Below are 144,179 nucleotides of genomic sequence, written 5' to 3' on the forward strand. Positions count from 1 at the left end.
TTACTACACCCTCCGATCATTATTATAAGCAAAAATGATTATTGTATATTCATTCCTTAAATGATGCATGTGGTCTGTTTTATCTTGGTTTTCGGGTGTCAAACATTGATTACGTTCGAACCTTTTAAACCGGTGATATCTTATTTTTTCTTGGGAAGGGAAAAAGTAAGCAAAACCCTTGAGAATCGAGGTCCGGGAGTTGTTTTCGCTATGGGAAGGTGTTAGGCACCCATAACGACTATAGTAACCTATAGGAACCGTCTTTAATTTCTACGTGCGCGCTTTATTTTTAAATGCTATTTGAAAATGTTATTTATACCTAAATTTTGCTAAGTGAAGAATTGGAGGGAGAAGAAAGTGTTTGAATTTTTATTTTATTTGAATTGAAGGAATTTTGTTCCTTGCCTACGTACCTGATTAAGGGATCAAATCCACCGTAGTTCTCTTCCAAAAATGTTTTTGTTTTTGTTGGTTGATTTTAAGTTTGAAAATTGGAGTTTGAAGAATAGAAAGAGGCCTCAAGGGCATGAGATTGGGAAATTGTGAGGTTTGATTAGTGATTTGCAAAAGAAGTCAAAGTTTGATTATTTTCATTGAAATTTGATTAAGAAAATGGAAAAGAAAATACAATGGGATGTTGGATCCCAAGGTTTATTTGGAAAAGGTTTGAGTGAAGTTGTTCACATTTGTTTGGAGAATTGGTTTTTTCTAAGTATAAGTCCTAGGCATTCATCTAAACATACAATCCTAAACATACATCTAAACATGCATATTCTAGCTATATAGTGATGTGTGTGCATGTGTCGGTGCTTGTGTCGGTGTACATCATTAGAGTCCATTGTCCTTTACATCATACCCTAGATACATTCTACGGCCTCTTTGCCAAGAAAATTAAAAGCATGAAAGTAAAAATATTACAAAACTCCTAAGTGTTTACATTCTAACTCTTGTATGGAATTCAAAGTGCAAGAAAAATCAAAACCAAGGATATAAGATGGAGAATGAGATGAAGATGATGAAAGATGCTCACGAAACATGGAACAAGGTGGTTAGTAATATAAGGCATAGGGGAAATGAAAATAAAAGCAAGTAGAAAATGCATGAGATTATACTAGAAATAAAGCAATGTAGTGGGATAATAAGAAACCCAAAAGCATCACATCAAGACATAAAGTGGAAATCGAAATATTAAAGCAAAATTAAATGCAAGATATTGTGGAGCGAAGAAAGTTTAAAATGCATGGAACTAGAGTTAAGTTTTTAAGCTAGGTTGTAAGAATGTTTGATGAGACCATAACCAAAAGATGCATACAATGATTCTAAGACCCAAATTAACAATAATGCATGCCGTAAAAAAAATGATTCTCGAATTAAGATGCAAGAAAATGTAATCAAACATATGATAGAGATGCATGATATAAAAGATGTTTTGAATCAAAATGTATGAACAAGTTTAAAACAACTAAGAAACTAAAAAAAGATGCATGATGTTAGACACAATTTAAATGCTAGAAAGGTGCATATGAAGTTAAAAAACGAAACTAAAAAAAGGTGCAAGAATTTCAAAAGAAATGAGATATGGGGGGGGTGTATGAGCAGCGCAGGAGGGCACAAAAAGCAAGGCTGTAGAAACAGCAACAGACAACTGCTGGGCCCATAAGCTTGTGGTGAATTGGTTAATAGAGCCATGGATTAACAGGTATGGTATGCTACACAAAACTAAACTACAAGGAGAAGCAAAACGCAACTTCTCCTTCTTCCTATCGATTTCCTTTCTTCTGAACAGCAGGGTGCGCTATTCCCCTTTCTTTGTTCTAAATAATTAACCACCAATTAACAGAAAACAGTCCTAATCTTCATCTATTTGCGCAAAGCCGTACGAACAAAGACTCCGATTCATCTTCTTCGCAAGCATCTTCTTCGCAAGCAAGAAAAAAGAAACCAGAATCCGGTGAAGCTTCGTAACTCCGGCACGGTGGTGGCCGCAGGCACCGCCGCGACAGAGCTTTCGAAAACTCCCTCCGAACCTGAATCCTCCTTCGTTTTCCACAAAATTTTCACGCTAAAGATGAATCGAGTTTTTTTGGAATTTTCAGAACGGCAATCATGAATACGTGAATACATATATCTGGATTCGAAATTCTAGGGAAGGAGAAGACACGAAATACCTTCTGAAGCCTCAGATTCTTCTCTCTCGAACGTGCTCCGGTGTGTTGGATTCGGAATCGCCCTCCGCCGAACTTGAATTCGCCACCGCCGTATTGTTGTTGAGTTCTTTGCTCACGTTCACGCTTCTTTCCTCTCTTTGATTTCGATTCTGGCCTTGCTTGAAGTGTTGCTTACGTTTGTTGATGCTGTCGATGGATGATGACGATGATTGTTGAAGCGTAAACCAAACCTCGTCGTCGTTGTTACTCCGTTTGCGTGAGAATCAGTTTTCTGCGGAATCCGAATTCGTTGCAGTTATCAATGGCGTTGGTGATTTGGCGCGTTTGCGAAGCCTCTGGCGACGGTGATGGTGATAGAAGCAGTTTAAAAGCAGTGGTTTGAGGTTTGGTTTATGGAGTTTGCGGTGGCTTTTTGATGAAGGTTGGAAGTGGTTGTGGTGGTTTTGATGAAGGTTGGAAGTGGTTGTGGTGGAAGAGTGGTGGTGAAAAAAAGTTGTTAGGGTGGTGATAATTGGTTATGGAGGAAGAGTGGTGGTGAAAGTGGTGGTTAAAGAGTTAGTTATGGTGGAGAGGGTAGTTACGTGAATGAAGAAGAAGGAGAAAAAAAGAAAAGAGTTTTTTTGTGATTTTTGTGGAATTGTAAAGAAATGATTGGTGAATGAAAAATTGACCATGGTTTGACTTATATAGGCTAAGTCATTGACCTTGGACCAATAGGATAGAGACATGTGGCACTAGACTTGTAACAAACTCTTAAGGACCAATAGCATTTGGACACGTGGCACTTGGACTCTAACAAACTAAAAAGGATTAAAATGTAAATAACAAAAGTGCGCGGACTAAAATGAAAATTAAAACAAAAATTGAATTGGAAAAGTAAATTGAAAATTAACGTAAAATGAGACGATTAAAAACAACAAAGCAGATTAAAACGAATCAGAAATATTATGTGAAATGACCAAAACGCCCCTAGGGACTAAAACGACTAAAAATGACTCAGATGAAATTTTAAAATGAATTTTTAACAGGGAATGAAACAAAGACTTATATAAGCAAAATTAAAAGACTCAGAGCCAATTTTTAAGATTTGAACAGAGCTTTGACACTTGAAAAGACTAAAATGCCCCTAGGGGCAAAACTGACTCAAAAATGACTTCAAATGCAATTTTTAAAACGGGTTTTGACATAGAATGAAACAGAGACTTATTCAAACTACTTGAAAGGACTCAAACAAATCTTTAAAAGACTGAAAGAACTTTTGACATAGGAAATGACTAAAATGCCCCTAGGGGCTATACTGACTAAAAAATGACTTAACTGATATTTTTGAAATGAATTTTGACATGAGATTGAAACAAGGGCTTATACAAACCAATTTAAAAGACTCAAACAATTTTCAAAGATTAAAATGAATTGAATGCAGGAAATGACTAAAATACCCTTTTATGTGAATTTTGCAAATAACATTGAAATAAAATGCAGAGAAAGATGCAATTGATCAGAGACATATCAAATGACTTATAATGCAAGAAAAGAAGAATTGATTAGTATTTTTAGGTCCAAAATTAGGGTATAACAGCTGCCCCTATTTAAGTTTCTTTGTCCGGAGGGTCAAGAGACGAAGTCTTTGAGTTGACGGGACGAAGATACTTAAATATTAACATTTGCACTGCTTTTGGACATAAAAATACACTTTCAGATTTTTCAAACAAACACGAATGCCATGCAACATTTCATTTATGAATGCAAGACAATCGAACCGGAATCTACGGGCTGTGTCACACCACCAAGGGATTTATAGACATCAAGGTAGAAAGAACGGGCAACAAATAGACAGGTACAAGCTGCTCTTGGGATCGAACTTGGCACTTGACCGGAAACATAGACATATAGGCAGATACAAGCTGTTCTTTGGATCGAACTTGACACTTGATCGGAAGCATAAACATATAGGCAGATACAAGCTGTTCTTTGGATCGAACTTGACACTTGGTTGAAGATACAAACAGATAGGCAGACACAAACTGTTCCTTTGGATTGAACTGGCCGTTTGGCTGGAGACATAGACAAAAGGGTTGATACAAGCCGTTTCTTTGGATCGAACTTGCTTGTTGGATTATCACCACATCATGTGGGAGAGTGCAGACTGTTCTCTTAGATCGAACTTGTCGTTTGACCGATAACAAAGCATAAGCTGGGTACAAACTGTTCTTCAGATTGAACTTGCCGTCTGACTGATAACAAAGCATAAGCTGGGTACAAACTGTTCTATCGAACTTGCCGTTTGACCGATAATAGAACATAAGCTGGGTACAAACTGTTCTATCGAACTTGCCGTTTGTCCGGAAGCATAGGTATATAAGCAGGTACAAGTGGTTCTTTTTTGGATCGAACCTGGCGCCTGACCAGTAACAAGATACAAATTGAAAGTCTGGTTTAACGAGATACCAATTGAGGGTAAATTGTCATTGACTTGATTTGAAAGTAGACATGACCATTTTTGTTGGCCCAAGAGTAAATTGACATTGGTTTGGATTGAATTGAAAGTTGACATTGGCAGAGACATAGACATAGACATTGGCTTGGCAATTGAAATTGACATTGACATTGACATTGACATTGGCATTGGATATTTGACATTGACATTTGACATTGACATTTGACATTGGATACTTGACATTGACATTTGACATTGGATATTTGACATTGACATTTGACATTGACATTTGACATTTGACATTTGACATTTGCATTTGACATTGACATTGGATATTGACATTTGACATTTGACATTGACATTGACATTGGATATTGACATTGGAGATTGTCATTGGAGATTGACATTGAAATTGGAATTGAAGTTGGAGATTGACATTGAAATTGGAATTGGAATTGGAGATTGGAAATTGCTTCGAATTTGACATTGAATTGAAATTGAGATTGCTTCGAATTTGACATTTGACATGGTTTGAAATTGAGATTGGAAAGTTGAGATTGCATCGAATTTGACAGTTGAAATTGAATTGAACTTGACATTGGGATTGGAATTGAAATTGAAATTGAATTTTGACAGTTGACAGTCGAGAATTGGATTGAATTCGACAGCTGAAAGTTGGATATGCAACATGTATGTATGGTATAGCAAGATTATTGGATGTATGAGCACATAAAATGCATGATTATGCATGTATGAATGCTTGGAATGCATGATTGGTTGGCAATTTGGCAGAGAAATTTCACAAAGGCAGATGGGACATTGGAAGATTGGGCACGTAGTGACTCGTGTTGCAACATATTCATAGGGGAAAAACCTCTTTGGAGAGACCGTCGTTGAGAGACGTATTAAAACCATGGCTGAGGGCAATAAAACTTGTAAAGGAGGACCCTTGGAAGGTTCTTGGATACAGGTCGCCGTTGCTAGGCGTGTCAGCGCTGGGTAATCATTGGATGTTCGCATCTGTGGTCAATGCTTTTCAATATTCTTTTCATTTTTCATTTCCAAACCCCACTTTTGCCTGAACCGCCCTTTCGGGTTTTCGATTCACCGGGGAATAAGATTCTTTTCATTGCCCCATTTTTGCCTGATTTGCCTTCACAGGTTGTCAATCAGCGGGGTGCTCATTTTTGCCTAAGCCGCCCTTTCGGGTTTTCAACTTAGCGAGCTTTTCACTTTTATTATTTTTTTTCAATTTTTTATTTCCATTCTGTTTTTTCATTCTTGCCATTGACCACAGATCATCCTGGGGAGTAACCTGCTTGTAACATGTATTGAAATAGACATTGATATTCATTCATTCATGCATGTTTCATTGAAATGTACCCTGTTGCTCAGGTTTGCTTTCAAAATAGACAGAAAAAGATTTTTAATTTTCAAAAAATGTTTGTTTCAGACATTAACATTATCAATATAGAAAGAAAATATTTTGTACATAGCATTGAAAGTAGAAAGAAAAATAGAGTTTCAAACAAAAGCACAGGCTCAAATTGATGTAGAAGAGTGAGAGTCAGCCAAAGGCATGACTTCACGGATTTACAAAGCTTGGAAAATGGTAATTTTATTGGTTGGTGATACATTGAACACAATGACCGCTACATTTCATAGAAATTTTGAATTCACAAGTGCGGAAGCCTCTGATGAAGACAATCATTGACAGTTGCAGATGCCCCAAGGGGTGATGGTGATTTGCCAGATATAGTTACTTGTCTTTTATTGTCAACCTCATTTTTGCATGAACCGCCCTTTCGGGTTTTCGGCTCATCGAGGCGCTCATTCTTGCCTGAGTTGCGTACAATCTCAGCGAGCTTTTTCATATTCATTTTTTTTGTCCCTAACTTTTGCCTGGATCGCCCTTTCGGGTTTTCGATCCACCGAGAAGCGCATTTTTGCCTAGGCCGCCCTTTCGGGTTTTCGACCTACCACGCTGTTCTTTTCTTTCTAGACAAAGTATTTCTTGACTATATCGGCATTAACAGGATTTGGGAGCTCAACACCATCCATGTGTGTAAGAATCAAAGCACCACCAGAGAAAGCCTTCTTGACAACATAAGGACCTTCGTAGTTAGGTGTCCACTTGCCCCTTGGGTCGGGTTGCTGGCTTATCCTTCTTTTCAATACAAGTTCGCCTTCCTTGAATTCTCGAGGTCGGACTTTCTTGTCAAAAGCATTCTTCATTCGCACTTGATACAACTGTCCATGAGTCATAGCATCCATACGTTTCTCTTCAATCAGATTCAACTGGTCATACCGACTTTGACACCATTCAGCCTCGGTTAGTTTTGCTTCCATGATCACTCGAAGAGATGGAATCTCCACTTCCAGAGGGAGAACTGCTTCCATGCCATACACCAGAGAGAAAGGAGTTGCCCCGGTTGAGCTGCGCACTGTGGTACGGTAACCATGCAAGGCAAAAGGTAGCATTTCGTGCGAGTCTTTGTAAGTAGTGACCATCTTCTGAACAATCTTCTTGATGTTCTTGTTAGCGGCCTCAACTGCACCATTCATCTGAGGTCTATAAGGAGAAGAGTTGTGATGTTCAATTTTGAATTCTTCACATAAAGCTTGCATCATGCTATTGTTCAGATTGGAACCATTGTCAGTGATGATCTTGTTGGGAACACCATATCGACAGATGATGTTATTCTTGATAAACTTGACAACCACTTGCTTGGTCACATTTGCATAGGAGGCAGCCTCAACCCACTTGGTGAAGTAGTCAATTGCCACTAGAATGAAACGATGTCCGTTGGAAGCTTTTGGTTCAATTCTTCCGATCATGTCAATGCCCCACATAGAGAAAGGCCATGGGGAAGATATAACATTGAGAGCATGTGGAGGCACATGAATCTTGTCAGCATAAACTTGACATTTGTGGCATCTTTTGGCATGTCTGTTGCAGTCACGTTCCATAGTTATCCAGTAATAGCCGGCTCTTAACAGTTTCCTCGACATAGCGTGACCCGAAGCATGGGTCCCGAAAGTACCGTCATGTACATCATGCATTAACTTCTCAGCTTCTTGTTTGTCAACACATCTCAACAAGACCATGTCATAGTTCCTCTTGTATAGGACTTCTCTGTCCAGAAGGAATTTGCTAGCCCATCTTCTCAAAGTCTTCTTATCCCTGTTGGAAGCACCAGGTGGATATTCACGATTCTGCAAGAATTGTTTGATGTTGTAATACCAAGGCTTTTTATCATTCACATCTTCATTAGCTTGATCTGGCATATTTTCAATAGTAAACACATGAGCGGGTCTATCAAGACGCTGCACTTTGATTACGGGCACATCATTCCAGTGATTGACACGAAACATGGAAGACAGAGTAGCAAGAGCGTCAGCCATCTGGTTTTCATCCCGAGGGATATGATGCAGCTCAACCTTTGTAAAGTACGTCAACAGACGTCTTGCATAGTCACGGTAAGGGATCAGCTTCTCATGGTGAGTCTCCCATTCACCCTTTATCTGATTAATAACAAGTGCAGAATCTCCATAGATGTCAAGGTGTTTGATTCTCAGGTCAAGGGCTTCTTCAATGCCCAAGATGCATGCTTCATATTCAGCTATGTTGTTTGTGCATTCGAAAGTTATTCGGGCAGTGAAAGGAATGTGGTGCCCCTGTGGAGTTACAATGATGGCTCCTATTCCTTTACCATAAGCATTAACAGCACCATCAAACACCAATCCCCACTTGCTATTGGGATCTGGCCCTTCATTGATCAGTGGCTCTTCACAGTCTTTTGCTTTCAGATACATAATCTCTTCATTAGGGAAATCAAACTTAATCGGCTGGTAATCATCAAGAGGTTGGCAAGCAAGATGCTCAGCAAGGACACTTCCTTTGATTGCTTTCTGAGCTTTGTATACAATGTCATATTCAGACAACAACATCTGCCAACGTGCGATCTTTCCAGTAACAGCAGGCTTTTCAAAGATGTACTTGATTGGATCCATTCGGGATATCAACCAAGTTGTATGATTCACCATATAATGACGCAGGCGTTTGGCAGCCCAGGCTAAAGCACAACAAGTCTTTTCAAGCATCGTATACCGAGTCTCGCAGTCGGTGAACTTCTTGCTCAGATAGTAGATAGCATGCTCTTTCTTACCAGTCTCATCTTGTTGACTGAGAACACAACCCACTGAATCGTCTAACACTGACAGATACATAATCAAAGGCCTCCCTTCCACTGGCGGGACAAGGATAGGTGGTTCCAACAGGTATTCTTTGATGCTATCGAAAGCTTCCTGACATTCATCATTCCATACAACAGGCTGATTCTTTCTGAGCAATTTGAAAATTGGTCCACAGGTAGTAGTCATGTGAGATATAAATCTTGAAATATAGTTCAGACGCCCGAGGAAACCTCTGACTTGCTTCTCAGTTTGAGGGGCCGACATCTCTCTGATGGCTCGGACTTTGTCAGGATCAACTTCAATGCCTCTCTGGCTGACAATGAAGCCTAGCAACTTTCCAGATCGTACACCGAATGTGCACTTGTTAGGATTCAACCGCAGCTTATACTTTCTCAATCTTTCAAACATCTTTTTCAAATACACAACATGCTGCTCTTCATCACTTGACTTCACAATCATATCATCAACATATACTTCAATCTCTTTGTGGATCATATCATGAAACAGAGTTGTCATACCCCTTTGATAGGTAGCACCGGCATTTATCAAGCCAAACGACATTACTTTATAACAGAACGTTCCCCATGGAGTGATGAAGGACGTCTTTTCTCTATCCTCAGGAGACATTCGTATCTGATTATAACCAGAGAAACCATCCATGAAGGAGAACACTTTGGATTGAGCAGTACTGTCAACAAGCACATCAATATGAGGCAATGGGAAGTTATCTTTTGGACTGGCTTTGTTCAGATCTCTGTAATCAACACACATTCGAACTTTCCCATCTTTCTTTGGTACTGGTACGATGTTGGCAATCCACTCAGGGTATTCAGCTGTCATGAGGAAACCTGCATCAATTTGCTTTTGTACTTCAGCCTTGATCTTAAGAGCCATGTCTGGACGAGACCTTCTCAATTTCTGTTTGACAGGAGGACATTCAGGTCTTGTCGGTATCCGATGTTCCACAATCTTGGGGTCTAAGCCCGGCATATCTTCATAGGACCACGCAAAGACATCTGGATAATCATGAAGAAGCTGAATAATCTTCCTTTTCACTTCTGGCTCAAGTGCAGCACCAATCTTGATCTCTTGCTTGTTTTCTTCAGTGCCCAGGTTGACGAGTTCAATCTCTTCCTGATGAGGCTGAATGGCTCTTCTTTCTTGCTCAAGCAGTCGAGTGATCTCATACGGTATCTCTTCATCATTTTCATCCTCATCTTTAGCTTCATATACAGGGAATTCAAAATTTGGAGGAACCATAGGGTCACTGTGTTCAACGGGTTTATTATGGTTCAATCTGCATAATATGATTGGGATGATTTTAGAAAAATGTTTTTCTATGCAGATTTTTAAAATTTATAAGAAAAATAACAAATGTTTTGGTTTTTTCTGGCATTACCATTATTTCCAAGAAAAAGGCACTAAAAAGTAAAAAACAAGAGTCGTGAGAAAAACGACCACTTTTATTGAAAACGGCAATGCCGAAACAAACAGCCCTTACAATGATATCACTTTCGCCTTGGGCAGAGCGAAAGGATTGTTATTTTGAAAACAAAAAACATGAGCAACAAAACACATTACATGGAAGCATGCATGACTAAAGGAACATCAATGGCTTCCCAATTTCTCACAGTGCCTCCTGGTATAACAAATGCAGGCACGTGACCACCTTCAGCAGCATCTTCAGCAATAGCATTGATGAACCCAGCACTGTAAAAGGTTCCCTTTGAAACAGCAGATGTCGGGGAGAATCCAAGGCCCTCTTTACGCTTGTTTTCCAAGATTTGAATCACCTTGCCCCAGCCAGCAGCTTGCCCTGCTTGACCCGGAGAATCCTGAAGCACTGGCACAATCACACATACATCACTGACGGTCAAGTGTTTGTCATCCATCAGACTCTGGATATCATCTTGCACCACACGACAGCCCATGGGATTTTGCAGACATTCTGAACAAGAATCATGATCATGTTTGAACAAAGAGGCCTGGCAGAGCTTGACATGTAATGGCACCAAGGGAGTAACGACATTGCGGACATCCAACATGGGATCCTCTTGAGGAGCGGGAATCCTTTCAAAAGCCTCAATCATATTGACAGCAGCATGGTCTGGAAGTGGATTGCCGAGGACATGAGGAGCATTATTCTCAAAAGTCAACCGTCCCTTTTCTATTAGGTCTTTCACAATGTACTTCAGAGCAAGGCAACCCTCAACATCATGGCCTTGAGCACCCTGATGAAATTCACATGTTAGATCCTGTCGGAACCTAGGAGGCAATGGATTAGGCGGAGGCCTGCCTGGTCTAGTGACACAGTGTCCCTTGGCCAGTAGAGTTGGGAGCAGCTCACCATACCGCATTGGTATTGGTGGAAAAGAAGGTTTGGGTCGGGGACCCTGTTGTTGCTGCTGTTGAGCAGGAGGCTGTTGTTGCACTTGCTGAGCGATGGCATTGACGGGCACTGGTGGTTGGCCCGGTGGCAGAGGATATTGCTGGTAGAATGGTGGGAAGAAAGGATGCTGAGAGTACTGCATATAGTGGTAGGGCAGAGGTAATTGTGTAGCAGCTGCAGATGGGTTACCAGACACCATCCCCACATCAGATTCTTTCTTCTTATGATGACCATTACCATACTTCTTTGATGTACTGTTTGAAGATTCACCTTTTTCTAGGACAATAATACCATCTCGGACAGCCTCTTCTAGACGGGTTCCCATTGTAACCATATCAGAGAAGTTGTTCGGAGCAGAGACTATCATTCTCTCCTTATATTCCTTCTTCAGAGTCTTCAGGAATGTCTGTGTTAACTCTTCCTCATCAAGTCGAGGAGAAACACGGGCAGCTGCCCCTCTCCATCTCTGAGCATATTCTCGGAAGGTTTCATCTGATTTCTGAGACAAGGCTTTAAGAGAGTCCCTATTTGGCTTCAGACGAGTGTTGAATTCATATTGACCTTCAAAAGCAGCAGCCAGATCCTCAAAAGTACGGATGTTGTCTTTGCTCAAACTAGTGTACCAATCTGCTGCATCATCTGTCAAGCTACTCTGAAAGCAATGGATCATTAGCGCATCATTGTCTGCGTAGTTAGCCATCTTTCGGACATACCGGATAACATGGTTGTGCGGACAAGAAGTTCCATTGTATTTGTCAAATTCTGGCTCTTTGAATTTCTTAGGAACCTCAAATCGGGACACCAAGCATAGATCACGAGCTTTAGCAGGAGCGCTATTGTTTCCCCGGCTAGCCTTGACCTCACGGAGTTCTCCAGCCAACTCCCTCAACTGTTTCTTCATAGCTTCCATTGCGGGATCTTGTCCACGCGGAGTATCAACATCAATCACCTGTTGCACAGTGTGTACAATAGGGTCGGTAACAACGGTAGTCACCTGAGGCATAGCAGTAGACACAGGAATCTGTCCTTGACCAGCAAAACCAGAGACACCAGCGGCAGTATTAGGAGAGTAGTAAGCTGAGAGGCCATAAGGACGGCCGTTGGGCATAACAAAACGAGCATCAGTAGCCACAGTAGACAGTGGGATAGAGGGAATCACCTCAGCAGTAACTGGAATAGAAGTGGCTGGCTGTTCTTGTGAAGCCATCATAGCGGACATAGCGTCATGAGCCTTGGCCAAGTCTTCTTTCATAGCAGCCAATTCGGCACGGAGCTGAGCATTTTCTTCTTCAAAGTTAGCCATCATCCTTCTCTTGTGAAATCTTGTCTGATGAATTCTATCTGGTTGGTAGACTTTGCGAACACGAGCCACCTTTCAGACTGCGGCGGACAAAACCAGGAGGCAATGAGCACGAGAGAAGTTTTTTTGTGGTCAATGAATGCATATGATGTATGAAATGTGTTGATGTATATGCAAAAAAGACTCTTTTTAGGTTATCGAAGGGTTTTAGACAAATTATGAACTTGTAAACATTACTAAACAACAATTAACATAAACGGGAAACAAACAACCAACATATAGTCTTACAAGACAATTTCAACATAAACAAATGCAAATAACAACAGGAAATGGAGATCCTCAAGCGTAGGAAGTGGAAACGTCATCCTCAGACTCAGACTCATAGCTGCAGTATCGTGCATAGAAGTCACGGGCACCCCTAGCTCTCTTGGAGTCCCTCATAAGCAGCCTATCTTTCTCCTCAATCTCTCTCTTAGCCTTAGCTAACTCTTTCTTCAGTGTCAAGACTTCATGAGTCTGCTGCTCACCTTTTCCATCCAAAGTCATGATCAAGTTCTCAGCCTCATAGTATCTAGCTCTCCACTGATGCTTCTCCCGACTCTCCATAGCTAGATGCTCCTGATACATCTCCTGGGTAGGTGGGAGTAGAGGCAAAGGCATGGTAGGAACAGATGCAGACACATATCTCATAGAGGGATAAGGCGTACCAGCCTCCTCAGCTCGGTTTATCACCCACTGTGTATAGGCCTCATGAGCGATACCGGACCTCGCACCCATATGCTTTACCTCTTTCTTCCGAAGTTTGGTCCAAGCTTGCATGAAATCTTCTCTAATGCCTGTGGGAGCACTGGAGTAGTGAAAGAAGTAAGGAGCTGTAGCAAGATTAATGGGCTTATCTTTCATCGGAAAACCAAATTGTCGCAAAGCAAGCTCCGGGTTGTAGTTGATTCCACCCCGGGTACCAAGAAGAGGTACATTAAGAAACTTTCCACCACCAAAGATGATTTCCTTGACCCTAGAAGCGGGAGTGAGCCAAACCACTTCATTAGGAGTGAGGGCCATAATCCTCTGTGAAATAGACCAATTCCTCGGATTGTCGTGGAAAGACTGCGGAAGGTGCGAAATAAACCACCTATAGAGGAGAGGCACACAACAAAGAATGTATCCACGACCTTTGCTGGAACGATCGTGAATAGCATGGTATGTGTCAGCTAGCAAAGTAGGAACCGGATTCTTGGAGTGGAAGATCATAATAGCATTCATGTCCACGAAGCCATCAAGATTCGGAAAGAGAATAAGCCCATAGATGAGAAGTGCAAGAATAGCCTCAAGAGTGTCCTGACAAGTGGTGTTGAGGTTGGCTTTCCCAAGAAGATACTCTGAAGTGAACCCTCGGATGTGCGCCTTAGTGACAAGATTCTTGGAGACATCGGTGGTCTTGAGATAGAGATCTTTAGCAATAACCAATGGAGGAGGAGGGTTTTCAGGTCCTGAGAAAGGTACCCCCTTAGCAATAGATAAACCCATCAAGGAAGAATAAGCCTCTAGAGTAGGCACCAACTGAAAGTCTGGGAAAGTAAAGCACCGATACCCCGGATCATAGAATTGCACTAGAGTGTGCACAAGCTTCTCATCCACATTAGTATGGAGAATAGGGAGTAAAGCCCCGTAACGGCGTCGGAAACCAGTCGGATCCTCAATCTTGAGTGCCAAATCCCTCAAACTAGCCAAATCCACTTCCTTGAACTTGTAGGATTTAGTCATCTTCATCCCTACAATGTTTACAATTTCAACTTGTCTAAGCCCTTCGATAACAATGCATGACAAAAAGTTTATGCATGTATGCATGTATGCATGAATGCATGATTATGTTCAAGTTCGGAGAAAACATGGTGGGTTTGAAGTTCAAAGTCGAGGAGTCATGGGTGGACACGGTGTCCGGTGAAACTAGGGTTTTAGGATAATAGTAACCGGGTTCTAAAAAGGTTCCCAAGTTGCAACCTCTCCGACGTATCTCATGGTGTCACGAGACAACCCTCGCTCCATGATTATACGTGGAAGGTCTAACTTGAGTGTAGTATCGCGTGACGACTAAAACTCGAGACAACACCCGGTTTAGCCTCCGCACTACATCCTAGAAAATGGCCATGGATGGGTTTGGTTATCTACGGTTCATAGCGTCATAGAACAATTAGAAGCAAAGTGCCTAAACTCGACAACTCGCGCCGACAACATCACCCCCAAAATGCCTCAGCTATGTGGGATTGATCGCATAATCCAAAACACGAGGCAACCCCCGGAATGAATTGTCGATTATATCCCCCCTAAATCCTAAGTTCACTCAGCCCGGGTGCAGGACTTTTGATATTCTCACCCCACACGTTTGCAAGAAATTAAACATTTATTCACATAAGGAAGCAAGTAAAAGAAGCAAGTAAAAATACAAGCGCAAACGTGGAAATAAAAACTAGGCGTAACTCTCGAATCTCCCCAGTGAAGTCGCCAGCTGTTTTATCTTGGTTTTCGGGTGTCAAACATTGATTACGTTCGAACCTTTTAAACCGGTGATATCTTATTTTTTCTTGGGAAGGGAAAAAGTAAGCAAAACCCTTGAGAATCGAGGTCCGGGAGTTGTTTTCGCTATGGGAAGGTGTTAGGCACCCATAACGACTATAGTAACCTATAGGAACCGTCTTTAATTTCTACGTGCGCGCTTTATTTTTAAATGCTATTTGAAAATGTTATTTATACCTAAATTTTGCTAAGTGAAGAATTGGAGGGAGAAGAAAGTGTTTGAATTTTTATTTTATTTGAATTGAAGGAATTTTGTTCCTTGCCTACGTACCCGATTAAGGGATCAAATCCACCGTAGTTCTCTTCCAAAAATGTTTTTGTTTTTGTTGGTTGATTTTAAGTTTGAAAATTGGAGTTTGAAGAATAGAAAGAGGCCTCAAGGGCATGAGATTGGGAAATTGTGAGGTTTGATTAGTGATTTGCAAAAGAAGTCAAAGTTTGATTATTTTCATTGAAATTTGATTAAGAAAATGGAAAAGAAAATACAATGGGATGTTGGATCCCAAGGTTTATTTGGAAAAGGTTTGAGTGAAGTTGTTCACATTTGTTTGGAAAATTGGTTTTTTCTAAGTATAAGTCCTAGGCATTCATCTAAACATACAATCCTAAACATACATCTAAACATGCATATTCTAGCTATATAGTGATGTGTGTGCATGTGTCGGTGCTTGTGTCGGTGTACATCATTAGAGTCCATTGTCCTTTACATCATACCCTAGATACATTCTACGGCCTCTTTGCCAAGAAAATTAAAAGCATGAAAGTAAAAATATTACAAAACTCCTAAGTGTTTACATTCTAACTCTTGTATGGAATTCAAAGTGCAAGAAAAATCAAAACCAAGGATATAAGATGGAGAATGAGATGAAGATGATGAAAGATGCTCACGAAACATGGAACAAGGTGGTTAGTAATATAAGGCATAGGGGAAATGAAAATAAAAGCAAGTAGAAAATGCATGAGATTATACTAGAAATAAAGCAATGTAGTGGGATAATAAGAAACCCAAAAGCATCACATCAAGACATAAAGTGGAAATCGAAATATTAAAGCAAAATTAAATGCAAGATATTGTGGAGCGAAGAAAGTTTAAAATGCATGGAACTAGAGTTAAGTTTTTAAGCTAGGTTGTAAGAATGTTTGATGAGACCATAACCAAAAGATGCATACAATGATTCTAAGACCCAAATTAACAATAATGCATGCCGTAAAAAAAATGATTCTCGAATTAAGATGCAAGAAAATGTAATCAAACATATGATAGAGATGCATGATATAAAAAATGTTTTGAATCAAAATGTATGAACAAGTTTAAAACAACTAAGAAACTAAAAAAAGATGCATGATGTTAGACACAATTTAAATGCTAGAAAGGTGCATATGAAGTTAAAAAACGAAACTAAAAAAAGGTGCAAGAATTTCAAAAGAAATGAGATATGGGGGGGTGTATGAGCAGCGCAGGAGGGCACAAAAAGCAAGGCTGTAGAAACAGCAACAGACAACTGCTGGGCCCATAAGCTTGTGGTGAATTGGTTAATAGAGCCATGGATTAACAGGTATGGTATGCTACACAAAACTAAACTACAAGGAGAAGCAAAACGCAACTTCTCCTTCTTCCTATCGATTTCCTTTCTTCTGAACAGCAGGGTGCGCTATTCCCCTTTCTTTGTTCTAAATAATTAACCACCAATTAACAGAAAACAGTCCTAATCTTCATCTATTTGCGCAAAGCCGTACGAACAAAGACTCCGATTCATCTTCTTCGCAAGCATCTTCTTCGCAAGCAAGAAAAAAGAAACCAGAATCCGGTGAAGCTTCGTAACTCCGGCACGGTGGTGGCCGCAGGCACCGCCGCGACAGAGCTTTCGAAAACTCCCTCCGAACCTGAATCCTCCTTCGTTTTCAACAAAATTTTCACGCTAAAGATGAATCGAGTTTTTTTGGAATTTTCAGAACGGCAATCATGAATACGTGAATACATATATCTGGATTCGAAATTCTAGGGAAGGAGAAGACACGAAATACCTTCTGAAGCCTCAGATTCTTCTCTCTCGAACGTGCTCCGGTGTGTTGGATTCGGAATCGCCCTCCGCCGAACTTGAATTCGCCACCGCCGTATTGTTGTTGAGTTCTTTGCTCACGTTCACGCTTCTTTCCTCTCTTTGATTTCGATTCTGGCCTTGCTTGAAGTGTTGCTTACGTTTGTTGATGCTGTCGATGGATGATGACGATGATTGTTGAAGCGTAAACCAAACCTCGTCGTTGTTGTTACTCCGTTTGCGTGAGAATCAGTTTTCTGCGGAATCCGAATTCGTTGCAGTTATCAATGGCGTTGGTGATTTGGCGCGTTTGCGAAGCCTCTGGCGACGGTGATGGTGATAGAAGCAGTTTAAAAGCAGTGGTTTGAGGTTTGGTTTATGGAGTTTGCGGTGGTTTTTTGATGAAGGTTGGAAGTGGTTGTGGTGGTTTTGATGAAGGTTGGAAGTGGTTGTGGTGGAAGAGTGGTGGTGAAAAAAAGTTGTTAGGGTGGTGATAATTGGTTATGGAGGAAGAGTGGTGGTGAAAGTGGTGGTTAAAGAGTTAGTTATGGTGGAGAGGGTAGTTACGTGAATGAAGAAGAAGGAGAAAAAAAGAAAAGAGTTTTTTTGTGATTTTTGTGGAATTGTAAAGAAATGATTGGTGAATGAAAAATTGACCATGGTTTGACTTATATAGGCTAAGTCATTGACCTTGGACCAATAGGATAGAGACATGTGGCACTAGACTTGTAACAAACTCTTAAGGACCAATAGCATTTGGACACGTGGCACTTGGACTCTAACAAACTAAAAAGGATTAAAATGTAAATAACAAAAGTGCGCGGACTAAAATGAAAATTAAAACAAAAATTGAATTGGAAAAGTAAATTGAAAATTAACGTAAAATGAGACGATTAAAAACAACAAAGCAGATTAAAACGAATCAGAAATATTATGTGAAATGACCAAAACGCCCCTAGGGACTAAAACGACTAAAAATGACTCAGATGAAATTTTAAAATGAATTTTTAACAGGGAATGAAACAAAGACTTATATAAGCAAAATTAAAAGACTCAGAGCCAATTTTTAAGATTTGAACAGAGCTTTGACACTTGAAAAGACTAAAATGCCCCTAGGGGCAAAACTGACTCAAAAATGACTTCAAATGCAATTTTTAAAACGGGTTTTGACATAGAATGAAACAGAGACTTATTCAAACTACTTGAAAGGACTCAAACAAATCTTTAAAAGACTGAAAGAACTTTTGACATAGGAAATGACTAAAATGCCCCTAGGGGCTATACTGACTAAAAAATGACTTAACTGATATTTTTGAAATGAATTTTGACATGAGATTGAAACAAGGGCTTATACAAACCAATTTAAAAGACTCAAACAATTTTCAAAGATTAAAATGAATTGAATGCAGGAAATGACTAAAATACCCTTTTATGTGAATTTTGCAAATAACATTGAAATAAAATGCAGAGAAAGATGCAATTGATCAGAGACATATCAAATGACTTATAATGCAAGAAAAGAAGAATTGATTAGTATTTTTAGGTCCAAAATTAGGGTATAACATGGTCTATAATAAAGATTATATACATCATTAATTGAATCTAGAATATAGATTTTTGTTTATAAGTGATCAGAGGGTGTACTTCCTTTCATTTAATTACGATCATTTTAGAGTACAATTATCAAACCATAATTGCATGATCTATAAAATTTGGAAAGGAAATTTAACAACAACAAAAAAACCAATAAATATGTGCCAACATAATAATTAAATTACATATCATCATATATTTTAGGGTTAATTAAGATTTTAGTCCCTATAAATATTCACAGTTTTGTTTTTAGTCCATATAAAATAAAATCACACTTTTTAGTCCCTGTGACATTTTCCTTAAGCATTTTAGGGACCAAAACGTTGATGGAAATTTTTGACAGGGACTAAAAATGCTGATGGAAAAATTTTACAGGGACTAAAAATGTTGATGAAAAATTTTATAAGGACTAAAAAGTGTGATTTTATTTTATAGGGACTAAAAACAAAATTTTAAATATTTACAGGGACCATTTACTTAATTAACCCTATATTTTACAATAAACAATATTTCTCATATGTTATACTAGTGAAATATATCATTCTTCCTTGAATGACATATTTTCTGTCTCTTTGGTCTTTTACTCATACGCTAAAAGTGAGGATCTGGATTATCGGCTACGCTAATCCCTTCCAGCACTCTTTGTTGTACTTTATGTCTGCATCTCTATCATCATTTCCCTCTCTCTCATCATCATCTCTTTTTATTTTTATTTTTGGTTTCTCTCTCCTCACAGAGCAAAATCATCGTTGTTATCATATATCGGTTCTCCATGTGCAGGATCATCACATATACATGTGTAATTAACACACTTCGTAATCAGAGGAGGTACACAAAAATTTTCTGGACATTCAGTGACACTTCGACATACAAAAAGTGCTGTAATTGAAAAACAGAATATAAGATTTTGGAAAAGAAACAGAATATAAGATTGTTAGGAATCAAATGCGATAAAATATTGTGCAAGAATTAAAGAATGAAAATTGGCATACCGTTAACGTTAATTGCAATAAGAAATAGGAAAAGAAAGAGGGTCATAACATAAGTATACTTCATAAGTTTAGCTATATATTTCTTACTTTCCAATTGTTCAAAAAAAAAAAAATTCTTACTTTCCACGTAAGAAATTAAAAAGAATTTTTGAACACTTTATAATGTGGAAAGTTTGATCTTTCTTTACACCAATTAAATATTTTCCAGCATTTATAGAATTGTGAAAAATAAAACTTCCGAGATTAGAATAATTGTAGAATTTCTCTTTAATATATCGAAGTGTTTTGTTTGCCCCTTTAACTCAAATAAAATACTTTACTGTTATAAGAGATAACGTTTTAACCTTTCATGATAAAAAAAGGTAAATCATGAAAGAGTAGTAATATCTTGCACCATCTAACATTCTGATTTTTAATAGTGAGAGTTTATTTTTTTATTTTTTTTTAAGAAAAATCAACTAAAACATACGCACATTATCCATAATTATCGGTGAATTCTAGGGTGAGGGAGCAATTAAACCCCTCACCGGTGTACCACTTATATTTTACTATTAGATCTTTTAAAAAAATTCAATGGTTGCGATTTATTGGAAATAAAAAAATAACACCTATGTCTTCTCCCATCCAATCTTTTTGTTGCAGCAAAACCTTCACTCAATGCTTAATTATCTTTTTTTGAAAGAATTGAAGGCTTAATTATCATTATTAGACTTAAATCTTAAACAGAATTGGAAATTCAGGAATGAAATATTACAGTGGAAGAAATTTCTAGGTATTCAATTTCAATGTTTGCTGTTGAATTCGATTTTCGATTTCCTTTACTGAATCACGTTTATGCAACAATCCGGACACGTCAATTTGTCAAGGATACCAACCTCTACATTCTCAAAACGGAAATTGCGATGTTTTGTATTACAATTTATCCTTTATCTCTGCTATTAGAGATAACTTGCGCAGCAAGTTATCCATTAAAGTAGTGTTCCTCTAGTTGTTAGTTTACAATTCTTAGCATACAACTCACTACTTGTATAAATAACATTGTATTGATCACTTTCAATCGAATGAAAACAAGAGATTCATTCATTTTCTCTCTATTGATAATATGGTATCAGATTTCTCTCTCATGAGAGAGAAGTTTCGGTCCTAACCGTTTTCTGTTACGGTTGCTTCCGCTCCAATCTTCATCTTCAACCTCTGTTTCTTCCCTCTTTTCACCATTGTTGCTTGCTGAAGCTTTTCTCTTAGCTTCTCTGTTTTCTCTCTTCGCTTCAATCGGTGAATTTTTCATTTCTTTCTCTTCTTTATTCTCTTCGATTTCTGCGTTCTTACGCATTGATTCATCTTCGATTATTCAAATTGCATCATGCCTCCTCGTCAAGCACCTATCATCATCCAATCTGCACCATAACAACCAGATGTTGAATCGATTTTCTACGTTCATCTGAGCGAAGGTCCAAATTCGGTTACGATCATTCCGAAGCTCAATGGCTCCAATTACTTAGCTTGGAGTTGTTCAATGAAGCGTGCTTTAGGAGCAAAAAACAAGCTCGCCTTCATCAATGGTGCTATTCAGCAACCTGATGCTCATGATTTGAACAGAGCAGCGTGGGAACGGTGCAATCATTTGATACACTCATGGATTATCAATTCAGTTTCTGAATCCATAGCTCAAACTATTGTTTTTCACGATTACGCTTCAGAAGTTTGGGAGGACCTGAAAGAGAGATTTTCCAAAGTTGATAAAATCTGAATTTCTACTCTTCGTTCTTCCATCAACAATCTCAAGCAAGGAGGCAAGACTGTTTCAGAATATTTCATTGAAATGCATGCACTTTGGGAAGAACTGAATTCACACAGGCCTCTTCCAAAGTGTTCATGTCTTCATCAATGTCGCTGCGAAGCTTCAACTCTCGCTCATGAATATCGTGTTGAAGATCAAATCATGCAGTTCCTCATTGGTTTAAACGACCAATTTTCTGTTGTCAAGACTCATATCTTGCTTATGGATCCTCTTCCTACTTTGAATAAGGTGTATTCTTTAGTGATTCAAGAAGAGAGCAATCATGCACCTATCCTTTCCCTTCCTACTGAAGAATCCAATGTTTTGGTTAATGCTGCTGATTCAAAGAAACCTTATGGTCGTGGTAGAGGATCTTATGGTAATCAAAACAATTCCTCCAGACATTGCACTTTCTGCAATCGTTCCAATCATACCATTGACACTTGTTACCTAAAGCATGGATTCCCTAATGCTAACAAACCAGCAAATTCCAATGCCTTCACTCATGGATCCACTAATAGTGCTACGGTTGAATTTGGAAATACAAGCAACACTGAGCATGGGAATGGTGATTCAAGTTTCGGTATTTCTCAAGACAGATATGTGCACCTTGTAAGCTTGCTTCACAAGCAACCCTGTTGCCTCCAGCTGTATCTCCTTTTGTTTCTACTTCTAATCAGCTCACTACTTCTCAAGCCATTCCCCTTGCTCCTCATCAGTCAGGTATACAAAATGTTTTCTCTTGTTCTTTTCATGCTAATTCTATACCTGTTGGGATCATAGATTCAGGAGCAAATGATCATATCTGTTTTTCTAAAACTTATTTCACTTCATTTTACAAAATCAAACCTGTTCTTGTCACTCTTCCTAATGGTAATTCCATTTATGTGTATTGATAGACGTTTGGCAAGTGCACCAAATACTATCGAAGTAGTAAAAATATTGATCCCACGAGGACTGTTTTTAACTTCAATAATTCAATTGCGTTATAGAAATAGGATGTGTAAAGTTTGTTTTGGTTTTGCCACTAGGCAGTAGATTTGGTTTGATTTTAATTAAATCAAGTAACAGAAAATAAAGATTTGATTAAGAAAATATGGAAAGAGATGAGATCAGATCCGTCGAATCCTCTAAGTTCCCCTAATTGGTCTACTGCACCTATTTGTTATGAATCCTCTTCTAATTTACGATGATTAACAAAATAGCCCTAATCAATCCCTTGAGTTAGGACCCTCTTCTTAAACTACAGCCCCTAATTCCTTAGGTGGTCTAATAATTCTTGAAGGTTTTACCGAACGTTAACCTATTATCACTAACAAACGATTATCTATTCCTAGACTAACCCTGTTTATTAGAACAATTCAATTAGGTCTAAGTCGAAAGCCATGGTCAGTGGTCATTCGTTCTCACAAAATCAAGTTATATGTGATCAAGATATAAAAAGCATTAAGATCAATTGAATTGAATAAACTAGAATTGAATTCATAAACGAAATAGAGTTTCACAGCAACATGTGTCAATTAGGGTTACAAAGATTCATCTCGGATCTAATCTCTAAGAGATTTAGCTACTCATAATCGAGTTTACAAATAGCATAATCAATGATTGAAATAAAACATACATGAATTGGTAAAAGGTTGAAGAAATTGCCCTTCTAGCCGACTCCGATGTCTCAAAATCGCACTTTGCTCTCCAAAATCGTAACCCTTGTTCTTTAGATTGAGTGCAGTATTTATAGAAGACATGGGCCTGACCCATCAAAATCGCGTCGCGCCATGTATATAGGCGTGGCGCGATTTCCCTCAAACAGGGAGGATGTAATTTTGCTTCAAAAATCGCAGCACGGCTTGAAATTGGCGTGGCGCGATTTCCTTCGAACATACCTCAATATTTAAGCTTTTTGCACTCCAGAACAGTATAAATTGCATGAGAACTCTATCAAAATGTCACAATAAGTCCTAAAAATTACGTAATGACAACATGTCATCACAACCCCAAACTTAAACCATTCCTTGTCCTCAAGGAATTTGCTTGCAACAGTGACAAACGACAGTAAAATAACACTTACCTGACAAAACGATAGTACCCAAAAGTTCATTCTCCTTCTAGCTAAAGATGAGCTAGTTTGACTTGTTCGCATCCACCAATTCACAACTCCTCGCATCAAATTGAAATAGGGTTCTACCAGTCGACATGCAGGTCTACATATTACCATACGCTTGAAAAGTTTCTAAACATCAATCAAAGTCAATATCATTACACACTTTTGAGGTCTTTAGGGTTATAACGGGGCTTAGGTGAAAGGTGGGATATATTTGGATAAGTAGGCTATACAAAATTTGAGTTAGGCATTCCTACGGAAGTTAAAGCACAAAATTCAATCCTTCAATCATTCACCTTGTGGAAATACAATCAATGCAAAGGTACTAGAAAACATTTTTAACATTTAAGGACAATCGAGTTTGAAGTTACTCAGATTTTCAATGTTTTGTCCCTTTTTCAGCATTCAATTTCATTTTTTTTTTGATACACCATTTTTGTGTATATAAATTGCATGACAATTTCATAATTCTTTTCATTTTTGTTCTCTTATTCTCTAGTACCCCCACCCCAAACTTAGTTGGTTGCAAATTCCAAAAGCAACCCCAAACTTAATCTTTAGCAACATTCTACAATGCCTTAACTCAGAAAATACATTAAGGGACAAGTCCTAAAAGTCTCTAGGCTTGTAATGTAGTTTGTCACCGAACAAAAAGTTCTAATCCTACCGGCTCACAATTGGTTAAGAAAGGATATTTTCAACAAATTAAAAACAGGGTAGGCTTCAAAAAGGCTCACAGGACCAAGCACTTTTGCCTCAGTGTGTAATCGACAAAGACCAATCAATAATAGAGAAACAATGCAAGTTCTAGAAATGTAGTTGCATGGAAAACTAATCTAAATATAAGTAAATTGAAAAACAAAATTTGGCAATGAACCTTATGGCTGAGATTTCTGGGAGTATGTGACTACCTAGCAACGCCGTACACTTCGCCTTTGAATCAAGTCACCCCTCCTTTAGAACTTTTGGAATACCGTTTCATCAAACAACTGTTACTAAACTGGAAAAGGTCACATGAAACAAAACAAATTCATTAATTAAACAAGTGAAGGAGCAATTACAATAGGGAAATAAGTTCAATGGACTTCGACATTAAAAAGAAAATAAAGAAAATGAATTGAAAAAAAAGTAAATCTAGTGGGCTGTCTCCCACTCAGCGCTTCTTTATCGTCACTAGCTTGACTGCTAAGGATCCTTAGAGGTCCTTCACAATGAGTGCCACCCTTCCTCTTGGTAGGTCGCCACCTAGGTATGGTTTAACTCTTTGTCCATTTACTTTGAAACTTCGATCTCCTTCAGGTGTCACTAGTTCAACAGCTCCATATGGTGACACACTTTTGACCAAGAATGGTCCAGACCATTTTGACTTGAGCTTCCCAGGAAACAGCTTCAACCTGGAATTATACAACAAAACTAGTTGTCCACAGTTAATATCCCTAGGCACTAAGTTTTTGTCATGATACCTTTTTGTCCTGGCTTTATAGATGAGCGCATTTTCATATGCTCTAAGCCTCATCTCCTCAAGTTCATTAAGTTTCAAAATTCTTTTCTTACCAGCGGCTACTTGATCAAAATTTAAGGCCTTAATGGCCCAATAAGCTTTATGTTCTAGCTCGACTGGAAGATGACATGCCTTCCTATAGACTAACTGATAGGGTGAGAACCCAAGATGGGTTTTAAAGGCTGTCCTATATGCCCACAGTGCGTCATCTAATTTCCTAGACCAATCTTTCCTATTTGACACAACTGTCTTCTCCAGAATCTGTTTCAGCTGTCGGTTTGAAACCTCTGCTTGACCACTAGTTTGTGGGTGATAGGGAGTTGCAACTTTGTGCTTAATGTTATACTTTTTGAGCACATTTTCAAGAAAATTATTGCAAAAATGCTTCCCCCCATCACTGATCAATACTCTAGGGGTTCCAAACCTAGTGAAAATATTCTTTTGAAGGAAGTTGACAACCGTTTTGGCATCATTCGCAACACATGGTATCGCTTCAACCCACTTTGTGACATAATCAACACAGACTAGAATATGGAGATAAGAGTAAGAGGAAGGGAATGGTCCCATAAAATCAATACCCCAACAGTCAAATGGTTCAACTTCAATGATTCCTTTTAGGGGCATTTCATTCCTCTTTGATATGTTACCTGTCCTTTGGCATCTGTCACATCTTGTGACAAAGTCGTGGCAATCTTTGAAAAGGGTGGGCCACCAAAATCAACTTTTCAAAATTTTTGCAGCTGTTCTTTCTCCACTGTGGTGGCCTCCATAAGCTGAGCTATGGCAGTGCCACATGATACTATGTGCTTCCTCACCTGCAACACAACGTCTAATCAAACTGTCAGTACCTACCTTAAACAGATACGGGTCATCCCACAAGTAGTGGTTTGCATCTTTGAAGAACTTTTTCCTCTGAGGGTAGGTCAGATCATCAGGAACTATGTTGCCGGCCTTAAAGTTTGCCATGTCAGCAAACCAAGGTCTTTCTCCAATAGCAAACAGCTGTTCATCGGGGAACTCGGCCTTGATGGCCTTCTCCTTCTTTGTCACCTCATCATTCTCCAGCCTTGAGAGGTGGTCAGCTACCACGTTCTCGACTCCCTTCTTGTCACGAATCTCAAGATCAAATTCTTGCAATAATAGGATCCACCTCAACAGTCATGGCTTTGAATCCCCTTTTGTTAAGAGATATTTAAGAGCTGCATGATCTGTAAAAACAATGACTTTGGAGACTATTAGATAAGAACGAAATTTTTCCAACGCAAAGATTACAGCAAGCAATTCCTTTTCAGTGGTGGAATAGTTAACTTGATTTTCATTTAAAACCTTGCTTGCATAGTAAATTGCATGGAAAAATTTGTTCTTGCGTTGGCCTAGGACTGCACCAACAGCATAATCACTTGCATCACACATAAGTTCAAAAGGTAAATCCCAATCGGGTGCAATGATTATTGGTGCAGTCACCAACTTGTTTTTAATCAAAGAAAAAGCATTTAAACATTCATAATCAAAATTAAACTCGTTTTCTTTGACCAAGAGGTTACAGAGGGGTTTGGAAATTATAGAAAAGTCTTTTATGAACCGCCGATAGAAACCGGCATGCCCCAAGAAACTCCTCACTCCTTTAACATTGACGGGTGGAGGAAGTTTCTCTATAACCTCTATCTTAGCTTGGTCCACCTCAATGCCTTTAACACTTATTTTATGCCCCAAAACTATACCTTCAGTTACCATAAAATGACATTTTTCCCAATTCAAAACAAGGTTAGTTTTGGTGCATCTTTTAAGTACAACATTTAAATGGAACAAGCATTGATCAAAAGGCTTACCAAAAACAGAAAAGTCGTCCATAAATACCTCAATGTTCTTCTCTATCATATCAGAGAAGATGGAAAGCATGTACCTTTGAAAGGTCGTCGGCGCATTACACAGCCCAAAGGGCATCCTTCGATAAGCAAACACTCCAAATGGACAAGTGAAGGCAGTCTTTCCTTGATCCTCCGGAGCCACTGCAATTTGATTATACCCGGAATACCCATCCAAGAAGCAATAAAAGGCTTGGCCAGCCAATCTCTCAATCATTTGATCCATGAATGGTAATGGAAAGTGGTCCTTTCTTGTTGCGGTATTCAACCTCCGGTAGTCTATACACATTCTCCAACCAGTGACGGTGCGGGTAGGTATCAATTCATTTTTTTCATTTGCTACCACCGTCATTCCTCCTTTCTTGGGTACCACATGAACTGGACTTACCCATGAGCTATCTGAGATAGGGTAGATCATACCTGCATCTAGTAACTTCAGCACCTCTTTCTTCACCACTTCCTTCATTGATGGGTTAAGTCTCCTTTGAGGTTGAACCACCGGTTTGTATTCAGCCTCCATGTGTATTTTGTGCATGCAATAAGCTGGACTAATACCCTTCAAATCAGAAATGTTCCACCCCAAAGCTCCTTGATTGTCTCTTAACACCCTCATTAATTTTTCTTCTTCCAAAGGTGTCAAGGTATTGCTGATGATTACTAGTTTAGAGGCATCCTTAGTGAGAAAAACATATTTCAAGTGAGAAGGGAGTTCTTTTAATTCTGGATTTTTCTCTCCTTCTCCACTCAAAATAGGAGCATCCATAGAGTACTTACCCATTAATTCTTCTATTTTTACCGGACCCAACTCTTGCTTGCTTGCTTCTAGTTGCTTCACACAATCGCTTACTTCAAGATCTTCATCATCTCCACATCTTGCTATAGAATTCACAATTGCACGTTCAAGAGGTTGTGTTGGTTGATGTTCACAAGAGTCATCTTTAACTATTTCTTCAACAATGTCAATCCGGTAACACTTGGGATTTTCATCTTTGTGCTTCAAGGCCTCAAATATATTAAACACTACTTGCTCCTTATGGAATCTCAACATTAGCTCTCCTTTCTCAATGTCAATCAAAGCACGGCCAGTTGCAAGGAAAGGTCTTCCTAGAATGAGTGGCATATCCTCATCTTCAGCCATATCTAAGATCACAAAATCTGCCGGAAACACCAAGTCATTAACCTTGACTAGCACATCTTCAAGCACACCGAAAGGATAAGAGATTGACCGATCAGCTAAAGTAATGGTCATTCTTGTTGGTTTTGGTTCCCCACACTTAAGCTTCTTCATCATTGAAAGAGGCATCAAGTTGATACTTGCTCCCAAGTCACATAAAGCTCTTCCAATGTCTACCGGTCCAATTGAACAAGGGATAGTGAAAGCACCAGGATCCTTCAGCTTAGGTGGCAGCTTCTTTTGAAGAATAGCACTACAATTTTCAGAAAGTGCTATGTTCTCATCATCCTTAGGCTTCCTTTGTTTGGTTAACAAGTCTTTCATGAATTTAGCATACAACGGCATTTGATCGAGAGCTTCACCGAAAGGAATATTCACCTGAAGTTGTGAGAAAAGTTGCATGAACTTCTTGAATTGACCTTCATCCTTTTCTTTCTTCCTGGAAAGGTGAGGGTATGGAAGCTTCACATATGATGGAATAACTTGCGGTTTATCTCCATCTTTCAAGATTTGACTCTTCGACTTCCTCAAGATTGAATCTTCATCAATTAACTTCTCACTTTTTTCTCCCTCTATTTTTTTCTTCCTTTCGTTTTCAACTACTCCATGATCATCTTCTTTTTCAACTACACCCTCATCATTTTTTTCAACTTCACCATTCTCCTCCACCTCAACTACTACATCATCAACCTTCTTTGGAGCTTTTGGAACTAAAGGTGTCAAAACCTTTTTGCTCCTCAATTCAATAGCATTACAAGACTCATTCTTAGGGTTGTCTTTAGTGTTACCTGAGAATCCGCCTTTACTTTGTTCAGCCAATTGCTTAGCTTATTGCCCCAGTTGAGTTTCAAGCATCTTCCTAGAACCTTCATTGTTCTTTCTTTCAGCTTCTTGACTTTTCTTCATCTCTTCGAAGTTGCCTTGAGTCATCTTCATGAAATTCATCATAGTTTCCTCAAGAGCTGATGGCTTTCTTTGTTGTTGTTGAGGAGGAGTAAGCATCTGAGAATTCAAAACGTTGTTATTCGAGTAGCTTAGATTGGGATGCTTGTTGATTCCTGGAGTGTAGTACTGATTTTGCCTTTGATATCCTCCCATGTAGTTAGCTTCTTCACTAGAACCTTCTGGTACACATTCACCATTGGGATGTTCTTCACCACATAGATCACACTTGATTGCAGCCACTTGTTGTTGCTTATGAGCCAAAGTGAAGCCTTGAAACTCCTTAGTTAGAGCTTCGATTTGTTTGTTCATAGCTGCTTGGTTAGCAAGGATAGCAGTTTGTTCACTTACCCCAAACACTCCTCTTTCCTTCTTTTTCGCTTCAGCACGGTACTCATTTCCAGCCATGTTTTCTATCAAGCTTGGACTTCATGATCAGTTTTGCTCTTGAGACTACCTCCCACGGAAGCATCTAAGAACATTCTAGTGTTTGGTGTTACCCCCTCAGTGAAGATTTGGAGGTATTGTTTCTCGGTGAACTCATGATTAGGGCATCTCTTAAGAAGCAAATTGAATCGCTCCCAAGCATCATATAATGATTCACCTTCTCCTTGCTTGAAGTTAGAGATTTCCATCTTCTTTTCCCAATATTTAGACATAGGGAAATATTTCTCCAAGAACTTCAGCTCTAACTCTTCCCATGTTTGGACAGTCCCGTTTGGTATTGTTAGCAACCAATCTTTTGCTCTTCTCGTCAAGGTGAAAGGAAATAGCCTTAGTTTCTTTTGTGCTTCAGTCACGGTGGCTGGTTGCACACAAAACTCACAAGTTTCAGCAAAGCGGCTCAAGTGTTCATGAGGACTCATAGCTTCAGTCCCATCGAATTGCTTGTCCCTCAAACCGTTAAAGACAGTTTTCTTGATGTCGAAGGCTACGGGGTTAGATGGTTGAAAAGTATGGGTCAGTTGACCGCGATGAGTGGCTAATCCGTAATCTCCTAGCTTAGGTCTTGGTGGTACAACTCCTTCACCTTCCATAGTTGCAGATTTAGGAGAAGCAGATGTTTCAGATTCAGTTGAGAGTGGCTCCGGTATTTGTTCTCGAACACCCGGTGGAACGGAATGAGCTAACCTTTGCGACCGGACAGCTTTCCGAAGTGCTCTAGCAGTTCTTTCAATTTCCGGATCGTACTCTAAGTCGTCTGAGCTCTGTTTACCTCGCATAAACAGCAAAATACCTTAGTAGCACTGCACAACGCAAAGTAATCAAGTGAATATGAAAACAGAAAAATAAAAATTAAAAACAGAAAATTAAATTGCAAAAACCCTAAATTATAACGTAATTTCCTTGTTGAAATAATTCAACAGTCCCCGGCAACGGCGCCAAAAACTTGATAGACGTTTGACAAGTGCACCAAATACTATCAAAGTAGTAAAAATATCGATCCCACGACGACTGTTTTTAACTTCAATAATTCAATTGCGTTATAGAAATAGGATGTGTAAAGTTTGTTTTGGTTTTGCCACTAGGCAGTAGATTTGGTTTGATTTTAATTAAATCAAGTAACAGAAAATAAAGATTTGATTAAGAAAATATGGAGAGAGATGAGATCAGATCCGTCGAATCCTCTAAGTTCCCCTAATTGGTCTACTGCACCTATTTGTTATGAATCCTCTTCTAATTTACGATGATTAACAAAATAGCCCTAATCAATCCCTTGAGTTAGGACCCTCTTCTTAAACTACAACCCCTAATTCCTTAGGTGGTCTAATAATTCTTGAAGGTTTTACCGAACGTTAACCTATTATCACTAACAAACGATTATCTATTCCTAGACTAACCCTGTTTATTAGAACAATTCAATTAGGTCTAAGTCGAAAGCCATGGTCAGTGGTCATTCGTTCTCACAAAATTAAGTTATATGTGATCAAGATATAAAAAGCATTAAGAACAATTGAATTGAATAAACTAGAATTGAATTCATAAACGAAATAGAGTTTCACAGCAACATGTGTCAATTAGGGTTACAAAGATTCATCTCGGATCTAATCTCTAAGAGATTTAGCTACTCATAATCGAGTTTACAAATAGCATAATCAATGATTGAAATAAAACATACATGAATTGGTAAAAGGTTGAAGAAATCGCCCTTCTAGCCGTCTCCGATGTCTCAAAATCGCACTTTGCTCTCCAAAATCGTAACCCTTGTTCTTCAGATTGAGTGCAGTATTTATAGAAGTCATGCGCCTGACCCATCAAAATCGCGCCGCGCCATGTATATAGGCGTGGCGCGATTTCCCTCAAACAGGGAGGATGTAATTTTTCTTCAAAAATCGCAGCACGGCTTAAAATTGGCGTGGCACGATTTCCTTCGAATAAACTTCAATATTTAAGCTTTTTACACTCCAGAACAGTATAAATTGCATGAGAATGTTTTATCTTGGTTTTCGGGTGTCAAACATTGATTACGTTTGAACCTTTTAAACCGGTGATATCTTATTTTTTCTTGGGAAGGGAAAAAAGTAAGCAAAACCCTTGAGAATCGAGGTCCGGGAGTTGTTTTCGCTACGGGAAGGTGTTAGGCACCCATAACGACTATAGTATCCTATAGGAACCGTCTTTAACTTCTACGCGCGCGCTTTATTTTTAAATGCTATTTTGAAAGTATTAGGTCCTAAAAGTATTCCAAGTGAAGAATTGGAGGGAGAAGAATGTTTTTTGGATTTTTGTTTTATTTGAATTGAAGGAATTTTGTTCCTTGCCTACGTACCCGTTTAAGGGATCAAATCCACCGTAGTTCTCTTCCAAAAAATGTTTTTGTTTTTGTTGGTTGATTTTAAGTTTGAAAATGCGTTTTGAAGAATAGAGATTGAGAGGCCTCAAGGGCATGAGAATTAAGAAAAAGTAGGGTTTGATTAGTTATTTGCAAAGTATGGTCTAAGTATGGTTATTTTTCATTGAAATTTGATTAAGAAAATGAAAAAGGAAAAATCAATGGGATTTTGATCCCAAGGTTTATTTTGAAAATGGTTTGAATGATGTTTGTTCATATTTTTTGGGAAAATTGATTTTTCTAAGTATAAAGCCTAAACATACATCTAAACATACAATCCTAAACATACATCTAAACATGCATATTCTAGCTATATACCTAAAGTGATGTGTGTGCATGTGTCGGTGCTTGTGTCGGTGTACATTATTAGAGTCCATTGTCCTTTACATCATACCCTAGATACATTCTATGGTCTTGCAAGAAATTAAAAATTGCATGAAGTAAAATATTACAAAAGCTCCTAAGTATTACATTCTAGGCCTTGGTACAAATTAAATTGCAAGAAAAATAGAGATGAAAATGGGATGAAATGGGGATGCTTGTGTGTATGGAACATGAAATAGAATGGTTAGTGAAGATGAGGCATAATAGAATAGTACTTATAAGCAAGCAAGATAGTACTAACAAAATGACACAAAAAATTAACAAAACAAGTATCAAAATATGCCTAAAAGTTCACCACAATGACAAGGCAAACACAGGACCTATAATCCTCACATTTTGACACTTTACAAAGTATTTTAGTTCAGTTCTAACACAAGAATTATGAGGAAACGCCATGCCAAATCTTATAGTATACTTTTAAGCATATTTTACACTTTGTTTTCACATGAAATCTCTCATTACTTGCAAGACAAGAAACTCATAATTGGACACACAAAACTGTAAAAACAAGCATATGTTCAGGGATAATCACATCACAAAGTCACATATCAATCATTAATACCACATAACAAAATATCATGGTTACCACGTAGCAAGATTTCATACAAAATTAACAAGAAATGAAACCAAGTATCAAAGATCAACATACCTATTTTTTTTTATCAAATTCCATCATGCAAAAATACCATAAACACTAAGGAAAAAAAAAACAAGAACACAAGGGAATTTATTTTGGAAATTTTGCACAAAAAAAGACACACAGGAGGTGTTGGAAGCAAAGTCCAGGGGTGTAGCTAGCAAGGAATCCATAACCAACGAAAAAACAAAAGCCCAAACCAACTCTACATGGATCCTGGGTCTTCAGGGGGTTCAGGGACCGTTGGATTGATCCAGACTGATCAACCCTAGATCCAACGGTCTGAGAGGCGAACCAATTGAACCAGACCGGTCCAAGGGCTTATATAAAGGCCTGGTGACCGGTCCAATTCATTTGCCACTCCCCTTTCTCTCTCTACGTTACAAACTCTCTCCCTTCTCTCTAGACTCTCCACTGTCTTCTCCGGCGGAAATAGCCACCGCCGGTGACGATGAAACCCTAAACTCATCAAACCTTAACGATCTAAGACTTTTCACCGTTCATTTTACAGTCTAAACATGAATCAAGCATCAGAAATTGCAAAAGAAACTTAGATCTACGCAGATCGAAGCTCAAACTTTACGGTTTTCAGATTTCTCAAATCTCTTCGCACTTTTTTAAAACGAGGCTTTAATCTATGTTATTTTCTCTGCTGATGATGAATTTGAACGTGATTTTGTAAAACGAACGGTGAATCTTTGCAGATCTGTCTTTTAGGGTTTGGTTTCGAAGCTTTTGAAACTTTTTTTTTGAATATACCGAAACAATACCCTAAACTGAAGTATCTTTCTTACTTATGATGATTATAAACCTCGTTTCAAGAAATAAACGGTGAATCTTTGAAGATTCACATCTTTAGGGTTTCGTTTCGAAGTCCTTCGAACCTTTTTTGAAGTTCTTCTTCAACTTCACCGTTTATTCCTGTTTGTTGAGCTTCGTTGAGCTTTTGCGATGAAAACGAAGAGGTTTTTCGAGGATTACCTGGTTTTTTTTTGGAGATTCGAACAAAAGATCCTTGTTGAAGCTTCTGGTAAGTTCTGGAACCGAAAATAAATCGGTAATCTTCTTCTTCTTCTTCACTGATTCACAATTGCTTCTGTCTCTCTTCTTCTCGCCTCAAAATCCTCCGTGATCGCACTTTGTGTTTGAATTGCGAAGGTACGAACTCGATGATGAAGGTTCTTGGTGAATCTCTGAGAGTTCGTATCAATTCCAATTGATTTGCACAATAATTTGCTGAATTAAGCTTCGTGTTGATGAAAATTGATATGATTCTGATGAATTGTGTAGTTCTGGAAACGGTTAGGGTTTCTGTTATGAATGTTCTTGAAGTTTTTTCTGGAAATTTTGGTGTTTGATCTGTTTTGATCAGAGAGAGAATTGGAAACGTGTTTTTGTTGATTTTTGATGAGTTGGCGTGTTGTGATTGATTCTGGCCCTGCATTGAATGATGTGGCCTATTTATAGGCTGCCAAGTGTGATATGGACCAATGAATTGCTGACATGTGGACCTAGGCTTAGTTGGCTTCGGCCTTGCTGAGTTTATGACTTGAGGGCTTTTCTGCAATTTTTGAAAGTTCATGGACCAATCTGCCAATAAAAATAATAAAAAAAGACCAAAAGTAATAAACTGGACAAAAGGACTTAATTGCAATTGACCTAAAATAAAAGTTTGACTTGGAAGGACTAAAACCTAAAAAGGAAAACTAAAATGCAATTTTAAAAGTCTTAAAGGACTGAAATGCAATTTTAGAATTTTAGGACTTAAAAATAAAAATAATAATAAAATTGGAATAAAATTGGTAAATTGGAAAAAACGTAAATTGAAACGATTAAAATTGACAAAACGGACTAAAATGAACAAACGGCTTAAATGAGGTACTTTAAAGTAACCTCTCTCTGCCGAAATTTCGTGTGAAATGACCAAAATGCCCCTGGGGCTACACCGACTAAAAATGACTCAGATGCAAATTTTAAAAGGATTTTTAACAAGACATTAAAGCAAGAACTTATACACACGAAATTAACAGACTCAGAGACAATTTTAGAAGTTTGAACAGGGTTTTGACAAATGAAAAGACTAAAATGCCCCTAGGGGCAAAACAGACTCAAAATGACTTCAAATGCAATTTTTAAAATGGATTTTGACATAGAATTGAAATGAGGACTTATTCAAACTACTTGAAAGGACTCAACCCAATTTTTAAAAGACTGAAAGAAATTTTAACATAGGAAATGACTAAAATGCCCTTTTATGTGAATTTTGCAAGTAATATTGAAATAAAATGCAGAGAAAGATGTAATTGATCAGAGTCATATCAAATGGCTTGAAATGCATGAAAAGGAGGATTGAGTTGGTATTTTTAGGTCCAAAGTTAGGGTATAACAGCTGCCCCTATTTAAGTTTCTTTGTCCGGGGAGTCAAAAGACGAAGTCTTTGAGTTGACGGGACGAAGATACTTAAATATTAACATTTGCACTGCTTTTGGACATAAAAATACGCTTTCAAATTTTCAAAAATATGAATGCCATGCAATACTTTGATTATGAATGCAAGACAAACAACTGGAGTCCATGGAACATGTCATGTCTCTGGGGATTCAGGCGGACATTGACAGGGTGGACAGACCAGGGGATAGAAAATAAGGTACAAGTTGTTCTTTGGATCGAACTAGTCACTTGGCCAAGGAATACAAAACAAGAGATAGGTACAAGCTGTTCTTGGGATCGAACTTGGCACTTGACCAGAAACATAGACATATAGGCAGATACAAGCTGTTCTTTGGATCGAACTTGACACTTGATTGAAGATACAGATAGGCAGACACAAACTGTTCTTTGGATCGAACTGGCTGTTTGGCCGGAGATATAGACAAAAGGGTAGATACAAACTGTTCTTTGGATCGAACTTGCCGTTGGATATTCACCACATCATGTGGGTAGGTGCAAACTGTTCTTTTAGATCGAACTTGCCGTTTGACCTATAACAAGGCATAAGCTGGGTACAAACTGTTCTTTAAATTGAACTTGTCGTTTGTCCGTAGGTATAGGTATATAGGCAGGTACAAGTGGTTCTTTTTGGATCGAACCTGGCACTTGACCAGTTAACAAGACACAAATTGAAAGTCTGGTTTAACAAGATACCCATTGAGGGTAAATTGTCATTGACTTGATTTGAAGGTAGTCATGACCATTTTTGTTGGCCCAAGAGCAAATTGAGAGTGAATTGGCATTGATTTGAATTGAATTGAAAGTTGACATTGAAAGAGAGATTGAAAATTGAGATTGAGCAGAGACATAGGCATAGACATTGGATTGAGAGTTGAAATTGAAAGAGACATTGGAAATTGGAATTGAATTGAGACATAGACATTGACATTGGATTGGAGAGTTGCAATTGACATTGAGATTGGATTGGAATTGAATTGAAAATTGAAATTGACATTGACATTGAAATTGGAATTGACATTGGAATTGACATTGCTTCGAATTTGAGATTGAATTGGATTGAAATTGACATTGCTTCGAATTTGACATTGAATTGAAATTGAGATTGCTTCGAATTTGACAGTTGAAATTGAATTGAATTTGAGGTTGGAGATTGCATCGAATTTGACAGTTGAATTTGAATTTGACAGTTGGAATTGAAATTGAAATTGAAATTGAGTTTGACAGTTGAAACTTGGATTGAATTTGACAGTTGAGAGTTTGGATATGCAACATGTATGTATGGTATAACAAGATTATTGAATGTATGAGCACATAAAATGCGTGATTATGCATGTATGAATGCTTGAAATGCATGATTGGTTTGCAACTTGACAGAGAAGTTTCACAAAGGCAGACAAAACATTGGAAGATTGGGCACGTAGTGGCTCGTGCTGCAACATATTCACAGGGGAGAACCTCTTTGGAGAGACCGTCGTTGAGAGACGTATCGAAACCATGGCTGAGGGCAGTATAAACTTGTAGAGGAGGGGAACCTTGGAAGATTCTTGGATACAGGTCGCCGTTGCTAGGCGTGTCAGTGCTGGGTAAACATTGAATGTTCGCATCTGTGGTCAATGCCTTTATATTCTTTTCATTTTTCATTTTCAAACCCCACTTTTGCCTGAACCGCCCTTTCGGGTTTTCGATTCACCGGGGAATAAGATTCTTTTCATTGCCCCATTTTTGCCTGAATTGCCTTCATAGGTTGTCAATCAGCGGGGTGCTCATTTTTGCCTAAGCCGCCCTTACGGGTTTTCAACTTAGCGAGCTTTTCATTTTCATTTTTCCATTTTCATTCTATTTTTCATTCTTGCCATTGACCACCGATCATCCTGGGGAGTAACCTGCTTGTAACATGTATTGAAATAGACATTGACACTCATTTATTCATGCATGTTTCATTGAAATGTACCCTGTTGCTTGGGTTTGCTTTCAAAATAGACAGAAAAAGATTTTTCGATTTTCAAAAGATGTTTGTTTCAGACATTGGCATTATCAAATGGAAAGAAAATATTTCGTATATAGCATTGAAAGTAGAAAGAAAAATAGAGTTTCAAACAATAGCACAGGCTCAAATTGATGTAGAAGAGTGAGGGTCAGCCAAAGGCATGACTTCACGGATTTACAAAGCTTGGAAAATGGTAATTTTATTGGTTGGTGATACATTGAACACGATGACCGCTATATTTCATAGAAATTTTGAATTCACAAGTACAGAAGTCTCTGATGAAGAAAACCATTGACAGTTGTAGATGCCCCAAGGGGTGCTGGTGATTTGCCAGATATAGTTACTTGTCTTTTATCAACCTCATTTTTGCATGAACCGCCCTTTCGGGTTTTCGGCTCATCGAGGCGCTCATTCTTGCCTGAGTTGCGTACAATCTCAGCGAGCTTCTTCATATTCATTTTTTTTGTCCCTAACTTTTGCCTGGATCGCCCTTTCGGGTTTTCGATCCACCGGGAAGCGCATTTTTGCCTAGGCCGCCCTTTCGGGTTTTCGACCTACCACGCTGTTCTTTTCTTTTTAGACAAAGTATTTCTTGACTATATCGACATTAACAGGATTTGGGAGTTCAACACCATCCATGTGTGTAAGAATCAAAGCACCACCAGAGAAAGCCTTCTTGACAACATAAGGACCTTCATAGTTAGGTGTCCACTTGCCCCTTGGGTCGGGTTGCTGGCTTATTCGTCTTTTCAATACCAGTTCGCCTTCCTTGAATTCTCGAGGTCGGACTTTCTTGTCAAAAGCATTCTTCATCCGCACTTGATACAACTGTCCATGAGCCATAGCATCCATACGCTTCTCTTCAATCAGATTCAACTGGTCATACCGACTTTGACACCATTCAGCCTCAGTTAATTTCGCTTCCATGATTACTCGAAGAGATGGAATCTCCACTTCCAGAGGGAGAACTGCTTCCATACCATACACAAGAGAGAAAGGAGTTGCCCCGGTTGAACTGCGCACCGTAGTACGGTAACCATGCAAGGCAAAAGGTAACATTTCATGCCAGTCTTTGTAAGTAGTGACCATCTTCTGAACAATCTTCTTGATGTTCTTGTTAGTGGCCTCAACTGCACCATTCATCTGAGGTCTATAAGGAGAAGAGTTGTGATGTTCAATTTTGAATTCTTCACATAAAGCTTGCATCATACTATTGTTCAGATTGGAACCATTGTCAGTGATGATCTTGTTGGGAACACCATATCGACAGATGATGTTATTCTTGATAAACTTGACAACCACTTGTTTGGTCACATTTGCATAGGAAGCAGCTTCAACCCACTTGGTGAAACAGTCAATTGCCACTAGAATGAAACGATGTCCATTGGAAGCTTTTGGCTCAATTCTTCCGATCATGTCGATGCCCCACATAGAGAAGGGCCATGGGGAAGTCATAACATTGAGAGCATGTGGAGGCACATGAATCTTGTCAGCATAAATTTGGCACTTGTGGCATCTCTTAGCATGTTTGTGGCAGTCACGCTCCATAGTTATCCAGTAATAGCCAGCTCTTAACAGTTTTCTTGACATGGTGTGACCTGTAGCATGGGTCCCAAAGGTGCCGTCATGTACATCATGCATCAATTTCTCAGCTTCTTGCTTAGCAACACACCTCAATAATACCATGTCATAGTTCCTCTTGTATAGGATTTCTCCGTCCAGAAGGAATTTACTAGCCCATCGTCTCAAGGTCTTTTTATCCCTGTTGGAAGCACCAGGTGGATATTCATGATTCTGCAAGAATTGTTTGATGTTGTAGTACCAAGGCTTTTTATCATTCACATCTCTATCAGCTTGATCTGGCATATTTTCAATAGTAAACACATGAGCGGGTCTATCAAGACGCTGCACTTTGATCACAAGCACATCATTCCAGTGATTAACACGAAACATGGAAGACAAAGTAGCAAGAGCGTCAGCCATCTGATTCTCATCCCGAGGGATATGGTGCAGCTCAACCTTGGTAAAGTATGTCAACAGACGTCTGGCATAGTCACGATAAGGGATCAGGTTCTCATGATGAGTCTCCCATTCACCCTTTATCTGATTGATAACAAGTGCAGAATCTCCATAGATATCAAGGTGCTTAATCCTCAGGTCGAGGGCTTCTTCAATGCCCAAGATGCATGCTTCATATTCAGCTATATTGTTTGTGCATTCAAAAGTTATTCGAGCGGTGAAAGGAATGTGGTGCCCCTGTGGAGTTACAATGATGGCTCCAATCCCTTTACCATAAGCATTAACAGCACCATCAAATACCAACCCCCATTTGCTATTGGGGTCCGGCCCTTCGTTGATCAGTGGTTCTTCACAGTCTTTCGCTTTCAAATACATAATCTCTTCATCAGGGAAATCGAACTTAATCGGCTGGTAATCATCAAGAGGTTGACAAGCAAGATGCTCCGCAAGGACACTTCCTTTGATTGCTTTCTGAGCTTTGTACACAATATCATATTCAGACAACAACATTTGCCAACGCGCAATCTTTCCCGTAACAGCAGGCTTTTCAAAGATGTACTTGATTGGATCCATTCGGGATATCAACCAAGTTGTATGATTCACCATATAATGACGCAGGCGTTTGGCAGCCCAAGCTAAAGCACAACAAGTCTTTTCAAGCATTGTATACCGAGTCTCACAGTCGGTGAACTTCTTGCTCAGATAGTAGATGGCATGCTCTTTCTTACCAGTCTCATCTTGCTGACCGAGAACACAGCCCATTGAATCATCTAACACCGACAGATACATAATCAAAGGCCTTCCTTCCACGGGTGGGACAAGGATAGGTGGTTATAACAGGTATTCTTTAATGCTATCAAAAGCTTCCTGACATTCATCATTCCATACAACAGGCTGATTCTTTCTGAGCAATTTGAAAATTGGGCCACAAGTAGTAGTCATGTGCGATATGAATCTTGAAATATAATTCAGACGTCCGAGGAAACCTCTGACTTGCTTTTCAGTTTGAGGGGCCGGTATCTTTCTGATGGCTCGGACTTTGTCGGGATCAACTTCAATGCCTCTTTGGCTGACAATGAAGCCTAGCAACTTTCCAAACCTTACGCCAAATGTGCACTTGTTAGGATTCAACCGCAGCTTGTACTTTCTCAATCTTTCAAACATCTTTTTCAAATACACAACATGCTGCTCTTCATCACTTGACTTCACAATCATATCATCAACATATACTTCAATCTCTTTGTGAATCATATCATGAAACAGAGTTGTCATACCTCTTTGATAGGTAGCACCAGCATTTATCAAGCCAAACGGCATCACTTTGTAACAGAACGTTCCCCACGGAGTAATAAAGGACGTCTTTTCTCTATCTTCAGGTGACATCCGTATCTGGTTATAGCCAGAGAAACCATCCATAAAAGAGAACACTTTAGACTGAGCAGTGCTGTCAACAAGCACATCAATATGAGGCAGTGGGAAGTTATCTTTTGGACTGGCTTTGTTCAGGTCTCTATAATCAACACACATTCGAACTTTCCCATCTTTCTTTGGCACTGGTACGATGTTGGCAATCCACTCGGGATATTCAGCTGTCATGAGGAAACCCGCATCAATTTGCTTCTGTACTTCAGCCTTGATCTTAAGAGCCATGTCTGGATGAGACCTTCTCAATTTCTGCTTGACAGGAGGACATTCAGGTCTTGTCGGTATCCGATGTTCCACAATCTTGGGATCTAGACCCGGCATATCTTCATAGGACCATGCAAAGACATCTGGATAATCATAGAGGAGCTGAATAATCTTCCTTTTCACTTCTGGCTCAAGTGCAGCACCAATCTTGATCTCTCGCTTGTTTTCCTCAGTACGCAGGTTGATGAGTTCAATCTCTTCCTGGTGAGGCTGAATGGCTCTTCTTTCTTGCTCAAGCAGTCGAGTGATCTCATACGGTATCTCTTCATTATCTTCATCCTCATCTTCAGCTTCATATACAGGGAATTCAAAATTTGGAGGAACCATAGGGTCACTGTGTTCAGCGGGTTTATTATGGTTCAATCTGCATAATATGATTGGGATGATTTTTAGAAAAATGTTTTCTATGCAGATTTTTGAAATTAATAAGAAAATACAGATGTTTTGGTTTTTTCTGGCATTACCATTATTTCCAAGAAAAAGGCACTAAAAAGTAAAAAACAAAGAGTCGTGGGAAAGACGACAACTTTTATTGATAATGGCAATGCCGAAACAAACACGCCCTTACAATGATATCACTTTCGCCTTGGGCAGAGCGAAAGGATTGTTATTTTGAAAACAAAGAAAAAACATGAGCAACAAGACACATTACATGGAAGCATGCATGACTAAAGGAACGTCAATGGCCTCCCAATTTCTCACAGTGCCTCCTGGTACAACAAATGTAGGCACGTGACTACTCTCAGCAGCATCTTCAGCAATAGCATTGATGAACCCAGCACTGTAGAAAGTTCCTGTTGAAACATCCGATGTTGGGGAGAATCCAAGGCCTTCTTTGCGCTTGTTTTCTAGAATCTGAATCACTTTGCCCCAGCCAGCAGCTTGCCCTGCTTGAACAGCCTTCTGGGCGTCTTTCAAAGAAGCCATGCTAGTACCAGCCCTCCGGGGCTCTGCGCCCTCAACAGTCAAGCCTTGGAATGACGTCCCTTCAGCGGACCCTGCTTCAACACAAGAGAAAGATGACACTTGGCTAACCAGATATGCTTCTTCACCATGCACAGTGACAATCTTACCGTTCCTCATGAACTTGAGCTTTTGATGCAAAGTAGAAGTTACTGCCCCAGCATCGTGAATCCACGGCCTTCCGAGGAGGCAGCTCTAGGAAGCATTGATATCCATAACCTGGAAAGTGATCTGAAATGTCTCAGGACCAATGGTGATTGGCAAGTCTACTTCCCCGAGAACATCCTTGCGAGATCCATCGAAGGCCTTAACCAGATAGCTACTTCCCCTCAAAGAAATTCCATGATGGCTCAATTGTCTCAGTGTAGACTCAGGCATTACATTCAAAGATGATCCAGTGTCCACCAGCACATTGGATATCATGTCAGACTTGCAGTGTACTGAGATATGCAGGGCCAAGTTGTGATATTTTCCTGCTTCGGGGAGTTCATCATCACCAAACCCCAAGTTATTGCAAGCAGTAATGTTACCCACTATTCCATCAAACTGATCCACAGAGACTTCATGATCAACATAGGCCTGTTCCAGCACTTTCATCAACACTTTCCTGTGAGCCTCTGAGCTCAAGAGTAGAGACAAGATGGATATCTTTGACGGAGTTTGCAGCAGTTGGTCAACAATCTTATAATCACTCCTTTTGATAAGCCTTAGAATTTCGTCCAGATTGGACTCTTCAATAGATTGGCCTGATGGGCCAGTGTTCTTGTCAATAGGAGACTCAACCGGTGGAGTTATGGTGGCAATAGGTGTAACCACCTTCTTTTGAAACAAGGGTGGACGGACCTTCCCGCTTCTCAGAGCTGTAATTTCACTAGCAACATTATCAACTGTAGCTGGGGATACCAGAGGCACTTCCACTCCATTCTCAATCATGGTTGCATTGTACTTGTAAGGAATTGCTTTTGTAGAAGCGTAAGGTACAGGACCAGGTAACCTGATCATCAAAGGTTCAACATTCCTTGTTTGGGATGCACTTCCGGTAGGAGAATCATAAAACACTGGCACGATCACACATACATCACTGACAATCAAGTGTTTGTCATCCATCAGACTCTGGATATCATCTTGCACCACACAACAGCCCATAGGATTCCGAAGACATTCTGAACAAGAAACATGATCATGATTGAACAAAGAAGCTTGGCAAAGTTTAACATGTAGCGGTACCAAGGGAGTAACAACATTGCGGACATCCAACATGGGATCCTCTTGAGGAACAGGAACTCTTTCGAGAGCCTCGATCATGTTAACCGCAACATGGTTTGGAAGTGGATTGTCAAGAACATGAGAAACACTATTTTCAAAAGTTAACCGTCCTTTTTCTATCAGATCTTTCACAATATATTTCAAAGCATAGCAACCTTCAATATCGTGGCCTTGAGCGCCCTGGTGGAATTCACATGTTAGGTCCTGTCGGAACCTGGGAGGCAATGGATTAGGCGGAGGTTTGCCTGGTCTAGTGACACAGTGTCCCTTAGCAAGTAAAGTTGGGAGCAGCTCAGCATATCGCATAGGTATTGGCGGGAAAGAAGGTCTGGGTCGGGGACCCTGTTGTTGCTGCTGTTGCTGTTGAGCAGGAGGCTGTTGTTGCACTTGTTGAGCAATGGCATTGACGGGCACTGGTGGTTGGCCCGGTGGCAGAGGATATTGCTGGTAGAATGGTGGGAAGAAAGGATGTTGAGAGTATTGCATGTATTGGTAAGGCAAAGGCATTTGAGTAGCAGCTGCAGATGGGTTACCAGATACCATCCCTACTTCGGATTCTTTCCTCTTATGGTGGCCATTACCGTACTTCTTTGGTGCAATGGCTGAGGATTCACCTTTCTCAAGAACGATGATGCCTTCTCTGACAGCCTCCTCTAGGCGAGTTCCCATAGTGACCATGTCGGAGAAGTTATTTGGAGCAGAGACTATCATCCTTTCTTTATATTCCTTCTTCAGAGTCTTCAGGAATGTCTGTGTTAATTCTTCCTCATCTAGTCGAGGAGAAACACGGGCAGCTGCCCCTCTCCACCTCTGAGCATATTCACGGAAGGTTTCATCTGACTTCTGAGACAGAGCCTTAAGAGAGTCTCTATTCGGCTTCAGACGGGTATTAAATTCATAATGGCTTTCAAAAGCAGTAGCGAGTTCCTCAAAAGTATGGATGTTGTCTTTGCTCAAACTAGTGTACCAATCTGCTGCATCATCTGTCAAGCTACTTTGGAAGCAGTGGATCATCAGTGCGTCATTATCTGCATAATTAGCCATCTTCCGGACGTACCGGATGACATGGTTGTGGGGACAAGAAGTTCCATTGTATTTGTCAAATTCTGGCTCTTTGAATTTCTTAGGAACCTCAAATCGGGATACCAAGCATAGATCACGAGCTTTAGCAAGAACACCATTGTTTCCCCGGCTAGCCTTGACCTCACGGAGTTCTCCAGCCAACTCCCTTAACTGTCTTTTCATAGCTTCCATTGCGGGATCTTGTCCACGCGGAGTATCGACATCAATCACCTGTTGTACAGTGTGGATAATAGGATCAGTGACAACAGTAGTCACCTGAGGCATAGCAGTGGATACAGGAATTTGTCCCTGACCGGCAACACCAGAGACACCAGCAGCAGTATTAGGAGAATAGTAAGCCGAGAGACCATAAGGACGGCCGTTGGGCATAACAAACCGAGCATCGGTAGCCACAGTAGACAACGGGATAGATGGAATTGCTTCAGTAGAAACTGGGACAGATGTGGCTGGTTGTTCTTGTGCAGCCAGCAATGCAGACATAGTGTCATGAGCCTTAGCCAAGTCTTCTTTCATAGCAGCCAATTCGGCACGGAGCTGAGCATTTTCTTCTTCAAAGTTAGCCATAATCCTTCTCTTGTGAAATCTTGTTTGATGAATTCTATCTGGTTGGTAGACTTTGCGAACACGAGCCACTTTTCAGACTGCGGCGGACAAAACCAAGAGGCAATGAGCACGAGAGAAGTTTTTTGTGACCGATGAATGCATATGATGCATGAAATGTGTTAATGCATATGCAAAAAAGACTCTTTTTGTGTTATCGAAGGGTTTTTAGACAAATTAGAAACTTGTAAACATTACTAAACAACATTTAACATGAACGGGAAACAACCAACATATAGTTTTACAAGACAATTCCGACATAAACAAATGGAAATAACAACAGGAAAAAGAAATCCTCAAGCATAGGAAGTGGAAGCATCATCCTCAGACTCAGACTCATAGCTGCAGTATCGTGCATAGAAGTTACGGGCACCCCTAGCCCTCTTGGAGTCTCTCATAAGCAACCTATCTTTCTCTTCAATCTCTCTCTTAGCTTTAGCTAACTCTTTCTTCAGTGTCAAGACCTCATGAGTCTTCTGCTCGTCCTTTCCATCCAAAGTCATGATCAGGTTCTCAGCCTCATAGTATCTAGCTCTCCACTGATGCTTCTCCCGACTCTCCATAGCTAGATGCTCCTGATACATCTCCTGAGTAGGTGGGAGTAGAGGCAAAGGCATGGTAGGAACAGATGCAGACACATATCTCATAGAGGGGTAAGGCATACCAATCTCCTCGGCTTGGTTTATTACCCACTGTGTATAGGCCTCATGAGCCACACCGGACCTTACACCCATATGCTTCACCTCTTTCTTTCGAAGTTTAGACCAAGCTCCTATGAAATCCTCCCTCATTCCTGTGGGAGCATTGGAGTAGTGAAAGAAGTAAGGAGCTGTAGCAAGATTGATGGGCTTATCTTTCATCGGGAAACCAAATTGTCGCAAAGCAAGCTCCGGGTTATAGTTGATTCCACCCCGGGTACCAATGAGAGGTACATTAAGAAACTTTCCTCCACCGAAGATGATTTCCTTGACTCTAGAAGCTGGAGTGAGCCAAACCACTTCATTAGGAGTGAGAGCCATAATCCTCTGTGAAATAGACCAATTCTCCGGATTGGCGTGGAAAGACTCCGGAAGGTGCGAAATAAACCACCTATAGAGGAGAGGCACACAATAAAGAATGTATCCACGACCTTTGTCGGAACGATCGTGAATAGCATGGTATGTGTCAGCTAGCAAAGTAGGGACCGGATTCTTGGAGTGGAAGATCATAATAGCATTCATGTCCACGAAGCCATCAAGATTCGGAAAGAGAATAAGCCCATAGATGAGAAGTGCAAGAATAGCCTCGAGAGTGTCCTGACAAGTGGTCTTGAGATTGGCTTTCCCAAGAAGATACTCTGAAGTGAACCCTCGGATGCGTGCCTTAGTGAAAAGATTCTTGGAGACATCGGTGGTCTTGAGATAGAGATCTTTAGCAATAACCAATGGAGTAGGAGGATTTTCAGGTCCTGAGAAAGGTACCCCCTTAGCAATAGATAGACCCATCAAGTGAGAATAAACCTCTAGAGTAGGCACCAACTGAAAATCGGGAAAAGTAAAGCACCGATACTCCGGATCATAGAATTGCACTAGGGTGTGCACAAGCTTCTCATCCACATTAGTATGGAGAATAGTAAGTAAAGCCCCGTAACGATGTCGGAAACCAGTCGGATCCTTAACCTTGAGTGCCAAATCTCTCAAACTAGCCAAATCCACTTCCTTGAACTTGTAGGAATTAGTCTTCTTCATTCCTACAATGTTTACAAATTCAACTTGTCTAAGCCCTTCGATAACAATGCATGGAAAAAGTTTATGCATGTATGCATGTATGCATGAATGCATGATTATGTTCAAGTTCGGAGAAAACATGGTGGGTTGAAGTTCAAAGTCGAGGAGTCATGGGTGGACACGGTGTCCGGTGAATCTAGGGCTTTAGGATAATAGTAACCGGGTTCTAAAAAGGTTCCCAAGTTGCAACCTCTCCGATGTATATCATGGTGTCACGAGACAACACTCGCTCCATGATTATCCGTGGAAGGTCTAACTTGAGTGTAGTATCGCGTGACGACTAAAACTCGAGACGACACTCGGTTTAGCCTCCGCACTACGTCCTAGAAAATGGCCATGGATGGGTTTGGTTATCTACGGTTCATAGCGTCATAGAACAATTAGAAGTAAAGTGCCTAAACGCGACAACACGCGCCGACAACATCACCCCCAAAATGCCTCAGCTATGTGGGATTGATCGCATAATCCAAAACACGAGGCAACCCCCGGAATGAATTGTCGATTATATCCCTCCTAAATCCTAAGTTCACTCAGCCCGGGTGCAGGACTTTTGATATTCTCACCCCACACGTTTGCAAGAATTTAAACATTTATTCACATAGGAAAGCAAGTAAAAGAAACAAGTAAAAAGAGCGCAAGCGTGGAAATAAAGACTAGGCGTAACTCTCGAATCTCCCCAGCAGAGTCGTCAGCTGTTTTATCTTGGTTTTCGGGTGTCAAACATTGATTACGTTTGAACCTTTTAAACCGGTGATATCTTATTTTTTCTTGGGAAGGGAAAAAAGTAAGCAAAACCCTTGAGAATCGAGGTCCGGGAGTTGTTTTCGCTACGGGAAGGTGTTAGGCACCCATAACGACTATAGTATCCTATAGGAACCGTCTTTAACTTCTACGCGCGCGCTTTATTTTTAAATGCTATTTTGAAAGTATTAGGTCCTAAAACTATTCCAAGTGAAGAATTGGAGGGAGAAGAATGTTTTTTGGATTTTTGTTTTATTTGAATTGAAGGAATTTTGTTCCTTGCCTACGTACCCGTTTAAGGGATCAAATCCACCGTAGTTCTCTTCCAAAAAATGTTTTTGTTTTTGTTGGTTGATTTTAAGTTTGAAAATGGGTTTTGAAGAATAGAGATTGAGAGGCCTCAAGGGCATGAGAATTAAGAAAAAGTAGGGTTTGATTAGTTATTTGCAAAGTATGGTCTAAGTATGGTTATTTTTCATTGAAATTTGATTAAGAAAATGAAAAAGGAAAAATCAATGGGATTTTGATCCCAAGGTTTATTTTGAAAATGGTTTGAATGATGTTTGTTCATATTTTTTGGGAAAATTGATTTTTCTAAGTATAAAGCCTAAACATACATCTAAACATACAATCCTAAACATACATCTAAACATGCATATTCTAGCTATATACCTAAAGTGATGTGTGTGCATGTGTCGGTGCTTGTGTCGGTGTACATTATTAGAGTCTATTGTCCTTTACATCATACCCTAGATACATTCTATGGTCTTGCAAGAAATTAAAAATTGCATGAAGTAAAATATTACAAAAGCTCCTAAGTATTACATTCTAGGCCTTGGTACAAATTAAATTGCAAGAAAAATAGAGATGAAAATGGGATGAAATGGGGATGCTTGTGATGTATGGAACATGAAATAGAATGGTTAGTGAAGATGAGGCATAATAGAATAGTACTTATAAGCAAGCAAGATAGTACTAACAAAATGACACAAAAAATTAACAAAACAAGTATCAAAATATGCCTAAAAGTTCACCACAATGACAAGGCAAACACAGGACCTATAATCCTCACATTTTGACACTTTACAAAGTATTTTAGTTCAGTTCTAACACAAGAATTATGAGGAAACGCCATGCCAAATCTTATAGTATACTTTTAAGCATATTTTACACTTTGTTTTCACATGAAATCTCTCATTACTTGCAAGACAAGAAACTCATAATTGGACACACAAAACTGTAAAAACAAGCATATGTTCAGGGATAATCACATCACAAAGTCACATATCAATCATTAATACCACATAACAAAATATCATGGTTACCACGTAGCAAGATTTCATACAAAATTAACAAGAAATGAAAACAAGTATCAAAGATCAACATACCTATTTTTTTTTTATCAAATTCCATCATGCAAAAATACCATAAACACTAAGGAAAAAAAAAAAGAACACAAGGGAATTTATTTTGGAAATTTTGCACAAAAAAAGACACACAGGAGGTGTTGGAAGCAAAGTCCAGGGGTGTAGCTAGCAAGGAATCCATAACCAACGAAAAAACAAAAGCCCAAACCAACTCTACATGGATCCTGGGTCTTCAAGGGGTTCAGGGACCGTTGGATTGATCCAGACGGATCAACCCTAGATCCAACGGTCTAAGAGGCGAACCAATTGAACCAGACCGGTCCAAGGGCTTATATAAAGGCCTGGTGACCGGTCCAATTCATTTGCCACTCCCCTTTCTCTCTCTACGTTACAAAATCTCTCCCTTCTCTCTAGACTCTCCACCGTCTTCTCCGGCGGAAACAGCCACCTCCGGTGACGATGAAACCCTAAACTCATCAAACCTTAACGATCTAAGACTTTTCACCGTTCATTTTTCAGTCTAAACATGAATCAAGCATCAGAAATTGCAAAAGAAACTTAGATCTACGCAGATCGAAGCTCAAACTTTACGGTTTTCAGATTTCTCAAATCTCTTCGCACTTTTTTAAAACGAGGCTTTAATCTATGTTATTTCTCTGCTGATGATGAATTTGAACGTGATTTTGTAAAACGAACGGTGAATCTTTGCAGATCTGTCTTTTAGGGTTTGGTTTCGAAGCTTTTGAAACTTTTTTTTTGAATATACCGAAACGAAACCCTAAACTGAAGTATCTTTCTTACTTATGATGATTATAAACCTCGTTTCAAGAAATAAACGGGGAATCTTTGAAGATTCACATCTTTAGGGTTTCGTTTCGAAGTCCTTCGAACCTTTTTCGAAGTTCTTCTTCAACTTCACCGTTTATTCCTGTTTGTTGAGCTTCGTTGAGCTTTTGCGATGAAAACGAAGAGGTTTTTCGAGGATTACCTGGTTTTTTTTGGAGATTCGAACAAAAGATCCTTGTTGAAGCTTCTGGTAAGTTCTGGAACCGAAAATAAATCGGTAATCTTCTTCTTCTTCTTCACTGATTCACAATTGCTTCTGTCTCTCTTCTTCTCGCCTCAAAATCCTTCGTGATCGCACTTTGTGCTTGAATTGCGAAGGTACGAACTCGATGATGAAGGTTCTTGGTGAATCTCTGAGAGTTCGTATCAATTCCAATTGATTTGCACAATAATTTGCTGAATTAAGCTTCGTGTTGATGAAAATTGATATGATTCTGATGAATTGTGTAGTTCTGGAAACGGTTAGGGTTTCTGTTATGAATGTTCTTGAAGTTTTTTCTGGAAATTTTGGTGTTTGATCTGTTTTGATCAGAGAGAGAATTGGAAACATGTTTTTGTTGATTTTTGATGAGTTGGCGTGTTGTGATTGATTCTGGCCCTGCATTGAATGATGTGGCCTATTTATAGGCTGCCAAGTGTGATATGGACCAATGAATTGCTGACATGTGGACCTAGGCTTAGTTGGCTTCGGCCTTGCTGAGTTTATGACTTGAGGGCTTTTCTGCAATTTTTGAAAGTTCATGGACCAATCTGCCAATAAAAATAATAAAAAAAGACCAAAAGTAATAAACTGGACAAAAGGACTTAATTGCAATTGACCTAAAATAAAAGTTTGACTTGGAAGGACTAAAACCTAAAAAGGAAAACTAAAATGCAATTTTAAAAGTCTTAAAGGACTGAAATGCAATTTTAGAATTTTAGGACTTAAAAATAAAAATAATAATAAAATTGGAATAAAATTGGTAAATTGGAAAAAACGTAAAGTGAAATGATTAAAATTGACAAAACGGACTAAAATGAACAAACGGCTTAAATGAGGTACTTTAAAGTAACCTCTCTCTGCCGAAATTTCGTGTGAAATGACCAAAATGCCCCTGGGGCTACACCGACTAAAAATGACTCAGATGCAAATTTTAAAAGGATTTTTAACAAGACATTAAAGCAAGAACTTATACACACGAAATTAACAGACTCAGAGACAATTTTAGAAGTTTGAACAGGGTTTTGACAAATGAAAAGACTAAAATGCCCCTAGGGGCAAAACAGACTCAAAATGACTTCAAATGCAATTTTTAAAATGGATTTTGACATAGAATTGAAATGAGGACTTATTCAAACTACTTGAAAGGACTCAACCCAATTTTTAAAAGACTGAAAGAAATTTTAACATAGGAAATGACTAAAATGCCATTTTATGTGAATTTTGCAAGTAATATTGAAATAAAATGCAGAGAAAGATGTAATTGATCAGAGTCATATCAAATGGCTTGAAATGCATGAAAAGGAGGATTGAGTTGGTATTTTTAGGTCCAAAGTTAGGGTATAACAGAGAACTCTATCAAAATGTCACAATAAGTCCTAAAAATTACGTAATGACAGCATGTCATCATGTATTATGCTGGCAATGTCTATTTCACCACTCATTTGTATTTGCTCATGTTTTGTATTCCCTTGAGTTCGAAGTCAATTTGATTTCTGTATCCAAATTGTCTGATTCTTTGTCATGTAGTGTCAACTTCGTTTATAATCAGTGTGTTATACAGGATGTGACATCACAGAGGATGATTGGTTTGGGTGAAAAATCAGATGGTCTCTACAAATTGTCTATGAAATATGTCAATCAGAAGTTGCAACTTCACAATAGTTTTAAGTCTTTACCCAATAAAGTGGCACATAGTGCTTGTAATATTTCTGATTCTAGTTTTTCTAATTCTCAAACAGTTTTTGATAGTTCTAGAATTCCTGAATCTGCATTATGGCACTTCAGGCTTGGTCATTTGTCTAATCAAAGATTGTCTTTTATGAGTCATTTGTATCCATCTATCATTGTTGATAATAAAGCTACATGTGACATTTTGTCATTTTGCAAGACATAAGAAATTGCCTTTTCCTCATAGTTCTTCACAAGCTAATAGTAAATTTCAATTACTTCACTTTGATATTTGGGGACCTCTTGTTATTAATTCGGCATGGATATTTCCTCACAATAGTTGATGATCATAATAGATTCTTGTGGATCATATTAATTAAATCCAAAGCTGAAGTACCCCTCCACATTAAAAATTTCATTGCCATGATTGAAAACCAATTCCATATAACACCCAAAATCATCAGAATTGACAATGGTTCTGAGTTTCTACTTCATGATTATTATGCCTCCAAAGGTATTTTGCATCAAAGGTCTTGTGTTGAAACCCCCCAACAAAATGGGAGAGTGGAAAGAAAACATCAACACATTTTGAACATAGTGTTACACCCTAATTTTGGACCTAAAAATACTTGCTCAATTCTCCTTTACTTGCATTTCAAGTCACTTGAACTGTTTCTGATCAATTACATCTTTCTCTGCATTTTATTTCAATATTATTTGCAAAATTCACATAAAAGGGGCATTTTAGTCATTTCCTATGTCAAAACCTCTTTCAATCTTTTAAAAATTTGTTTGAGTCCTTTCAAATAGTTTGAATAAGTCTTCATTTCAACTCTATGTCAAAGTCCTTTTTAAAATTGCATTTGAAGTCATTTTGAGTCAGTATATGCCCCTAGGGGTATTTTAGTCTTTTCAAGTGTCAAGACTCTGTTCAAATCCTAAAAATTGTCTCTGAGTCTTTTAATTTTGGTTGTATGAGTCTTTGCTTCAAATTCTTGTAAAAAATCCATTTCAAAATTTGTATCTGAGTCATTTTCAGTCGTTTTAGCCCTAGGGGCATTTTGGTCATTTCACACGAAATTTCGGCAGAGAGAGGTTACTTTAAAGTACCTCATTTAGGCCATTGGTTCGTTTTAGTCCGTTTTGTCAAATTTTAGACGTTTCACTTTACGTTTAGTCAAATTACCATTTTTTATTCCAATTTTATTTTTAGTTTTTTCTAAGTCCTAAAGTTCCTAAAATTGCACTTTGGTCCTTCATGTTATTTTATCTTATTTTAAGATTTTTTTTTTAGGTCAAATTTCGTTTAAGTTTTTTGGTCAAATGCACTTTAGTCCCAAAGTTCCAAATATTGCAGGATAGTCCTTTTTGTCCAGGTCATTTCTTTTTAAGTTTTTTTTATTTTGCAGGTCAGTCCTTTTAATTCTCAAAATTGCAGGATGGTCCCTGGGTCCAAAATACAGCAAGGCCGAAGCCAGCTAAGCCAAAAGTCCACATGTAAACAATTCATTGGTCCAACATCACACTTGGTGGCCTATAAATAGGCCACATCACCCAATGCAGTGCCAGAATCAATAATCACGCGCCAACTCATCAAACCACAGAAACAGAATCAAAATTTTCTCTCTCTTGGAAGTTAGATCAAAATTCAGAAACTACCAAGAACAACGAAGAACTCAACGAAACCCTAGTTCTCCAGAATCAGAATCAAGTCAAAATTGGAGCAATTGCTTCGTAGTTCTCAAAGATTCGAGGACGAATCTTCATCACTGAACCACGACCTCTGCAATTCCAGCACCAAATCATTTGGTACGATCACAGAGGATTTGAGAGAGGCAAGAAGAAGAAGAATTGAAGCAAGATCACAGTTCGAAGAAGAAGGAGATCAAAACACCGATTTATTTTCGGTTTCGAAGCTCACCAGAAGCATCAACGACTGCGTGGATCTTTCTTGTTCGAATCTCCGAATCAAACTCAGGTAATCACCCAAACTCCTTCGTTTTTCATTGCAAGAAGCTCAACGAAGCTCAACGAACATAAATAAACGGTGAATTGAAGAAAAGCTTCGAAAAATTCGAAGGATTTTGGAGTAAAACCCTAAAAGATGTGAACCTTCAAAGATTCACCGTTTATTCCTTGAAACGAGGCTTGAAATCATCACAAGTAAACAAAATACTTCAGTTTAGGGTTTCATCTCATCGTATTCAAAAAACTTTCAAAAGATTCGAAATGAAACCCTAAAATACAGATCTGCGAAATTCACCGATCGTTTTTACAAAACCAAGTCCAAATTCATCATCAGCAGAGAAAACAACGTAGATTAAAGCCTCGTTTCGAAAAGTGTGATGAGTTTTAAAAAAAAACTGAAACCGTAAAGTTTTGAGTTTCGATCTGCATAGATCCAAGTCTTATTTGCCATTTCTGATGTTTGATTCGTGTTTAGATTAAAAAATAAACGGTGAAAAGCTTTAGATCGAAGAGTTTTGGTGATTTTGAGTGGTGGTTAGGTCTCCGGCGGCGGTGAAACCCGCCGGAGAAGACGACGGAAACTTAGAGAGAGAAGAGAGAATTTGAGAGAGTTAGTGAGAGAAAAGGAGTAGGGAAATGAAGAAGGAACCGGTTCAAGGCCTTATATAGGCCACTGAACCGGTTCGACCCTTGGTTTGACCCGTCCATGCTCCAACGACCCAGGCCTGACCGTTTTGGGCCTAACTGCCATGCCAGAAAGCTTAGTTGTTATGCACACCCCCCTGTCCTGCATGTTTCTTGCTGTTCTTTTGCTATTTGCACCCTTACCTGTCCAATTTTCTTCACAAAATTCTTGAATATTTTTCTATGTGTTCTTGATATTTTCCTTAACATTTTTTTGTGATCTTTTTGTGCCAAAGCCTGTGAAAAGTATTTGAAGCAATTTTTTTCCTTATTTTTGTTAGAATTAATAATTTTCTTGCACTTTTTAGTCCAAAAAACCTTTAAAAAATTCCTAAAAAATTCATATAGGTTTCTTGATAGTTTTGTAGCATTTTGCGATAATTTTCACATGTTAAAATTGGTTAAAAAAGAAGGTGTTGATTTTCTTGCTATTTTTGTCATATTTTATGCTAAAAATGAATAGAAATTTGTTTGATTTTAATTCCAATTGCTTGATGAATGTTGGTGACCTATACCACTTGATTTCATAGGGTTTTAGCTACTGTTTGTGTTTAATGTTGGTGCATAATTGTGAATCTTGGTAGGTTGCTTAGCTTACAAGTTACTTATGTAAATAAATAATGCAAATATGCTTAAAGTTTGTTTTAAAATGCCAAGTAAATCATGTTGCCTTAATTCCCATTCCAAGACTTGATTCTAAACCTTTAAAAGTGTATTGGAGTGTGAGAATTATAGGTCACATGTACCTTGCACTTTATGAACAAATTTTAGTCATGTTTACACTCATTCTGCCTTTATTTTGGTTTATTTCCCATCCTTTGTGTTCTAGTGTCTCTCTTGCTTTATTTCCTTTGATATTGTCATGTGCTACTAACTCCTTTCATTTCATGTTTCATCATTTCATAAGCATCTCCATTTCATCCCATATTCATCTCTATTTCTTTCTTGCAACTTAATTTGTACCAAAGTTAGAATGTAAACACTTAGGAGTTTTGTAATATTTTTCCTTTATGCACTTTTAACTTTCTTGGCAAAGAGGCCATAGAATGTACCTAGGGTATGATGTAAAGGACAATGGACTCTAATGATGTACACCGACACAAGCACCGACACATGCACACACACCACTTTAGGTATATAGCTAGAATATGCATGTTTAGATGTATGTTTAGGATTGTATGTTTAGATGTATATTTAGGCTTTGAACTTAGAAAAATCAAATTTTCAAAAGAAACTTGAACAAACTTCACTCAAGTATTTTCATAATAAACCTTGGGGTCAAAACCCCATTGAATTTTCCTTTTATTTTCTTAATCAAACTCCAATGAAAAAATAATCAAACTTTGACTTCTTTTGCAAAAGGACTAATCAAACCTCACTCTTTTCATAATCTTATGCCTTTAAAGGCCTCTTTCTATTCTTCAAACTCCATTTTCAAACTTAAAATCAACCAACAAAAACAAAAACATTTTTGGAAGAGAACTACGGTGGATTTGATCCCTTAAACGGGTACGTAGGCAAGGAACAAAATTCCTTCAATTCAACTAAAATAAAAAACCAAAAACATTTTTCTCCCTCCAATTCTTCACTTAGAACATTCTTAGGTCTAATAAACACTTTCAAATAGCATTTAAAAATAAAGCGCGCGCGTAGAAATTAAAGACGGTTCCTATAGGATACTATAGTCGTTATGGGTGCCTAACACCTTCCCGTAGCGAAAACAACTCCCGGACCTCGATTCTCAAGGGTTTTGCTTACTTTTTCCCTTCCCAAGAAAAAGTAAGATATCACCGGTTAGAAAGGTTCAAACGTAATCAATGTTTGACACCCGAAAACCAAGATAAAACAGCTGACGACTCTGCTGGGGAGATTCGAGAGTTACGCCTAGTCTTTATTTCCACGCTTGCGCTCTTTTTACTTGTTTCTTTTACTTGCTTTCCTATGTGAATAAATGTTTAAATTCTTGCAAACGTGTGGGGTGAGAATATCAAAAGTCCTGCACCCGGGCTGAGTGAACTTAGGATTTAGGAGGGATATAATCGACAATTCATTCCGGGGGTTGCCTCGTGTTTTGGATTATGCGATCAATCCCACATAGCTGAGGCATTTTGGGGGTGATGTTGTCGGCGCGTGTTGTCGCGTTTAGGCACTTTACTTCTAATTGTTCTATGACGCTATGAACCGTAGATAACCAAACCCATCCATGGCCATTTTCTAGGACGTAGTGCGGAGGCTAAACCGAGTGTTGTCTCGAGTTTTAGTCGTCACGCGATACTACACTCAAGATAGACCTTCCACGTATAATCATGGAGCGAGTGTTGTCTCGTGACACCGTGATATACGTCGGAGAGGTTGCAACTTGGGAACCTTTTTAGAACCCGGTTACTATTATCCTAAAGCCCTAGATTCACCGGACACCGTGTCCACCCATGACTCCTCGACTTTGAACTTTAACCCACCATGTTTTCTCCGAACTTGAACATAATCATGCATTCATGCATACATGCATACATGCATAAACTTTTTTTTCCATGCATTGTTATCGAAGGGCTTAGACAAGTTGAATTTGTAAACATTGTAGGGATGAAGATGACTAAGTCCTACAAGTTCAAGGAAGTGGATTTGGCTAGTTTGAGAGATTTGGCACTCAAGATTGAGGATCCGACTGGTTTCCGACATCGTTACGGGGCTTTACTTCCTATTCTTCATACTAATATGGATGAGAAGCTTGTGCACACCCTAGTGCAATTCTATGATCGGGACTATCGGTGCTTCACTTTCCCAGACTTTCAGTTGGTGCCTACTCTAGAGGCTTATTCTTCCTTGATGGATCTGTCTATTGCTAAGGGGGTACCTTTCTCAGGACTTGAGCCTCCTCTTACTCCATTGGTTATTGCTAAAGATCTCTATCTCAAGACCACCGATGTCTCCAAGAATCTTGTCACTAAAGCACGCATCCGAGGGTTCACTTCAGAGTATCTTCTTGGGAAAGCCAACCTCAATACCACTTGTCAGGACACTCTCGAGGCTATTCTTGCACTTCTCATCTATGGGCTTATTCTCTTTCCGAATCTCGATGGCTTCGTGGACATGAATGCTATTATGATCTTCCACTCCAAGAATCCGGTTCCTACTCTGCTAGCTGACACATACCATGCTATTCATGATCGTTCCGGCAAGGGTCGTGGCTACATTCTTTGTTGTGTGCCTCTCCTCTATAGGTGGTTTATTTCGCACCTTCCGGAGTCTTTCCACGCCAATCTGGAGAATTGGTCTATTTCACAAAAGATTATGGCTCTCACTCCTAATGAAGTGGTTTGGCTCACTCCAGCTTCTAGAATCAAGGAAATTATCTTTGGTGGTGGTAAGTTTCTTAATGTACCTCTTCTTGGTACCCGGGGTGGAATTAACTATAATCCGGAGCTTGCTTTGCGACAATTTGGTTTTTCGATGAAAGATAAGCCCATCAATCTTGCTACAGCTCCTTACTTCTTTCACTACTCCAATGCTCCCACAGGAATAAGAGAGGATTTCATGGAAGCTTGGACTAAGCTTCGGAAGAAAGAGGTGAAGCATATGGGTGTAAGGTCCGGTATTGCTCACGAGGCCTATACACAGTGGGTGATAAACCAAGCTGAGGAGATTGGTATGCCTTACCCCTCTATGAGATATGTGTCTGCATCTGTTCCTACCATGCCTTTGCCTCTACTCCCACCTACCCAGGAGATGTATCAGGAGCATCTAGCTATGGAGAGTCGGGAGAAGCATCAGTGGAGAGCTAGATACTATGAGGCTGAGAACTTGATCATGACCTTGGATGGAAAGGATGAGCAGAAGACTCATGAGGTCTTGACACTGAAGAAAGAGTTAGCTAAGGCTAAGAGGGAGATTGAAGAGAAAGATAGGTTGCTTATGAGAGACTCCAAGAGGGCTAGGGGTGCCCATGACTTCTATGCACGATACTGCAGCTATGAGTTTGAGTCTGAGGATGATGCTTCCACTTTCTATGCTTGAGGATCTCCATTTCCTGTTGTTATTTCCAGTTGTTTATGTTGTTTTACATTTCAAAGTCTATCCCTTGGCTTAGCATTTCAAAGGGAATCATCTTGCAAAACTATATGTTGGTTGTTTGTTGCTCGTTTATGTTAATTGTTGTTTAGTAATGTTTACAAGTTTATAATTTGTCTAAAACCCTTCGATGACACAAAAAATAGTCTTTTTGCATATGCATTAACACATTTCATGCATCATATGCATTCATTGGTCACAAAAAGCTTCTCTCGTGCTCATTGCCTCCTGGTTTTGTCCGCCACAGTCTGAAAAGTGGCTCGTGTTCGCAATGTCTACCAACCAGACAGAATTCATCAGACAAGATTTCACAAGAGAAGGATGATGGCTAACTTTGAAGAAGAAAATGCTCAGCTCCGTGCCGAATTGGCTGCTATGAAAGAAGACTTGGCTAAGGCTCATGACGCTATGTCCGCTATGATGGTTGTACAGGAACAACCAGCCACTTCTGTTCCAATTACTGCTGAGGTGATTCCCTCTATCCCACTGTCTACTGTGGCTACTGATGCTCGCTTTGTTATGCCCAACGGCCGTCCTTATGGCCTCTCAGCTTACTACTCTCCTAATACTGCTGCTGGTGTCTCTGGTGTCGCTGGTCAAGGACAGATTCCTGTATCCACTGCTATGCCTCAAGTAACCACTGTTGTTACCGACCCTATTGTACACACTGTGCAACAGGTAATTGATGTTGATACTCCGCGTGGACAAGATCCCGCAATGGAATCTATGAAAAGACAGTTGAGGGAGTTGGCTGGAGAACTCCGTGAGGTCAAGGCTAGCCGAGGAAACAATGGTGCTCCTGCTAAAGCTCGCGATCTATGCTTGGTATCCCGATTTGAGGTTCCTAAGAAATTCAAAGAACCAGAATTTGACAAATACAATGGGACTTCTTGCCCACATAACCATGTTATCCGGTATGTCCGAAAGATGGCTAATTACGCAGATAATGATGCACTGATGATCCATTGCTTCCAGAGTAGCTTGACAGATGATGCAGCAGATTGGTACACTAGTTTGAGCAAGGATAACATCCATACTTTTGAGGAACTCGCTGCTGCTTTTGAAGGTCAATATGAATTCAACACCCGTCTGAAGCCAAATAGGGACTCTCTTAAAGCCCTATCTCAGAAATCAGATGAAACCTTCCGTGAATATGCTCAGAGGTGGAGAGGGGCAGCTGCCCGTGTTTCTCCTCGACTTGATGAGGAAGAGTTAACACAGACATTCCTGAAGACTCTGAAGAAGGAATATAAGGAGAGAATGATAGTCTCTGCCAAAAACAACTTCTCTGATATGGTTACGATGGGAACTCGCTTAGAGGAGGCTGTCCGAGATGGTATTATCGTCCTTGAGAAAGGTGAATCTTCAAACAGTGCGCCAAAGAAGTATGGTAATGGTCACCACAAGAGGAAAGAATCTGACGTAGGGATGGTATCTGGTAACCCATCTGCAGCTGCTACACAATTGCCCTTGCCCCATCACTACATGCAGTACTCTCAACATCCCTTCTTCCCGCCATTCTATCAACAGTATCCTCTACCACCGGGTCAACCACCAATGCCCGTCAATGCCATTCCTCAGCAAGTACAACAACAGCCTCCCGCTCAACAGCAACGGCAGCAACAACAGGGTCCCCGACCCAAACCTTCTTTTCCACCAATACCAATGCGGTATGGTGAGCTGCTCCCAACTCTACTGGCTAAGGGACACTGTGTCACTAGACCAGGCAAGCCTCCGCCTAATCCATTGCCTCCCAGGTTCCGACAGGATCTGACATGTGAGTTCCATCAGGGCGCTCAAGGCCACGATGTTGAAGGTTGCTTTGCTCTGAAATATATTGTGAAAGACCTGATAGAAAAGGGACGGTTGACTTTTGAGAATAGTGTTCCTCATGTTCTTGACAATCCGCTTCCAAACCATGCTGCCGTCAATATGATTGAGGCCTTTGAAAGGGTTCCCGTTACTCAAGATGAGCCCATGTTGGATGTCCGCAATGTTGTTACTCCCTTGGTGCCGCTACATGTCAAGCTATGTCAGGCTTCTTTGTTCAATCATGATCATGCTTCTTGTTCAGAGTGTCTCCAAAATCCTATGGGCTGTTGTGTGGTGCAAGATGATATTCAGAGCCTGATGGATGACAAACACTTGATTGCCAGTGATGTATGTGTGATTGTACCAGTGTTCCATGACTCTCCTGTTGAAAGTGTATCCCAGGCAAAGAATGTTGAGCCTTTGGTGATCAGGTTACCTGGTCCGGTATCTTATACCTCTACCAAAGCAATTCCCTACAAGTACAATGCAACCATGATTGAGAACGGGGTGGAGGTGCCTCTGGTATCCCCAGCTACAGTTGATAATGTTGCTAGTGAAGTTACAGCTCTCAGAAGCGGGAAAGTCCGTCCACCCTTGTTTCAAAAGAAGGTAGTTACACCCATTGCCACGGTAACCCCACCAGTTGCTCCTCCTGTTGACAAGAACACCGGCCCATCGGGCCAATCTATTGAAGAGTCCAATCTGGACGAAATCCTGAGGCTCATCAAGAAAAGTGACTATAAGATTGTCGACCAACTGCTACAAACCCCATCAAAGATATCCATCTTGTCTCTGCTCATGAGCTCAGAAGCTCACAGGAAGGTGTTGATGAAGATACTTGAGCAAGCTTATGTTGATCACGAAGTCTCTGTGGAGCAATTCAATGGAATAGTGGGTAATATTACTGCTTGCAACAGTTTTGGGATTCGGTGATGATGAACTCCCCGAAGCAGGGAAGTATCACAACTTGGCTCTACATATCTCGGTGCACTGTGGGTCTGATATGATATCCAATGTTTTGGTGGACACTGGATCGTCTCTGAATGTAATGCCTGAGTCCACACTAAGGCAATTAAGCCATCATGGAATTTCCCTGAGGGGTAGCAGCTATCTGGTTAAGGCTTTCGATGGATCTCGCAAGGATGTTCTCGGGGAAGTAGACTTGCCAATTACCATTGGTCCTGAGACATTTCGGATTACTTTCCAGGTCATGGATATCAATGCCTCTTACAGCTGTCTCCTCGGAAGACCATGGATCCATGACGCTGGAGCAGTCACGTCCACTTTGCATCAGAAGCTCAAGTTCATGAGGAATGGTAAGATTGTCACTGTGCATGGTGAGGAAGCATATCTAGTTAGCCAAGTATCATCATTCTCTTATGTTGAAGCAGGGTCCGCTGAAGGGACATCATTTCAAGGATTGACCGTTGAGGGCGCAGAACCCCGGAGGGCTGGTACTGCTATGGCTTCACTGAAAGACGCCCAGAAAGCTGTTCAAGAAGGGCAAGCTGCCGGCTGGGGCAAAGTGATTCAGATTTTGGAAAACAAGCGTAAAGAGGGCCTTGGATTCTCTCCAACATCTGCTGTTTCAAAGGGAACTTTCTACAGTGCTGGGTTCATCAATGCTATTACTGAAGATGCTGCCGAAAGAAACCACGTGCCTACATTTGTTATACCAGGAGGCACTGTGAGAAATTGGGAAGCCATTGATGTTCCTTTAGTCATGCATGCTTCCATGTAATGTGTTTTGTTGCTCATGTTTTTTGTTTTCAAAATAACAATCCTTTCGCTCTGCCCAAGGCAAAAGTGATATCATTGTAAGGGCGTGTTTGTTTCGGCATTGCCGTTATCAATAAAAGTTGTCGTTTTTCTCACGACTCTTTGTTTTTTACTTTTTAGTGCCTTTTTCTTGGAAATAATGGTAATGCCAGAAAAAAACCAAAACATCTATATTTTTCTTATTAATTTCAAAAATCTGCATAAAAAACATTTTTCTCAAATCATCCCAATCATATTATGCAGATTGAACCATAATAAACCCGTTGAACACAGTGACCCTATGGTTCCTCCAAATTTTGAATTCCCTGTATATGAAGCTGAAGATGAGGATGATGATAATGAAGAGATACCGTATGAGATCACTCGACTGCTTGAGCGAGAAAGAAGAGCCATTCAGCCTCATCAGGAAGAGATTGAGCTTATCAACCTGGGTACCAAAGAGAACAAGCGAGAGATCAAGATTGGTGCTGCACTTGAGCCAGAAGTGAAAAAGAAGATCATTCAACTTCTCCATGATTATCCAGACGTCTTTGCATGGTCCTATGAAGATATGCCGGGTCTAGATCCCAAGATTGTGGAACATCGAATACCGACAAGACCTGAATGTCCTCCTGTCAAACAGAAACTGAGAAGATCTCGTCCAGACATGGCTCTCAAAATCAAGGCTGAGGTGCAAAAGCAAATTGATGCGGGTTTCCTCATGACAGCTGAATACCCTGAGTGGATTGCTAACATCGTACCAGTACCAAAGAAAGATGGGAAAGTTCGAATGTGTGTTGATTACAGAGATCTGAATAAAGCCAGCCCAAAAGATAACTTCCCATTGCCTCATATAGATGTGCTTGTTGACAGTACGACTCAGTCTAAAGTGTTCTCCTTCATGGATGGTTTCTCTGGCTATAACCAGATACGGATGTCGCCTGAAGATAGAGAAAAGACATCCTTCATCACTCCGTGGGGAACATTCTGTTATAAAGTGATGCCGTTTGGCTTGATAAATGCTGGTGCTACCTATCAAAGGGGTATGACCACTCTGTTCCATGATATGATTCACAAAGAGATTGAAGTATATGTTGATGACATGATTGTGAAATCAAGTGATGAAGAGCAGCATGTTGTGTATTTGAAGAAGATGTTTGAAAGACTGAGAAAGTACAAGCTGCGGTTGAATCCTAACAAGTGCACATTTGGTGTAAGATCTGGAAAGTTGCTAGGCTTCATTGTCAGCCAAAAAGGCATTGAGGTTGATCCTGACAAAGTCCGAGCCATCAGAGAGATGCCGGCCCCTCAAACTGAAAAGCAAGTCAGAGGTTTCCTCGGACGTCTGAATTACATTTCAAGATTCATATCTCACATGACTACTACTTGTGGTCCCATTTTCAAATTGCTCAGAAAGAATCAGCCTGTTGTATGGAATGATGAATGTCAGGAAGCTTTTGATAGCATTAAAGAATACCTGTTAGAACCACCCATCCTTGTCCCGCCAGTGGAAGGAAGGCCCTTGATTATGTATCTGTCAGTGTTAGATGATTCAGTGGGTTGTGTCCTCGGTCAGCAAGATGAGACTGGTAAGAAAGAGCATGCCATCTACTATCTGAGCAAGAAGTTCACCGACTGCGAGACTCGGTATACGATGCTTGAAAAGACTTGTTGTGCTTTAGCCTGGGCTGCCAAACGCCTGCGTCATTATATGGTGAATCATACAACTTGGTTGATATCCCGAATGGATCCAATCAAGTACATCTTTGAAAAGCCTGCTGTTACTGGAAAGATTGCGCGTTGGCAAATGTTATTGTCTGAATATGATATTGTGTACAAAGCTCAGAAAGCGATCAAAGGAAGTGTCCTTGCTGAGCACCTTGCTTGTCAACCTCTTGATGATTACCAGCCGATTAAGTTTGATTTCCCTGATGAAGAGATCATGTATCTGAAAGCAAAAGACTGTGAAGAACCACTGATCAATGAAGGGCCGGACCCCAATAGCAAGTGGGGATTGGTGTTTGATGGTGCTGTCAATGCTTATGGTAAAGGAATTGGAGCCATCATTGTAACTCCACAGGGGCATCACATTCCTTTCACCGCTCGAATAACTTTTGAATGCACAAACAACATAGCTGAATATGAAGCGTGCATCTTGGGCATCGAAGAAGCCCTTGACCTGAGAATCAAGCACCTTGACATCTATGGAGATTCTGCACTTGTTATTAATCAGATAAAAGGTGAATGGGAGACTCATCATGAGAAGCTGATCCCATACCGTGACTATGCAAGACGTCTGTTGACATACTTTACAAAGGTTGAGCTGCACCATATCCCTCGGGATGAAAATCAAATGGCTGATGCTCTTGCTACTCTGTCTTCCATGTTTCGTGTCAATCACTGGAATGATGTGCCCGTAATCAAAGTGCAGCGTCTTGATAGACCCGCTCATGTGTTTACTATTGAACATATGCCAGATCAAGCTGATAGGGTTGTGAATGATAAAAAGCCTTGGTATTACAACATCAAACAATTCTTGCAGAATCGTGAATATCCACCTGGTGCTTCCAACAGGGATAAAAAGACTTTGAGACGATGGGCTAGCAAATTCCTTCTGGACGGAGAAATCCTATACAAGAGGAACTATGACCTGGTTTTGTTGAGATGTGTTGATAAACAAGAAGCTGAGAAATTGATGCACGATGTACATGATGGCACTTTTGGGACCCATGCTTCGGGCCACGCTATGTCGAGGAAATTGTTAAGAGCCGGCTATTACTGGATAACTATGGAGCGTGATTGCCACAAACATTCTAAGAGATGTCACAAATGTCAAATCTATGCTGACAAGATTCATGTGCCTCCACACGCTCTCAATGTTATATCTTCCCCGTGGCCTTTCTCTATGTGGGGCATTGACATGATCGGAAGAATTGAACCAAAAGCTTCCAATGGACATCGTTTCATTCTAATGGCAATTGACTATTTCACCAAGTGGGTTGAAGCTGCTTCCTATGCCAATGTGACCAAACAAGTGGTTGTCAAGTTTATCAAGAATAACATCATCTGTCGTTATGGTGTTCCCAACAAGATCATCACTGACAATGGTTCCAATCTGAACAATAGCATGATGCAAGCTTTATGTGAAGAATTCAAAATTGAACATCACAATTCTTCTCCTTATAGACCTCAGATGAATGGCGCAGTTGAGGCCGCTAACAAGAACATCAAGAAGATTGTTCAGAAGATGGTCACTACTTACAAAGACTGGCACGAGATGCTACCATTTGCCTTGCATGGTTACCGTACTACAGTGCGCAGTTCAACCGGGGCAACTCCTTTCTCTCTTGTGTATGGTATGGAAGCAGTTCTCCCTCTGGAAGTGGAGATTCCATCTCTTCGAGTAATCATGGAAGCAAAGTTAACTGAGGCTGAATGGTGTCAAAGTCGGTACGATCAATTGAATCTGATTGAAGAGAAACGTATGGATGCTATGACTCATGGACAGTTGTATCAAGTGCGAATGAAGAATGCCTTTGACAAGAAAGTCCGACCGCGAGAATTCAAGGAAGGCGAACTTGTATTGAAAAGAAGGATAAGTCAGCAACCCGACCCAAGGGGCAAGTGGACACCTAACTACGAAGGTCCTTATGTTGTCAAGAAGGCTTTCTCTGGTGGTGCTTTGATTCTTACACACATGGATGGTGTTGAACTCCCAAATCCTGTTAATGCCGATATAGTCCAGAAATACTTTGTCTAAAAAGAAAAGAACAGCGTGGTAGGTTGAAAACCCGAAAGGGCGGCCTAGGCAAAAATGCGCTTCCCGGTGGATCGAAAACCCGAAAGGGCGATCCAGGCAAAAGTTAGGGACAAAAAAATGAATATGAAAGAGCTCGCTGAGATTGTACGCAACTCAGGCAAGAATGAACGCCTCGATGAGCCGAAAACCCGAAAGGGCGGTTCATGCAAAAATGAGGTCAATAAAAGACAAGTAACTATATCCGGCAAATCACCATCACCCCTTGGGGCATCTACAACTGTCAATGATCATCTTCATCAAAGGATTCTGTACTTGTGAATTCAAAATTTCTATGAAATGTAGCGGTCATCGTGTTCAATGTATCACCAACCAATAAAATTACCATTTTCCAAGCTTTGTAAATCCGTGGAGTCATGCCTTTGGCTGACTTTCACTCTTCTACATCAATTTGAGCTTGTGCTATTGTTTGAAACTCTATTTCCTTTCTACTTTCAATGCGTTATACAAAATATTTCCTTTCCAATTGATAATGTTAATGTCTGAAACAAACATCTTTGAAAATTGAAAAAAATCTTTTCCTGTCTATTTTTGAAAGCAAACCTGAGCAATAGGGTACATTTCAATGAAACATGCATGAATGAATGAGTGTCAATGTCTATTTCAATACATATTGCAAGCAGGTTACTCCCCAGGATGATCTGTGGTCAATGGCAAGAATGAAAAAACAGAATGAAAATGAAAAATAAAAAGTGAAAATGAAAAGCTCGCTAAGTTGAAAACCCGAAAGGGCGGCTTAGGCAAAAGTGAGCACCCCGCTGATTAACAACCTATGAAGGCAAATCAGGCAAAAAGGGGGCAATGAGAAGAATCTTATTCCCCGGTGAATCGAAAACCCGAAAGGGCGGTTCAGGCAAGAATGAGGTTTGAAAATGAAAAATGAAAAATAAAAAAATTGAAAAGCATTGACCACAGATGCGAACATCCAATGATTACCCAGCACTGACACGGCTAGCAACGGCGACCTGTACCCAAGAATCTTCCAAGGGTTCCTCCTTTACAAGTTTTATTGCCCCCAGCCATGGTTTTGATACGTCTCTCAAACGACGGTCTCTCCAAAGAGGTTTTCCCCTGTGAATATGTTGCAGCACGAACCACTACGTGCCCAATCTTCCAATGTTTTGTCTATCTCTGTGAAACTTTCTCTGTCAAATTACAAGCCAATCATGCATTTCAAGCATTCATACATGCATAACCATGCATTTTATGTGCTCATACATCCAATAATCTTGCTATACCATACATACATGTTGCATATCCAACTGTCAACTGTCAAATTCAATTTCAATTTCAATTCCAATTCCAATGTCAAATTCAAATTCAATTTCAACTGTCAAATTCGAAGCAATCTCAATTTCAATTCAATGTCAATTCGAAGCAATTTCCAATCTCAATTTCAATTCAATGTCAATTCGAAGCAATTTCCAATCTCAATTTCAATTCAATGTCAATTCGAAGCAATTTCCAATCTCAATTTCAATTCAATGTCAATTCGAAGCAATCTCCAATATCCAATGCCAATGTCAATCTCCAATGTCAATGTCAATGTCAATTTCAATGTCAATGTCAATATCCAACGTCAATGTCAATGTCAATGTCAATTTTTCAATTCAATTCCAATATCCAATCTCAACGTCAATTGCAACTCTCCAATTCAATGTCAATTTCTATGTCTCAATCCAATTCCAACTTCCAATGTCTCTTTCAATTGCAACTCTCAATCCAATGTCTATGTCTATGTCTCTGCTCAATCTCAACTTTTAATTTCTCTTTCAATGTCAATTTTCAATTCAAATCAATGTCAATTCACTCTCAAGTTACTCTTGGGCCAACAAAAATGGTCATGTCTGTTTTCAAATCAAGTCAATGACAATTTACCCTCAATTGGTATCTTGTTAAACCAGACTTTCAAGTTATATCTTGATACTGGTCAAGTGCCAGGTTCGATCCAAAAAGAACCACTTGTACCTGCTTATATACCTATGCTTCCGGACAAACGACAAGTTCGATCTAAAAAGAACAGTTTGTACCCAGCTCATGCTTTGTTATCAGTCAGACGGCAAGTTCAATCTGAAGAACAGTTTGTACCCAGCTTATGCTTTGTTATCGGTCAAACGACAAGTTCGATCTAAGAGGACAGTCTGCACCTTCCCACATGACGTGGTGATAATCCAACAAGCAAGTTCGATCCAAAGAAACAGCTTGTATCAACCCTTTTGTCTATATCTCCAGCCAAACGGCCAGTTCAATCCAAAGAACAGCTTGTGTCTGCCTATCTGTTTGTATCGTCAGCTAAGTGTCAAGTTCGATCCAAAGAACAGCTCGTATCTGCCTACATGTCTATGTTTCCGGTCAAGTACCAAGTTCGATCCTAAGAACAACTTGAACCTATCTTTTGTTTTGTATTCCTTGGTCAAGTGACCAGTTCGACCCAAAGAACAACTTGTACCTTATTTTCTACTCCCTGGTTGGTCTACCCTATCAATGTCCACCGGAATCCCCAGTGACATGATAGGTTCCATAGACTCCAGTCGTTTGTCTTGCATTCATAATCAAAACATTGCATGGCATTCATATTTTTGAAAATCTGAAAACGTATTTTAATGTCCAAAAACAGTGCAAATGTTAATATTTAAGTATCTTCGTCCCGTCAACTCTAAGACTTCGTCTCTTGACTCTCCGGACAAAGAAACTTAAATAGGGGCAGCTGTTACACCCTAATTTTGGACCTAAAAATACTTGCTCAATTCTCCTTTACTTGCATTTCAAGTCACTTGAACTGTTTCTGATCAATTACATCTTTCTCTGCATTTTATTTCAATATTATTTGCAAAATTCACATAAAAGGGGCATTTTATTCCTATGTCAAAACCTCTTTCAATCTTTTAAAAATTTGTTTGAGTCCTTTCAAATAGTTTGAATAAGTCTTCATTTCAACTCTATGTCAAAGTCCTTTTTAAAATTGCATTTGAAGTCATTTTGAGTCAGTATATGCCCCTAGGGGTATTTTAGTCTTTTCAAGTGTCAAGACTCTGTTCAAATCCTAAAAATTGTCTCTGAGTCTTTTAATTTTGGTTGTATGAGTCTTTGCTTCAAATTCTTGTAAAAAATCCATTTCAAAATTTGTATCTGAGTCATTTTCAGTCGTTTTAGCCCTAGGGGCATTTTGGTCATTTCACACGAAATTTCGGCAGAGAGAGGTTACTTTAAAGTACCTCATTTAGGCCATTGGTTCGTTTTAGTCCGTTTTGTCAAATTTTAGACGTTTCACTTTACGTTTAGTCAAATTACCATTTTTTATTCCAATTTTATTTTTAGTTTTTTCTAAGTCCTAAAGTTCCTAAAATTGCACTTTGGTCCTTCATGTTATTTTATCTTATTTTAAGATTTTTTTTTTAGGTCAAATTTCGTTTAAGTTTTTTGGTCAAATGCACTTTAGTCCCAAAGTTCCAAATATTGCAGGATAGTCCTTTTTGTCCAGGTCATTTCTTTTTAAGTTTTTTTTATTTTGCAGGTCAGTCCTTTTAATTCTCAAAATTGCAGGATGGTCCCTGGGTCCAAAATACAGCAAGGCCGAAGCCAGCTAAGCCAAAAGTCCACATGTAAACAATTCATTGGTCCAACATCACACTTGGTGGCCTATAAATAGGCCACATCACCCAATGCAGTGCCAGAATCAATAATCACGCGCCAACTCATCAGAAATTGCAAAAGAAACTTAGATCTACGCAGATCGAAGCTCAAACTTTACGGTTTTCAGATTTCTCAAATCTCTTCGCACTTTTTTAAAACGAGGCTTTAATCTATGTTATTTTCTCTGCTGATGATGAATTTGAACGTGATTTTGTAAAACGAACGGTGAATCTTTGCAGATCTGTCTTTTAGGGTTTGGTTTCGAAGCTTTTGAAACTTTTTTTTTGAATATACCGAAACGAAACCCTAAACTGAAGTATCTTTCTTACTTATGATGATTATAAACCTCGTTTCAAGAAATAAACGGGGAATCTTTGAAGATTCACATCTTTAGGGTTTCGTTTCGAAGTCCTTCGAACCTTTTTCGAAGTTCTTCTTCAACTTCACCGTTTATTCCTGTTTGTTGAGCTTCGTTGAGCTTTTGCGATGAAAACGAAGAGGTTTTTCGAGGATTACCTGGTTTTTTTTGGAGATTCGAACAAAAGATCCTTGTTGAAGCTTCTGGTAAGTTCTGGAACCGAAAATAAATCGGTAATCTTCTTCTTCTTCTTCACTGATTCACAATTGCTTCTGTCTCTCTTCTTCTCGCCTCAAAATCCTTCGTGATCGCACTTTGTGCTTGAATTGCGAAGGTACGAACTCGATGATGAAGGTTCTTGGTGAATCTCTGAGAGTTCGTATCAATTCCAATTGATTTGCACAATAATTTGCTGAATTAAGCTTCGTGTTGATGAAAATTGATATGATTCTGATGAATTCTGTAGTTTTGGAAACGGTTAGGGTTTCTGTTATGAATGTTCTTGAAGTTTTTTCTGGAAATTTTGGTGTTTGATCTGTTTTGATCAGAGAGAGAATTGGAAACATGTTTTTGTTGATTTTTGATGAGTTGGCGTGTTGTGATTGATTCTGGCCTTGCATTGAATGATGTGGCCTATTTATAGGCTGCCAAGTGTGATATGGACCAATGAATTGCTGACATGTGGACCTAGGCTTAGTTGGCTTCGGCCTTGCTGAGTTTATGACTTGAGGGCTTTTCTGCAATTTTTGAAAGTTCATGGACCAATCTGCCAATAAAAATAATAAAAAAAGACCAAAAGTAATAAACTGGACAAAAGGACTTAATTGCAATTGACCTAAAATAAAAGTTTGACTTGGAAGGACTAAAACCTAAAAAGGAAAACTAAAATGCAATTTTAAAAGTCTTAAAGGACTGAAATGCAATTTTAGAATTTTAGGACTTAAAAATAAAAATAATAATAAAATTGGAATAAAATTGGTAAATTGGAAAAAACGTAAAGTGAAATGATTAAAATTGACAAAACGGACTAAAATGAACAAACGGCTTAAATGAGGTACTTTAAAGTAACCTCTCTCTGCCGAAATTTCGTGTGAAATGACCAAAATGCCCCTGGGGCTACACCGACTAAAAATGACTCAGATGCAAATTTTAAAAGGATTTTTAACAAGACATTAAAGCAAGAACTTATACACACGAAATTAACAGACTCAGAGACAATTTTAGAAGTTTGAACAGGGTTTTGACAAATGAAAAGACTAAAATGCCCCTAGGGGCAAAACAGACTCAAAATGACTTCAAATGCAATTTTTAAAATGGATTTTGACATAGAATTGAAATGAGGACTTATTCAAACTACTTGAAAGGACTCAACCCAATTTTTAAAAGACTGAAAGAAATTTTAACATAGGAAATGACTAAAATGCCATTTTATGTGAATTTTGCAAGTAATATTGAAATAAAATGCAGAGAAAGATGTAATTGATCAGAGTCATATCAAATGGCTTGAAATGCATGAAAAGGAGGATTGAGTTGGTATTTTTAGGTCCAAAGTTAGGGTATAACAGAGAACTCTATCAAAATGTCACAATAAGTCCTAAAAATTACGTAATGACAGCATGTCATCATGTATTATGCTGGCAATGTCTATTTCACTCCTCATTTGTATTTGCTCATGTTTTGTATTCCCTTGAGTTCGAAGTCAATTTGATTTCTGTATCCAAATTGTCTGATTCTTTGTCATGTAGTGTCAACTTCGTTTATAATCAGTGTGTTATACAGGATGTGACATCACAGAGGATGATTGGTTTGGGTGAAAAATCAGATGGTCTCTACAAATTGTCTATGAAATATGTCAATCAGAAGTTGCAACTTCACAATAGTTTTAAGTCTTTACCCAATAAAGTGGCACATAGTGCTTGTAATATTTCTGATTCTAGTTTTTCTAATTCTCAAACAGTTTTTGATAGTTCTAGAATTCCTGAATCTGCATTATGGCACTTCAGGCTTGGTCATTTGTCTAATCAAAGATTGTCTTTTATGAGTCATTTGTATCCATCTATCATTGTTGATAATAAAGCTACATGTGACATTTTGTCATTTTGCAAGACATAAGAAATTGCCTTTTCCTCATAGTTCTTCACAAGCTAATAGTAAATTTCAATTACTTCACTTTGATATTTGGGGACCTCTTGTTATTAATTCGGCATGGATATTTCCTCACAATAGTTGATGATCATAATAGATTCTTGTGGATCATATTAATTAAATCCAAAGCTGAAGTACCCCTCCACATTAAAAATTTCATTGCCATGATTGAAAACCAATTCCATATAACACCCAAAATCATCAGAATTGACAATGGTTCTGAGTTTCTACTTCATGATTATTATGCCTCCAAAGGTATTTTGCATCAAAGGTCTTGTGTTGAAACCCCCCAACAAAATGGGAGAGTGGAAAGAAAACATCAACACATTTTGAACATAGTGTTACACCCTAATTTTGGACCTAAAAATACTTGCTCAATTCTCCTTTACTTGCATTTCAAGTCACTTGAACTGTTTCTGATCAATTACATCTTTCTCTGCATTTTATTTCAATATTATTTGCAAAATTCACATAAAAGGGGCATTTTATTCCTATGTCAAAACCTCTTTCAATCTTTTAAAAATTTGTTTGAGTCCTTTCAAATAGTTTGAATAAGTCTTCATTTCAACTCTATGTCAAAGTCCTTTTTAAAATTGCATTTGAAGTCATTTTGAGTCAGTATATGCCCCTAGGGGTATTTTAGTCTTTTCAAGTGTCAAGACTCTGTTCAAATCCTAAAAATTGTCTCTGAGTCTTTTAATTTTGGTTGTATGAGTCTTTGCTTCAAATTCTTGTAAAAAATCCATTTCAAAATTTGTATCTGAGTCATTTTCAGTCGTTTTAGCCCTAGGGGCATTTTGGTCATTTCACACGAAATTTCGGCAGAGAGAGGTTACTTTAAAGTACCTCATTTAGGCCATTGGTTCGTTTTAGTCCGTTTTGTCAAATTTTAGACGTTTCACTTTACGTTTAGTCAAATTACCATTTTTTATTCCAATTTTATTTTTAGTTTTTTCTAAGTCCTAAAGTTCCTAAAATTGCACTTTGGTCCTTCATGTTATTTTATCTTATTTTAAGATTTTTTTTTTAGGTCAAATTTCGTTTAAGTTTTTTGGTCAAATGCACTTTAGTCCCAAAGTTCCAAATATTGCAGGATAGTCCTTTTTGTCCAGGTCATTTCTTTTTAAGTTTTTTTTATTTTGCAGGTCAGTCCTTTTAATTCTCAAAATTGCAGGATGGTCCCTGGGTCCAAAATACAGCAAGGCCGAAGCCAGCTAAGCCAAAAGTCCACATGTCAACAATTCATTGGTCCAACATCACACTTGGTGGCCTATAAATAGGCCACATCACCCAATGCAGTGCCAGAATCAATAATCACGCGCCAACTCATCAAACCACAGAAACAGAATCAAAATTTTCTCTCTCTTGGCAGTTAGATCAAAATTCAGAAACTACCAAGAACAACGAAGAACTCAACGAAACCCTAGTTCTCCAGAATCAGAATCAAGTCAAAATTGGAGCAATTGCTTCGTAGTTCTCAGAGATTCGAGGACGAATCTTCATCACTGAACCACGACCTCTGCAATTCCAGCACCAAATCATTTGGTACGATCACAGAGGATTTGAGAGAGGCAAGAAGAAGAAGAATTGAAGCAAGATCACAGTTCGAAGAAGAAGGAGATCAAAACACCGATTTATTTTCGGTTTCGAAGCTCACCAGAAGCATCAACGACTGCGTGGATCTTTCTTGTTCGAATCTCCGAATCAAACTCAGGTAATCACCCAAACTCCTTCGTTTTTCATTGCAAGAAGCTCAACGAAGCTCAACGAACATAAATAAACGGTGAATTGAAGAAAAGCTTCGAAAAATTCGAAGGATTTTGGAGTAAAACCCTAAAAGATGTGAACCTTCAAAGATTCACCGTTTATTCCTTGAAACGAGGCTTGAAATCATCACAAGTAAACAAAATACTTCAGTTTAGGGTTTCATCTCATCGTATTCAAAAAACTTTCAAAAGATTCGAAATGAAACCCTAAAATACAGATCTGCGAAATTCACCGAACGTTTTAACAAAACCAAGTCCAAATTCATCATCAGCAGAGAAAACAACGTAGATTAAAGCCTCGTTTCGAAAAGTGTGATGAGTTTTAAAAAAAAACTGAAACCGTAAAGTTTTGAGTTTCGATCTGCATAGATCCAAGTCTTATTTGCCATTTCTGATGTTTGATTCGTGTTTAGATTAAAAAATAAACGGTGAAAAGCTTTAGATCGAAGAGTTTTGGTGATTTTGAGTGGTGGTTAGGTCTCCGGCGGCGGTGAAACCCGCCGGAGAAGACGACGGAAACTTAGAGAGAGAAGAGAGAATTTGAGAGAGTTAGTGAGAGAAAAGGAGTAGGGAAATGAAGAAGGAACCGGTTCAAGGCCTTATATAGGCCACTGAACCGGTTCGACCCTTGGTTTGACCCGTCCATGCTCCAACGACCCATGCCTGTCCGTTTTGGGCCTAACTGCCATGCCAGAAAGCTTAGTTGTTATGCACACCCCCCTGTCCTGCATGTTTCTTGCTGTTCTTTTGCTATTTGCACCCTTACCTGTCCAATTTTCTTCACAAAATTCTTGAATATTTTTCTATGTGTTCTTGATATTTTCCTTAACATTTTTTTGTGATCTTTTTGTGCCAAAGCCTGTGAAAAGTATTTGAAGCATTTTTTTTCCTTATTTTTGTTAGAATTAATAATTTTCTTGCACTTTTTAGTCCAAAAAACCTTTAAAAAATTCCTAAAAAATTCATATAGGTTTCTTGATAGTTTTGTAGCATTTTGCGATAATTTTCACATGTTAAAATTGGTTAAAAAAGAAGGTGTTGATTTTCTTGCTATTTTTGTCATATTTTATGCTAAAAATGAATAGAAATTTGTTTGATTTTAATTCCAATTGCTTGATGAATGTTGGTGACCTATACCACTTGATTTCATAGGGTTTTAGCTACTGTTTGTGTTTAATGTTGGTGCATAATTGTGAATCTTGGTAGGTTGCTTAGCTTACAAGTTACTTATGTAAATAAATAATGCAAATATGCTTAAAGTTTGTTTTAAAATGCCAAGTAAATCATGTTGCCTTAATTCCCATTCCAAGACTTGATTCTAAACCTTTAAAAGTGTATTGGAGTGTGAGAATTATAGGTCACATGTACCTTGCACTTTATGAACAAATTTTAGTCATGTTTACACTCATTCTGCCTTTATTTTGGTTTATTTCCCATCCTTTGTGTTCTAGTGTCTCTCTTGCTTTATTTCCTTTGATATTGTCATGTGCTACTAACTCCTTTCATTTCATGTTTCATCATTTCATAAGCATCTCCATTTCATCCCATATTCATCTCTATTTCTTTCTTGCAACTTAATTTGTACCAAAGTTAGAATGTAAACACTTAGGAGTTTTGTAATATTTTTCCTTTATGCACTTTTAACTTTCTTGGCAAAGAGGCCATAGAATGTACCTAGGGTATGATGTAAAGGACAATGGACTCTAATGATGTACACCGACACAAGCACCGACACATGCACACACACCACTTTAGGTATATAGCTAGAATATGCATGTTTAGATGTATGTTTAGGATTGTATGTTTAGATGTATATTTAGGCTTTGAACTTAGAAAAATCAAATTTTCAAAAGAAACTTGAACAAACTTCACTCAAGTATTTTCATAATAAACCTTGGGGTCAAAACCCCATTGAATTTTCCTTTTATTTTCTTAATCAAACTCCAATGAAAAAATAATCAAACTTTGACTTCTTTTGCAAAAGGACTAATCAAACCTCACTCTTTTCATAATCTCATGCCTTTAAAGGCCTCTTTCTATTCTTCAAACTCCATTTTCAAACTTAAAATCAACCAACAAAAACAAAAACATTTTTGGAAGAGAACTACGGTGGATTTGATCCCTTAAACGGGTACGTAGGCAAGGAACAAAATTCCTTCAATTCAACTAAAATAAAAAACCAAAAACATTTTTCTCCCTCCAATTCTTCACTTAGAACATTCTTAGGTCTAATAAACACTTTCAAATAGCATTTAAAAATAAAGCGCGCGCGTAGAAATTAAAGACGGTTCCTATAGGATACTATAGTCGTTATGGGTGCCTAACACCTTCCCGTAGCGAAAACAACTCCCGGACCTCGATTCTCAAGGGTTTTGCTTACTTTTTCCCTTCCCAAGAAAAAATAAGATATCACCGGTTAGAAAGGTTCAAACGTAATCAATGTTTGACACCCGAAAACCAAGATAAAACACATAGGCAGAGCTTTGTTGTATCAATCCAAATTACCTTTATCTTTCTGGTCAAATGCTTTCTTATATGCTGTCTTTTTAATCAATAGAGTTCCCACACCTGTCCTTCAAAATCAATCTCCTTATTATTTACTCTATGACACTAATTTTAAGGTTTTTGGTTGTCTTTGTTATGCTTCATCTATTCAAAGCCACAGAACTAAACTTGAAATAAGAGCCAAAAAGTCAGTTTTCTTAGGGTACCAGTTAGGTTTCAAAGGTTATGTTTTATATGATCTTCATACCAGAGAGATCTTTATTTCCAGACATGTAGTTTTTCATGAATGTGTCTTAGCTTATAATTCAAATTCCTCATCTCAGAGTCATGATTGGGAGTATTTCATATCTCTTCCATCTTCTTCTGATATTCCTTCTGGTATAGACACTTCTCCTCCTTCACCCATTACTGACATTGTTCCCTACACCCAACCTACCACTACTACCACCACTCAACCTATCAATGACATTTCTCCTCCTCCTCCAATTAGGCAATCTTCCAGAAATAAAACCACTCCTTCTTATTTGAAGGATTTCATTTGTCCCAATACTTTGCATTCTATTTCAAATTATGTTTCTTATCATACCATTTCTAACCCTCATTCTCATTTCATTTTGTCTCTTCATGCTCATACTGAACCTATATCCTACACTGAGGCAAACAAGTTTGAATGTTGGAGGCAAGCCATGCAAGTTGAGCTCACTGCACTTGAAAATACTGGAACTTGGAAAATCATTGATTTACCCCCCAATGTTAAACCTATAGGTTGCAGGTGGATTTACAAAATTAAGCATCATGCAAATGGCACCATTGAAAGATACAAGGCTAGACTTGTTGCTAAAGGCTACAATCAGGTAGAGGGTTTGGACTATTTTGACACTTATTCACCAGTAGCCAAGCATACCACTATCAGATTAGTGCTGGCACTTGCTTCCTTGAATAATTGGCATCTTCATCAGCTGGATGTCAATAATGCTTTCCTGCAAGGGGATCTCCAAGAAGATGTATACATGGATATCCCTCCAGGTGTTTCCACCAATAAGCCTAATCAGTGTTGCAAGCTTCTCAAATCATTATATGGACTCAAACAAGCTAGTAGGAAATGGTATGAGAAACTGGCTTCTTTGTTGATTGCTCATGGTTATACACAAGCTTCAGCAGATCACTCTCTCTTCATCAAACACAGTGTCCATCAGTTTACTGCACTCTTAGTGTATGTAGATGATATTATATTGGTTGGCAACTCTTTGGATGAATTCACTTTCATTAAAAACATTCTTCACAATTCATTCAAAATCAAAGATTTGGGTCAACTCAAATATTTTTTGGATTTGGAAGTTGCTCATTCTAAACTTGGTATTTCTTTATGTCAAAGAAAATACTGCTTGGATTTGTTGTCTAATTCAGGTTTTTTGGATTCTAAACCTGTGACCACTCCTTCAGATCCCTCCATCAAACTATATCATGATGAATCGCCTCCATTCACAGACATTCCTGCCTACAGAAGACTTGTTGGCAGATTATTGTATTTGAATGCAACTAGACCAGATATTACCTTCAAAATAATTATCTTTAAACTTCATGATGAATGTATTTGCATTTGAATGCACTTGTTCAAAATGAACAGTTATTTGGCAGATTATTGGCTGATTATTACATTCAAAATGAACATTCATTTTGACCAGATATTACCATCAAAATAATTATTGTGATGAATGCACTTGAAAATAATTGTTTTTTTACTACTCCCTCCGCTTCAAAATGAATGTCACTTTAGCAAAAAAAATTGTTTCAAAATGAATGTCACTTTACATTACCAATACAACTTTAATTTTTTTCTTCCAACTTTACCTTCAATAAATACTCCAACTTTTCTCTCACACAATTTTCAATGCAACTTTAAGTTTGTCTTTTTCTTATAAAATAAGGACAGTTTAGTAAAAGTGTTATTTCTAATAATTATTTCATTTCATTCCTTAATCTGTGTGCAATTGGGTAAAGCGACACTCATTTTGAAACGGAGGGAATACTATTGATTGCTTAAACAATATCCCAAGAGCACTTGTTAGCATTTTCCTTATAAATTACAAGAGTGGTAACAAACATGTTGAAATACAATAAATCATGGGGCCAATATAATTACCTATCATGATTCTATTTGAAAAGAAACTGGAACATTAACCAAGAACACTTGATGACAAATTGGTGACCTATTAAGATGAAGAATAGATTGTGAATAATTTTGAGTATGGGTTTCCTAATCAATTACAAGACATCTGTGGAGTGTGGAAAGATTTCTGTGTTTCCTCAAGAATTTGCAGACAAGGTGCCATCAATTCACTGATAAAATAAAGAATTGTTTCTCAAGATGAAGCTCGAAATGGTCAAAGCATGATTGCATACGTCCATCAATTCACTGATAAAATAAAGACTCATTTGAAGTCACTTTTTTTTCTTTTTTCTTTTTTTTTTTTTTTTGATAGAAAACTTGAAGTCACTTTCCATCCAATATAAAGTGGACGATGGAGTAAGAGTGAAAAAAAGAATTGTTTCATGGTGGTGTTATTGTGCATCTAAAAAGATTTGGTGCCTCATGATATGGTCATAACTAACTTCATTTGTAAGACTTAGAAATCTTATGGTGGCATTTCTCTAAATTAAAAAGTTGGGTAACTATGTTCCTAGGACCTTCCGCGGAACATAGGTAAGGAGGTCATCCCTAAAGAGAGTTCCTAAGACGATTCTTTTAGTGAGTTGGTGGAGAAAGATGATAGGATCTTTAGGGAAGTTAATATGCCCCTCGCAAGTGAAGGGTTTACATTGCGACATTTCCCATGTTCTGGTCTAAGGGAACACTTTGCAAAATTGATTACAAATTCTACAAGTGCACCAAATTCTTCCATATCCTGGAACTCAGTTACACACTGCCTTGCAAAACTTCAAAAAACCTTCTGAAATTGTTAAACACAAGTCAATCACTCTATCTGTCTGTTTTAGTCGTTACTATTATGATATCATAGAAAAGGAATATTCATTCTATTCAAGTGATGAAAATGGAGTACAATGCGTATATATAGGCTAAGCTAACTGTACTACACCAAGTTAATGGAGGTGAACCTGAAGCAAGAAATTGTGATTGTTGAAGAAGAGACACAAAATGATTGTAATGCTCTTGAATCAAACTAGTAATAGAAGGATTGTCAATTGCAGAAATCACATTTTAAGCATCTGCAGGACCATTAGAGGATGCATTTGCTGAAGAATTAGGCTTGTAAGAATTAGGGTATCCATGCTTTTGACAACAAAATTCCACGGTATGATTTGTGCAATTGTAGAAGGTACAAAAACGAGAATTCTTTTTGGTACCATCATTTCCTTTACCACGCCCAAATGGTTTCTTAGCATCAGAAGCATTAACAAGAATGCTTGAATCCTCTGAAGTAGAAGAAAGTGAAAGGTTACAATTGTTGCTTTCTTCTTGTATAACCAAAGAATAAACTTTGTTGATAGAAGGTAACGAATCCAAGAGAAGAACTTGAGATTTAACCACATTGAAATTATCATTCAAACCAGTCAAAAATTGGATGACTTATCCTCTAAACGATGTAATCTAGCAGAGTGCATAGCCTCACAATGACAAGGATGAGGACATGTGCAAAGAGGCATATGTCGATGAGAATTAAGTTCCTCCTAGAGAGTTTTCATCTCAGTGAAATACTCTAACACATACTTGAATCCTTGCTTCAAGTTTTTGATGGCTGAACGCAGAGAAGCATTACAAATATGATCAACTTTGGCGAAGCGTTCTTTGAGTTCTTCCATGGATCGCTTGCTTCATTTGGTCCCATGAAGTAATAGAACCATTTTGCAATGAATGAAACCACGCACTAGCTCTATCCCTTAAAGAGAAAGGAAAGAGGTGCAGCCTTACGGCCTCTTGGTTTGCTTTCAAAGTTCTACTGAGTCTTAAAAAGGTAGCAATATGAAGATTCGGATCCTCAGTGTGTAATCCGGAAGATTGATTTTGCTGCACTAAATTGAGAAGTGCAGGTTTTATTTCAAAATTAACAGCTTCAACTGTTGGATACACAATAATAGTGTGTGGCTCATCTGTAGACGGGGTTGCATACTATTTAAGAGTGTGTTCCTGAGCCATATAGTTTCTGTTTTCGTGTGCATTTCTTCTTCTTTCGTGGAGGAACCTCTCAATCTCAGGAACAAATTCTCCAATACTTTTGGTTTTTCGCATTCAAGAATTAAAACCTCCAAAAGTTGAAAGTAAAAAAAAAAAAAAGAATTCAGTCTAACCGATACTAAAAAGCTAATCAATATTACTAACTCCCCGGCAGCGGCACCAAAAACTTGATGTGTTAAATCCGCAAGTGCACGGTTTTGTCAAAGTAGTAAAAATATCATTCCACATGGAGCTGTTGTAATTATTTATTCTCTTTTCAAAAGTGATTAGCTGAAAAGTTTAAGTTTTAGAAGTTTAGCAAATTTTGTGTTTATAAAATAATAAAAAGCGCATCGGGATTATTGGTTCATCATAACGACAAATCACTCACAATCCAAACCTATAACTAAATCTTATGTTAAATCCCTTTCTAAAGACAAGTTTCTCTAAGGCGTTTCAAGGTTCCTCTCGGAATCAATGAGTGTGTTCCAATAATAATCACGCTTATTCTCATGGTTGATTGATATTGAAACCCATTAAGAACGAAACTTTTAAGGTCTCAAGGTTTACTAGACTATTCTCATGTTTCGTAAACCTTGTCTAATCTCACATCTCCAATACTAACCTTCTTCTTTCGATGCTTCAATTAGTATTTGAAATATGAATTAAGAACGGTGAGATCAGATTAGAAAATAGATTTACATAAAATTAGGGTTATAGGCTTGGTTTGATAGGATTAGGTCATTAGACTCGTCCAACAATCCCAAGACAAAGAAATCTACTCACTCATGTTCATCGTAGACAAAGAGATTAAGGAGATGGAGAAGATAAAAGTAAACGGCTGAAAGTAAAGAACAAGAATTATAAAGAACAAGAAAAATAAGAACTTTGATTCAAAGAAATAATTGTCACAAAGAATTCCCAAGAATAAAGATGAATAAACAAATCTGATGGCTACTAAATCGGAACATAAATTTGCACTAAATCGGCACATAAATATGCACCAAATCAGAACATAAAAGTGCACATAAATATGCACTAAATCAGTCTTGAATCATGCTTGAATCCTTTCTTTCGCTCAAAGACTCGATCTTTCATCATATTTGATCCTGGAATAAAAACAAACAAATTTGAAGTACTAAAGTTCTAAAAAGAAATTAAAACATAAAATTCTACTAAAATAAACACTTAAAAACCACATAATTATTGACTTATCACTTTTATTTCACTTATATTGCAAGAATGTTGGAATTGATACGTATTACCTTAGTATTATAAGCTTGAAGATTGACTAAATTGAAGAATATTATCATGGAAGCAGTGATAGATTTAATATGAATAATAGTGAAGTAGCTTCTTATTGTTTTGTTGACCATATTACTTAGGATTGTGTTTGTGTTAGATTTTTTTTTAATAGACCAAAATAAAACTTATAATAAACGATAAAAGATGCTCCTCTCATTGAAATATGAGTTTGTAATTTTAATTTGACAGCTATATATTGGCTTTTGATCTAAGTAAGGAATTCCATGGCATAAAAAACGATCTAAAAATTTTGCTAATAGATGAAGATGGTGCTTTCTAAAATTTGTTGAAAACTTATTACTTTCCTTATCGTTGAATTTAAAGTTGTGGCATTTGAATATTAAGTTCGAACGATAAGATGTATTTTTGCGTCTCCATACTACAATTACATTGTATATGATTCGTGCGGCAGCACGGGTGAAAAGTCTAGTAATAATAATAATAATGTTATTCGACTAATAATCATTTATGTTTTTTATTGGAGGTGTGGCTCTCAACTGTATAATTCTTACTATAACTCATTTGCTTTGCGATATTATGAGTATTCAATTGGTTAAATTAGAATATGAATGAATGTCAATACCACATTGTTATTTTTTAACTGTTTTGTCCCTTGTTATATTGTGTTTGGAAATTCTATTAGAAACATATAGATATGATTTTTCGAATATTTTTCTATAATGATAACAAGAATAACTTAATTTTGCTTCTTTGTGTTTTGCAGATGTGTTATGTTTTTAGGGACCGGTGTTCTTTTCAGAAGCAGCTTCTTTGATCATTATTAGTGCTGTGGCATATCAACTAGCTTCAGTTTATTGAGTTTCTTCTAGGCTGGTGGCTAATGGAAGAGCTTTGATTTCATTAAGTTCACATCTATTAGAATTGAGTTTTTAAAATTGTCACCATGAGAAGGATTGAGGTCTGTTTGTATAAGCAACTCAATTAAGTGCTTATACTATAAGCGTTTATCATATAAATATGAGTGTCTATGTGTAAGCTATTAACCGGAGGATTGAGCGTTTATCATATGCTATAAGTGTTTATCACATAAATTTTAATTTTTTCTTTTGAAAAAACGAAATTAGCCCACCTAACTTGATACTGAGGAGAATCGAAGTTTATCATATGCTATAAGTGTTTATCACATAAATTTTAATTTTTTCTTTTGAGAAAATGAAATTAGCCCACCTAACTTGATACTGAGGAGAATCGAATCTGAGATCTCGAGAAGGAGCACACTCTCAAGGTCCCAAGACAATACCACCAGACCAAACTAAGTGGGATACATACATTTTAAATTTGAGGGGGTAAGTTTTAAATTTGAAGGAAATATTTGCTACATAAATTTTAAATTTTAAAGGGTATTTGTATGGGGTGTTTGCCTATTTTTATAATCATACCAATTTTAGGCCAAAAAAAAAAGTCAATTACCACATAACCTCCGGTTCATGTATAGATGATACGTATACAGTTAATTGTCATGTCATAGAGTATAACAGCCAAAACAAACGAATGTGGTAATTGACTATCATTTAACAATTTCATAGAAGATTTTCTAGGCAGGTACAATCCCTTCCCACCATGGGAAGATTTATTTAGGCCATTAGATCAAACAAATAACACAATCTTATCATACATCATCAACACTAGATTCTATTGTCACCATCTTCCACCATCATCTCTCTCATCATCACCACCTCCCTATCATCAACACAACACCACCCAGATTCATCATCAACACCATTTTAAGTTTCAATTAAATAATTAATAATGTTCTTTATATACCCTAAATCTAATTATTGAAAAAAAACATAAATTCATAATTCTCTATTCATCACCATCGATATCTTTTTTCTTTCTGAAACATCATTTGATATTAAAAACTCCTGGAACCAACCTACAGAAAACGCAAACATAAAAACCAGATTCATCACCATCATGGCATCTTATCATGTGGTCATTATTTAATTGAAATTTGAATTGAGCTTAGGGTTTTGGTTTCAATTTAGGGAATGAGGTAGATCTCATGTGAGATGGAAATGAGGAAACACGAACAGAAAAGGAGAGAAAGAAGATGTAAAGAAGAAGGAAAGAGTGAAACATGAGTAAAGTGCGTGGCTAAGAGAAAATGGAATGAGAGGCTGTTGAATTTCTGAAAAATGAGATTCAGATTAATTCTAGGGTAACGAAATGGGCCAACATAGAAGAAGAAATTTGTTTAGTGTTGCTAATGGAATTGGGCATATTCAGATATCTGATTGGGGATATTACAGGTTGTTTGATGTTGGTGGTGGTGGGAGGATGGTGGTTGTGGAGGGGAGGAAAGAGAGAAAGGGTGGTGGAAGGGTAAAAGAAATAATCTAGTGTTGTAGGTGTATGAAAAGATTGTGTTCTCAAATTAATCTAATGGCTTAAATAAATCTTCCCATGGTGGGAAGAGATTGTACCTTCCCATGTGAAATGTCACCACTCCTATAATAAGGGATGGAGGGAGTATTCAATATTTTCCTAAAAAAACACATTATTAAATATTTATGTAAAATAACGTTATTATTAATAAAAGAAAGTAAATTAACGTTATATACAACAATTTGGTGGATTCTAGGGTGAGGGTTCAATTAAGTTCCTCACCAGTGGACTATAAATAAAATAACGATAGATTTAATTAACGGTTAGATTTTGTTGAAAATTAAAAATGAGAACAAGTTTACGTTGCTACACAGAATCACGTTCCTTTCCTTTTCTCTTCCTCATCTGGTTTCTATCTAACCAAAACTTCTGCATAAGATGGTTGCTGCCATATATTATTTTAACCAAGACATACTACAATAGTGCGACTGTTCCAAATGTTTCTCCTCACCATGTTTGGTTAAGCAAATTTGAGTTACAATTTGTTGTAAGTAACCACACCCCCTCTCAACAAAATTGATTCACGACCCTTGATTTCATTCAAATTCAATGCATAAATTAAATGATTTCATAATTTAAAAAATTAACTTTTATCTTCATAACTTCAATGAGAATAATGAAGCATGAAGGATTTTTAAATCGGAAATGAATCAAAACCTCTCTCAACAACAATTTCAAGCCCTCGTTCCCTTCATTATAATCTTAAAGTTTTAGGATGCACAACCAACGAACTCCCAAATAATTATATGAAGAAGGGAGATGAGTTTATGCAAATCCGGTCACTGAGGGGATGGGAAAAAGTAAGAGGAAGATGGGAGAGAACAGACAAAAAGATATAGTGCATATAGTCTATAATAGAATCCATGCGCTTGATTGATCCAATGGCTCTCAATTATTGTTAATAGCGGTTCACCGGTGAGGGACTTAATTGAACCCTCACCTTAGAATTCACCCAACAATTTCGTACCAAAAAAAACGTTATATACAACAATTAAAATCCTTTCTTAAAAAAAAAAAAATATTAAACTCCAAAATGGATTATTTATTTATTTAGTTAATTTTCCCTCAAAAAAAATTATTTAGTTAATTTAAATATTTTTGGTTAGTTTATTCAATTTAAAGTTAATGTTTATACCACGGAGTTCCCTCTTCTCTCGCACCTTCTTTGTCACGTCTTCTCCAATCTCCATTTTCAACATTTCTTCTCAAACCTTCTTCCCTCCCTCCGTCACAAATCTAACCTCTTCTTATCCATTCTTCCCATCGGATCCGTAAGTTCCCAATCTCCTAATTCTTATATAATTTATTTTTGTTCTGAATTTCTTTCCCTAGTTATTTTTATATGATTTATGTTATGTCACATTTATTTACTCAATTTAGGTCATAACTATGGTTTCTGGGTTTTTTTTTTTTTTGAGGGGTGGTTTCTGAGTTGTAATGTTGAACATTTTATGATAGATTATTGTTTTTGCATAGTTGTTTTATGACACTTGTATAATTCAATTACATTTGGTGATATTTTTAATGTTTTGGTCAAAACGGATTTGGAAGAGTTAATTAAGGAAGGTAATTGTAAAAATTAAATCAGTTTTAGAAAATCAAATAGTTGTTTTGTGGTAATAATTTGCAATTTATGTTTCTCTTGCAGTAACATTTTTATGGTTAAATAATTAAATTACAGTGACATATAACTTTATGCTTCTTAATTTTGTTTCTCATCAGTGTGCTAAATTATTATGCTGAGTGCTTTTAACGGTTTCGGTTTCGTTTTTGGTTTTCCTTTTTAGCTTGACACTGTAATTTTGGTTTTTGATTAATATGATGTTTGAATTTCTTACCTAGGTAACAACATGTAAGAAATGTGATTCTTGGCTGCATGAAATAGCGTACCGGCTCTAGACTGCATTTGACATGGAAGATAAAGAGCTTGATGAGAGTAATGAGGCAAGTGTTCGAGATGTTTCAAAGCTAGAAGGAGATGGTTTTACGAGACAGGATGAAGATTCGGACAAACAATCCGAGGAGGAGAAAATGCCAAATATTGGCCATGATGATGCCGAGTTTTGCAATGAACAAGATGATGCATCACCAAAATCGTTAAGTTCTCGAGATGATGAAAATGTGGAAGGAGATGCTTATGTTGTTCAGAATGAAGACCATGGAGAATTGAAACAGGAGAAAATTCAAGATAATTCTCATGATGGCTCCAACAATGAAAATGAACGTGATAGATCATCAGATACGTCAAGTTCTCAAGGTGTTGAAAATATGGAAGGAGATACTTATATTGTTCAAAATGAAGATCACGAAGAGTATGTTTGTCACGATGGTTCCAAGTATGAGAATGAACATGCTGAAATGTTATCAGGCTCGTCAAGTTCTGAAAATGTTGAAAACATGGAAAGAAATGTTTGTGTTGTTCAGAATGAAGATCACGAAGAATCAAAACAGGCAACAAGTCAAAATATTTGTCACAATGGCCACGAGTATGAGAATGAACAAGATGATATATCATCAGAAAAGTCAAGTTCTTCGGATGTTAAAAATGCGAAAGAAGATACTTATGTTGTTCAGAATGATGATCACATAGAATCAAAACTCGATAAAAGTCAAAATATTTCTCCAGATGTCCATAAGTATGAGAATGAAGAAGATGATGATAAATCATCACACACATCAAATTCTCAAGATTTTGAAAATATAGGAGATACTCTTGATGTTGATAATGAAGATCACGAAGAATCAAAACAGGAAAAAAGTCAAAATATTTCTCATGATGGCCTCAAGTACGGGAATGAACAAAGTGATATATCATCACACCCATCAAGTTCCCAAGATGTTGAAAATCTAAAAGGAGATATTTATGTTGTTCAGAATGAAGATCAAGAACAATCAGAACAAGTAAGAAGTGAAAATATTTCTCATGATGGCTCCAAGTATGATAATGAACAAGACGATATATCGTCAGACACATCAAGTTTTGAAACTATTGAAATGCGGCAGAGTGATGCAAAGGAGGAAATATTTGAAAATCTTGGTTATGATGGTCCCGGGTTTGAGAAAAGGGTAGATGATATATTAGATAATATATACGGGAATATAGATGAAGATTCTAATACTCCGAAGAGGGTGAAAAACAATGTAATTGGAGAAGATAAAACTTCAAATGAGAACAATACTATGAATGCAGATCCAGGGACTCCACATGTTGTTGAGAAGGCTGTAGCGCTTAGAAACTTTGTGAGAGAGAAAAGTATAGTAGCAGTCTCCACTCTGCTGCGTCGACTTTCTAGAAAAGTTGATGAAGGTGATGTGGATAATTCTGATAATAAAGGTAACGATGTTTCAGATTTATCAAGAGACGGTGAATCCAAAGAGGTTGGTGCAGAAAATAAAACCGATAAGAGGGAGGAACCAATAACTGAAAGTCTTCTACAACCCATAGCCATGAAAGGAAGAATCATGTTGTACACGAGACTAGGATGCCGAGAATCTAAAGAGGTTAGGAAATTTTTGTATATGAAAAGGCTTAGATATGTTGAAATCAACATTGATGTGTACCCTAATAGAAAGATAGAGCTTGAGAAGGTTTCAGGATCTACTTCTGTTCCCAAAGTTTTTTTCAACGAAGTACTTATAGGAGACTTGAGTAAGCTAAAGGCTCTAAATGAGTCTGGCAAACTTGATGAGAAAATTGACTTCGTTATAGGCGAATCACCTTCATTTGAAGCACCAGTTCCACCACTTTCCGGAGAGGATGATGTATCTACTAGTGGACCAATTGATGAAATGGCCCTCATTGTCCGCAAAATGAAGGAATCTATCGTTGTGAAGGATCGATTTAGCAAATTGAGAAGGTTCACTAATTGCTTTCTCGGCTGTGAAGCTGTGGACTTCTTATCAGAAAATCAATATTTGGAAAGGAAAGAGGTAACCTTGATCATGAGTTTCAAGCTTAGCAAATTGAGTGGTTTTTTCTTTCTTTGTGGAAACTATCTTATTCCAGATTTGGTTCAGTTTTATTTGTTAAGTAGAGTGTTCTTTTCAAGTCTCTTTTTTTGTGCTGGCAGCAATGGCTCTCAATATTTATTTGTGCAACTTTGATTTTTGTAATTTATGTAGGACATTTTCTATTTTGTATTGAACTAGCAACTCACTATATGTCCAACTAAACTTATTACAGCTTCTAGCTTCATACTGTATTTTCTATCTTCCTAATTCTTGTCTGGTGGTATAGGCAGTTGAATTTGGACGAAAGCTTGCTATTAAGCTCTTCTTTCAACATGTTCTTGAGTAAGTACAAATGTTCTCCATTTATTGTTTCCAATTTCCAGTGTTTTAATTGTGTTGTAAAGAAATTGACACTCGTGACCCGCTTTCAATGGTTTTGTTTTCCTTTAGTGAAAATATATTTGAGGATGGTAATTTCTTATATCGGTTTTTGGATGACGATCCAATTGTGGCATCTCAGTGTCAAAATATTCCAAGGGGTATAACTACTGTGAAACCTAAGCCTATCAAAGAAATTGCATCAAGGTTGAGATTATTGTCCTATGCAATGTTTGAAGCCTATGCATCCGAAGATGGACATCATGTTGATTACAGAAGTATGCATGGAAGTGAGGAATTTGCAAGGTTTCTTCAACATTAACTGTCTTTTGCCTTATACCTTTAAACTCAGAACTTCCATAATGAAGCAATCCATCTAATTATTTACAATGTTACTTCCGAAACCATTTTTCTAGGTATCTAAGAATCGTAGAAGAGCTGCAAAGAGTGGAAATAATGCATCTATCAAGAGAAGAAACAATTGCTTTCTTTATTAATCTATATAATATGATGACCATCCATGCGATTTTAGTATGGGGCCATCCAACTGGTGCACTAGAAAGAAGGAAAATGTTTGGAGACTTCAAATATATTATTGGCGGGTCTACCTACTCACTTTCAGCTATTCAAAATGGTGTTTTAAGAGGGAACCAACGACAACCATATACTCTTATGAGACCATTTGGTGCTAAAGATAAGCGTTTACATGTAAGTAATCCATATCCTCTCTTCATTCAACTTTGAAAAGTGAAGTTGTTCATTCATGATTAAGTTTTTCTTCTGTCTTGGTGATTTTTTCCTTTTTTAACAAAACTTGGAAGTGCGAAGAAATCATAATGAATTACTGACATCGTAACTATGTTGGCATCCAACTAAAGTAACAATCACATTTAGAAGTCTATTAAATATATTAATAATAAGAGTAATGAAAAGAAGACTTCAAACAAGAGTTGAACATAAACCAAGCTTCGAAGAGAAAGCTAAAGAAACCAATAATTAGGAAGTTGAAACCTATTACAAAAAAAAAAAAAAAAAAATCTAGCCTAATAAAGTTAGGCATTAGATTCCCTCAAGTAAAACATTTAGCAAAGACACAAAAGAGGTTTGTTATCTTGAAATACAAGAGAAACCCAAGAGCGAAGTGGATGTAAAATAAATGCAATTCGGCCAATCGTTCCAAAGGTGCCGAGAAGAATGGCACTTCAACCAAAGACTATGCCAACTTTTGTTCCGAGCAATCTTAATAGCCAACAAAGCAGCAGTAATCTGGGCAAAGAATACACCTTGAATGCCAAAATAAGCTGAGAAACAGCCCATAACAACTCCACTACTATAGAGTTAGCTCATTCCCTTTACATAACAACCCAAATTGACATGGAAAGATTAGTTCTTATTGTCTGTGTTTCCATTATTCCTTCTATGTTAAACTATTACATTTCTACCTTTTGTAGAATTTTATACAAGTATCGTTGGCATTACTATTATGTCTAACACCTTCCGTTCCCGTCACTCAGTGATTTTATTTTTATTCAAATAACCATGGTTTTAATTGCATGTTTTTCAGTTTTTGCTAGGGTAATTTATTTGAAAATGTGTGAGAGGGGGTGAGAAAAGGTTTACCTTTTTCTGTTTCGCATGTATGCTTTCACCATGAAGTTACTACATCAGCAAAGCTATACTGACTTGATGCTCATGCATGACTCGGTTTTTTTTGTTAGGTGGCCCTCTCTTTTCCAGAGCCTCTCATTCATTTTGCTTTAGTATGTGGTACTCGATCTGGGCCTGCACTTCGATGTTATTCTCCTAGGGACATTGACTCTGAATTGATGGATGCAACTCGTAATTTCCTTAGAAATGGTGGCATTTCGATAGATTTTAATGCAAAGGTTGCATATGCCAGTAAGATCCTGAAATGGTAAGTTCTATGAGATTCTAATATGATTGATGTTCTTTGTGGTAAATTTGTTTCTTTACAAAATTAACCTTCATTAAGTGTTTGGAAAACAGAAAATTAAAAGAATTGAAAATAGGGAGAGTAGTAAATTGTAAGGGGTATAATAAACAATATAATATTAATACTTCATTGATAATGTAACGACAAATAAATGGGACAATTTTTTGACTAAAATAACATTGTGAATCCGGTGTAGTATAACATAACTTATAGAACAAGTAATAGATTTGTTAAATATGTATTTTGTGGAATATGTTTATATAAATTTACTTACATTAGAGGAGTCAAATATGTGATGATGTATGGTCATGAAATAAGATAGTTAATAACGAATCATGGTGTATTTAATATTGGGTTCAAGTGGTTATTGAACTCCAGTTAAGGACGAACTACTCGAGAGGATTTGTGTTTGAATTTTGGCTAAGCAAACTTTATTTGTCTCTGATCAAATTTCGGATTACCAGAGTCTCTTTACTCTAAAATTAAAAGATTGAGACAAAAAATGGGAATTCTAATATTTTTTGTTGTGAATATTCAGGTTCAGTGTAGATTTTGGCAAGAATGAGGTAGAGGTTATGAAGCATGTGTCAATCTACTTAGATTCATCTCAATCAGAAATATTGTTTGACTTACTTGCCACTTCTGAGTTGAAGGTGATATATCAGCCTTATGATTGGGATTTGAATTGTTAGTGTGATATATGATGGTTTTGTATATATGACACTGATATTCTTCCTAATTAATGTTCCAATGATAAATTAGAAATTAGCATTATAGTAACTAACACCACATGTTACTTCTTTTTCAATTTCACACTCTTCTATTAAAATGTACTTTACTTAGGCAAAAATATCTCAATTTTTTTTTAATTCTTACCGTAATAAACGGAAATAAACGGAAGCATCACTTTGTTAAATTGGTAAAGTTAAGTACCAATTGCATCGGAAGCCTGTAGTTTAATAAGTGCGAATTACAATGGAAGCCTGCACGAAGGTACCATGAACGGTATAGTCTTCCATAAGATTTTTTATACATCTAGGAAAGCTTATGTATTTTTTTATAGGTTGGATATCTCTTTTGGTTTTTAAGTTTGACAAAACTATTAGATTAGTCTTTTATGTTTTTTAAGTTTTAAATAAGTTCTTTTAAGTTTTTTAAAGTTTTAAATAAATCATTAAGTTTTTTTAAGTTTCAAACAAGTCTTCGAAGTTGTTAATATAATGCACGTATTTCAAATTGGTCCTCAAGATAGAGACATTAATCGAGCATTTGTAAACGCATAAAAAATATTAAGAACAAACATTAATCGAATAAAACTAAGCAATTCAAATGTATTCAAAGGCACTAAACGAATTACACGGTTCAATTAGTTACAAAGAAGATCATCTACATGACCTAACCTAGAAAATAGCTACTCATGATAATTAAACATAAACAACAACTATATAAAGAAATACATGTATACAGGATCATCGTTTGATGAATCAACACCTCCAATTTGTTTATGACTGCTCATGGCTATCTGAATCCTGTTTCACCGATTATCAGATCGTCAGAAGGTGTTTTTCAACTAAAATAGAGTGTCTTTATTTAATAGGCTCTCATTTCCCTCAATTTCTGGAAACGTTAAGTTTGTGTGCGACGCACACAACCTTGCACATGTTGCGCATCTACTCGTAGTGACGCACTTCAGATTTCAGTTCAGTTTCACTTCTGCAAGTACTAGTAGCTAACTCCTCACTGAAACATTAGTATACACTATACCCAAAAGATCACTTGATGCATCCTTTAAAAAGTATAGCAAGACCACAAAGTTTTCTTACTAGGGTGATTCGTCAAAGTTCCAAAGGTCTTGTACGCATCAATGCTCCTTCCTTGATCATTCCTTGGATTTATTACAAAACTCAACTAAAACAAGCATAAACTTAAACTTAACTTCGTATAACTGCTAAAAATGGTAGTATGACGGGTTGTCATCACAACCCCGCACTTAAACTATTGCTTGTCCTTAGTAATATATTTGTAAAATAAAACTCAATGGTAAAGTAACATCTATTCTCGAATGCTAGAAATACCAAAAAGTCTTTACCTCATCCGGTAATGGAGCCACAACTTCTATGTTCTCTCCAGCTCAAAAATTCTGTTCTTCTTTTTCTTTATTCTGTATTCTAATCGGTTCTTTTTGGCTTTGTCTTCTACAAACTCTTATAAAAAAAATTATAAACACGAGAAAATTACTCCTTGACAAATAACTCCTTTAATGTAAAATGATTTCAAAGACAATTTCCATAATAAAAGATGAAATTAATTTTTTAACTGGGATGTCAGTTAATCATAACAATGTCTTTAGACTTCAAATTTTTGTTTTATAAAAATGAATTGTTTCAAAAAAGATTTTTTGTTAGTAATAAATTTCACATTATTTTGTAGATCAATATTCTTAGTTTAGATACAAATAAAATCAATTGGTGAAAATCTCAATGAGAAGCCATTTTAAAAAAAAAGTAGTGTCATTACATAAGTGCTAATCTATTTTTTATGTTAATGTGAATCACATATAATGTATGCAAAATAGAATGTAGAAGAAATCATGCAACTACAAAATTTTATACTCATTTTTTATGGTAAAAATGATTGTTCTTATTATAAAAAAAATCCTATAAAAGGTTCAACTTGTGCATAAGTATGTTGTCACCCTGATTGTTCTTATTCATATTTCGAATCTTGTTGTGTTCCATCTATTTTTTTATTTTTGAATTTCCCTACTCTATCATCAATGGTTAAAAATTTAACCACAAAAGAATAGATTATTATAGGGTTAATTATGTTTCTAGTCCCTATAAAATAGCGACCTTGTAAGTTTAGTCCCTACTTAATTTTAATAGCATTTTTAGTCCCTATAAAAAAAATTTACTTATAATTTTAGTCCCTGCTAAAACAAAGTTTGATTAATTATCCTTAAACTCTTAAATTTTTGAACGATTTTTTTGAGACAAGATTAGAACACTATGAAAGGTTCGTTTACTAAAATTTAGAATTTTCTGACATGAAATGAATTAAATATGAATTTTTTAAAACGACAAAAGTTAAAGATAAAAAGTAATAAAATCTGGATGTAGAAATCAAATTTTGCAATAATTTTTTGCGGACGAACTTTTAGTAATGTTCTAAACATGTCTGCAAAAAATCGTTCAAAAATTTAAGAGTTTAAGCATAAATTAAACAAATTTGAATTGAGTAGGGACTAATACTCAGTGCAGAAAAACAAAATTAGGGACTAAAAATGCTATTAAAATTAAGTAGGGACTAAACTTACAAGGTCGCTATTTTATAGGGACTAGAAACATAATTAACCCATTATTATAATGATAATCAACTTTTTTACGCTACCCCTTTTATATGTGCTAAAGAGATATTAATTATTATAGTTCAAATTTTAGGAAGTGTGTTTAACAACTTCTTAAGTGCTAAAATCATTTAATTGTTTTAGAACAACATATTTTTTATACGCTATAAAGTGATCAAATCATATATTTTATTTATGATAAGAAAGTAGTGAAAAGTATGGCTAAAATTCTCAAGTTTATGTATGCTATGATTTTATTTATTTTTCTATTTCTTTTTGGAAAGAGCGTTGACGGTAAGCTTATTTTTTTTTTTTTTTTACGTTTTGAATTTTATTCCATGCTTTACCATCCGTGCAAAATAATGTAGTATTTTTTTTTTTTTTTTTTATCACTTTATAATATGTTATTTTAACATTGTGTTACTCTCAATACAGGGTATATAAAATGCAAAACCGTTGTTGATTGTCCATACCTTATATCAAGAACGCTTGTGATTATGTGCATTAGTAACCAATGTGTAGCTCATTACATACACTAGCAAAAAATCTATGCAACATTTTTTCTCTTGATAGAATATAGTTTCGATTTAGTTTTTCTTTTTTTTTTTTCTCGCTCGGAGTAATTGTGTATTTTATTTCTTTATCTTTTGTAATTTTCGGATGTTGAGATTAAGTTTTTGTAATATATGATATTGGTAATGAAATGAAATAAGACACTTAAAAACTCATTTGAGTTGACCTAGTGTTGTTTGTTTAGGATCTTGGAGTGTAATTCTCCTCAAGGTTTCTGATTCTATCTGATACCAATTTCGGTTGGCTAACTTAGCTTCTTAAAAAAAAAAAAAACACTTGAAAATATTATGATTAAATTGTTTTATTCTTTATTAATTTTGGATATGTATGGTCATGGTCTCAAATCCATGCGTATCAGATTTTATTTCACCCGACATTTATTATATACTTATTAGTAAAGTTGAATTTTTTTTTTTTTTTACTTCAATGCCTAAAACTATAATTTTATGCCTTAATATTGTTATACTTATTTTTTAAGAAAATATTGTTACCCTTATTATTTTTCTAACAATTCAATTTATATTTATTTTTAATTAAGAATCTAGTAGTTTCCTCTTTATTTTTTAATTAAAAAAAGTCCAGTAGTTTATTTCATTCTTGTAAGCAAAAATTATCGGTTCTAATGTTGATAAAAAGATTATTTAGACGATATTAAAGATGAAATTTTACTTAATCAACTTTTGAAGCTTTTTGGAGATGGTTTTTTGCATTGGATCTAGTGTTGGATGAGTTCCTATATTTGTCCCTGAAGTTATTGGATATGTTGTTGTAGTTTAGGGTTATGTAAATATTTGATGTATATTTTATTGTTGTTTAAAATTTGTAGTTTTCGTATGATTTTATGAACACGAGGTTAAAATTGTTAACAAGGTTTCACCAATGGCACGTATCACGTATGAGCGTATCAATTATTGTTTATGCAGAGATTTTTGCTTATAAATTACCAATGAGAAATTTGAGTTAAAGCATTATTTATACTCTATATTTATAAATTTTGCTTAAAAAAATTTATTCATCAAGATTTTATTTAAAAACAAAAGAAATAGAACGCAAAACATCATGTGATATAGCGAAACATGCCAACTTTGTTTGAACCCCAACCCTATAACCCATCATTTGTAACATCTTATACATTGGCGCGTGCTAGGGTGCGCAAGCGGTTCATATCGCGGACAGTGCATGAGGAATAATTTTGCAGGTGTATGATAGTCACATCTCTACTCTATAGGCAATCTTTTCTCTTCTTACATCCTTCAATCTTTCGACCGTTATCTTCTTCTCCTTCCGCTCTCCTTTTTTTCCACAACAGTCCCAATATACATACTTTCGAAACTACTTATATCCAATCTGAGCAATAGAAAACAACCGAACTGCAATTTAAGTCGCAAAAACTGTAATTTAAATCACAAAAACACTGACTGATGCTATCTGAAATGATAGATATACGCAACAAAGGGAAACAGGCCGCCATTCACAAAGAGCATGCATTACTCTCATAACACATTATGCAGCAAACACAAACTATAGAAGATTCAAAAGATCCAAATTCCATTTCAAAGCTAGGACCAAGGTTATCAAAATCGGGACTTTACTTCAAGTCGAAAGGGAGTAGAAAAATCGGGACTCGTAAAATCGCAATCAAAATCGAAGGATTTTAGTCGAGGACTTTTGTAGAATCGATGTAGGATAGCAAAGTCGAGACTCGTAAAATCGCAATCAAAATCGAGGATTCTACCAAAACAAAAATAATGTTAAATATATGTTATAAATTGCATATGATCATAAATGTCTAAAGTTCAAAGTCCATAAAATACATATACATAAATGTGGGAGAAGTGAAGGAATGAAAATTTTTGGCCTTTCGGGTATTTATAGAACGGGTCATGGATTCAAATCGAGTCAATTGACGAACCAGGTCAAAAATTGACCCTTATCAAAAAAATGAACAAAATCCTTCAAAATCCTGCGACTTTGAATGGATTTCACGATTTTGTGCGATTTTGTGCGATTTTGATAGGATTTTGCCTGTTTTTGGGACTTTGCTATGGATTTGAGTCGTTGAAGCTATGCAAAGTTGCAAAAACCAGGATTTTGAGACTTAAGTCGGGTTTTTGATAACAATGGCTAGGACAACTCTAGCAACTCAAATAAACCAAAAAAAGCACGAGGGACTAACTGTATAAACTATAAAGGAGACAAAACCTATATTATTCAACCCATCAAGTTCATTACTCATGGTAGCATATATCTAGAAACATTCATTTCAATAAAAGCTTACATGCGGGAGAGGCCCTTGGAAAAGAGGATAAATTTTCAACAAATTTGGCCCTTTGCATTGCATTTGAGGAACTATGAACGTGTATTGTCATATCTTGTAAAAGTCTTGCACTCTTCAAGATATATATCGCAAATCGAAAATCAGCTTCTACAGCCCGATAGTTTATAATGTTACATGTTGTAAGATGAGACCTAACACACTCAGGAACATGATCTGGGTATTTCCAATCATGTTTGGTTGTTTTCGTCAAATCGTATTTCATCATCTCCTGTAAATCATAGTCAAAGAAGGGTTTGTAACAATACTTGATTAGAAGAGAATAACAAACAAAAACCAATAACTATCTATTGACTTGACAAACAAACCTTTTCAATGTAAATAGCTTCAAGTTTGGGACAATTGATGAGCATTTTCACTATCTCACTCCAGTCATAAGTGTCTCGATTAAACCAAGATATCCGAAGTTCAGTTAAGTTTTCAAACAGACGAAAAACTTTGTAATCAGAATTGATTTGTTTGTTGAGAAGGCTACATGTAAGACCCATAATTTTAAAAATAAATAAATATTAATAATATAATAATATGTTTCCATATTTATTTTAATTGTTGTTTAAGTAAAAATAAATAACACCTTCAACGATGAATTTTTATCGCTACTCGAATATTTTGTAGTTTTTGTCGCGATAGCGACTCATGATAAATTTTTCAGAAAATTTCTCGAGAATTTAATTTTCAGTCTCTTCCACAAACGGATATTTTACCGCGCTTAATTTTTTAAAACAAACTCCGTTTTGTATGAAATTTTTTGTATAGACTCATAAAATTATTTATGATAGATTTATGCAATAAAAATATTTTTCCATCGAAAATTTTCTCATAAGAAAACGTCGTATAGAATACTCGGATAAAAAGTTATTTTATCGGTAAATATGATTTTGGACATTTTTATCGGTATCACATATAACTGTCAACCGCGATCGATTGAGTTTAAAATTAAGTGACGTTTATAGAAATGAAAGTGGAAGAATAATCATGATGAGTTTTTTTTAGAAGTAACTAAATGCTTTTGGTTAAAGGAATTGGTAGAACTTATAGTAATTAAAGAACCAAATGTAACTAATAAAGTCTAAATGATGATTTTCTTTGCTAAGAAAGAAAATATCTACCAATCCTTATCCTCCCTCTTCTTCATTCTCTCACGTGCTCTCTCTTCTCTCTTATATCTCTCTTCTTTCTTCTTTCTTCTCTCTTCTCTCCTCCTACTTCTCTCTCTATAAAACCATATCTACCTCCCATCTCTCTTATTTCTTCATTCTTTCCTTTCTTCTCTCGTCACTCTCCCTTCTCTCCCTCTCTTATGTCTTTGTTCATCACTATTCTATCTTCTCTCTTATTACTTCTTCTCTCTTTCTTTGTTATTTTCTATTCTTTCTTCTCCTTCTACAAAAGAAAATTCCAAAACACTTGAGAAAGGTAATAACTCATAAAGCCTCCACTCTTTCTTTGATTTTGATTTCCAATACTTACAAAATATGGAAAGGATCATAAATCCAAAACTTTGTAGTTTGTGTTGTTATACCCTAATTTTGGACCTAAAAATACTTGTTTAATTCTTCTTTTCTTGCATTATAAGTCATTTGATATGTCTCTGATCAATTGCATCTTTCTCTGCATTTCATTTCAATGTTATTTGCAAAATTCACATAAAAGGGTATTTTAGTCATTTCCTGCATTTAACTCATTTTTATCTTTGAAAATTGTTTGAGTCTTTTAAATTGGTTTGTATAAGTCCTTGTTTCAACCTCATGTCAAAATTCATTTCAGAAAACATCAGTTGGGTCATTTTTTAGTCAGTTTAGCCCCTAGGGGCATTTTAGTCATTTCATGTGTTAAAATTTCTTTCAGTCTTTTAAAAATTTGTTTGAGTCTTTTCATTTGATTTGAATAAGTCTTTGTTTCATTCTATGTCAAAACCCTTTCAAAAAAGTGCGTTTGAAGTCGTTTTGAGTCAGTTTTGCCCCTAGGGGCATTTTAGTCTTTTCCTGTGTTAAAACCCTGTTTAAATTCTAAAAATTGTCTCTGAGTATTTCAATTCGCTTGTATAAACTCTTGCTTTAATCCCTTGTTAAAAAATCATTTTAAAATTGCATTTGAGTCGTTTTTAGTCGTTTTAGTCCCTAGGGGCATTTTGGTCATTTCACATAATATTTCTGATTCGTTTTAATCTGCTTTGTTGTTTTTAATCGTCTCATTTTACGTTAATTTTCATTTTTACTTTTTCAATTCAATTTTAGTTTTAATTTTCATTTTTAGTCCGCGCACTTTTGTTATTTACGTTTTAATCCTTTTTAAGTTTGTTAGAGTCCAAGTGCCATGTGTCCAAATGCTATTGGTCCTTAAGAGTTTGTTACAAGTCTAGTGCCACATGTCTCTATCCTATTGGTCCAAGGTCAATGACTTAGCCTATATAAGTCAAACACTTGGTCAAATTTTCAACAATTTCATTCATTTTCAATCATTCTTTACAATTTACACAAAAAAAAAATCACAAAAAAAACTCTTTTCTCTTTTCCTCCTTCTTCTTCATTCACGTGACCATCACCACCACTCCTCCTCCACAACTAACTTTCTCCACCCTAACTAACCACCCTAACTACCTCTAACTAATTCTAACCACCACTTCCACCACCCTAACAACCTTCTCTCTCCACCACTCTCCTCCACCAAAGCCACCATAACTAATTCTCACCACCACCCTAACCACCCTAACTACCACTTCTAACCACCACATTCATCACAAATAAAACTCCAATTCATCAAAACCAATCCATATTTCACATCCATTTTTCGTTCCCTCTTTCTTAACAACAATCACGTGAGGCTTACAAATCCACCGACGAACAACGCTAATATTTTCGAATCCGTCATCGTCCAAAGCTTGATCGAATCTGGTAAGGACTTGAGCAGAGAAGAAAAACGGCGAGAAAGAAGAAGAAGGATTCAGGTCGCAAGAAGCTTGAAGCTGCAGCAATTTCGGACATGAATCCGGCAACAAACTCGATCAGAACAAAGGCCAACAGAGGTATTTCGTCCCTTCTTTCTCACCATCGCATGTCGTGATGTTACCTTGTTCATTCTTGCTCAAAATTTTCGAGTAAAAAGCCTTAGATCTGAAAGTTTAGAATGATTTGTGCCAAAAAACGAGCTGATCTTTGAATAGAGGAGAAGAGGAGGATTCGAAACATGTATTCTTTTCGAAATTTGGTGGAGTTTTGAAACTCCGGCACGGTGGTGCCACCACCGGCCACCGTGCCGGAAAACTGATGCCTCACCGGAGAAGAAGGTGGCTGGGCGCTGCAACTTGAGAGGAGAAGAGTTGTTTCACGTTTTCTTTTGAAAGGGAACAACAACAATGTGTTTTTTAGCATTAGTAGCATTTTTTATACTTTGATCCATTCTTGACCCATGCCATATCCATGCCCATACCCATTACCCATGCTCCAGTCTTAAGCCCAACGAATTTTTGCTCTTTTTTTCCAGTATGCTTTTCACACCCCCCCTTTCCTGCGTGTGTGTGTTATATTTTGCTATATGCACCCCTGCATGTTCAAAAACCCTTTAAAAAATTCCCAAAAAATTCCTATGTGTTCTTAATCATTTTCTTGATATTTTTGTGATATTTTCATATGTTGAATCTTGGTTAAAAATGTGTGGTATTTTCTTGTCAATTGTTTGCTATTTTTGTTGAAAATTGTGAAATTTTATGTGTTTTTGTGTTTAAAAATTCTCTAAAAATTCTAAAAATTTTCATGCATGTTTCTTGATAGGTTTGTGGTATTTTTGTGATAATTGTTGCATATTAAAATTGGAAAAAATATATGTGAGGTTTTCTTGTGATTTCATGCTACTTTTTTGTTAATTTTTTTTGTGAAATTCTTGCATGTTCTTGATCCCAAAATCTTGCTATGGTATATTGACCCTTGATATGAGAATTTACAATGTGTATGCCTATGATTTGGTGCTGTTCTTTACTGTTTTGGGAGTTTGATTTGTTAGTTCCTTGTTTTACAAGTCATGTAAATAATTGTTTGTGGAAATAAAGTGGAAAATATGCCTAAAAATATGCTAGGAGGCATGGCTTGATAGGTCCCATTAATCCTTGTGTTGGGACTGAAATAAAACTCTTTGGGAACTTGTTAAAATATGAGGATTATAGGTCTTGTTCAAGCCTTGCATTATTGATGAATCTTTAGGCCTATTTTGCATTGTTTTTGCTTGTTTTTTTTGTTGATTTCCTTACTCTAGTTATGATAGCTTTGACTTGCTTTATATCTTGTGCTACTAACTTTTTTTGTTTCATGTTTCACACATCATAAGCATTCCATATCTCATCTCTTTCTCCACTTTAATTTCTTGCACTTTAAGTTTCAATTTCATGCAAAAATTAGAATGTAATAATTAGGAGCTTTTGTAATATTTTACTTCCATGCTTTTGATTTCTTGGCAAAGAGGCCATAGAATGTATCTAGGGTATGATGTAAAGGACAATGGACTCTAATAATGTACACCGACACAAGCACCGACACATGCACACACACCACTTTAGATAAGTAGCTAGAATATGCATGTTTAGATGTATGTTTAGGATTGTATGCTTAGATGAATGCCTAGGGTTTATACTTAGAAAAAACCAATTTTCTAAACAAATGTGAACAACTTCACTCAAACCTCTTCCAAATAAACCTTGGGATCCAATATCCCATTGTATTTTCTTTTCCATTTTCTTAATCAAATTTCAATGAAAATAATCAAACTTTGACTTCTTTTGCAATTCACTAATCCAACCTCACTATTTTCTAATCTCATGCCCTTGAGGCCTCTTTCTATTCTTCAAACTCCATTTTCAAACTTAAAATCAACCAACAAAAACAAAAACATTTTTGAGAGAGAACTACGGTGGATTTGATCCCTTAATCGGGTACGTAGGCAAGGAACAAAATTCCTTCAATTCAACTAAAATAAAAACCCAAAAACATTCTTCTCCCTCCAATTCTTCACTTAGAATATTCTTAGGTTTAATAACATTTCAAAATAACATTTTAAAAATAAAGCGCGCGCGTAGAAATTAAAGACGGTTCCTATAGGATACTATAGTCGTTATGGGTGCCTAACACCTTCCCGTAGCGAAAACAACTCCCGGACCTCGATTCTCAAGGGTTTTGCTTACTTTTTCCCTTCCCAAGAAAAAATAAGATATCACCGGTTCAAAAGGTTCAAACGTAATCAATGTTTGACACCCGAAAACCAAGATAAAACAGCTGGCGACTCCACTGGGGACAGTCGAGAGTTACGCCTAGTCTTTATTTCCACGCTTGCGCTTGTATTTTTACTTGCTTCCTTTACTTGCTTTCCTATGTGAATAAATGTTTAAATTCTTGCAAACGTGTGGGGTGAGAATATCAAAAGTCCTGCACCCGGGCTGAGTGAACTTAGGATTTAGGGGGGATATAATCGACAATTCATTCCGGGGGTTGCCTCGTGTTTTGGATTATGCGATCAATCCCACATAGCTGAGGCATTTTGGGGGTGATGTTGTCGGCGCGAGTTGTCGCGTTTAGGCACTTTGCTTCTAATTGTTCTATGACGCTATGAACCGTAGATAACCAAACCCATCCATGGCCATTTTCTAGGATGTAGTGCGGAGGCTAAACCGGGTGTTGTCTCGAGTTTTAGTCGTCACGCGATACTACACTCAAGTTAGACCTTCCACGTATAATCATGGAGCGAGTGTTTGTCTCGTGACACCGTGAGATACGTCGGAGAGGTTGCAACTTGGGAACCTTTTTAGAACCCGGTTACTATTATCCTAAAACCCTAGTTTCACCGGACACCGTGTCCACCCATGACTCCTCGACTTTGAACTTTAACCCACCATGTTTTCTCCGAACTTGAACATAATCATGCATACATGCATAAACTTTTTTCCATGCATTTATCGGAGGACTTAGACAAGTCATCTTTTGAACATCACGGATGTGAACACCAAGTGATACCTTCTGAACTAAACTTCTAGTTTTGCTCAAGATCTTCAAATAAAACCGTGTTTCTCTGTGATGTTCACAACCACTTTGACAAGTCTTTTTGACATAAAAAAAGAGTCTTTTTGCATTTGCATATCATGCATCATATGCATCGTTCATCGGTCACAAATGGCTTCCCGTGCTCATTGTCTCCTGGTTCTTCTGCCGCAGTCTGAAAAGTGGCTCGTGCTCGCAAGGTTTACCAACCAGATAGAGTTTATCAGACAAGATTGTACAAAAGAAGAAACATGGCTAACCTTGAGGAAGAGAATGCCAACCCCTCGGGCCAGCCCATTAAAGAGTCTAATCTGGACGAGGTTTTGAGGCTCATCAAGAAGAGCGATTATAAGATTGTTGACCAGCTGTTACAAACCCCATCAAAGATATCCATCTTGTCTCTACTTATGAGCTCAGAAGCTCACAGGAAGGTGTTAATGAAGATACTGGAGCAAGCTTATGTTGACCACGAAGTCTCTGAGGATCAATTTGATGGGATAGTAAGTAATATTACTGCCTGCAACAGCTTGGGGTTTGGTGACGATGAGCTCCCCGAAGCAGGGAAACGCCACAACTTGGCTCTACATATTTCAGTACATTGTGGATCTGACCTGATATCCAACGTATTGGTAGACACTGGATCATCTCTGAATGTAATGCCCGAATCCACGCTAAGGCAATTGAGCCATCATGGAATTTCTCTGAGGGGTAGCAGTTATCTGGTTAAAGCTTTTGATGGATCCCGCAAGGATGTTCTCGGGGAAGTGGACTTGCCAATTACCGTTGGACCCGAGACATTCCAAATAACCTTCCAAGTCATGGATATCAATGCCTCTTACAGCTGTCTCCTCGGAAGACCGTGGATTCATGACGCTGGTGCAGTAACTTCTACTTTGCATCAAAAGCTCAAATTCATGAAGAATGGTAAGATTGTCACTGTGCACGGTGAGGAAGCATATCTGGTTAGCCAAGTATCATCTTTCTCTTGTGTTGAAGCAGGGTCCGCTGAAGGGACGTCATTTCAAGGCTTGACTATTGAGGGAGCGGAGCCTCGAAGAGCTGGTACTGCTATGGCTTCATTGAGAGACGCCCAGAGAGCTGTTCAAGAAGGGCAAGCTGCCGGCTGGGGTCAAGTGATTCAGATTTTGGAAAACAAGCGTAAAGAGGGCCTTGGATTCTCCCCGACATCTGCTGTTTCAAAGGGAACCTTCTACAGTGCTGGGTTCATCAATGCTATTGCTGAAGATGTTGTTGAAAGAAGCCATGTGCCTACATTTGTTACACCAGGAGGCACTGTGAGAAATTGGGAAGCCATTGATGTTCCTTTAGTCATGCATGCTTCCATGTAATGTGTCGTGTTGCTCGTGTTTTTTTGTTTTCAAAATAACAATCCTTTCGCTCTGCCCAAGGCGAAAGTGATATCATTGTAAGGGCATGTTTGTTTCGGCATTGCCGTTATCAATAAAAGTTGTCGTTTTTCTCACGACTCTTTGTTTTTTTACTTTTTAGTGCCTTTTTCTTGGAAATAATGGTAATGCCAGAAAAAACCAAAACATCTGTATTTTTCTTATTAATTTCAAAAATCTGCATGAAAAACTTTTTCTAAAATCATCCCAATCATATTATGCAGATTGAACCATAATAAACCCGTTGAACACAGTGACCCTATGGTTCCTCCAAATTTTGAATTCCCTGTATATGAAGCTGAAGATGTGGATGATGATGAAGAGATACCGTATGAGATCACTCGACTGCTTGAGCAAGAAAGAAGAGCCATTCAGCCTCACCAGGAAGAGATTGAACTTATCAACCTGGGTACTGAAGAGAACAAGCGAGAGATCAAGATTGGTGCTGCACTTGAGCCAGAAGTGAAAAAGAAGATTACTCAGCTTCTCCATGATTATCCAGATGTCTTTGCGTGGTCCTATGAAGATATGCCGGGCTTAGATCCCAAGATTGTGGAACATCGGATACCGACAAGACCTGAATGTCCTCCTGTCAAACAGAAATTGAGAAGGTCTCGTCCAGACATGGCTCTTAAGATCAAGGCTGAAGTACAGAAGCAAATTGATGCGGGTTTCCTCATGACAGCTGAATATCCTGAGTGGATTGCCAACATTGTGCCAGTGCCAAAGAAAGATGGGAAAGTTCGAATGTGTGTTGATTACAGAGATTTGAATAAGGCTAGTCCAAAAGATAACTTCCCATTGCCTCATATCGATGTGCTTGTTGACAGTACTGCTCAGTCCAAAGTCTTCTCCTTCATGGATGGTTTCTCTGGTTATAATCAAATACGAATGTCTCCTGAAGATAGAGAAAAGACGTCCTTCATCACTCCATGGGGAACGTTCTGTTATAAAGTAATGCCGTTTGGCTTGATAAATGCTGGTGCTACCTATCAAAGGGGTATGACAACTTTGTTTCATGATATGATTCACAAAGAGATTGAAGTATATGTTGATGACATGATTGTGAAGTCAAGTGACGAAGAGCAGCATGTTGTATATTTGAAAAAGATGTTTGAAAGACTGAGAAAGTACAAGCTGCGGTTGAATCCTAACAAGTGCACATTTGGTGTAAGATCTGGAAAGTTACTAGGCTTCATTGTCAGCCAGAGAGGCATTGAAGTTGATCCTGACAAAGTCCGAGCCATCAGAGAAATGCCGGCCCCTCAAACTGAGAAGCAAGTCAGAGGTTTCCTCGGACGTCTGAATTATATTTCAAGATTCATATCTCACATGACTACTACTTGTGGTCCAATTTTCAAAATTGCTCAGAAAGAATCAGCCTGTCGTATGGAATGATGAATGTCAAGAAGCTTTTGATAGCATTAAAGAATACCTGTTGGAGCCACCTATCCTTGTCCCGCCAGTGGAAGGAAGGCCTTTGATCATGTATCTGTCAGTATTAGATGATTCAGTGGGCTGTGTTCTCGGTCAGCAAGACGAGACTGGTAAGAAAGAGCATGCTATCTACTATCTGAGCAAGAAGTTCACCGACTGTGAGACTCGGTATACAATGCTTGAAAAGACTTGTTGTGCTTTAGCTTGGGCTGCCAAACGCCTGCGTCATTATATGGTGAATCATACGACTTGGTTGATATCCCGAATGGATCCAATCAAGTACATCTTTGAAAAGCCTGCTGTTACTGGAAAGATTGCGCGTTGGCAAATGTTGTTATCTGAATATGATATTGTGTACAAAGCTCAGAAAGCAATCAGAGGAAGTATCCTTGCCGAGCATCTTGCTTGTCAACCTCTTGATGATTACCAGCCGATTAAGTTTGATTTCCCTGACGAAGAGATCATGTATCTGAAAGCAAAAGACTGTGAAGAACCACTGATCAATGAAGGGCCGGATCCCAATAGCAAGTGGGGATTGGTGTTTGATGGTGCTGTTAATGTTTATGGTAAAGGAATTGGAGCCATCATTGTAACTCCGCAGGGGCACCACATTCCTTTCACCGCTCGAATAACTTTTGAATGCACGAACAACATAGCTGAGTATGAAGCATGCATCTTGGGCATTGAAGAAGCCCTTGACCTGAGAATCAAACACCTTGACATCTATGGAGATTCTGCACTTGTTATCAATCAGATAAAGGGTGAATGGGAAACTCATCATGAGAAGTTGATCCCATACCGTGACTATGCAAGACGTCTGTTGACATACTTTACTAAGGTTGAGCTGCACCACATCCCCCGGGATGAAAATCAGATGGCTGATGCTCTTGCTACTTTGTCTTCCATGTTTCGTGTCAATCACTGGAATGATGTGCCTGTAATCAAAGTGCAGCGTCTTGATAGACCCGCTCATGTGTTTACCATTGAAAATATGCCAGGACAAGCTGATGAAGATTGGGATGATAAAAAGCCATGGTATTACAACATCAAGCAATTCTTGCAGAATCGTGAATATCCACCTGGTGCTTCCAACAGAGATAAGAAGACTTTGAGACGATGGGCTAGCAGATTCTTTCTGGACGGAGAAATCCTATACAAGAGGAACTATGATATGGTCTTATTGAGATGTGTTGATGAACAAGAAGCTGAGAAATTGATGCATGATGTACATGACGGTACTTTTGGGACCCATGCTTCGGGTCATACCATGTCAAGGAAATTGTTAAGAGCCGGCTATTACTGGATAACCATGGAGCGTGATTGCCACAAACATGCTAAAAGATGCCACAAATGTCAAGTTTATGCTGACAAGATTCATGTGCCTCCACATGCTCTCAATGTTATATCTTCCCCATGGCCTTTCTCTATGTGGGGCGTTGATATGATCGGAAGAATTGAACCAAAAGCGTCCAATGGACATCGTTTCATCCTAGTGGCAATTGACTACTTCACCAAGTGGGTTGAAGCTGCTTCCTATGCAAATGTGACCAAGCAAGTGGTTGTCAAGTTTATCAAGAATAACATCATTTGTCGATACGGTGTTCCCAACAAGATCATCACTGACAATGGTTCCAATTTGAACAATAGCATGATGCAAGCTTTATGTGAAGAATTCAAAATTGAACATCACAACTCTTCTCCTTATAGACCTCAGATGAATGGTGCAGTTGAGGCCGCTAACAAGAACATCAAGAAGATTGTTCAGAAGATGGTCACTACTTACAAAGACTGGCATGAAATGCTACCGTTTGCCTTGCATGGTTACCGTACTACAGTGCGCAGTTCAACCGGGGCAACCCCTTTTTCTCTTGTATATGGTATGGAAGCAGTTCTCCCTCTGGAAGCGGAGATTCCATCTCTTCGAGTAATCATGGAAGCAAAGTTAACTGAGGCTGAATGGTGTCAAAGTCGGTATGATCAATTGAATCTGATTGAAGAGAAGCGTATGGATGCCATGACTCATGGACAGTTGTATCAAGTGCGAATGAAGAATGCTTTCGACAAGAAAGTCCGACCTCGAGAATTCAAGGAAGGCGAACTTGTATTGAAAAGAAGGATAAGTCAGCAACCCGACCCAAGGGGCAAGTGGACACCTAACTATGAAGGTCCATATGTTGTCAAGAAGGCTTTCTCTGGTGGTGCTTTGATTCTTACACACATGGATGGTGTTGAGCCTCCAAATCCTGTTAATGCCGATATAGTCAAGAAATACTTTGTCTAGAAAGAAAAGAACAGCGTGGTAGGTCGAAAACCCGAAAGGGCGGCCTAGGCAAAAATGCGCTTCCCGGTGGATCGAAAACCCGAAAGGGCGATCCAGGCAAAAGTTAGGGACAAAAAAATGAGTATGAAAGAGCTCGCTGAGATTGTACGCAACTCAGGCAAGAATGAGCGCCTCGATGAGCCGAAAACCCGAAAGGGCGGTTCATGCAAAAATGAGGTTAACAATAAGAGACAAGTAACTATATCTGGCAAATCACCATCACCCCTTGGGGCATCTGCAACTGTCAATGATCATCTTCATCAGAGGCTTCCGTACTGGTGAATTCAAGGTTTCTATGAAGTATAGCGGTCATCGTGTTCAATGTATCACCAACCAATAAAATTACCATTTTCCAAGCTTTGTAAATCCGTGGAGTCATGCCCTTGGCTGACTTTCACTCTTCTACATCAATTTGAGCCTTTCTATTGTTTGAAATTCTGTTTTCTTTCCACTTTCAATGCTTTATACAAAATATTTTCTTTCTATTTGATAATGTCAATGTCTGAAACAAACATTTTTGAAAATTAAAACATCTTTTCCTGTCTATTTTGAAAGCAAACCTGAGCAACAGGGTACATTTCAATGAAACATGCATGAATAAATGAGTGTCAATGTCTATTTCAATACATGTTACAAGCAGGTCACTCCCCAGGATGATCTGTGGTCAATGGCAAGAATGAAAAAACAGAATGAAAATGAAAAAATGAAAAAATGAAAATAAAAAGCTTGCTAAGTTGAAAACCCGAAAGGGCGGCTTAGGCAAAAATGAGCACCCCGCTGATTGACAACCTATGAAGGCAATTCAGGCAAAAATGGGGCAATGAAAAGAATCTTTATTCCCCGGTGAATCGAAAACCCGAAAGGGCGGTTCAGACAAAAATGGGGTTTGAAAATGAAAAATGAAAGAATGAAAAATTGGAAAGCATTGACCACAGATGCGAACATCCAATGTTTACCCAGCACTGACACGCCTAGCAACGGCGACCTGTATCCAAGAACCTTCCAAGGGTCCTTCCCTTTGCAAGTTTTATTGTCCTCAGCCATGGTTTCGATACGTCTCAATGACGGTCTCTCCAAAGAGGTTTTCCCCCTGTGAATATGTTGCAACACGAGCCACTACGTGCCCAATCTTCCAATGCTTTGTCTATCTCTGTGAAACTTTCTCTGTCAAATTACAAGCCAATCATGCATTTCAAGCATTCATACATGCATGATCATGCATTTTATGTGCTCATACATCCAATAATCTTGCTATACCATACATACATGTTGCATATCCAACTGTCAACTGTCAAATTCAAAATCAATGTCAATGTCAAATGTCAATGTCAAATGTCAATATCCAACTGTCAACTGTCAAATTCAATGTCAATGTCAATGTCAAATGTCAATGTCAAATGTCAAATGTCAATGTTAAATGTCAATGTCAAATGTCAATGTTAAATGTCAAATGTCAAATGTTAATGTCAAATGCCAATGTCAATGTCAATGTCAAATATCAATGTCAAATGTCAATGTCAATTTCAATTGCCAAACCAATGTCAATGCCAATGTCAATGTCAATGTCAATTTCAATTGCCAAGCCAATGTCAATGTCAATGTCAATGTCAATTTCAATTGCCAAGCCAATGTCAATGTCAATGTCAATTTCAATGTCAATGTCAATGTCTAATGTCAATATCAATGTCGATGTCAATTTTCAACTCAAATCAATGTCAATTTACTCTTGGGCCAACAAAAATGGTCATGTCTACTTTCAAATCAAGTCAATGACAATTTACCCTCAATTGGTATCTTGTTAAACCAGACTTTCAATTTGTATCTTGTTACTGGTCGAGTGCAAGGTTCAATCCAAAAAGAACCACTTGTACCTGCTTGTACACCTATGCTTCCGGACAAACGGCAAGTTCGATTTGAAGAACAGTTTGTACCCAGCTTATGTTTTGTTATCGGTCAAACGGCAAGTTCGATAGAACAGTTTGTACCCAGCTTATGCTTTGTTATCAGTCAAACGGCAAGTTCGATCTAAAAGAACAGTTTGTACCCTCCCACGTGACGTGGTGATAATCCAACAAGCAAGTTCGATCCAAAGAACAGCTTGTATCAACCCTTTTTGTCTATAGCTCCAGCCAAACGGCCAGTTCGATCCGAAGAACAGTTTGTGTCTGTCTATCTGTTTGTATTTTCAATCAAGTGTCAAGTTCGATCCAAAGAACAGCTTGTATCTGCCTATATGTCTATGTTTCCGGTCAAGTGCCAAGTTCGATCCCAAGAGCAGCTTGTACCCATCTCTTGTTTGTATCTCTCGGTCAAGTGGCAGGTTCGATCCAAAGAACAGCTTGTACCTGTCTATTTGTTGCCCGTTCTTTCTACCTTGATGTCTATAAATCCCTTGGTGGTGTGACACAGCCCGTAGATTCCGGTTCGATTGTCTTGCATTCATAAATGAAATGTTGCATGGCATTCATGTTTTTGAAAATCTGAAAGCGTATTTTTATGTCCAAAAGCAGTGCAAATGTTAATATTTAAGTATCTTCGTCCCGTCAATTCTAAGACTTCGTCTCTTGACTCCCCGGACAAAGAAACTTAAATAGGGGCAGCTGTTATACCCTAATTTTGGACCTAAAAATACTTGTTTAATTCTTCTTTTCTTGCATTATAAGTCATTTGATATGTCTCTGATCAATTGCATCTTTCTCTGCATTTCATTTCAATGTTATTTGCAAAATTCACATAAAAGGGTATTTTAGTCATTTCCTGCATTTAACTCATTTTTATCTTTGAAAATTGTTTGAGTCTTTTAAATTGGTTTGTATAAGTCCTTGTTTCAACCTCATGTCAAAATTCATTTCAGAAAACATCAGTTGGGTCATTTTTTAGTCAGTTTAGCCCCTAGGGGCATTTTAGTCATTTCATGTGTTAAAATTTCTTTCAGTCTTTTAAAAATTTGTTTGAGTCTTTTCATTTGATTTGAATAAGTCTTTGTTTCATTCTATGTCAAAACCCTTTCAAAAAAGTGCGTTTGAAGTCGTTTTGAGTCAGTTTTGCCCCTAGGGGCATTTTAGTCTTTTCCTGTGTTAAAACCCTGTTTAAATTCTAAAAATTGTCTCTGAGTATTTCAATTCGCTTGTATAAACTCTTGCTTTAATCCCTTGTTAAAAAATCATTTTAAAATTGCATTTGAGTCGTTTTTAGTCGTTTTAGTCCCTAGGGGCATTTTGGTCATTTCACATAATATTTCTGATTCGTTTTAATCTGCTTTGTTGTTTTTAATCGTCTCATTTTACGTTAATTTTCATTTTTACTTTTTCAATTCAATTTTAGTTTTAATTTTCATTTTTAGTCCGCGCACTTTTGTTATTTACGTTTTAATCCTTTTTAAGTTTGTTAGAGTCCAAGTGCCATGTGTCCAAATGCTATTGGTCCTTAAGAGTTTGTTACAAGTCTAGTGCCACATGTCTCTATCCTATTGGTCCAAGGTCAATGACTTAGCCTATATAAGTCAAACACTTGGTCAAATTTTCAACAATTTCATTCATTTTCAATCATTCTTTACAATTTACACAAAAAAAAAATCACAAAAAAAACTCTTTTCTCTTTTCCTCCTTCTTCTTCATTCACGTGACCATCACCACCACTCCTCCTCCACAACTAACTTTCTCCACCCTAACTACCTCTAACTAATTCTAACCACCACTTCCACCACCCTAACAACCTTCTCTCTCCACCACTCTCCTCCACCAAAGCCACCATAACTAATTCTCACCACCACCCTAACCACCCTAACTACCACTTCTAACCACCACATTCATCACAAAAAAAACTCCAATTCATCAAAACCAATCCATATTTCACATCCATTTTTCGTTCCCTCTTTCTTAACAACAATCACGTGAGGCTTACAAATCCACCGACGAACAACGCTAATATTTTCGAATCCGTCATCGTCCAAAGCTTGATCGAATCTGGTAAGGACTTGAGCAGAGAAGAAAAACGGCGAGAAAGAAGAAGAAGGATTCAGGTCGCAAGAAGCTTGAAGCTGCAGCAATTTCGGACATGAATCCGGCAACAAACTCGATCAGAACAAAGGCCAACAGAGGTATTTCGTCCCTTCTTTCTCACCATCGCATGTCGTGATGTTACCTTGTTCATTCTTGCTCAAAATTTTCGAGTAAAAAGCCTTAGATCTGAAAGTTTAGAATGATTTGTGCCAAAAAACGAGCTGATCTTTGAATAGAGGAGAAGAGGAGGATTCGAAACATGTATTCTTTTCGAAATTTGGTGGAGTTTTGAAACTCCGGCACGGTGGTGCCACCACCGGCCACCGTGCCGGAAAACTGATGCCTCACCGGAGAAGAAGGTGGCTGGGCGCTGCAACTTGAGAGGAGAAGAGTTGTTTCACGTTTTCTTTTGAAAGGGAACAACAACAATGTGTTTTTTAGCATTAGTAGCATTTTTTATACTTTGATCCATTCTTGACCCATGCCATATCCATGCCCATACCCATTACCCATGCTCCAGTCTTAAGCCCAACGAATTTTTGCTCTTTTTTTCCAGTATGCTTTTCACACCCCCCCTTTCCTGCGTGTGTGTGTTATATTTTGCTATATGCACCCCTGCATGTTCAAAAACCCTTTAAAAAATTCCCAAAAAATTCCTATGTGTTCTTAATCATTTTCTTGATATTTTTGTGATATTTTCATATGTTGAATCTTGGTTAAAAATGTGTGGTATTTTCTTGTCAATTGTTTGCTATTTTTGTTGAAAATTGTGAAATTTTATGTGTTTTTGTGTTTAAAAATTCTCTAAAAATTCTAAAAATTTTCATGCATGTTTCTTGATAGGTTTGTGGTATTTTTGTGATAATTGTTGCATATTAAAATTGGAAAAAATATATGTGAGGTTTTCTTGTGATTTCATGCTACTTTTTTGTTAATTTTTTTTGTGAAATTCTTGCATGTTCTTGATCCCAAAATCTTGCTATGGTATATTGACCCTTGATATGAGAATTTACAATGTGTATGCCTATGATTTGGTGCTGTTCTTTACTGTTTTGGGAGTTTGATTTGTTAGTTCCTTGTTTTACAAGTCATGTAAATAATTGTTTGTGGAAATAAAGTGGAAAATATGCCTAAAAATATGCTAGGAGGCATGGCTTGATAGGTCCCATTAATCCTTGTGTTGGGACTGAAATAAAACTCTTTGGGAACTTGTTAAAATATGAGGATTATAGGTCTTGTTCAAGCCTTGCATTATTGATGAATCTTTAGGCCTATTTTGCATTGTTTTTGCTTGTTTTTTTTGTTGATTTCCTTACTCTAGTTATGATAGCTTTGACTTGCTTTATATCTTGTGCTACTAACTTTTTTTGTTTCATGTTTCACACATCATAAGCATTCCATATCTCATCTCTTTCTCCACTTTAATTTCTTGCACTTTAAGTTTCAATTTCATGCAAAAATTAGAATGTAATAATTAGGAGCTTTTGTAATATTTTACTTCCATGCTTTTGATTTCTTGGCAAAGAGGCCATAGAATGTATCTAGGGTATGATGTAAAGGACAATGGACTCTAATAATGTACACCGACACAAGCACCGACACATGCACACACACCACTTTAGATAAGTAGCTAGAATATGCATGTTTAGATGTATGTTTAGGATTGTATGCTTAGATGAATGCCTAGGGTTTATACTTAGAAAAAACCAATTTTCTAAACAAATGTGAACAACTTCACTCAAACCTCTTCCAAATAAACCTTGGGATCCAATATCCCATTGTATTTTCTTTTCCATTTTCTTAATCAAATTTCAATGAAAATAATCAAACTTTGACTTCTTTTGCAATTCACTAATCCAACCTCACTATTTTCTAATCTCATGCCCTTGAGGCCTCTTTCTATTCTTCAAACTCCATTTTCAAACTTAAAATCAACCAACAAAAACAAAAACATTTTTGAGAGAGAACTACGGTGGATTTGATCCCTTAATCGGGTACGTAGGCAAGGAACAAAATTCCTTCAATTCAACTAAAATAAAAACCCAAAAACATTCTTCTCCCTCCAATTCTTCACTTAGAATATTCTTAGGTTTAATAACATTTCAAAATAACATTTTAAAAATAAAGCGCGCGCGTAGAAATTAAAGACGGTTCCTATAGGATACTATAGTCGTTATGGGTGCCTAACACCTTCCCGTAGCGAAAACAACTCCCGGACCTCGATTCTCAAGGGTTTTGCTTACTTTTTCCCTTCCCAAGAAAAAATAAGATATCACCGGTTCAAAAGGTTCAAACGTAATCAATGTTTGACACCCGAAAACCAAGATAAAACATGTGTTCATGAACACATCCTTCCTCAACTATATATTCTTTGGCTAAATATTTGTGAGTTATGCCACATGATCATGATCTTTTGTTTATTTCCCAATTTCCCTACAAATTTTATGTTCATGTCCACTTGAGAAATATGGGTCATTCTTTCATTAAATTAGAAGAACATAGGAAAGTAGTTTTCTTTAAAACTGTATTTAATTCACAACATATGAAATGAGATGTACAAGCATGTTCTTTTATAAACAAAGTTACTAGTACAAAATAAATAAGTTTACTCACTATAAGAAACTAAGAGGCGGTTCACAAATTTTTCATAAATTAATCTTACTAGCTAACCAAATATTTTGATGGCTAAACTTCTTAATAGCCAAGTAAAAGGTGTGGTTATCTATTAAACAAAAACAAATGGTGCAGACTAAACCCATGAGGTGGTTGTTCCAATCAAAATAGATTCATAGTGACTAAGCATATATAAGCCTCAACTTCCTTCTCAAAAGTTCAAGTTGATAGCTTGAATTAATTTCTAACAAATTTTATCTTTCACATATTAAAATCTACTAAAATGAGAATAGAAACCACTTGTTCTATATTTTTACTCATATTTTGTTAAGGACCATCGAGTTCATTTCACTGTCATTTTAAGTTTGGTCTTGTCCTCCTGTTTCCACCTTCATTCATTTTGGTATTGCTTTTGATTTTTGTTTTAATTTTCTCCCTGGTTTTATCGGCTAAGACATCTTTCTTTTATTTGTTAAATCTTCAATTGACTGCACCTTTATCCGTAAATGGATCTATAACTTTGATTTTTCAAACCATCTCTAACAAAATATAACTATGTGAGTTGTGTAAAACAAAAGTGTTAAATTATATTAGTAGACTTAAGAGTTGTAGTCATAAACTTTGGAAAGGATATTTATTTTTAATGTGAAAATAGATTATGGAGTATGATTATATTTTTATTAGTTTTGATAATTTTAAGGAAAACTTAAAGTTACCTTTCTTCCTACTTTTAGTCTAAAACTAATGATTTAGTTAGTGACCTAAAAAGAATAGTTATTAGACACTAAAGATACTATTTATTTTTTTGTTATGCAAACTTTAAGCAAAATTACATGAGCTGGATTTCTTTTCTCTAAGTAACGTTTTAGAAACTAATAATTTCATTATGTGTGTCTTTACTCCTTTAGAAATAATAATAAATAAATGGCTTAAGGATGAACTTTTTGATTGAATAACAATAGAAAATAATGTTCATGTTGTTGTTGTTAAATTTAGACATCGCGCGTAAAGTATTAACCGACTTAAAGAAGTTTGAGAAACGTCATAAAAACAAATGAGACTCTATTGATACGAAAATGTTAAGAATCATTATAATTTAAGGTTCGTTGAAATAAGATAACTTTAATTAAAACTAGAAAACTTTTCTCGATCAAAAGATGTTTGAAGTGTTGGTTTATTTTTAGAAAAATTAAGAAGACTTCTAAAAGTGTTAAACTTTGATCTAATAATAATAAATAAATATTGGCCTAACTCTTAACTTTCAAAGTTGTGGTTTCCTTGAATAGAATATGGTCAAGTTTTATCTTTCTTGCTTTCTCTCAAGTCCGGTCATCTCTCTTTGCACTCTTTCAAGTCCGAGTCGTATTTTCTTGCTCTCTCTCTCTCTCTCTCTCTCTCTCTCTCTCTCTCTCTCTTAAGTTTGATCATCTCCCTCTATTTGCTTCGGTATCTTTTCCCTTATCTTAAGTGTCGGTGTCTTGAACTTTGAGAGATAAGTGAGGTTTGAGTGAGAGTAAAGTGAGATTGTGAGGGTTTAGAGAAATGAGTAAAAAGATAATTAAAAGCATTTAAATGGAATGGCTATGGATTCTTGAGGGTCTTTCATGACTAAGAGAAATAAAAAGGAAATGCTTTGCTCAGGTAAGGACACTCTCTCGAAACACTATAATTACTTAAATGCGTGGTTGGTTTATGTGCTTATATATGTGTCGTTTGTGAATAAACATGTTGAGTAAATGTGTTTGCCCAGTTGGGGATTATATGCTATCAATATGATCTATTGATGTGCTTTGCTTTCAAAATAATTGAAATGCTTGATGAATTTATGCTTTTATGCATGAGATGAATTGCTTACATATGCTTTTGAGATATGTAAGTTGTTGCATTAGCATATAAGGGGAATCGTATGCTCATGCATTTCATAGTAAACGTGACCACCAGAGAGGAGTCACGAGGTGCACACCGGAGAGGTGGCACGGGGTGCGTTGAAGACCACCTTATCCCGTAGTGGATCATTGAGTCTGATAGATGGGTAGATACTCATCTCCTTATGTGGAGTTGCCACAACCCTCTGCGGAGGTGTATTAATTGTGTCTTGTAAATTATTCCGTTGCCAAACAAAGCTCTATAACTCTGACGTTCATTTTGAAAAGGAAACTTCACTTTATTTTTTTTAAATAAAAGTCTATGACTTGAGTATATAAAGGTTTTATTTATTCTTTCGTTCCTAAATAAAAAAAAAAACAAACACAATTTTTGTTGCTGAAAAACGGGGCGTTACACTACACCCCATCTGCACAACACAAAATACATTTTGTGCAAACAAACCAATCAAACAAGAGACATCATACAAGAGAAACGTATAAATTGAAAATTACCATTTTCTTCTATGGATAAAATAAAACTATGTGTTCATTTAGTATTTGATAAATACTCATTTTTGTACCTTTTTGTATAATTATGCTATAGTATTTTATTTTAGAAAACAAAGCTATAGTATTAGATAAATAAAATATTCAACTGGACCTTGTAAAAAAATATATATATTGAACTTGACGGGTGGTCACGTCTTACTATGAAATGCATGGGCATACGATTCCCCTAATATAAGTTTTTGTCTTTTACAACTCAGTCAAATAGTTTAAATGATAAATATCCTTGCTTATATATTTTATCATATTAATTAATCCCCTCTTCAAATAATTTAATTCTCTTGATGTATTTTTTATATGATTTGATAATTTAAATCATAAAAAAATTCCTTTTAAAAATGTAATTTATTCTATTTAAAACAATATAAATTTAATTTATTTGTATCTATTAATTAAAAAATATGATTTTTCTTAAAAATAATTTATCAAAGAATTTTCCTATGTAAATGTATTTTAAACTAATTAAAAAAAATAATAGTTACCAAACAACTTTTAACTTGTGCTTCAATAACGAAGTCTGGTCTCTCACGCGGTTACATATCAGCATCATCTACTCAGCCGAAACAATCACAAGGAGTTTTCAACCTGCTGTCATTGCTGCTGGTCCTGAGCGCTGGATTTCTTGGAATGCCGACAACTACAACTGCCCCATCCTCAATGTTGATGGCAGCTGTCATGGCACACCAATTCGTGCTGGATATGGAGGCTTAATCCGCAACAACGCAGGCTTTTTTCTGAAGGGATTTTCCGGATTTATTCAGGGATCAACATGCATTCTGCAAGCTGAACTCACAGCCATCTATGAAGGTCTTCGCCTAGCAATGTGCATGGGAATTGAGGAACTAGTCTGCTTCTCAGACTCTCAGCTATCTGTTAATCTTGTTTCAGGAGAGGTATCTAAATTCCATGCCTATGCGGTGTTAATCCAAGATATCAAGGATATAATAGCTTCCCATAACTTCAGAATCTTTCACACTCTCAGAGAAGGGAACCACTGCGCCGATTTTCTAGCCAAGCTTGGAGCTTCCTCAAATGCAGATTACTTGGAACATCAGGCCCCTCCTCTTGATCTAATCGACAAGGTTAAAACTGATGCTATGGGAACCTGCTTCCTAAGAGCTTAGTTTCTTTTTTTCTGCTTCCTTTCTTTTGTTTCTTAGCTTTGTAACCAAAAAAAAAAAAACAACTTTTAACTTAATTTATAAAGCTCTTCTTTTCTGATTTTAGTTTAAAGTAGCTTTTAAAGTTGAAAGAAGCTATTCCAAACTGTACCTTAGTGTTTAGTGTATTTTGTTTTATTTTTAAGTTTGAAATTAGCTTTTATGGTTATTATTTTGCATTGATGAAATAAAATTAAGGATTTTTAATAAAGTAGTGGGATTGGATAGTTTAACTGATTTGCACTATAAGATAGATAGTTGGAGATCTATTGTTTAACTTAGGATAAAGAAGAAAAAAACTAATATTTTTAGAAAAAGAAAAAACTAGGTCTTTTTTTTTTTTTTGACAAAAAAGAAAAAACTATGTTAACAAGTTAGTTAGTGTATATGATGAAGCTTAATTTAGACATATGGTGAAGCTTTAATATTCTCACATTTTTATGTGTGGTTTTAAGTTTATAGTATACTCCTAGAACCTTATGTCAAATTTATATAATGAGATATAAAATCTAAAATATTTTATTTCTTTTATCATAAGATCATTTTATCTTTCTCAATCTAATTCAAATAAAAATTTCCCTGTCGCATGGGTATAAATGTATATACACACTAGTAATATTTATAATAATGGTATAAAAGTGGATGGATGCATCATATCATAGTATACATACCTTAGATAGATTAAAAAACTCCACATGAATTGTTTCTTGATCCTCAAAAAACCAGGTAGTGGCTTTGATCAAGTTGGATAAGGGTTCAAAGTATCTCAGAGACGTAATACCCAACTTTCCCCTAACATTTTTAGTAGTCAAATCCTCCAATTTGGGACACCCATAAAGAAGTTTCATTAAATCATCCAAAGTATCGAAAATAATGCCAAAGAGAAAAAGGGTTTTGAGCAAGGGAAGATCAATAGAAAAACCAACCATACTGAGTATGGAAATACCCTGCAATTTGAGGACCACAAGTGTTTTGCAGCAGAAAATAGTTGGGGAGGAAACGCCGCGATTCCAGGTTATATCCAAATCCTCAATGCCACGGCGTTTTGCTGCTTCGACACATTTGTTTAAACGGAAGCAACGCCTCCGGACTTTATAATGACAAAAAATATATAAGGTTTTGAGGGGATTGTGTTGGATGCGCGGAGAGCAAAACTGCGTTCATGAATTGATAGAAGTCAATCCATATATGTTTCTGGTTTGTAACTACTGTCGACGCGGAGGACATTGAGCAATTCCGGTTGTGGGACCCACGACTTGGAAACAAACTTTGTTGTGAAAGCATCTTTGGTTGGGAGTAGAGAGAGTATGTGTTTCTGTATATCTTCTGGTAACACGTTCATGATGTTTGTTGACGACATTATTTTCGAGCATGAAAAGCGACGAACAGCGACGGGGTTTGTGGTTCAAGATAGAGGAATCGATGGGTTTGGGAGGGAGAAAGGGTTTTATTTCACAGCACAATTTTCTGAGGTATGCGAATATCTTGCTGTATATAGAGGTGTCAATATCTTGCTAGGGTTTTATTTATACAGCCTAGGGTTTCACCTATTTTCTGAGGTTTTATACAGCCTGTATAAATAGGTGAAACCCTAGGAAATTTGGGTCAATATCTTGCTTTGTATGAGAATTGCCAATATACCTCTTTTTGCACCCCCTGCATGTACTTGTGACCTCTAATTTGTTTAATAAATTTGTTAATTTAAAACTTGAGAGAAGTATGTTTAGGATAATGCTAATTAAATTATTGGGATGACGATATCAATTTTTGTGCTAATATCATTAAACCTAGAAAATGTATATGATATGTACTGATATCATCAAACCTACTTCCTTAAATGAAAAAAAAAAAAAAAAACTAATATAACTTTTGAAATTTCGAATACTAATTTCAAATCACAAACAATCCTAAATGCAAACCCTCAAACCAACAAAAAAAAAAAAGAAACTAATATAACTTTTGAAATTACCAATTTTCGAATACTAATTTCAAATCACAAACAACCCTAAATGCAAACCCTCAAACCAACAAATTGAAGCACAATTGATATGAAGCTCACTTTCAACAGAGACATGGAATCGGCACACGTATCCGGAAATTTTGAATAGTCGGGGCATCATCTATATAAACTAGTAGGTGTGCGTGCTCTATATTTTGTAATCTATGCTTACTTTTTTGTTTTTATTTGAATTGAATGAACAAACCATCATTCATTTTCGAATTTATTCCATAAACTACCGGTGGTCCTTAATTTATATGAAATTTGTCAATTTAGTCACTAAAGTATATAAAAACTCCATCAACTTAGTCACTAACATCTCAATATTAGAGATTAAATTGACGAATATTAAATACTTTAGAGACTAAATTTGATAAAGAGTGATAGTTTATAGAACATATTGATGATATGTTCTTTATTTCAATAGGCTTTTTTTGTTTTTTATATATTGGAAAGCAACTTGTAGAATTTAACTTGTGTGATTGGCTTTTTCGAGAGAGAAAAAAAAACTTGTGTGATTGGATGAGTTAAGAAAGGTAGATTATGTGAAGGGTGTGAGGGCATAATCTTCTTCTTCATCGTATAAAAACACATATATTATACCAGAGATCATTGCCAATGTTATAGTGGTGTCGAAAGAAACAATATTAATTACAAATTTCATTTTGATACATAATCAATGTAAAAAAAATCGATGTTATGATTACGATTGATCATATATGTGACTTTTAAAATAATTCAAATATCTTTAATAATTTAATGATCATGATTGATTGACCATGTAAAAAATATTTACACCGGTCGTAAGTAATTCAAACATTTTTCATGATTTGGCGATGACGATTGACTAACCGTTTAAAAATTATTTACAATGGTTGTGTATGTCAATTGAATCCAACCACTTACACCCTAAGCCTTTAACAAACAACATCACAATATGAATAAGTTGTTTCTTTGTTACTAGGTAAACAAACGTGATTTGACTGCAAAAAAAAAAAAAAACAACTAAAGCTCATAGTTCTGTATTGTGAACTGTGAAAGGATTTGCTTGGTCTGCAAATGTGGACGCACTATTTTGTATTTTCGTCATCATTGAAGTTGGCATATCATACGGTTGTTCCCTAGAAAGGTTCTGCACACTTACATTTCGATGATCAAGCTTGAGCCTGACTGAAGGAAGAGGAGAACTTGGGACACTTGTGGACAAAGGAATACCAGCAGTGAATGGGGGCACAAAGGTTTCCATTTTTGGTCGTGTCATTGGTGCGGATGTCGAAACAGTTCAAGGAGCGGTTACTCCCGTTTTCGTCGAAACTGGCATAGCCATGATTTCCCCCAGGGTGGTTGACACGTTTAAATCTCCTGACGGAGAAGTCTCTTGTAAAGATGGTGCTTGTGAAGATGATTGTGAAGAGGTAGAATTGGCGCGAGCCATAAATTTACCACTTCTCAAATGCATACACAAACAATTTGGTGTTTTTAGCAATCAAGTTACCCGGAAATAGTAACAAAATCCTAAAAACGGATCTCTCAAGGAGATGAGTTTTGAAAAAGTTTTTGAAAAAAGTTTTTTTTAAGAAAAAAGTTTTTTGAAAATCAATTGCACAAACAGGGTCCCTCTGGGTGTGCCAATTTGTTTACCGGTGTTTTCGGCAAACTACGAGCTAGTTCTGATTATTACAAGCGGAACCGAACCAGAAATCCCAAGACATGTTGTGCAAAGGTTTTGAGGAAAAAAAGTTTGAAAAAAGCCACGAAATGCACTCAGGTTACTTAGAGAGCAAGACGAGTTTTAGAGTTAAAAAGGGCACTGTCTTTCGACAGGTTTGAAAAGACATGCATAAAGGTAAAAGTTTAAACACATAAACTTAAAGGAAAGGTAATATGCATTGCATAAAAGTAAAATGGTCCGACAAATCAATTGACATACATTCGGTATAACTTGTTTCCATGTGTGCCGGTAGTTTGAGTGTTGTAGAATTTCTATAAATGATTTGCGACTCATTTTCCGAGTGGGAAACTCTTATTTAAACATAAAGAAAATAACTGATAAAAGCCTAATTCCATGATCAGCACTTTCTCCATCTTTGACAACTGCTAGTCCCCACGTTCCCACTTGAGGAAACCGTCTTTGGCCTTGTCTTGTCGAACTCTGAATTCTTCATGCTAGGATTGTGTCTCGTCGAAACCCTCAATTTGGAATGAGGCAGCCTTCGATTCATGCAAAGATAAAAGTCAACGATGTTGACCATATTAAATGATCCTGTCAAACTCTAAATTTTTCACTTGCCACCTTATCTTTATATACACACTTCCTTATAACACCTAAACTATTGAATCATTTGCATTTATTCTCTCTAGGTCTCAAAAAGTCATTGTTTATACATTCTTCAAGATTAAACATTTTTTCTTAGAACCACTTTGTTCTTTGAGTCATATGATTTGCTAGGGTGCTAATTAATAAGGATTGTAAATTGGTTCTTTCAAGGAAATTGATTGGGCTTAATCAAGGTTCTAAAGTGAAGTGAATAATCTCATTCCACCTCCAATGGGGGGGTTCTTTCTAATTGTTCTTGTGTTCAAGGGGATCCATTTGCCAGATGTAGCATCATGAGCTTGAGTGAAGAGTTCGAAGGGTTGCACGGGTGATTGAGGATTCGAGGACATAAGAAGCACCAAATTCAGAGGGTATTTGAAGTTTGGGGGAGTGGTTACATAGAGGTTGAAGAACTAGGATAGTTTCAAGGAACTCTTGTAATCACATTTGTAATTCAACATTGTTACTATTAGTGAAAGTCCTTGGTGGAGGCGTTTTTCACCAAGAAGAGTAGGTGTAGCCTGAAGCGAGGACGAAAGGGCGAAATACTATAAAAATCTCGGTTTCGTTCTCTTTTCCCTTATCCTCTTTAATTTTGATAATTGTATATATTAAAATTGATTAATTGATAGAATAGAAATTGAATTTGATCTAAGTTTTTTTTTTTGTGTTAAAATTAGCCTAATTCCTTGAATTAGATTTTCACTATTTTACTTGGATCATAGTTTGAATTCATAACCAATTCATCAATTGCATATAAATTGTGTTTTTGATTTTTAGCTTGTTATATTTTCTTATAGGTTTGGTTTTGAAATAGTCTTGTTTTGCAAATTGTTCAAGTACTATTAATATTTGATTGAAATAAGATTTAGCTTGAGAATCAATCAATTCTCTTGTAAATCTTATTATCGCATAGTCTTAACAATTTTTATTAGTTTGTGATTGTTCAAGAATATTTCCAATTAGTCAAAATATTTCAGAACACTTTCGCCAAAACTCCGTAAATTTTTCAAACTGCTATTCACCCCCCCTCTAGCATGCATCCTTATTGGCCACATAGACCAACATTATACCCATTTTTAAAACAGATGCCTTCCACCATTGCCAGGTTGATGTTATAAAATTTGGACAAATGCTTTCAACATATCGGAGTCTTTTCAACACACACTTCTCAAACTCTAAGGTCGAATTCAACATGCGACAAGTAAATGAGGTAGCTCACACCCTTGCTGGAGTTGCCACATTATCCACTCAATTATTTAAAAGAACATACCAATTCAAATGCACATCCAATCAACATGCTCATAAACCTGATTGACAAAACGCAAACATTAAACATGTAATCGTACAAATCTATATCATGGTTTCGTAGTTAGATCTAATACTACTGAGATGGATCATGAACACTCACGAACGCAACGACTCCACTCAGTCCACATGAACACAATTTTTTTGCTAATCATGTTAGCAGTGATCGAGTTGAAACTTCTGAAAGTAACGAAAATTAGTATTTTGAAAGGCTGGGGTCTTGTAAATGTGAATAGTGAATTGCTTCAACAATAGAATATTTATAGAACCTTTGTGTGCATAGATGTAATGTGTTTTCACTTATGTGCATCGTACCTTACACTGTACTGCACTTCTCGAATTTGCGTTGGTGCATCGTAAGAGTGCATCACAAAATAATAAAGAGTAAATTACACACCCCTCCCCTACAAGATGTTTGAATTACACTCTCCTGCCCTCTTATGTTAAAATATACATTTCTCTCCCTTGAAAAGTAAAAATTATACTCCCCTCCCCTTTGAGATGCTTGAATTGCATCCCCTCCCTTAATAATTAAATATGCTCTACACTTTAATCTATTTTAACATAAATAAATATTTTTATGATATATACTAATTTTGAACTATCATTTAAGAAAAATAAATTCATTTCTTTATAAATTAAATGTCAATGATAATTAAATTTAAATATTTTGTTATTATATAATTTAGAGTATAAAATTCACTTTTAAATAACCATACCTTATCGACCTTCATAATTTTTCACATATTTTAATTTTATTTTGGATTGTTTCATATTTCATAATAGGGTTTAAAAATATATGTTAACGAAATTATGAATAAGAAATAGCGAAAAATATGTATTCAAAATTTGATTATATTAAAATGGATCCACAATACTATTTTTCTTCAAAGTGTTAGATTAATTTTGTTTTTTTGCTAGATTATTAGAAATAAAAAAAATATTGAGGGAGTAAAGCGTAGATTTTAACATAAGAGAGGAGGGGAATGTAATTCAAGCTTCTCTCAAGGGAGTAGAGTGAAATATTTTCTAATATGTTTTGAAAAAGAGGGGAGGGAAGTGTATATTTTAACATAAGATGGGAGGGGAGTGTAATTCAAGCATCTTTGAGGGGAGGGGAGGGGAGTGTAATTTACTCAATAATAAATAAGTTGTATTTATTTAAACTTGTGTAAACATTTACTCTTTTACCCTTATAATATTGTGTACATCACAATCATTATCCTTTGATTTTACTTAAAGCTATAAACATATAAAATTGACAATAAATAATTCTCAACAGAACAACTGCAATGCCTATATAAACATCTAAAATTATTACAATTTTTTGTCACTATATAACAACATAAAAATAAAACAAAAATATAAAATCCCTCACCACACTACTGACCCACCAGGTAATATTCATTACTTTAATTAAAACTAAGATAGAAATAGGAAGTTGAGATGTGAATGTGACACACAAATTAACTTGTAGGTAACTTGCAGTTATTATGACAAGGATTGTTTGTTATTGCTACTCACACCTTCATTACCTGCCAAAATCATATATTTGTCTTTCCTAGTCAAATTGGTGCAACCAAATCCCAAACTCTTTCCAATTTCATTTTGCACAAAATTAGCAACTTCAACAGGAGATTTTCCACCTTTTTGACATGTTTGTGATGTTGGTATCCTCTCAAGTATTTTAACAAAGTAAACAGGATTTGGATTCAAGTAATGAAAAACAGGATCCAAACATTTATATCCACCAGCTGTTGTTCCATAAAACATACTAACCTTAACATCAACAGCAACAGGAACAATATCATCAGTTAGTTCAGCAAACAAAGGACTAAACCTTAGCAAGTAAGGCTCTCTACAAGTTGTTCCTTCTGGACACACTACAAGGTTTCCTTCACAAAGCATTTTCTCCATTGAATCCCTGTCTCTTGCTCGGTCGCGCGTTAATCGCGTTGTTTTAATAGGGGAAATAATCTCATTGACTCTGCTCATGCTATATGTGACTGCTGAGAGTGGTTTGTTTATAGTGTGTGATATATAAAGTGGATCAAGCAAAGTTCTATGGTTACACACATAAAGCATATTCTTTTGATTTTTTTCGTTTTCGGTCGAGGTTTTAGGGCTTGAAATTGTGCTTCTTGTCCCTGAAAATGCTAATATTGGAGCTGATGCATTAAAAGGTAATGAAACTCCAAATGTTATTCTGAAAATTGAAAGAAATAGTCCAAGTGGTAACCACATGAACATGACTAGTGAAGATGTTACAGTTGGCATGAAAGCCAATCTTCCATCATGGAAAATCAATGGCTTAGGAAACAACTTTTTTGGTAATACACGCCAATTTCTCCTCTCATCAGAACTTAACATAAAGCAAATCTTCTGCAAAAATAGAGAAACAAGATCACAAAAAGTTATTATTTTTAGACAAAAAAAAAAGTTGGTGTGTTTGAATTTATTGTGAGTTTGACGTAATCACAGCGTGCCACCATGATTTTGGGACAATCATTCCCTACAATCAGGAATCGCAGTATACTAGTATTAATGCGTAAAAATCGAATAGAAAATAATTTTAAAATTAGAGTTGTGTTATTTGAACAATTATTTATATGACAATTTATTGACAATCAATGTTTTACAAAGAAAACGAAGTATTGACATAAAAATCAAAACAAAAGAGAGAAAATTAAAATATAATATGAGTATGAAAGAAAAAGTTGTCACAGAAGTTGTTAAAAAATAAAATAGTTTTATAAATATCATTTTTTTTTAATTATTGATCAATGATTCAAAACCATAGTATTAAACCGCGAAATTAGACAATAATGCAGATTTAACACTAGAAAATAAATTTAAAATTATTGATCAAAATCGAATAGCTAAGATTTGTTCATAGTCGCTAATTAACGGAAGGAGATCCATAATAATTTTAACAAAAGCTACACTTCAGAGCTTAAAAAAAGAAAACGACGGTGTCATTATGATTTTGTCAAAACAATGATTCAAAACAAGCATGCCATGTTTTTAAAGTGTGAACATGTGTGTATGTCCAAAAAAGAAACCAAACCTTGTAATGAGGGAAAAGTTTCTGGTCAATATACTCAATATGGCTACCAATAATACCAATACTATTCTCTTTGCTTGTTGCTTTAACATCATAGGAAGTGGTTGTTTTATGTTTCTCAAACAAACCCAAAAGGTAACCATTGTATGACTTTATGTCTCTTGCTACAATAGCTTCAACCCCTAAATAGTCTTTCAAGAAACCTTCAACCATTATTCTTGGTAACTTACTAGATGCAACTTTTCTCTCACAACACATCACAGCTTCAAATCCTTCCCAACCAACATCTTCTAAGTAGAACTTTGGAAGAACAGCCATTCCTACCCTTAAAGTGTCTTTTCTTATACCAAAAAAGGTTAAGAAAACCATAATCTTCAAACCTAGTTGATACTCACCAACTAACCATACCAAAGGGTATGAAAGAAACAAAATGATAGATCTTAGTATTCCACCAGCTTCAAAGGAAACTAGCATGAAGTAAGGGAAGAGTGAAGTGGATCTTAGAAGAGTGCCTTCAAAATCAAAAACTAGTGTTTTATTTGAAAGTTTAGAAGTTTTGTTGGCAAGTGAAAGGTTTTTCATCTTGCTGCAGGTAAGGTTGGTTCTTTAAAACAAAGGAAAGAATTGTAGTTATACTTGTTTTGGAATAACTTTATACAAGAATGAGATGGGTTGGTGTTATTTCTCAGTCAAATAAGGGACTTCACATCTCAAATACTATTTATCTTTTGTCATAATGTTTTGAGTGTAGCTAGGCTACCCTTATTCTTATTAATATTTTTTTTTTTAGGAAAGACTATATATAGGCTTGACATAGTCTAAAATGTGGATAACACTTGGGTGATATTAGAGTGTCAATGTCATATGATATTGGTCTATCACAATCTCACAAGTGTACAAAATGATAAAAAAAAAATCCTTATGATAAAAAATCCATATGCTTGGCCAATTTTCATAAAAATATTGTTATAAACTTCAACATCCTATTGTTTGGATAAACAAAACATTCAAGATTTCCAACTTTGTCATGCAAAAGGGTCTAACGATACAGTTTGTTGTCTGCTTGCATGTTATTCATGTGGAAGTACTCTTTGATATATTTTCGCGAATTCGCTATTACAATGGAAAAAAATATATACGAGTCAAAAACTTAGTTACAATATGGATCTTTTGATCATGATTGGATGGTTCAAATCTAACTAAATTTTAATTGCGTAATTCTAGATAATCTATTTCCTTGAATATATGCTTATGGTCCTTGAATATATATCCAATGGTTGAAACCTGCTGTTTAATCGTGGAATTTTTTTTTTCTGACCCTATTGCCAAAAAAAATGAAATATTTGACCCCCTTTGAAAATTATTTACCAAAATGACCCACTTTGGGAATTTTTTTTTTTTTGTTTTGTCTTTTTCCCCATTACGGCCATTTGAAATGGCGGTAATGGGTCATTTTCTCTTGCACACCGCCTGCTGCACCTGCTGTGTTCAGTTCTTGTCTTTTTTTTTAATTTTTTTATTCATTACGGTCATTTGGTTTGGCCGTAATGAATTTTTAATTTTTTTTCGTTTTTCCTTTTTTTGGCACAATATATTTATTTTAAATTAAATACAAATAATAATAATTGATGATAATGATAAAAAAATATTAATTTAAAAACACTAATTATTTTTGTGTATTGTGATTAAGGGAACACGCAACCTACCTGTTACACCTATAGTCCAATCAACCTACTATAGATTGGCGTGCCTTTTTGCCGAAAGGGCTCAAGGTGCGTTTGCAAGGGTAGGTTCTGGAGACGTGTTCAGTGAATATTGCCAGAACGTGCTTAAGGATGACATTGTAAAGTCCAACACCCATCATGTCGAACAGTTTGACCGACAGATGTATACCTTCTCTGTCCGTGAGACTGTCAACTATAGGCAGGGAAGGCCAATGGGAACTTTCAAGGTTGATCTTCAAGCAAGGTGGTGTGACTGTGGGAAATATCAAGCCTTACATTTGCCTTGTTCCCATGTCATAGCTGCATGTTCTTCTTTTCGCTATGATTACACAACCCTTATTCCAGATGTGTTCAAAAACGAGAATGTTTATGCAATCTACAACAAAGCATTCAAAGTAGTCCATGACAAGAGTTATTGGCCCCCATATGAAGGTCCTAAGCTTTTCCATAATCCAAACATGCAAAGACTAAAGAAAGGTCGACCCAATAGTACTCGCATTAGGACTGAAATGGACGAGGAGGTGGAAGAAAGGACACCGACACCGAGACTGTGTGGGTTGTGTCGGCATCCCGGTCATATTAGGAGAAATTGTCCGACCAATAAAAAACGCTAGTTAATATTGTTATGTATTATGTGTTCAACCTATCTTTTATAAGTATTTATGACTTGTTTTTTTACCTTCAATCAAATTTCGTAGTTTAAAGAAATTAAGCAGTTTTGTGATTTTTATTATATTAATTAAGCAGTTTACATGAATTGAATGACATAATTATTGATAGAAAAATGTAGAGACTAGAGCCCAGACTATACAAACTCAAAAAATTTACTCCATGTGAATTTTGTACTGATCATGGAGTTTGAATCTTGACATGCATTAGTCTTATAATGCATGACAAGATTCAGATTCTTTGTTCAATACAAAATTCACATGGGGTAAATTTTTTGAGTTAGCATAGTAAGTGCTCTAGTCTCTACATTTTTCTATCAATAACTACGTCATTCACTTCATGTAAACTTATACAAAGAAGAACCAGGAAGAAACCTTGACACACTATCTTAGTCTTCAAGCTGAGGTAAACCTTGTGCTATGTATAATATAATTATTGTATTTAAATTAATAAACTAATATTTATTACAATTATAATTAATACTTATTTATTTATTATTATTTACATTAATAAATACATATATTGTGCTCAAAAAAAGGAAAAACGAAAAAAAATTAAAAATCCATTACGGCCAAACCAAATGACCGTAATGAATAAAAAAAATTAAAAAAAAAAAGACAAGAACTGAACACGGCAGGTGCCGCAGGCGGTGTGCAAGAGAAAATGACCCATTACCGCCATTTCAAATGGCCGTAATGGGAAAAAAGACAAAACAAAACAAAAATTCCCAAAGTGGGTCATTTTGGTAAATAATTTTCAAAGGGGGTCAAATATTTCATTTTTTTTGGCAATAGGGTCAGAAAAAAAAAATTCTTAATCGTGTGATCGTAAATAATCCATTTGCTAAAACCCCTAACCACATGTAGCCTCACAATTTTTTTTTTTTTTTGAGGGAAATGTAGCCTCACAATTGTGGGCACCAAATTGTTTAAATGTGATGTTTCAATAATCATATCAAAGTAACATAAAGCCAAGAAATAAATGAAAGATGACTACGTGGCAGAGTGGTCATTGTCCATTCAATAGTTTAGACATTAGAGCAGCGTATAGCCATCAACTTTGGGGTTACATTTCATTTTGGTAGATGAAAAAAGGACACTGATACACTACTGACACCATTAACCATTCCCACCAAGGCAAGGGAGACATATTTTTAGTGTTATCTACAATACGTACATCAACTAAATTTCTACTTTATTGTGTTAAATGGAAATTATTTCCATCCACATCTTCCATCAACGATTACAAAACAAAGACATTTTCTGTTTTATTCACCAGTTTTTCACGTATTCTATTACTATTAAAAGATAAAGAAAGTAACTCTCACTAGTTTTTAACATCCAAAGTGCTTGATATACAGATATATTGCATTTGAAATGAAACATTTCCAAGTTTGGAATCATGTGCAATTTTTAAAATTATGAATATTTAAAATATAAAGAAAGTTTCTATTCCGACCATGCAAATCGAAAGGATATGAAAATTTTAAAAATCAGAAGTGATTATAGTGATGGATTTGTGAATGAATTTTTTGTGATTTTTATTTTCTAAAACTCTACAATAACTTAAATTTGTATAAAGAAAAAAATAGACCTCTTAAAGAGATGAAGCGTACCATGATACATGAAACTAAAATTTAGTTTTCCAATGAGACCTAGTGGCATCTGTGCCACCATCAGTGAGTTTTCCAATGACCCCTATGTATACAAATCCCTTATTTGGAAACTCTATGGAGTCTATATTCCCTTTCATGCCACCGTTTTCGTTACCAATGGTTACTAGGGAGTATCCTTATGGTATGCCAACAAGAATTATGGCAGGCCTATTTACCAAGGCATCTAAATATGCAAATAACACAACAACATTGTTTTTGCCTTATAATACACATTTGGCCTCAAGATCTGCATTGAGTAATCCTGGTCGAAATGTACAACCACCATTAACTACAAATTCTCTAATGTCAGTAAGACAACAAATGGATGAGAGTAACCATGATATGGTTAACATGCTTACTCAACAAATAGTCACTATGTTCAATCCATTGATTCAGAACATAAATCAAAGTTACCAGATGTTAGCCACTTAAATGGGTAGGATTGCTGATTTTTTTGACACTCCTCAAGTGCGTAATCAGTAGATTCCCTAAATACAAAATGTTAGGCCTCTCTAAACTGTTGAAAGGACTAATAATGAGGGAAATCCTGTTAACCAAGGGCAACAACAACCTGTTGCCCAACTGGTTGAACCTCAAATACAAAGAGAGGTTGAAAGAAACCCAGAAGTGGTTTTGGTTAATAGGAATCAAAATGCTGATGAAATAGTTAGAAATGTCCAACAAAATAATCTTGGGGGGCTTAATAAATTAGCCAATATGGTCAAAAATATTTTGGCCCAAAATGGCCTCAATGTGGGTTTACATGGACCAAATTTTGTGTTAGCATTAACTAAATATGTGTTACAAACTGAACTTCCTAAGCGATGGAAAATCCCCAAGTTCACAAAATTTGCTCGAGATACTAGCGAATCAGATGTCGAATACGTTGCCCATTACCTAACCAAGGAAGGAGATATAGCCAACAACAAGTATTTGACAATGAAATATTTTCCAAATTCTTTAACCAAGAATGCATTCACATGGTTTACAACCCTATCCCCACATTCCTTGCAAAATTGGACCAATTAGAGAGAGTTTTTCATGAACAATTTTACATGGGCGAATCCACGATTAATCTTAAGGAATTGGCTATTGTGAGGCGTAAAATACCTGATTTTCTGAATAAGTTTAGACTCTTTTAGGCAAGATGTTTTACACAAGTCCATGAGCATGAGTTAGTTGAAATGGCCTGGTGGCTTACATTATTCCATTAGAAAGAAATTAGACACTCGACATTTAATGGACATGGTCCAACTGGCAGATAGAGTTCGACAAGTTGAGAGGCCAAAAGCTGAAAAGGCTAGGACTAGTAAATAGGACTAGTAAATACCATAAAAAGGAGAAGGTTGCTTATGTCGAAACTAACAACAGTGACCAAGACTTTGACATAGTTTATGATTATGTTGAAGAAGGTGAGGTCAATGTGGTAGAATTAAAGTCTAGACCTTTGTATGTGTGTAAAATGTTAAGGCCATTAGATGGAAAGAATCATGTCGAGCCAAAAAATGACAAATTCGTTGCAAAAACATACATGTTTGATATTACTAAATGTGATGAGATATTCGACTTCTTAGTTGTTGATGGTCAGATCATAGTGCCTAAGGGCCTAAAGACTCCACCATTAGAACAACGTAAAAAGAGAGGCTTTTGCAGGTTTCATACTTTTTTTGGGTCATAAAACCTCTCATTGTGTATTTTTTTCAGGGATTTGGTTCAGAAGACTTTATTATGTGGAATGTTATCTAACCCCCAGTGGTCGTTTGGTTGACCGCCTACCTATTTGTATGAATGGGTAGACAACGTGCATGGCTAATTTTCTTATTGCTTGTGAGTTGCTTGAGGATTGGCGTCGAGCTATCTCGTACCCTTGCTCGAGTCTAGTTAGGCTCTGATTAGGGTGTCGAGCATTTATGTTTTCTGTCATTTATCTGTTTTTGGATTTTATTTGATGAGACTATGGTTATGTATATGAGACCCAAGACATGGTGTTGGATTTTGTTGTTCACGTAGTTGAGGATTATTACATGTTGAGATATTTATGTATGATGATTTTCCGCTGCGAGTTTTATGAAATTGAAATTATGCATGTTTTGAGAAAACGAAGATGTAGCATTTTGAGCTCTTTTGATTTAATTGAATTAATTGCATGATTTTTTACATATCGGGTTTATGGCATTACATCAACAAGGTGTTAGTCGATGGTGGCGTTGCAGTGAACTTAATGTCATAATCCTGATTGAAAAGAATATTCAACACCAACTTAAAGCCTCACAACAGTGTTCTTTCAAACTATGAAGGAAAAATGGTCATTCCCTTGGGGCCATTCAAGTCGATTTGGCAGTAGGAAGCGTCATAAGGCCAACACTCTTTATGGTGGTTCCTTCCAAAGATAACTTCAATTTGTTGCTTGGAAGGGAGTGAATTCATGGGGTAGGTGTTGTACCTCCGTATCTGCATCAAAGAAGTGCCATCTGGAGAGAAGATGGTTTGGTCGAAAACATTGAGGCTGACCAAAGCTACTTCATGGGTAAATTAAACCATGTGACTAGAAAAAATTTCGACAAAAATTTGGCGAATATATCGTCTGTTATACCCTAATTTTGGACCTAAAAATACTTGCTCAAAATATTTTTCCATCTCTGATATGTGTCTATTACTATTAAGATTGCCAATTTGATATTGTTTACCCTGATATTTTACTATGTGTTAACCGCATGTTTTATTGCCTTTGTTTTGAAAAAATTTCAATTGTAACTTTGTCTATGTTTTCTTGCATTTTAAACCATTCAAATTTGCATTCCAAGTTATTTGAAATTGTCTCTGATCAATTGCATCTTTCTCTGCATTTTATTTCAATGTTATTTGCAAAATTCATAAAAAGGGGTATTTTAGTCATTTCCTGCATTCAAACTTATTCTAGTCCTTGAAATTTGTCTCTGAGTTTTTTCAATTTGTTTGTATAAATCCTTGTTTCAATTCCATGTTAAAATCCATTTCAAAGATTGCATCTGAGTCATTTTGGGCCAATTTAGTCCCTAAGGGCATTTTAGTCATTTCCTGTGTTAAAACTCTATTTAGTCCCTAAAAAATTGTCTCTGAGTCTTTTCAATTTGCTTGTATAAACTCTTGCTTTAATTCCCTGTTAAAATCCATTTCAAAAATTGCATTTAAGTCATGTTGAGTCAGTTTAGTCCCTAGGGGCATTTTGGTCATTTCACATAAAATTTTGACAGAGAGAGGTTACTTTAAAGTACCTCATTTATGTAGTTGGTTCATTTTAGTCCTTTTTGTGTTTTTGATTGGTTTCACTTTACGTTATTTTCAATTTACATTTTTTACCCAATTTTATTTTTAATTTGCATTTTAGTCCTTCAAAGTCTTAAAAAATTGCATTTAGGTCCTTTTGGTTTTTAAATTTGTCTTTTTTAGTCCTTTTTTCTTAATTGTCGTTCAGTCCTTTTTTCTATTTTGCAGTTTGGTCCCTTTTAGTTTTTGATTTGCAGATAGGTCCTTGAAATTCCAAAAATTACAAAAAGGTCCTTAAGTCCCAAACTCAGCAAGACCGAGTTAGTTACAAGTTCAAGTCCACGTGTCAAGCACCCATTGGGTCACAGGTCCACATGGCAGCCTATATAAAGGCCATATCATCAATGCAACAGTACCAAGGACCATTCATTCAGTGCCAACTCAACAAACACCAATCCCATTTCTCTCTCTTCTCCACAGAATCAAACCCTAACCTTTTTCCAGAAATCACCAAGAACACGATGAAGTTCATGAAGAACTTCATCCCCAAATCATAAACCCTAATTGTCCAGAATCAAAATCCATACCAATTCATCACAAATTCGTATCAATCTCATCACAAACAAACTCAATTCAACAATTATTGCACCAAACTAGTTCGAATTTACAAAAAGTCTCAGAGGTTCTCTGAAGAATCTTCATCATCGAACTTTTACCTTCGCAATTCTAGCATAGATCCATCACCAACGGTGACGAATCCAACGCGATCGCGAAGGATTTGGTAAGAAAAGAAGAAGAAGGATTGAATTCGAATTGAACCAGAGAAGAAGAGGAATGTGTTCACCTATTCATCTTCAGTTCGAAACAACAACGCAGCATTCACCAGAAGATCAGGGAAAAGATTCAAGAAGCTTCTTTCATCTTCTCCTTCGAATCTCCAAATCAAAACACAGGTAAACACGTAAAACTTCTCAGTTTTTCTTTAAACACATCAACGAAGTTAGATCGAAGTAGATCAGTGTTTTCTGGAAAATATATGTGGAAAAAGATTCAGATCTAAAAAGTTTTTGAAAAACCGTAAGTTTAAACCCCGATCTACTCCGTTTTAGCCACAATTTCGCAAAACTAGTTCCAGAACCATAAAGAGGAGACTCAGACGAACACAACGATGTGAAAATCTTTTAGAAAACGTTCAGGTACGGTGGCGCCACCGGCGAACCACCGTACCTCCGCCGTCATGTTCGTCGAAGAAGATGAGCAGAGAAGAGGAGAGAAGTTGCAGAGCTTCTCTCTCTAAAACGTTGTAGAGAGAGAAGAGAGAAGGAGGAATGAATTGGACCGGTAGGCTTGTGTTTATATAAACACCTGAACCGGTTCGGTTCATTTTGGTTCACTCTTCTCTTGATCTGCACCGTTTGATCTGCCAGATGGTGATGTGTATGGCTGTGATGCGTTTATCATGTGCGCCTGTTTTCCCTTGCTGTGGTACGTGTGTTTTAAACCCTTGGATCTAGGGTTTTGATGAAGTTGGATCAATCCAACGCCTCTGAGGCGTTTGGATGATCCAGATTCGCCAAGAACTTTGGGCATGGGCCTTTATTTCGTTGCAGTTTCATTTTTTCCCTTTTTTTTACTATTCTAACACTGTGTTTTGGTTTTTTACCACTGCTTTGCCTAAAAAAATTTGTAAAAATTCCTAAAAATATTTCTAGGTGTTCTTGACAATTTTCTTGACATCTTTGTGATATTGTCACATGTTAAAATCTGATAGATAATATGTTTGATATTTCTTGTTAATTGTTTACTATTTTTGTTAAGATTTGTGAAGTTTTCACATGTTCTTGACCCTAAAATCTCACTATGATCTATTGATCCTTGATATGTGAGTTCACCATGTGTATGCCTCTGATTTGGTGCTATTCTTTACTGTTTTGAGGTTTGATTTGTTAGTTTCTTGTTTTACAAGTCATGTGAATATTTCTATGTGAAAACAAAGTGTGAAATGTGCTTGAAATGTGTCATAATTCTTGGTTTGACATTGTCTTATTTCATGTCATAGTTGAAATAAAACACTTTGAAAATTGTCATGGCATGAAAATTATAGGCTTTGTGTTTATGTGAATTTTATGATAAAATTTAGGCACATTTCACCATTTTTGTGTGCTAAGAACTTGTTACTTCTTTGTCAAGTTTCCTTGCTTTACTATGCTATTTTACTTGCTTCTATTTCAATCCCTATTATGTCTTATGCTACTAATCCTTTCATTTCATGTTTCATTCATCCATGAGCATCTCATCCTCCATCTTATATTTTTAGTTTCTTGTTTCTTGCACTTTAAGTTTTGCCAAAGCTTAGAATGTAAAACCTAGGGTGGTGTATTCTACTTCATGCAATTTTAATTTCTTGCAAGACCATAGAATGTAAACCAGGGCATATGTAAAGGACAATGGACTCTAATGATGTACACCGACACAAGTGATGAGTCATAGATTAGTCTAATTTAATGCTTTATTTAATTTAGTTTTATTAAAGATTTAGTTTTATTTTATTGCATTTTATTTCCTTTTAGAATATTTTACTTTAAATTGCTTTTTATTATATTTTAGGAACGAATATATGGTGGAAGGTGTCTTGGAGCAAAAGAAAGAGGACTGGAGCAAATACAGTGCAAGAATACGAAGATACGGGACAAAAATATGTTCCCACATAGTCAGAAGCTTGGCACGGCCCGTGCCAACATATGGCACGGCCGTGCCCGTCCCCAGAGTCCACTTTTGCTGCTTTTCTTCAAGCCCAAGTTACCCTGTTGCAGCTTTACCGTTTTATCCTTTTAGTTGCTTAGTTTCTAAGTCAATTGTAAAGCTATAAATAGAGTAGCTCTCCACCATAAACATTCACCCTTTTACTTTGCTTAGAATATTTATATTTTCAATAAAAGTCTTTATTTCTTTACTTTCTTTCTCGCAATTTTACTTTACTGTTATTTTCTCTCTTCTTCCCCTATGTCTACGATGAACATGAGTGAGTAGACTTCTTCATCTTAGGATTGTCGGGGAGTCTAAATGACATAATCCTAAACAAACCAAGCTTAAACCCTAATTTCTATGTAACCCTAATTTCTAATCTAGATTCACCTTCTTAACGTGGATTAACAATTATCAAACTGTGGAAGCAAAGCGGAGGGTTTGATAATCGTTAATCCATCATCCCAAACATCAATTCATAAAGCGAGAGCGGAGTTTTGATGTTGGAACAAGTGAATCTAGACAATAATTGCAAAACAGTGAAATAGTCTTTGCAATTATTGAGACAAAGAGAAGTTTCAATCCTCTATGCATCTTCTAGTAATCAAGTCAGCGAAATATGCTTGGTTACTAGAAGTAAACTCTCACCGGACTTTCATCGGAAAGGTGAGGGGCTAAGGGAAACCGGTCTTTAGAAATTAGTGTGTAAACCATGAAATTAGATGTTTAAGTCTTGTCTAGTGAAGGGTTTGTTATTATGACAAACCAATAATCCTAAGGCTCTTTATTAATATTGTTATTTACCTTCAGCAATCAAACTCCTCTTTACTAAACTTTCTCTCCTCTAATCATTCTTTAAAAAGTTAATTAAGTTGAACAACTGCCTAGCGGAACGATACTCTTACTTACTACTATTACTTCGATAGGCCGTGCACTTGCGGTTTGGCCCTATCAAGTTTTTGGCGCCGTTGCCGGGGAGTTAACTAATATAATTAACTTTTTCTTAAGTGATTAGAATTCTCTCTTCTTCTTTCTCTTTTCTTTTTCTTTTTATTTTTAACTTTTTTATTTTCCCTTCATCATTAACTTCTTGGAAAGCATAAAAATAATATCAACATGGCTGAAAGACGTGCTCTTAAAGAATACGTGACTCCTTCAACGGAAGAGCCATATGTTATTATTGTGTACCCAACGGTTGAAGATGAAGACTTTGAAATTAAGCCTGCCCAACTTAAGATGGTGCAGCAAAATTATTTTTCGGGATCCCCCGATGAGGATCCCAATCTCCATATCTCAACTTTTTGGCGGCTCACCGTAACATATAAGAAAAACCAAGAAACCTTAAGACTGCACCTCTTCCCTTTTTCTCTAAAGAACAAGGCTCTTAATTGGTTCCATTCCCTAAGAGTTGGTTCCATCACCTCATGGGACCAATTGAAGCGTGAATTTCTCATCCGTTTCCTTCCTCCATCAAAAATCGGCCAACTAAGAGCAAAGCTTTTTCAATTCACTCAAAATGAAGGGGAATCTCTTCATGATTCATGGGGACGTTTTAAAGATATGCTTAAAATTTGCCCCCTCCATGGACTAGAGGAATGGTTGATCATCCACACTTTCTACAATGGTTTGTCTCATGCTACTAAAATCTTTGTTGATACAGCTGCAGGTGGTGCTCTAATGAACAAGGACTTCGAAACAGCTTATGCCTTGATCGAAGACATGGCTCGAAATCTCTTTCTATGGACTGATGAAGAATTCTCTACAAAGGCTTCACTCTCCAAAAAGAGGGCAGGTATGTACGAAGTCTCTAACTATGACCACCTTGCTTCTAGGATTGATGCACTAAACCACAAATTTGAAAAACTTAATGTTAGTGATACTACTTCTACTTCTACATCTCCTTGTAAAACATGTAGTGAATGCAAACTAGGTAGCGTTGAGCAAATAAACTTTATTCAAAACAACCAAGGGGTAAGTTTTGACCAAAGCCCTAATGAAAATCCCTTGGTTCAAGGAACAACACCACCAAGTTATGCTAATAATCAAAATTTTATTCAAAAGTCTAATCTTGAACTCTTAATGGAAAATTATCTTCTTAACCAATCCGAGCAGCTCAAGGAGCTTGCAAATCAAACTAGACTTTTGAATGACTCTTTTGTTACACTTACGTCAAAAGTAGACTCTATTTCCTCTCACAACAAAGTCTTAGAGGCTCGGCTCTCTCTAGTTGTTCAATTTTGCCAACCTAGAATGAACGCCGTTACACTTAGGAGTGGTAAGCAATTAGAAGACCCCTTAAGAGCCAAACCTAGTGAGGAAGAGACTAGTGAACCACAAGGTGAGATGACTAAAGAAGAGAGTGAGAAACCACAAAGTGAGGAAGTTACACCACCTCCCTTCAACCCAAAAATTCCTTTCCCTCAAAGATTTGCCAAGTCTAAGCTTGATGAGCAATTTAAAAAGTTCATTGAAATGATGAATAAAATCTACATTGATGTTCCCTTCACCGAGGTTCTAACTCAAATGCCTACCTATGCTAAATTTTTAAAAGAAATTCTTTCAAAAAAGAGAAAAATTGAGGAAAGTGAAACGGTGAACCTTACGGAAGAATGTAGTGCCATCATCCAAAATAAGTTGCTACCCAAGCTTAAGGATCCAGGAAGTTTCTCCATACCTTGTGTCATAGGGTCTGAAATAGTAAATAGGGCAATGTGTGACTTAGGAGCCAGTGTCAGTTTGATGCCTTTATCTCTTTACGAAAGATTGGGGTTGGGGGAACTTAAGTCAACTAGGATGACCCTACAATTAGCAGACCGTTCCCTTAAGTATCCAGCTGGAATCATAGAGCATGTCCCTGTCAAGGTAGGAGAAATCTATGTCCCTACGGACTTTGTTGTGATGGAAATAGAGGAGGATAACCAAGTACCAATACTTTTGGGAAGACCTTTCCTTGCTACCGCTGGGGCTATAATTGATGTTAAACATGGGAAGTTAGAATTTAATGTTGGTGAAGATACTGTTGAATTTAAACTTGCTAAACTAATGAAAAATCCCTCCATTAAAGATTCTTGTTGCATGTTAGATATAATTGACCATTGTGTGAAAGAATGCTCCTTAGCATCAACTACACATGATGGTTTGGAGGTGTGCTTGGTTAGTGATGCAGGTACAAAGCTAGAAGGAGATGCCAAGGCCTACGAGGAGTTATTGAATGAAAACCCTCCCATGCAAGGTTTGGGAATGGAAGAATTAATGAGAGAAGAATCAGCTCCTCTACCGAAAGAGGCACCAAAGGTGGAGCTCAAGCCGCTCCCACCAAGCTTGAGGTATGAATTCTCAGGACCTAACTCAACCTACCCTGTTATTGTGAATGCAAGCTTGAATAAGGTAGAAACTGAAAAATTGCTTTATGTTCTCAAGAAATACCCTAAAGCCATAGGTTATACCATTGATGACATTAAAGGAATAAATCCCTCATTGTGTACACATAGGATATTGCTTGAAGAGGACTATAAGCCCTCCGTTGAACACCAAAGAAGATTAAATCCTAACATGAAAGAAGTTGTGAAAAAAGAAGTCTTAAAGCTCCTAGATGCAGGTGTTATCTATCCAATTTCTGATTCTAAATGGGTTAGCCCGGTTCAAGTAGTACCTAAAAAGGGTGGTCTTACAGTTATCAAAAATGATAAAAAGGAATCCATTGCAACTAGAACCGTCACCGGTTGGAGGATGTGCATTGACTATAGGAAGCTTAACAAAGCAAACCGTAAAGATCACTTCCCACTCCCCTTTATAGACCAAATGTTAGAAAGGTTAGCTAAGCATTCACACTTTTGTTACTTAGATGACTATTCTGGATTCTTCCAAATACCCATTCACCCTAATGACCAAGAGAAAACTACTTTCACATGCCCCTTTGGTACCTTTGCCTATAGGAGAATGCCCTTTGGTCTTTGCAATGCCCCCGCTACCTTTCAAAGATGCATGATGTCTATTTTTTCTGATTTTGTTGAAGATATAATGGAAGTTTTTATGGATGATTTTTCTGTGCATGGATCTAGTTTTGATAATTGTCTGACTAACCTGGAAAAAGTTTTGGAAAGATGTGAACAGGTGAACTTAGTGTTGAATTGGGAAAAATGTCACTTCATGGTAAGAGAAGGAATTGTCATAGGACACTTAGTCTCTGAACGAGGTATAGAGGTAGATAAAGCAAAAATTGAAATTATTGAAAAAATGTCTCCTCCTACCTCGGTCAAAGAAGTTAGAAGCTTCCTAGGACATGCGGGATTTTACCGCCGCTTCATTAAAGATTTTTCTTCAATCACTAAGCCACTAACAAGCTTGCTCCTTAAGGATGCAGATTTTGTATTTGATGATGCATGCCTAAAAGCATTTTGTAGGTTAAAAGAAGCCTTGGTCACTGCCCCAATCATACAACCACTAGATTGGAACTTACCTTTTGAAATAATGTGTGATGCAAGTGACTATGCAGTTGGGGCTGTGTTGGGACAAAGAAAAGACAAGAAGATGCACGCCATTTATTATGCAAGTAAGACCCTTGATGAGGCACAGGTAAATTATGCTACAACTGAGAAGGAACTGTTAGCAGTAGTCTATGCTATTGACAAATTCAGGTCATACTTGGTAGGATCAAAAATCATTATTTACACAGATCACTCGGCAATAAAATATTTGTTAAACAAAAAAGATGCCAAACCGAGGTTGATCCGATGGATTTTGCTCCTCCAAGAATTCGATATTGAAATAAAAGATAAAAAGGGCACTGAAAATGTTGTGGCTGATCACCTGTCCTGCCTTAGGGAACCTAATGAGGACGAGTTGCCTTTGGATGATTCTTTTCCAGATGACCAACTCTTCTTATTGGCGCAAACTAACGCACCTTGGTATGCAGATTTTGTTAATTTTCTTGCAGCAGGAGTACTACCGCCTAACTTGAACTACCAGCAAAAGAAAAAATTCTTCCATGATCTCAAGCACTACTATTGGGATGAGCCTTACCTCTTCAAAAGAGGTTCGGATGGGGTTTTTCGAAGATGCATCCCTGAAAGCGAGGTAAGTAGTATTCTTCACCATTGTCACTCCTCCTCCTATGGTGGCCACGCCAGTAGTCAAAAAACTTCTTTCAAAATTCTTCAATCTGGTTTCTGGTGGCCATCACTTTTTAAGGACGTGCATCTCTTTGTTTCTAAATGTGACAATTGTTAACGCACCGGTAATATTACTAAAAGGAATGAAATGCCCTTGAACAATATCCTTGAAGTGGAAATTTTCGATGTATGTGGTATTGATTTCATGGGGCCATTTCCTTCCTCTTTTGGTAATCAATACATATTAGTGGATGTTGACTATGTGTCCAAATGGGTTGAGGCCATTGCTTCCCCCACCAATGATGCACATGTAGTTATGAAATTGTTCAAAAAAGTTATCTTTCCAAGGTTTGGGGTGCCAAGGGTTGTCATAAGCGATGGAGGGTCTCACTTCATTTCTAAACATTTTGAAAAACTTTTACAAAAATATGGAGTGAAACATAAAGTTGCAACACCCTATCACCCACAAACTAGTGGACAAGTCGAGGTCTCAAATGGCCATTCTTGAAAAGACAGTTTCTATCTCTAGGAAAGATTGGTCAAGTAAGCTTGATGATGCTCTTTGGGCCTCTCGAACGGCTTACAAAACTCCCATTGGAATGACTCCTTTTAAGCTAATTTATGGGAAATCTTGTCACCTCCAGGTTGAACTCGAGCACAAGGCTTATTGGGCAATTAGGAACCTTAACTTGGACCCGAACTTAGCCGGTCAAAAAAGGAAACTTCAACTAAGTGAGTTAGAAGAACTTAGGATAGATGCCTATGAGAATGCTCGCATTTATAAAGAAAGAACTAAAAAATGGCATGAATAGCATATCCTTAAAAAGGACATCAAAATTGGTGACCTTGTGCTGCTCTTTAACTCTAGGATGAAGCTCTTTCCGGGAAAACTAAGGTATAGGTGGTCTGGTCCGTTTCAAGTCCGCAAGGTCTATCCCTATAGGGCTATTGAAATCTTTTCTAAAAAAACCGGACCATTCAAAGTTAACGGACATAGGCTAAAAGTTACAATGTAGGAGAAGGGACTGAAGTAGTGGCTACTTGGAGACTTATTGACCCGCCTTAAAGTTTTTTTTTTATTTTCGTCAAGCTAATGACGTTAAAAGAGCGCTTCGTGGGAGGCAACCCACGCATTTAACTGCTTTTGTTTTGTTTTTCTTTGTTTTAAGTTGTTTTGTAGGTAATTGTCCAAGTGTGATTCGACAAGAAATCAAGAAATTGAAATTTTTTGAAGTCACCTTACCAGAATGTTGGCACGGCCCGTGCTGAGGATGGCACGGCCGTGCCATGATTATTAAGCAAAAAAAAAAAAAGGAGGGCAGCCACAGAATGTTGGCACGGCCGTGCCAGCTTGCAGATTCCAAAATTCAACATTTTTTGCTATTTATACCACACTGTGAGCTTTCTGCACCCCTTTCTTCTTCCTCTACTTCTTCTTCTTTTTAATTTCTTTTCTTTTTGAATCATTGAGGACAATGCTTCCCCTAAGTGTGGGGGGGGGGGGGGGGGGGGGGGGCTAATAAAGTGTCTAGAGTCGTAGTGTCCAAACTCCCTTGAACTTTATTCTTTTTGTTTTGTTTTTATAGTGAAAGGCATGACTATTAGCTTGTTTTTAATGCAAAATATGGCATAAAAATTTTTGTTTTGTCTCTTCTTTAAAGGTTGCTTCTTGTACATGAAAGTAGTTTCTTGTGTTTCTTATGTTCTTGCTATACCCATGTCTTGTTTTATTGTGAAAATCTCCAATGAGAAAAGCACCCGGTTGCAATCTTTGAGCAAGTGTATGAATAGGTATTTTAAGGAGCATGTTCTATCTTTAGTGTTAATTTAGACCCTTTAAAGTCTTAAGAGTAAAAGTAGTATAAGTTTGTGTGGGAAATTAATCAATTGTGCCTTATTGTTATATTCTTAATTGTTAAAGATAAAATGGGGCGGGAGAATGGCACCAACATGTGGGGGAAAGGACAATCCCTAACTTCCTAATTGTGGTGGTGACTCCCTAATTTGAACTTAAAGTGAAACAAATTCATCAATGCTAGGGGGAAAGGACAATTACATCCAAAAAGACTTCCTACGCGGAGATGAAATAAAAGAAAATTTTGCAGCACTGCTTAGGGTGATTTTGAATCTAGGGGGAAAGGACAATTACATCCGAGAAGACTTCCTACGAGGATAGATAGCCCCTAAGCATCTGCAGCCCCTTGTGCTTAATTGTTAATCTAATCTAATTTTAACTTAAATTCTCATCACTCTTATATGAAATGAAGAAAGGACTTTTCTCGGTTACTTTAGCACTAAGGATAGAACCTATTCCTCATAATATCTGTCTTATACAGGAGCAAGAAAAGGGTTGGACTGCACACACACACTCACTTGAGACTTGATGTTAGGTAGAATAGGTTCATGAGAAGTATTTGAAATTGTAATAAGTGTACTTGAGGCAAAGCCTTTCTTTTGAGA

The 144,179-nt window shown here is 37.0% G+C and overlaps 4 protein-coding genes, 2 long non-coding RNA genes and 2 other non-coding genes across 8 annotated transcripts; 4 read left to right on the forward strand and 4 right to left on the reverse strand.

The window, feature by feature from the left end:
• Positions 1 to 19,360: 19,360 nt before the first annotated feature.
• On the reverse strand, positions 19,361 to 19,875 carry LOC146922561 (uncharacterized). The gene is made up of 2 exons (XR_015012502.1): positions 19,690 to 19,875; positions 19,361 to 19,576 (listed from the first exon to the last, which is right to left on the reverse strand). It is a non-coding gene; the product is annotated as an uncharacterized LOC146922561 (long non-coding RNA).
• Positions 19,876 to 21,511: 1,636 nt separating this feature from the next.
• LOC146922562 (uncharacterized) lies at positions 21,512 to 83,911 on the forward strand. Its single transcript, XM_085711564.1, has 4 exons — positions 21,512 to 22,081; positions 22,150 to 22,342; positions 76,366 to 77,303; positions 83,798 to 83,911. Exons 1-4 carry the CDS (start codon positions 21,512 to 21,514, stop codon positions 83,909 to 83,911), a joined length of 1,815 nt encoding a protein of 604 aa, XP_085567690.1.
• On the forward strand, positions 29,590 to 29,695 carry LOC146922563 (small nucleolar RNA R71). The gene has a single exon (XR_015013069.1). It is a non-coding gene; the product is annotated as a small nucleolar RNA R71 (small nucleolar RNA).
• Positions 83,912 to 85,097: 1,186 nt separating the features above from the next.
• On the forward strand, positions 85,098 to 91,108 carry LOC146922564 (uncharacterized). The gene is made up of 7 exons (XM_085715434.1): positions 85,098 to 85,227; positions 85,799 to 87,886; positions 88,194 to 88,249; positions 88,358 to 88,591; positions 88,702 to 88,993; positions 90,004 to 90,200; positions 90,778 to 91,108. The coding sequence occupies exons 2-7, from the start codon at positions 85,868 to 85,870 to the stop codon at positions 90,929 to 90,931; spliced, it is 2,952 nt and encodes a 983-aa protein (XP_085571560.1). The 5' UTR covers positions 85,098 to 85,227; positions 85,799 to 85,867; the 3' UTR covers positions 90,932 to 91,108.
• A 437-nt stretch (positions 91,109 to 91,545) lies between these two features.
• On the reverse strand, positions 91,546 to 92,919 carry LOC146922565 (uncharacterized). Its single transcript, XR_015010859.1, has 2 exons — positions 92,329 to 92,919; positions 91,546 to 92,147 (listed from the first exon to the last, which is right to left on the reverse strand). It is a non-coding gene; the product is annotated as an uncharacterized LOC146922565 (long non-coding RNA).
• Positions 92,920 to 124,778: 31,859 nt separating this feature from the next.
• LOC146922566 (putative glycerol-3-phosphate acyltransferase 3) lies at positions 124,779 to 127,343 on the reverse strand. Its single transcript, XM_085715435.1, has 2 exons — positions 126,574 to 127,343; positions 124,779 to 125,888 (listed from the first exon to the last, which is right to left on the reverse strand). The coding sequence occupies exons 1-2, from the start codon at positions 127,150 to 127,152 to the stop codon at positions 124,998 to 125,000; spliced, it is 1,470 nt and encodes a 489-aa protein (XP_085571561.1). The 5' UTR covers positions 127,153 to 127,343; the 3' UTR covers positions 124,779 to 124,997.
• A 662-nt stretch (positions 127,344 to 128,005) lies between these two features.
• On the forward strand, positions 128,006 to 129,033 carry LOC146922567 (uncharacterized). Its single transcript, XM_085711565.1, has 2 exons — positions 128,006 to 128,011; positions 128,261 to 129,033. The coding sequence occupies exons 1-2, from the start codon at positions 128,006 to 128,008 to the stop codon at positions 128,906 to 128,908; spliced, it is 654 nt and encodes a 217-aa protein (XP_085567691.1). The 3' UTR covers positions 128,909 to 129,033.
• A 9,057-nt stretch (positions 129,034 to 138,090) lies between these two features.
• Positions 138,091 to 138,197, reverse strand: LOC146922568 (small nucleolar RNA R71). Its single transcript, XR_015013049.1, has one exon. It is a non-coding gene; the product is annotated as a small nucleolar RNA R71 (small nucleolar RNA).
• Positions 138,198 to 144,179: the final 5,982 nt, after the last annotated feature.

This window comes from Medicago sativa, chromosome 5, assembly GCF_051527215.1.
Source record: "Medicago sativa cultivar Bolivia chromosome 5, Bolivia_mono, whole genome shotgun sequence".
In the NCBI taxonomy this organism is placed as follows: domain Eukaryota; kingdom Viridiplantae; phylum Streptophyta; class Magnoliopsida; order Fabales; family Fabaceae; genus Medicago; species Medicago sativa.

Bases quoted from the DNA above. Each gene is read 5' to 3' on its own strand.
- LOC146922566 (XM_085715435.1), bottom strand. From the start codon at position 127,152: ATGAAAAACCTTTCACTTGCCAACAAAACTTCTAAACTTTCAAATAAA. The intron at 125,889-126,573 runs GTTTGGTTTCTT...CTATTTTTGCAG, and splicing joins AACTTTTCCCTCATTACAAG to AAGATTTGCTTTATGTTAAG.
- LOC146922562 (XM_085711564.1), top strand. From the start codon at position 21,512: ATGCATGCACTTTGGGAAGAACTGAATTCACACAGGCCTCTTCCAAAG. The intron at 22,082-22,149 runs GTAAGCTTGCTT...ACTTCTAATCAG, and splicing joins AAGACAGATATGTGCACCTT to CTCACTACTTCTCAAGCCAT. The intron at 77,304-83,797 runs GTTGGCAACTCT...GGGCATATTCAG, and splicing joins ATGTAGATGATATTATATTG to ATATCTGATTGGGGATATTA.
- LOC146922564 (XM_085715434.1), top strand. From the start codon at position 85,868: ATGGAAGATAAAGAGCTTGATGAGAGTAATGAGGCAAGTGTTCGAGAT. The intron at 88,592-88,701 runs GTTTCTTCAACA...CCATTTTTCTAG, and splicing joins GGAAGTGAGGAATTTGCAAG to GTATCTAAGAATCGTAGAAG. The intron at 90,201-90,777 runs GTAAGTTCTATG...GTGAATATTCAG, and splicing joins GCCAGTAAGATCCTGAAATG to GTTCAGTGTAGATTTTGGCA.